Here is a 121896-nt window from a genome sequence, read left to right as displayed (position 1 = left end):
GAATCAAATTATTGGAGAGGCAGCTATTCTTTGTATCACGCGATGATGTGTCATTAGAATACAGTATTACCTTTTAGAGTACGTGTACATTACGTAAGAAGGTAAGCCTTAAGGTAATAAATGAGAAATGAAATTTATTCCACGAAGAGCCAATATCACGAAGCTGAAGTTGTTACTCGGGCTGAGTTCCCTTTTTCTAAGTATAAAGCCATTGACCTCAATTCTAGTACAAGTCAGTCAATAGTATTACGGTCCCGTTGTACCTACGATGACAAGTAAAGACTTGACTACGTATGACTTCAGTTCACGACACACATGTTGGAGCAATTTACTAGTAAAACCCTAAGCCAATTGTAGAGAGTTTACCAAGCCGTTACACTCGAAGACATGTTCCGTTCGTCTATTTGGGCGAGATTGTAGAACAACACAGACTAGAAGGGAAATATTCTCCCTCTCCCCCTCCCCCCCCCCCCTCTCTCTCTCTCTCTCTCTCTCTCTCTCTCTCTCTCTCTCTCTCTCTCTCTCTCTCTCTGGTCATTGCGCTCAATTTAATATTCTCTCAGATTGGTTCATCACATACCATTCAGAGCTTCCCCTTTCAGAGAATTGGGGATATGACCATCATCTCATCACGATTGCAATTGCAGAGACTACAATTCCATTTTGGTGTCACTGGCATAACTTTATATCTTGGTTTCGTTCGTACATTGTTTATCGTCAACAATACGTGAAGGCTGGATCCGTATGATCCGGAAGTTCACGCATGAAATATGGTGTCACACAAGGATCTGAGCTCAGCCCAGTCCTATTTACACTCTATACAGCACCACTGGAAGACATTATTGGCTTGATTGTATGATATACGGCGTATACGCGGACGCTTACGATACGCTGCAACAGACCTGATATACGTACATACATACATGCATACATACATGCATACATACATACATGCATGCGTACATACAAACACACACACACACACACACATACATACACAAGGAACAGTTACGAACACTTTGTGTTTACACAGATATACCGTAGAAACTTCTGATACAATATCAAGAGGTCCGTGGAAAATGATCAGTGAAATCAACATTTGGAACTCGACGTTCCCGGCGCACTGTGATTTTCACCTGTTTTCACACATCATGTCGCGAGCATCAAATTCAGGCTGAATTGCCAAGCATGCGCTAGCGTGACGCTTTTTTTCCTGAAGTATTTACGACTGGTTATCTCTAGATCTGTCTATCGGTATTTATGTGACGCTAAGCCTAAAACGCGACTGCGTATACAAGGTGGGGGTCAATAATGTCCCAGTGATAACAACGTCAGACTATTTGCTCAAGCCAGCCAAGACTTTATTTGCAGTGTTCTTTGTCAATCTGTGGAAAAGGTGCTCGTATATAGGTTTGCAGTATACCTGTTAAAACAACAAGGAAGCTCTTTTGTTTGGTTAACCCCAGTTCACCCACATGCTGAAATGCTAGCTGACATGCGCAGTAGCGAAATCGTGCTCCAGATCGTCTCGGGTCACGGATTTTGAATGTTTTAACCATACAATGAGAACTTTCTATGTTTATCTCATATTTGCGTGTCACAGCTTATTTGCATAAACGTTCGCAGCACACCTGAAGTAAATTTCTCAGCGTGCGACAGTTTCTACCTGCGTATAGTTTTTAATCACTCTTCGGAACCATTGACGAACTATCGTGTTGAGATGTTGCTGGTGGAGAATCTGGTTTTTATTTTCCTTTCGCTTGGTTCAAGTTTCACAACAGGTGAGTTCAATCAGCGATGAATCCATAGGCCTAGCTCCCCATTATCGGCGCGCCGAGTCATTTCTGGCGTACTCGGCTCGTTCAACCAGTATCAAGACCATCGATTTGTGACATTATTTTATTTTTTCACAGTAACTGCCTTTTTATCTTTGACGCCAAAAATAGCGCGACACAACGCGTACAAAAGTGCGACCCAATACCAATCGTTTGTATATGGTGCGTTTATTGTGTGCGTTTGACCTCATGCGATCTGCTCTCAATCATGCAGCCTACGGCGGGCTTTGAATGCTCATCTCCCGCAAGGAATCGTCGCGCGTTTTGGTTTTGGTGGGTGACTTATGACAGATGGGGAAGCTGTGGCTGAATCATGAATGGTTGGAGTCGTATAAAAATTGAGAACATACATGTAGGAATACGGGTCAATGTCTGGCGTGTAACATTGAATTTGTTTGATTAATCATTTCTATTGCAGAGAGCGCCTACTGCAAGTATCGCCAGTATCGCACTGGTGTAAATTCTTACAAACCGTAAATTATATCCCTTGAGCGCAAGCATGCATTCTATGGCTTAGACAATCTGTCACCCATAAAGCTGACAGAGTTGTTTACAGCGATACAAGACAACAGAGGCAGACGAAGACCGCGGTAGTGAAGGTAGTAATGGCGCTCAGGTTTGCTGTGGCGGGCTGACGATATGTAAAGCTTACTCGCGCACTCCACTGAAATGAAGTGACAGATAGTCTGAGAGTGCGAAAAGAGAATCAACAGGTTGCGACGGGTTTTCCCGGTCATATTCAAATCGTATTATGCCTTCAACAGGCGACGATTAAACCACTATACCAATCGATTCAAGCCATAAACAGCCAAAAATCCCTGATTCCCCGTCTGGGGAGGGGGCTATTCAAAAATACTCATCGACCCTGCTTTTTCTAAATTTACGCGCTACTCGATTTTGACCGTCATAAAAGCTTACGGGTTTAGCGTATCAGCTTACACAGCACAGAACACTGCCGTGAAGGGACCGTGTGTTTAGCTGAGTCATGGTTGCGACTCTCTCGTTCCAGCCGACCAGAGACTGTGTCTGACCTCTTCATGAAGTAAAGAACTGCAGCTAGAATAACCTCAAACACGTAAAGCAGTCAACGGGAACATGTAGAATTGAATTAACTGAACAATGAACGACGCCATCTCCCCAGTGAACGCCGTGTAGGAGGACACCATTGCGTTGTATCACGCATCACGCACGGTCCCTTTGTGGAGAGATCGTGATTGTAATATAACGTGCCGTCACTGTCCGTCGTTCATTTGTACATTTTAATGTTCTTATTAGTGGAAATACGATTGTCACAGGATTAATTCAAAAGGCCATAGAAGTACATTGTACTGATTATAATGAAGTATTGCATTTTAAATTTTCAAAAATCGCTAAACTCGTCAGATAACGTTCACAGTTTGTGTTATATCATGATTGTAAGTTATTGCAACGTCCACTCGAGACTTTGTTTTGGTCGGTCAAAAACAACAGACATTTTCATGAAATATTCGTGTGGGTTATATCATAGACCCTCGTGAAAGAAACCACTACTCTTGGGTCTATGGTTACAAGCTTAGGCGTGGACGTCACGTGGCCACATAGCCTCACACCCGGGTCCCACAAAGACGTGTTTATGGCTGAAATACTGCCGATATCTTTCGAGACATCGCGGTCTTTCCCCTCTGTAAAACACGCTCTTTTGATCTCAATTAAATGCATTGCGTGGCCCTATCCAAGACCTTCGGCGTTTTTGATGCGTTTGTCTTGTGCCCGTGTACGGGGGGGGGGGGGGGGACTTACAATATTTTCATACAGGGATGTACCCCAACTTGAAAACGTCTATTCGTATACACTAAAAAAATTTGACCCATTGTTAGGGATTGCTGGTCAAAATTTGAAGAATATCTGCAGGTAATGAACCGCTCTTCTATTTCGTGTGAAGATTTTCTCAGAATATGGGGACATTTCCTATATTATGGACGCCGCCTTTTTGAAGTTTTTGGGACGGGGATTTAAAGTTCACCGACAGATGTTTTAGGTTATGTTTTCGTGAAAAAGCAACTCATTCGGGCGGCACATCCCCGTTCATCTTTCCACGGAAGTATCTCCTCTGGGTCTCCGTACCGGGGGATCAATAGCCTCGTGGTAACGTAAACAGGGCCCATTCAAACTTAAACTTGACACTGCTGACCTTAGATGAGAGTTGTCTCTTTCGATAATTCAAAACACCAGAGTAATCACTGAATAAACGTTCCTGAGGCACTGTCACAGTAACAACAGCGACAACAACATTAATGATGATGATGATGATGATGATGATGATGATGATGATGATGATGACGATAATGATGATGAGCATGGGGAGGAGGAGGAGAAAAACAGCAACAACGACAACAACGACAAAAAAACACAGGCGCCATTAAAAAAACACACAAAAGAGTACCGTTGGGTGCCAAGTGAACACAAAGTAAATATTTTCCGAAATGTGGCGTAGCATGACTACGTCACGGTTCACGGTCCCAGAAAACGAGAAACTGTTGTCTTCGAAATCACTAATGGTAATGATCTGTTATGTCTAACATGTGACCATATTGTTAAAACGCCCTAGAGGACGACTTTTCACGGTCCTGCGGCTGCCTGCTTGCGTTGGCAGTATGCCCCATAGTGCATGTAAGTGGCACGTCCGGGAAATGCTTGTAAAAGTACATTCCATACATCATTTAAGTAGAGGCAGGTAGCACAATGACAGACTTGGTAAACATATCGACATATCGTCACCAACTGACGTTTGGCATGGCTGTAACAATTTGAAAGCAGTCAATGAGTCACGTCATGTCACATTGCTGAGCCTGACTGTGACTGTGAACACGTCCCTGAAGGTATGTCAGGCAATGAGTATGAACCAACGAAATCATTACTCGGGTCATACAGACGAAAATATTGTTCCTCAAAAATTCCAGACGGAAGCAACAGAGGCAGCGAGCGATTTTTGTTATGAATCATACCTAATAATGGCATACAATGCATGGCGAGTAAACATGTCCCCGGAGAAAAACAAATACTAAATATTACTTGTAATACATTTTTTCGTTTTGCGATGAAACAAGAACACAGTTGCTGATGAAGTGTTTGATTTAAAGAGATAAGTAGCTGGAACTTTCTAATTTTTTTTAAATATTTCACTTCTGTATTCGGTTTTATGGTCTAAACCTTTACCCATTCGCCATCTGTTCCACTCTGCTGTTCCCAATGGCACAGCTTGGACCGTGGATTGTAAAGAGGAAAATCGGGCGAAAGCTTGAGCGCGAGCGTTCATCTGCTTTCATCTTGTCAACACTCCGTGCGCGCAAATGGCAACTTGACATTGATATTGATGACTTGAATTTAGGAGTCAATAGTGAGTCTTGCAATATTAAATACAGTGACAGCGCTTACAAAGTCAATACCAGGCAAGTAGAGTAGGAAACTGACCAAAACAAACACGCAAAACAAAAGCGCTAACAAGTGACAGTATAAAGCAGATGGGGTCTTATATTTGAGCTTTTTAAATTTTAATTTATATTTCCCTCTTTTGGCCCCTTCACAGTGTTTCGATACAATGTACAAACGTGGGGATCTAATATTTTAGCTCTTTAATTTTTATTTTATCTCCCTGTTTTAAGCCTCGACACAATGCCTTGACACAATTTACACAACAGTCTGACAACACTGTACTCAGATTCTACCCTTAAAATTTCTTAACTTGCACGGGGTTTTAATATTTGTGGTTATTAATTTCATTCTGACTCCCTGTTTTAGCCTCTATACCAGTGTCTTGACGCAACTTATACAACAGTCTGACAAGACTAGTACACTGTGATACGAGTGATTTCATACAGTGTTCGTTAAGGAGATTGTCTTCCACTCAAAGATGGAAATGAAATACTTCAAACGATACAGTGATTGCACCGTATAGCAACAAGTCGTCTTCTCTCGCACGCCACAGCTCATCTCAGATAAGCGCTACGAGGGTATCAATGATCGCTGATATAGAGAGAGACAGAATACATTTTCTTTGAAAAAGAATAATGGAAACGATGCTGAAGTATTTGCTGCTATTTCACGAGATTTCAAAACATAACCGAAATTCCAAACCGAGAAAAGCAGAAGTGACGATTCCGATGGGCGCTTTTTTGTCCGACCTTGTCATATGGATATATGGTATTCCTTTCGAGATTAAAGGGATGGGGTCGTCGCAAGTGCGCCTGTGCGACTTTCTTGTCTACAAGCAATTTATGCACGATATCTATATAGCTGCAACATTTAAATTTTACGATGTACATTACGGCAAAACACGTTTAAATTTTCATCACTCGCTAACCTACCTCGGATAAGGTGTTTACATTGGTCGTTTGGATCCCACATGACCGTTTGAGCATAGTTTAGATGACCCTCCTCATCCTTTAAAAGTTGTGAAATATTGAGCCAGAAATCCAACTTATCAACAACAAGGAAACAGCAGAGGTTGATTCCATATCTACGCTGCTCTCTTTCGGTACTGAAGCTCAGCTCCTAAGTAGAATAGGTCTCAGGTTTAAATGAAACACTCAACCATGTGTCAGTGTTAGGCTCAAGTTTTATCCTAATACAACATGTTTTATCGTTAACTGTTAACTTATGAATGCTATGCGAGCTAAAGTTTTAGTTTTCTTATCTCCTTCATCAAAACGCATACGACGTTTGGCCAGGGCGCGTCAACCTTTGATCCAATTAATTATCATTTGGAAAAAAAGGGAAGGAAAGAGAGAGAAAATATATAACAATGAAACTTAAATATTTCTCATGAGACCTCAGACCGATTAAAAATTAATGTTCATATTTACCGAAAATTACGTAATTAAAAGGTGCCCAGCTGATGTTGAACAAATGTTTGAAAGGAAAATATCAGATTTTCGTGTTCGCAAATGGCAAACAAGGTTTGCACAAAAGAGCGTATATGGTGTATTGCAACCAGACCCATTGTGTTTATTTTATAATATTTCCTTGTTACTCGTACCTGGGAAGAGATAGTTTTGTTTTGGTTTTTTTTTGCAAAAATGTCTTTTTTTGGTTACATAGATTGTGTTTTAGTTTTTCAGTTTCAACATTCCCTGTGTGCAAGGAAAAGAGATACAACCGCGTTGATGTTACAAAGAGGGTGTTTTGTTGGACGAATTCCCTCTCATTGTAATTTGCATAGCGGTACTACTGACATCTTCAAAGATTCACACCTTTTCTAAACGTCGCTTCTGTTCTTGCCGATGTGGTTTTAATGTACTTCATATGGCGTGTCTTTATGCGTATTTTATTTTTTTCTCTCATTTTTTTGCTGTAGATTTGTATTTTTATCATTTCCCCCCTTATCAACTTGTCAACTTGTCAGAGGTTACTATTAGGCGCTGTAAAAAAATGCAATAAAATATAATGTCGATTTGTTTTCTGTATGTCGGTGACAGAGCATGATAATATAAACCAAGAAGCAAATCTGTTTGTTGTATTTAAATATCTGAGTATTATGACTTGCAGACAGAACCCTAGATTGTCGACGGTCCGTTGTGTCTTTTCTTTACCATTATTGATGTAGTCTCTCCTACATACAGGGATGGGGAATGCCGCTAGCATAACCCAGGCTGCTCTCGCGTCTGGCGCCTTCCACGCTACGCGCTTGCTATTCCCCACCACCGTCGTATGCGCGAGAGACTACACCAATAGGAGACAGAAAAGAGAAAACGGGACTGTTGACAGTCTACCAGAACCCTTCAAACTGATATGATAAAAACACATGACATTCATGTCCTTATTACAGACTCAAATGCGCCCATAGATATTGTATAAGCTTTATAGTCAAAATAGCCCGCACTCAAAATGACAACAACAAAAAAAGCAATAGGAAAAAACACTCACAGACACAAAGACAGACAAAGACATACAGTCACACCGAAATACACATACACATACAACATACAGACACACTGACATACACACATAGACACACGACAAAAAAGAAACTCAATATGCAATCTTCACTCAGAAAGATTGTTTCCAAAAGTTGCAATTTTTTTCTTGAAAGAAAATTTTCTTCTACCCGTAAAACCTAGTCTGAAATGCCAAACTTGTCGATACACCCTCTGTTGTTCAATCACAAATGATGCATAACAGCGCGCACTAGACTTAATTTTTCAACATAACATGGCAAATAATTGCACATATGATGCAACATAGCAAGGCTGGAACTCTGTGTTTCAACAAAGTTTAGAACAGAATAGAAACATTATCTCAAGTCACAAATGATGTCCTTTCAACGCTGCAGAAAATTACAATTTATTGCCTCGGGGTCGGATTCACATTATCCACCATCGATTTTTAAAAGCGCTGATTCATTGTTCCAGAATCATCAATGTTTTGTTTAGAGAAGCACTTTCGTCAACTAACCGCAGATATTGCATGATTACTATCGAGAGTGACTATGAATTACAGTTCAGAGATGACCACTCGCCCACGGTTGTTCATGAAATTAATCTGCATTTTTCCCCATTTGTCTTTAATCTCAGGAGATGGGTATCTCATCTACACCGATGTGTTTTCCACTGCCAGGGATCTGTTATCAGACTTAAACAAATTCGATCACACCGGAGAAGACATTTACCAAAGAGCTATAGCCGGACGCTCTCCTACGCACATACTCCTGCACGAAGGGTCAGACGAAATGAAGGTAACCTTGACCTATGACCTTGACGACCAGCTGGTTTTCTGGAAAGACGCGTACCGCAAGCAAATCAGGAAGATGTCACTTGCCACATCGGAGGTCACGACCATCTATGACGGGGTTTCTCTAAGCAGGGGCGGCATGGCCGTCGACTGGGTGGCGAACAACCTGTACTGGACCGACACAGACTACAACTGGATTATGATGTGTGATTACAATGGAACATACCACCACACTGTGGTTAAAACGGGCTTGGACGAGCCTGCTGATGTCGCAGTCGATCCAATACACGGGTATGTAGATATTCTATTGGACACGGGCAGGCACACAGCCACTGCATGTGGCCATCAATTTGACATTTGAAAGTAAAAAGTCAGAGAGCAGCATATGATTTGCATAGGGATTTAAATTCTCTTAAAACTTGCCCTTGAACTATCATGCAAATGGCTGTAGCACTGACTACAGACCATACATAAGCGTATTTACTTTTGTCGCTATCAGGAAAGACATGGCGATAAATAAGTGATGACAAAAAGCAGAGTAATTTTTCACCCAGGGAAGTACACGCGCTTCACTGTGTACTCAGAGAACAGTTGTCCCACCCAGCGGGGGGGGGGGGGGGATAGTTGCACTGTTGTCATATTTCGATAATTTTGTGCAGTATGCGTGTCGTTGAATTGAAAAGCTACGCGACTCACTAACTTGCCACTTGACCATGTAACCCTCACTTTTTTTTTCTGTACATAGAAAGTTGTACTGGGCAGACTGGAGAGGAAATGCGGGTATAATGTCATCGACGTTGACTGGAGAGAACATAACGACAGTAGTCGGAGGATTTAACGACTTTGGGAGTCCGTATGGGGTCACCATAGACTTTCAAGAAAATCGGTGAGAGAGAGAGAGAGAGAGAGAGAGAGAGAGAGAGAGAGAGAGAGAGAGAGAGAGAGAGAGAGATCAAGTGGCTATTTGCAGATCAGAAATAGATTTATACCGATCAACATTACAATGCAGTTGTAAACTATTGGTATCGGCAGGAGTCAAACAACCATATACAGCAAACTGATCTGAAACAAAAGGTCTACTATTAAAACTTCTTGGCGGGTAACCAGGAACTCACAAGTATTAAACTGCTTAGGTTAACTACCAAAACACTTTTTTAATATATCTGCAGATCTCAAAGTTTCACACGACCGTTACGGGGCAACACATGTATTTCACTTCCCGTTATTAAGTTATCTTAGTCTAAAGTGTCATGTTTCTCTTGATAAATGGTTAATTGTAATGTACAATTTTGACGAGAACTTGATATTTGGGTATACCAAAGCACAGTCCCTCGTGGGCTATTCAGCTCTAGAACTATTCGCCCCATAGACGAGTGTGCAGAAGCGAGAAACAACCTGTTTCTCGCTTATGTACACTCGTCTGTGGGGCGAATAGTCCCAGAGCTGAATAGCCCACCAAACGACTGTGACCAAAGTATGAAACATGCGATGATAGCTCACGCTGCTCGGTTTTACGTCAGTTACGTCAATGAAGCCGTTTGACTTTCCAATGTATCATATGACATTATTTGGCCGTCGAAGACTTAAAGGGTATGTTTGGAGGATTATTTGTCGTCCATGAAGTCGGGTATACCGTTTGACATCTGCAAAACATGCTAAGGCATTTCCATACATGTCCATACATTACCTACAAAGTGACCAGATACAATCGCTTGGATCTATAAACAGAAATGCTGATCCGCATGTTCCGAGAAAATATGCTAATGAGCAGTCAGATGTGCCGAGAAAATATTCGAGAAAATATTTGTTCATTTGGATATTAGGATATTATGTCTGATACGCATTGATTATGTTTATTGAATAGACCTGAGGCAAGAAATTTCATTTTATATTTTCTTGACATAAAATATATCAAAACGACGACTTCTTGGCCTTGTTAAGATGATTATCTTGTCGTTTCCACTGCTAGATTATATTACACAGATATATACCACGAAGCTGTGTACTCTGTCAGTCTTGCCGGCGACAGCAATGCCATTCGCACCGAGTATGAAAATGGTGGGCTCTATTACCCGTTCCACATGGACCTTGATAAGGTAGGACGACACGAATTTATTTGGAAAGTGAACAAAATGCACGGGTAGTTCTCACATCAGTAAGAATCACAGGGCCACTTTCTCCGACAAAATATTTTCGGACCAGATGTCGAATAAAACCTACGGCTACAATGGAGCCCTCATTAAAGTTTTAATGAATGCATCAACGCTGCTGAAATTTGTTTATTTTTAAAACCTTGTTTATGCAAAGCAGAGCTCTTTCCCCGTCGTTTTAAAGGGACAGCAAAATATTGTAGCAAAAGACGCAGTAGGCCTGTCTGACAATATATTTAAGCAATAAAGCACACCCAGCGACGGTATACCATGAGATTTTGACCAGTTCACGACATATATGCACGAGCGATAGCGAGTGCATATATGAAGTGAACTGGTCAAAATCGAGTGGTATACCGTCGCTGGGTGTGATTTATTGCTATTATATCATAACAGTATATTGAAATTCTGCACGAGCGTGCAACGTCACAAACGGATTTTTGCTCAAGCTGAGATCACACGCGTATGCCAGCCGTGGTATATCGCCAATATACCATGGTTCTTTTCGCGTCTCGACCAATCAGATCGCTGCATTTGCACCACCAATATACTGGTATGATATAATCTACAATAAGACCCCTTTGTATTCAGGCCGGAGGCCTTGAAACGCTAAATAAAACGGAACGGAATGAAACACATTAAAACCTTACAAATGATTTTGAATCGATCTTCGATTTTTATTTCTTATCTACTCACAGCTGCCGACAATATATGCAATTACAAAGAAATGATAATATTTTCGACCATCGAGCAGTCATCCACATGAAGGGCGTAACTGTTCTGCTGTAATTTGATAAGTTTTGTCGTTGCCTTGTCGATTTGAGTCAGTTACACGGTGTGCAGTGCAAAAGGACACTCACTGCCACTCTATGTTCTAGTCCTGCTCTGCTCGTGCAGAAATTTCATTTACCCCTCGCTCCCCCAGCTTTTTTTCCAGAACACTGTTTTCCAAGTGAATCAAGGATCAATGTGTGCAAAAAAGCGATCGATAGAGCTTACATTACAATTCCCTTACACAGAATAACCAATTGATGCAGCATTCTCTCGAAGACTTTTGGTTTATATAACTATCGATCAGGACACACTGACAGCATATTGAACGCTATGACGTATCTCTATGTCAGCTACCTCGAAGGCTGAACCAGAAACAAATGTGGTGCTCAAGTTCTCAATGCAAGAAAAGCTGCAGCGCCACCAAGGGGCCAACAGCGCTGTGACTTCGGATATTTTTATTCTTTGTGTTAAAAAAAATACAGGCCTATTGTCTGATCGAATATCTTTAAATAGCCTTGTGAACGCCAAGTATTGTGTACAGTCTGTGATGTTATCGTTGGCAAATAAATTTAGTCCGGACTAAAATTCATATGTGATTAATATTGCACGCTTTCTGGGTGACCGTGATAACGCAAACACTTCGCATCGATGATTAATTTAAATGATTGGAAATTAAAATACCAGTAAATGCAATCTATACTTTTGGGTTTTTTTTATCTTCCCTGTCCTGTAGGACTATTTCTTCATCAGTGAAAACTACTACGAAAGAATAATCATCGTGCCTAGAAGTGACCCCGTCGTCGGAAATGCCGTGGCTATTCTAACACAATGGACGCCACTTGGAATAGCTTTCGTAAACGAAAGCAGACAACCAGCACACATCAGTAAATATCGAAAAACACCAGTGTCCATGTTCGTCCAGTGTCATTTTTCCCGCGATAACGTCTTACAGGAGTTGTTTTTGTCTATTATCTGTCTTCATTCATTCATTCATTCATTCATTCATTCATTCATTCATTCATTCATTCATTCATTCATTCATTCATTCATTCATTCATTTTGCTCTTCAAATGAGAATTAATTCCTTTTCGTCTTTTCTCGTTACCCGCCTCTCCCCATCTCTCTATTTTGCTTGTGCGCATGCTCTTCCTCTATCCTGTTGGTCCGATTTCATCTCCTTTGTCTCAACGTCGCTTCCTATTATAGTAATATTTCTCTCTCCTCTCCCGTCCCTGTACGTCTTTGTCTGTCTCACTGTTGATGTCTGTCTGTCTGGCTGTCTATCTGTCTGTCTGGCTGCCTTGCTGTCTGCCTCGCCTCCCCTCCCCTATCTCTCCCGTAGGCCTGTCTCAATGTGTCTCTGCAGCTTTCCATCACTCCATCTGTCTTCCTGGTAAGACATTTGTGTGTATTCAAAATAATTGACTTTCCGAGTCGTCTTGAAATTGGAACACCTAATCAGCAAATTACTTGTCTAAATGACCATAATTATAGAGAATTCACTTGATAATTAGCGAGCCGCTTTGTTAACCGAATAGTGACCTCGATTATTTCAGTCAACTGCAGACACTTTGTAATGCAAGCGGGGCATGTTACCTCGATACTTATCTGAAGCTGCTTGTTACTACAAATATTCAGAATTATAAAAATAGTAAAGAGTGTCTGGGATAAAATCATACTGAATACCGCTATATGAAGGTAGTTTTTTTTCAAGCTTTACTTGTTCTATTACTTACTAATCTGTGAATTTCAAAAACTCCTAAAATTGCTGGGGTATCGATTCCTCGAAACTGTATGGATTTGTTGTGAATGGGTAGTTTCTTCAAAGAGTGGGATATAGGACAAGTGTGGCTAAAAATAAACATTTTATTTATCAGTGTAGTGTATTATATTATCCAAGATATTGTTGCTATGTTGAGTCGTTCTGAATTCGGCGTAGTAACAAACACCCACCCCTATATTGAATTATTTGTACCCATGCAGATAAGCTTTATGATAGCATGCCCCGACCCCCCCCCCCCATACCCCCAATTTGTACGAAGTGTCTGCGATGGACTGGGACGGAAAACGACATGCAGAGGCACGCTAATTTAATATTAAGTGAATTCACTATAGCTGTAGGCCTACAGGTCGGTATTTTTGCTAACGAGTTTTCGCGCACCTCGGCTCGTGAATTTTGTAAATATTGTCTTTTATCTGGACATTCCAATCTCTCAGATCCATGTGCCATTAACAATGGTGGGTGTGATCAGCTCTGTGTCAGCGCAGTCGATGAACATCAGTGTTTATGTACAGCTGGTTACATCTTGAAAGATGGAGTTTGCTCGAAAGGTAAGGCACAACAAAAGCTCTAATCATCCTCATGTTTATCTTAAAGATTAAATTAGTTCTTAGTTTAATCATGTCCAAGAGTTGAATAATTTATTCATAAATTGTGGAGAGTGCTTTTCACGTTATTACACAAACTACACGGCATATATATGTGTGGATTCTTTGTGTGGATTCCACAATTGTCTAATTTGTCTTAGCAGATCCAGAATAAATATCGGGGGTCACCGTGCAAAGCTTGATACTTAAGAAGAAACAATTACCCGACATTTACCGATATTTGGAATTCAAAATGGCTGGCATCCCTGTGTTAACTCTATGGGGAACAATATTTTCGACTTTCGAAAATCTATGACTGTCATAATTTCTCTCACTCCAAGAGCTTTGAAATGAGCGCCACCAGCGGTAGATCAGAACAGTGTTTTAAAAAAATGAGTCTTGCGAGTAATGTCCCTGTCACACCTCGACGATTTAGCCATCATGTGCCAACGTATGAAAAATTTGGCAAATACGCTGGGCGTACGTCGAATAGATTATGGGTAAGTTTTGTAAAAATTACATGTCAAAGCACGCTGAAGCACGCTGGTGTACGTCTTAGTGACGGCGGGGTCGTCGAAACTTTTGTGCATGCACAAAACTTTTCGACTTCAGCATATGGCCCATACGTCCCGCACACGCGGGCCAAAGTTAATTTTAGGTAGGTTATGCGCTCGTTGACACACGTCGATACATGTTACTCCTAAGTCGAAATGCGTCGAGATAATTGTCCAGCATGCCCAAAACTAGCTCTGCATGGCAGGGCTGTGAGTTACCGGCGTTATACGGCCTCCGTATAACGCCGGTAACACACAGCCCTGCCATGCAGAGCTAACCCAAACGTATTTATGCTTGAATTAAAGAAAACGGAATGGACTTCCTCCTTGATAAAGCTCCATCAATTAAACACCATAAAGTTATAACTGAATTAATGAAAACAAATTTAACAAACAATTATGAAGTCTTTTGGAAAAATTTGATCACTGATGAAAATAGTAAATTAAGAATGTACACCAAAATTAAACATTATTTTAGATTAGAACCCTACTTGGCACAGTTACAAGGTGAGAAAAGAAAATTACTCACCAAACTTCGCATTAGCAATCATGATCTAGCAATTGAAAAAGGGAGACACACTTTTCCAAAAAAAAACAATTACAGAAAGGTACTGCAATCAGTGTAACACCAACAGTATTGAAGATGAAACACACCTTTTTATTAGTCTGTCAGAAATACAAAGTCCAAAGAAAGAACTATTTTCAGTAAAATCAATTTCCTAAACGATACAGCTCAAACTCAGCTTATTTCTCTACTAGCAAAACTAGAGTTATCTTTTAATGAACAACTTGCAGATTATATTTTTACTTTATATAAACAAAGAAATACCTAGTTTTATTTATTATTAGCTACTATTATTATACTGTATTACTTTATCTCTATTGAAGAAAATTTGAACTTATTTTTGTATCACACTTTTATTGCCACAAATGTGATGTAAATCCTATATTTACAAGCAAGCAATACAAATATTGTTATTATTATTATTATTATTATTATTATTATTATTATTATAACCTATGAAACTTTATGAATACGCTATGTACACACCCAAAATTGAAAAATACATCATTAAGTTCAGCGTATGCCAGCTTTTTAGAGATATTTTGATACGTCGGCATACGCTGGCTAAATCGTCAAGGTGTGACAGTGCCCCTAACCATTCTCGACAGAGAAGTAACAATTAACTCGTTGACACTTTTATTTACAGATGACCATTTGGTTCCGGGTCATCGAATACTAGTGGCGGACTCTGAAAACATCTGCTCTTTACCAACACACATCTCGGACAAAAGCGAACTTGACTCAGTATTGTCTTGTTTCGTCTTTGACGCATATGTCAACACCTTCGACTACGATTACATCCAGGACATGTTGTATGTTTACCACCCTCGGGACAGCGCCATCAAGCGGACTGTACTCCGTCAGAATTCAACGTTTGAGACCGTACACGCCAATGTTAGCTCAGTTACAGGTTTGGAAGCTAAATTTTCCAGTTCTTTTTTCAAGCTTGTAAAACTTTTTGTGCAACAGGAATAGGTCGATATGGCATCAAAACTGGTCAGATGATCGGTATGTAAAGAACTTATCAGAATGTAGAAACGAACAGAAAATCACACTGACAGTTGTTGTTTTGTTGATAACGATGATGATGATATGATGATGATGATGATGATGATGATGATGGTGATGGTGGTGACGATGATGATGATGATGATGATGATGATGATGATGATGATGATGACAACGATAGGCAAAATGGCATAGCTTAATTATGGCAGGCATTCAACGCCATACCCATGCTGAACCATTGAAAAATCAAACTTGTTGCTCGATGTAAGGCACATTGCGTATTGTACTGATGCACCATCGTCGTACACAACGCCCTCTTCGGCGAGTCTCATCACCTTGATTTTTGCGTAGGTCAGCGGAGCGGAAATTATCGCTCTGGCCTGCGAGAATGTGATGCACCCACTTTTATGTTATCACCCTACAGCTGATGTTCTCCATGCCGTGAATATTAGGTCAAAGGTCAAACAACACCAATGTCTTACGATTACACACAGTATATCGAGGCCTAATCTCCGTGTATTCGCATATTGCTATCTGTCTGTGACATTGAATATATATTACACAAAGTATAAGTATTGCATATGTATAGGTGTCAAGACGTTTTATACTAGGCCAGAGATAAAAGATCTACATTTTTGTGTAAACCTTTCTACAAAACATTTGATTTTATCTACACATTTTCCAATTCTAATCAAACTTTACCGACTGATTCATGCTGTCCAGGTATCGCTGTAGACTGGGTATTTTCAAACCTGTACTGGACAACTACAGACCCGGACCAAGGCGGAATTTGGGTTTCAAAACTCGACGGCTCGCGGAAAGTGCGTCTCTTGAGCAGTGTCAGAGAACCGCTGGCCATCGTGGTAGACCCCTTGCAAGAGTAAGCAATCAAGAAGCCCCGTTCACTGTATCCTTGTGCATTTTTCCTAGCAAAATATACCATCCAATCTTCGGTGAGACGTTTTTGATTCCCGTTACTAAAAATCTTGTCTTCACAAATGTCACTATTCCAATCCTTGGCGATGGATTCGGTCGATTGTTCACAGTTTCACGGCGGCCATACTTGATCTGCAAGCCGAAATTATTTAATTTTTAAATCTAAATCGCACGTTCGTCGCCAATGTTTGAAAAAATGTTCTTTGGTCACACTTCGTCTACATTTTTACATACGTTGCTTTTGATTTCAAACCATATTATCGGGGAAAATACAAAAACGATACAGCTAACGAGGTTTTAATTTTTTTCTACCGAAAAAAAATACTTTAAATGCTAGACATTGTTATCTACGTCATATTGTGTGTAAAATGAAACCTTGGAGGAGAAAGCGACAAATATCACAGCGGGGTTGAAAAACGTACAATTTACTGTAGACACATACTTGTGTCTCTGCTTACAAAAATTGTAAATTGCATTCAAATCCTTTTGACTTCAGGTTCATATTTTGGACTTCCGGTGGGGAACACGCGGCTATCGAAAGAGCCAGCCTCTCAGGCAGGGATCGAGTGGAGCTAGCAACCAGTGACGTGTACAATCCTGTTGTCATGGCGATAGACTACACCAGAAATAGGTATGGCGACCAATCATATGTCTCGACTCAACTAATCACGCTGATTTGGAGACCAGGTTTGCTTTGTCCCATTATAGAATATACCTCCGTGCATTTTTAATATGGAGTTTTATTGGTGACAGAATACAGTGTTAGTCACATAAGGATGCCATTGTACAGTTCATTCATCAATTATCAGTACTTGTTGGTAATAATTTAACCTTTTTACAATAATGAGAATAGAAACGACATTGCTATAGCAAAAGATGGAAGTTGGGACACAGTACGTTGTTTTTCCACTTTCCACTTGTTTGTTCTAGTATGTTAACCTGTAATGCCCATGTTGAAGTAAAACAAATATTATCAACAATTGGAGAAATAGTTATTTTCCACGTCTTTACGTCTTTGTATAATGTTTATGCTTATGCATGTATCTGATCATTTCTTATTCTATTCACTTGAATATTGCATTCTCTGCTTTTCGTTTAATATGACAGCTTGTTACAAATGGCGGGAACTTTAAAAGCAGGGAAGCACCTGTAAAATCACCGGCCCGTGCTGTCAAAAAGGCGTGCTGTCCTATTTCAATATAAAAAAACTATTTCGTTTGAATTGGTAGAATTCAAGAAACGTCTGAGTACTCTGCAAGATATGAATGAATATCAAAAAATTAAGGGATGCCGCGGTCGTTCATCGACCTAAAACGTGCATTTATCCGACGTCCACAATCTCTCACGAACCTTCAAATCTCGTTTGCGCATGCCCTATACGTATACGTGACGACAGAACAAGAACTGCAATAAGATGTTTACTTGTAATTTCAGGCTGTACTGGGCAGACACTGGACCGACATCTGGCGAAAGGCAGAGCAGGGTAGAAAGCATCGGTATAGATGGCAGTGTGAGAGAAGAACTGAGTGTCGTCAGGGGTAAAAGGACTTTTAGAGGCCTCGCCATTATCGAGGTAAACAGCATAAGTGCCTTCAGATTTAAAAACAATGAAATTATTGTTGGAATACATGGGGTCGCTATAATTTTGAGCGTTCTTTGAAAGACCGCCTAGGATAAGCGAAAGACTGTAGTTACATTAAACACTTGAAATCTTGATCTTGAATTCCTGCTAGAGAGACTCGCCATGACTTTGGAAAAGATTTGAACCTCATCGTCGTAGACAACATGCCTCTTTACGGCAACAGCTAAGCGCTACCCGTTAAGTTGATTTTTGCGCTCGAGGGTCTATGCGCTGACCTACGCAAAAATCATAGACCGAAAATTATGCTCTGGCTTGCGAGAATGTTGGACCTTAACACAACACTTCAAGGAAATGCGCACAGTGTAAAAGTACACTGCTGAATATTGAAAACTTTCCATTGAACGTTACGGACGTGTTGAAAGACTTGATAGGTGGCCGGATGTGTCATATACATCTCAATAATAAAATTTACAAATTTGCATAAATGAATAATAATCTACCTCGCATCATGCACTTAATGTTGAGTCATCCTTTGGATGGTGTTAAATTAACGTTGTTTCGGTGTGTTCTACAAGCAGAACACAAAAGTGAAAATGTAAAAATTGGCAAAACTCGATTGAATCACTTTACCCTCCTTAATACTTAGACACAGGATATTTGCATCAATATTTTGATGTCTTTTCAGTGAAAAAATAAAGTGAGTCCATGCATCTCTATACAAGACGTTTCGAAAACGTCCATTCTATATTATCAGTGCTGAAACAAATAATACATATTTCATCTGCGCAGGACATTTTATTGTGGTCCCAGATTGAAGAGCGTCATCTAACGTTCTATGACATTGAAGTGGCAGACCGAAGAAGAACCCTAATACATCCACGGTATCCAGGTTACATCAAGCTCTTCGATGATCGGTTACAACCAAAGTTTGAAGGTATATAGGTTTTACTTCATCGTTAAATAGGCCAGCAAATATGTTCGAGGAACGTGAAACTGCTATTTACGCACAAGAATGCACAAGAAATCTCATCGGATTAAAGTGTGACATTTACTGCTTTGTCCCCAAAATTCTTTCCGTAAAGTAATCAATAAAATCAAAAGTCAGGCAGTTTCATTTTCACGCTTAAATGAATCATTAACAGTTGTTACCTCTGTAAGGATTTCGTTTCTGAGAAGAATTTGAATATGGCGGTAAGAGCGTCTTCACTATGAGAAAGTGATTGAAAGTTTGACGATATTACTATTTTTGAGGCATTTTTGGCTAAACTGACATAAATTTTCGAAGTTAATGATACTATATGTAAAACAGGTAATGTACACATGTATTTGTGTGAAGGCGATGAAAATAGTATGTTGCGCAAAAGCTGCCAGTATCGCTCTATCTGTTCATCTGCACTATTTGAGTGAGAGGTTTAGTGGAGCTTAAGCGGCATTGTTTGTCGTGTTCGACAGGAATCGACCCTTGCCTAGTAAAGAATGGCACGTGTGCCCAGTTGTGCATACCTTACCAGGGAGCCGCTGATTGTGTGTGCGACGGGAGCGATGGCGGTCGCTGTGATGAAGGTACAGTTGGTTAAGTTCCCGCTTCAAACAGTTGTCGGTGACTTTAAAGAGGCACTCCCACTTGGTAACATTTTTAAACACATTTTTAATGCCAACGGTCGACATTTGACGTGGCGACTCCGCGCGTATCGCGAGATATCGATAAAAACATGTCATTTCCCGAGCGTATTTTCAAATGCCGAAGTTTTACGATCGTTTCTGGTTATGACCCGAAATCCCCCCCGAAAGTGTGTTGTTGTGCTGATTGACGATATTCTAAGGAGTCCAAAAACGTTCGAATGACGCAATTAATTTACCTCCTACTGCGATGACTTTATATACATCATTATCAATGCCTTTAGCTCTGGTAATTCTTTTTTTAAAACTTCTCCTTAGTTTTTGTCGTTTTCATTATTCTCAATCAGTTGTATTAAATTTTTAAACAGTACCACATAGATATCAGTTTTTACGTGTAAAATATTAGTTGCCTCTGATGACTACATTTTGTCGTCTGCCACACAGTTACGCGTGGTTCGATACATAGCGGCCGCCGCGTGTGGTATGCGCGCATACCACGCGGTGGCCACTATGCATACTATGTATCTGTGGTAGTCACCTATGCGAATAGGGCCGTTCACAGTTTACGTCACTGTTCTCTCATTAATATGCAAAAATAAATATTTGTCCGCATTTTTAGATTACGCTTTTGAAAATTACGCATGCAAAAACGACGTAAATACATCTTAGTGGGCGACTGCTAGTGTAACAGTGAATACTAAAAAACATATTCACGACTCAGAGTACAAGCTGCAAAAACAGCCACGCATGCAACATTGATAAAATTTGTCCGCATTTCAAGCTGCGTGTCCGATGTCGCGCGCGTACAGCTATATTTAGTAACAAACCTGTAACCGTGAACAAGGCTATTCTGGTGGAATCAGCAAACTTTGTTTTTCGTTTTTTTGCCGAGTCAGTAGGACTCGGCTTTCTCCCATGGGACATGACCGCTCACCGACGCGAGTGGTACTGCTGTGGCGTACAGCAGCGTCAGCGTAGACTCGTACTCCATAGCTTAGTTGACAATGGCCCCAGTGCCGAACGTTCTATGTTCAGAAGCTGAATTCAGGTGGGCCACCGGAATTCAAACTTTAACTTTTTTGAGGACATGTTTTTATCGATATCTCGCGATCCGCGCGGAGTCGCCATGTCAAATATCGACCGTTGGCATTAAAAAAAATGTTTTAAAAATGTTACCAAGTGGGAGTGCCTCTTTAATATGGCTTTCAAGGATTTTTATATATACTTAATCAAAGACCTGTTGATTTAATGTTGGTACAAATTTTTACCACCATACAGGATACTACCTTTCATATTGACGATAGTTTGACATTAAAAACAATTTTAAACGCCACTGCAGATCATGTATGAGGGAGACGGTATTAGTAAGTTACATTATCTTAGCAACTTTATCTTGTGAAATATGAAACTTCGCTTGAATGCTCGTACAAGTAGCGAAAAACCCCGAAGAACTAAAAATATACACAAAAAAAATTACGACCGTACAAGACAAATCTCCAACGAGAATATCAGTCTGTATGACAGGGATTTGTGTGCAAAAATATGACTTTATTCTCCCCGTTACTTTTCTGCAGTTGAACGCTGTCCATTGACGATGGTGAAACATGGTACCATGAACGAGACATGTCGAGGTCTGGTAGGAGAAAAATGCAACGTCACCTGTGATCCAAATTTTCACCTCACAACCGGTGAAGAGATCACATGCTTACCGGGAGAGACATGGGACCACGATCTTAATTCCTTGTGTGTCTTAAGTAGGTTCCTCATTTTTTAAAAATTAAATGATTTTGTCTGCATTGCGCGTTTTTGTTTGATTATATCACCCTCTCGTATATCTACTGAGAGAGCAATTACTAACACTCTTTAACTCAGTGATACAAGAATCTGATGCAATCTAAATGTAGGCCTATACTAACGATGCAGCGGGTATGTTTTGTGTGGACGTGACGTCGTCAAAATATTTACACGATATACCAAAATCATGTTTTGAATATGATCACGATATGTAAAGCAGGATATGTTTGCAGTATCATTCAGACTTTGAAGAGCCTAGTCTGGCACCATTTTAGAAACGAGGTTGCAACTGTTTGATTATTTCGTATATGTTCATTTCATACAGATATATCGCTTGACTACTTCTTATTGGCTGCGTCTGCAGACGGCATATTTTACGTTGACATGTCGAGTCCGGATTTCCCGCACTTCAAACTCCCGCTAGACTCTATACAGTATGGCATCAGTTTTGATTTCGACCCTGTGGATAAAACGCTCTACGTGACGGACATCACTCTAAAAGCTATTATCAAGACTTCTCTCGATGGCAGCAATGCTGGAGTATTCCTTCACAGCGATATAGACTGTGAGTACTATGTTCGTATGTCTGTTCGTCTGTCTTTCTAACCCTCTGATTTGCATTACCGAACCTGCAATTCCGTGTCAGTTGTATATCCCCGTTGTTTTCCCTATTAAATTTTACCCATGTTTCTAATGTCTCTCCAAAGTCTTTCATCTATATTTCACGGTCCCTCTGTTGTGGAGGGACCGTGTATATTTGTTTATTTATCCATTTGTGTCTTCTTCTAACTCTATATAGTATGTCTGCATTCCTGCATTGCCTTTCTATCTGTCCAGTATAGTTGTACTACAGTAGAAGTAGACCCTTTTGTTTCGAATCTCATGCGTCACCATCGATATGTTGTACCTTATTTTGGTCAGGAGCGGTACCTCAAACAAACTACAAACGAACCCAAATGAAAAAGTAGTGTTGTCTTACGACAACACTGTTTAGTTTTTGCATAGACCATAGTCCAGGATCATTCTATGGGTTTGGTTGATATTTGTAGTAATATAAAACAAATTATATCATACCAGTATATTGATGGCGCAATTACTGCGATCTGATTGGTCGAGACGCGAAAAGAACCGTGGTATATTTGCGATATACCACGGCTGGCATACGCGCGAGGTCTCACCTTAAGCAACAATCCGTTTTTGACGTTCTACGCCAGAATTTCAATATACTATTATGGTATAATAGCAATAAATCACACCCAGCAACAGTATACCACTCGATTTTGACCAGTTCACTCCATATGCATTCTCCATCGCTCGTTCATATATGTCGTGAACTGGTCAAAATCTCGTGGTATACCGTCGCTGGGTGTGCTTTATTGCTTAAGTAACATTTTCAATTCAAGTTGTCGTTTGGAGGGCCTTCTTATCTTCACTTCTGTAAATCTTCAAGTGTGCTTTTCGTGGTGTATCGTCATAGTTTTGGTTGAATTTGATACAGATCCGGATGGTATTGCTGTCGACAAACGAAAACGCAAGTTATACTGGGTAGATTCCAACGAGGACAGGGTAGAGGTCATTGACCTTGACGGCAATAACAGGCACCCACTCGCTGTGTACGAATTGGCTGAGCCGAGAGCCTTGGTATTAGACGAACGAGAAGAGTAAGTGATTCTATTGGCATGGAAATGGTTTAAGGTAGTTCGAGCCTTGAACATGAAGACTTAAAGTTTCGCACCAACATTACTCAAGCAAACTTGACCATTATCTTTCAAAATCAAGAAAACCAATCGGGGTTCACCGTGCAAATTTTGATACTAGAGAAGCAAATTACTTAACATTTACCGATATGTGGAATTGACAAAGGCCACCATCCCTCTATGGGGAAAATAAAATTCCCGATTTTCACAAAACTAAGCCGGTGAAAACTTTATTACTCCGTAACCTTCAAAATGAGCCCTCACAAGTCGTAGGACAAATGAATATTGAAAAAGTTTGGGTCTAAGTATCTTTCCCCAAGGCGCCTTCTATACCTTAATATCTTTGGTCATTCAGTAGTAATAATCAACAAAAGTCTGTACCACAGTTAAAGCCCCAATAGCTGCGAATTTTATGCATTATTTTCATGATTTTATTTTCGAACCAAAGTTGGTCCGTGTAAATCTGCTAGCTGGGGTAAATGCAAGTATAGCTACATCCTCGCTGATTTGGACTATGCCTACGCGTTTTAGCAGGTTAAATAGTAAACGGTGCCGCACTCATAAAATGGCGCCCCACGGAAAAGTACACAAAAATTCAGCATTTCCTGCACATACACATCTTGATCATAAGGAAACAAACATGGTGCCATTTACTTGAATGCACAACACACGATGGCCAAAATTTTGTTGTATTTTTTCTGTCACGTGACCACTTTTTGAAAATGGCGGGAAATCTAAAATGATTTTCAAACGTTTGAAGTTACATGCCACTTTCGACACTTCTGACAGTGTTATACACTTTTTCAATCTTTGATGGGTCTCACTCAAAGAAAACTGCGAAACGGAGTATATTTTGAGATCGGTTTATTACACATTCGCAGCTATTGGGGCTTTAACAAAGCAATCTGAACCTCATTGGAGGATGTAGCTATTCTTGCAACATTTTTACATGTTCCTTTATTGCTTTACATAATACACCCAAACTTACCATGACGATAATACCATTCCTGTGTTTTCCAAGGTAGCGTCAATCATTCTTTAAAATAAATTAACAGAAAAAAAACCAAAACATTTTCACAAGTTATAAGCGGTGCTAACAGTAGACATTTAACAAACTTTTCATTCCTGAATCAAGAAAACGAAAGTATGGAAAATCATGAACATTTTTCTTGTATTTCAGTTCCCTCTAATTAATGAAATGTTATATTTTTGGAGACCGAAAATTCCCTTTGGATTGACTCGATAAAAACTGTTTAAAAGTTGATATCAACTCGGGCTGTATAGCGCTGAGGATGAACTAAAATATTTGAATCATGAAATGTATTTTTGTCTATGAAAAATGAATCTTTTAGTAATATATCGTTAATTTTCGTGGAACCCCGTCATATGAGGTTTTGTGCATGTCCCTAGACATGGCTGATGACACTGGTTACGGTTCACTCGCATTGCATGGATAAGCAGAAGTTCTGTCATGCAACTGATGTCCTTGTTTGGGTGTTGTATGTTTGCTTTGCTTCCTATCACAGTTTAGTTTATTGGACGGATTGGGGGTTTGAAGGACAGAAAATTGAGCGGGTTAACGGAGAGACAAACCTGTGTAGCAATGGTGACGTGAGACAAACATTGGTGTACGGTAATCTGACACATCCACTGGGACTAGCGCTCGAACGATCGGGTAAGAATAACGAATTCTGCAACGGCAAACTTCGTAATGCAGACTGTATGCCTTGGTCAATGTTCCATCTCACTGAAAATCCTGTAAGATCTACGCTACGCGGTTCCCGCATTAAAGCCCTATTGGCTTTATCTTTCTGCGTTTTGCTTGCCAAAAATATCACCCGACCACCAGGGAGATGTTTTGATTTTCCACATTGGCTAGAAAAATGCCACTTTTCCAATCCCCAGTGATGGATTTGGTCAATTAAATTCAGGCGCATGTATGCAGGAGCGGCCATATTTAAGTTGCAACTCGAATATTATCATTGTAATTGTCAAAATCTAGGTTGTGCGTCCATTCTAATGTTTGAACAACGTTCTGAAGTCAAATTGTGATCAGCACTTTATACATAAGTTGCATTTGATTTCAAATCACAAAAAATGCAAAAAAGATGCAGCCAACAGGGCTTTAATGTTTCGAGTGTCTTCTCGGTGTGTCGGCCGCAGACGATTTTTGGTGTTTGCATGTTTAAGGTTGTTTATCGCACTTCTGCTTTATTCACCATTTCAGAATCTTAGCTGAGTGAGAATACAGCGATTTTCAAATTAGTGAACCTTTTGATCATTTTTGTAAAATTGATAAAATTTTTCAAAATTCTTTGTTCGGTACATTTGCGTATGCAGAGAACCGATTGTACTGGTGTGACGCGACAAGAGATTTCTTGGAATCGAGCAATCTCGATGGCTCCGATCGCCAGCAGATCTTCGAATTTCCTGACGAAACCGCGTGCTACGGCTTGGCGCTCACAGACGAATATTTTTATTGGGGTGACTACAACAGTGGACATCTCCACCGCCTGTCCAGATCAACTCTGGTTGACGAAATCTTCCTTGAAGACATGGTAATGGAAAGTGTTGCAGACGTAAAGGTATTCCGCAGCTCAGGTGAGAAATTATTTTTCTTAATATGCCTCTTGGCGATTTTATGTTCAGCTCTTTCGACTACCCATAATAATGGTCTATTATACTGTAATACCATATCATATTATAGCTTTGACAATACCAGTGAATTTTATGACTTCATCCCTCAGATTATTGGTGATAATGTATCCGATTATTACGGCCCCGGATGTTTCTACATCGACAAATTAACCAGCATTGCTAAAACTATAAAATAACAGCAAACCTTGCACTCCGCCTCGTACCGTATGGTACGTTATGTCGTGCAAAGTTTGCTTTCGCCCATTATGGGCTAGGTGGTACATTATAGCTCAATTTTAACCACTTGCGCTCTAGGTAGATTTGCATGTTATTCTACTGTAGCAGGGTTTCTCACAAGATCTTTGTTCAAACAGTCAGTAATGTGTCACTTTGTATTAGAGTTTTCTCTTTCTATACAATGCCTATATTAGCACTAGTCCTTGCTGATATCTTACGATGGGCCCATTATGATGGTGGTACGCGAATGATTATGATTATGATAAAAACGATGATGATGATGATGATGATGATGATGATGGTTGTGGAGCGTTGGTGCGATATACCAACTGCTGCTTGTGGTGGTTGTGATGAATATGATGATGAAGACGACGGAGACGAAGACGAAAATAATGATGATGATGATGATGATGATGATGATGATGATGATGATGATCATCATCATCATCATCATCATCATCATCATCATCATCATCATCATCATCATCATCATCATCATCACATGCACCACCACAACAATTATCATCACCATCATCATCATCACAATCCTCGTCATCATCGTCGTTGTCATGATTTTCACAATCACTGCGATAAAAGGCGTAAAATCAATGCCATAACCCACAATTTACTCATGTTTGTTCAGGTGAACCATTGACAACGCCCCCATCGAACACAGGAAGACCAACGACCAAGCCCCCAACGAAGGCAACAAAAGGTAAACCCAAAACAAAAAGGGGGTTCGTGAACAAATGATGATGATGATGATGATGATGATGATGATGATGATGATGATGATGATGATGGTGGTGGTGGTGGTGGTGGTGGTGGTTGTGGAGCGTTGGTGCAGACGCTGCTTGTGGTGGTGGTGATGATGAATATGATGATGAAGACAACGATGACAAAGGCAAAATGATCATGATGATGATAATGATTATGATGATGATGATGATGATGATGATATCATCATATCACCATCATCACATGCACCACCACCACCACAACCATCATCATCATCATCATCATCACAATCCTCGTCATCATCGTCGTCACGAATTTCACAAATACTGAGATAAAAGACGTAAAATCAATGCCATAACCCACAATTTACTCATGTTTGTTCAGGTGAACCATTGACAACGCCCCCATCGAACACAGGAAGACCAACGACCAAGCCCCCAACGAAGGCAACAAAAGGTAAACCCAAAACAAAAAGGGGGTTCGTGAACAAATGATGATGATGATCATGATGAACAAATAGGGACAAGGCATATGACGTCAGCTATGCCATACATACTGAGTCACATTTAATAGGAGTGATGTTTTAATAATCATATTAACAATCTATAACTTCAAGAATGCGCCTCGGGGACAGATATTTGGACTCTCAAACTTTAACAATTATGTTCTGATCTACCATTTGTAGGGGTTCATTTCAAAACTGAAAGAGTAAGAAAAGTTTTTTACCGTAACAGTGTTTCAGAAATAAATAAAAACAATTATTTTCCCGATAGAATTAACGCGGGGATGGTTGCCATTTTGAATTTGAATTTCAGACATCAATAATTGTTAGGCAATGTGTTTCTCTAGTACCAAACCTTGGACGATGACCCTCGACTTTTGTTCTTGATTTTTTTTAAGAGAATGGTTTAAAGCTTCTTCGAGGACAGTTCGAGTAAAAGTCTTTCACTTTCGAGGCGCATACTACCTTAAGTCCAATGCTCTTCACTGTCTTGCATGCAAAAGGGAAAAGCCTACATCCCTAGGTTTAATAAGAGAGAGAACAGATTATTCATCAGCATTTTCTTTTTCCGAAGTTAGACCTCCAATCGCCTCAGCTATGTGGTTATCTGTCCTGTTCACAAGTTGTATTGGTGATAGCTAGCAATAAGTAGAGGAGGGCTTAGGACGGGTAATTCAAAAATGACTGTCTCCTGTTTGAAATTCTGAACAGAGCCGGGGAAGAACTTTCCACTTTAATAGAGAGCTATACACTTCACAGTCAACTGTGTGCCCAGAAGGGTGCGCGCGCAGTCTTGTAAGTGCGTGTACCAGAATTTACCATATTTGACAGTTATTTTTCACATTCAATGAGTCAGTTACAGTATGCGTTGATAGTGTTTTACCAACGTGTTCTAATGTTCAGTTTCTTGTTTCCCATGATTTTCTTTCCTTCACAGATATGCCAGAGGTTCCTCCAACCCAGAAACCTGCAACGGCTACAGCCTCCACAGCCCTCCCGACTGACGCCTCACCGGGAATACCGGGGCCCAGGGCGGCAAAACACAAATCCAACGGAGGAGTCATAGGGGGCGTGATTGCGGCGGTTCTGATTGTCTTGGTGATTATCGTCATTGCCGTCTTATTTCTCAAAAGGTAAGTTCAAGCTTGAAGACGCTTGTCCATATTGGGTCTCAAAAGTACATATATCTCCAGTGGTTTAGCGAACTTATGATATGATCTTTTTTATCACTCTTGCATGAGCTAAACTAATAAATCAGGTGAGCTATGCAGTGCATTTATGATTACACAGTTAATTGCCAACATTTTGTGCTCTGGAAAGATCATTTGCAAACTATTCTGTTGAGGAGGACGACAGATCATCAAACGAGACGAGAAAATAACAAATAAGTGTCATTTGTGCTCTAAAATTTTGTGTAAAATTATTGTGTAGTTTTGGAATTAATTCTCCTCACAGTGTCCTTTCACATAAGTATAATTATCTCTTCCTTTCTTTCTTTATTCTAGGCGGAGTGGTTCCTTTGCTTTTTATGCTAAGGATGACGACAAAGCTGAGCTTGACCAACCTGAGCCCGCCATCAAGTACTCGACAGGAAAAGACGGGAGCGTTGGTGGTCTCGAAAATCCTTTGTATAATTGATACTTGCCCCGCCAATGAGATATGTTTTTGCCATAACGTCAAGGGAAACTCGACCAATGAAATGCACCCAAACTATCGACCGATCGCTCCTCTTCAATGCTCGATTGGATCACAGAGAAACATATAGACAGAGTGGCAACACTTGCATGCCTTTTGTTCCATGGTCGTCTCGGTAGACTATTGGCTTTTCATATTAAAATGAGCTTCAAAGGTGTTAAACTTTTTGGAGGCTTTGTTTGTGGGTTATAATTACACGAGATTATGCGAAAAATACGACGAGATGGCATCGTACTGCCAGTCGCGTAGCAACCATAGTTACTTTGTGAGCTCTCAGGCCAGAAACACTGCTTCACGCCAATCAAAACATAACACGCCAGCAGTTTCATAAACATGTCCTACCTTGACGCACGTGTAAAAGAGGGTATGACTGACCGTAAACCATTGAGTAAAACCAGACAGTATCGATAAAAGACTTTCAAATTTGGTTCAAATACACTCATTATATATTCATAAAAATATGAGAGGAATTTTTAAAACGGTAAAACTCATTTCCTGAAGCTTAAAACACTCCCGTTTTCGCCAGCACGTCAACAACAACAACACAAACTTTGCCGAACATACTTTCGCTTAACAATTGGCGAAAATCCGAAAATTACCGAAGGATTCATGGTCGGCACTCTTCGGAAAAGAGAGGCGAGAGCAACCTGAGGCGAGGCGAACATGGATGGGTTACGTAACCGCTTCACGCCTTAAACAATACCCGTTGCCACTCTATCTATCTTTCTCTATGATTGGATGTACACCATGGTGTGTGTGAGTGCGTGTGTCTGTATTTTGATATGTACTTCAATATATTTACTTTTATATATATATATATATATATATAATATATATATATATATATATATATATATATATATATATATATATATATATATAGATACACATATATAAAATACTGTCACAGTCACTCTAAACAGTAATCAATAGGAATTCCTGGAGAGACAGTCTAGCTGTGACCGCGCATCAAGTTACTGTGCAATGCTACATCTGTGACTATATTGACAATATTTCTGAGGGTCTATACTAGAACTGCGCGAATTTGGCATAAATACAGAAATACTGACCATCATTATTTAGGATTCCAGTGCAGTTGGGTACTTTTGCAAGTATACAATAATGACAGAAATATTATTTTTTATCAAAAATATCCGTAAATATAAATGTATTAAATTTTTACACTTTTGCTATGACTTACAATGCCTTATCCCCCTGTAGATATAGGTCTATAAAGGAAGCAAAATTTTACTTAAATACGAGACGTAAAAACTTACATTCGGCTAGCTGTTCATGTGGTGCGTTTTAAGCCTTTTTTATAAATATATAAACTGAGAAAGTGTGCGCCAAAAAAATTAAACACCAAAATATTACTCTGAAAGTTAAACGAAAGTATCCGTAACCAATGTGCATAGGTTTGCCATCCCAACAACCTTGCATTCTTAAAATTTAACATGTAAGCTTTAAAATGAATGGAATTTCTTGTGTGCAGCCTAAATTATTCACCACGGACATGTTCAAAACTAAAGTTAAAGAAATGTGTGCTTAAATTTGAGATCTCTTTCAACTAATGCAAAACGTCAACAACCTCCTCGTCTGTTGTGTGCCTTAACATTTTGTCATAATGACAATTCTTCAGTACTATCATTCTCATATTTACTGTGATGATAGTCTTGAAATTGACCGTGTGTTTCAGGCTCTTCAAACCAACATCTTTCCCATCTCACACCCTAAGATGGGCAGGTCGTGGTTCTGAGAGTCCGTGAAACGCACGGCACGGACTTATTCATAAATGACATCAGAATTAATATGCAAAAGTAGTTGTCGGGAATTTTGACCATGCCGTTTGGAAATTACGCATACTACAACGAAGAAACTGTTACACCGTTACTGTAAATGTTACAAATGCAATCATAGACACAGCAGGATCCAATCACAAACTTCTACGGTAAACACAAACGCAAAAGAGGCAAAATTTATCAGAATCGCCGTCATCAGCAATAACAACAACATGTGTCATTGCCATACCAATATCAAATAAACCTCTTCATATAAGCCCCGCCCACCTAGCGAGCCCAGAATAAGAGCTCGTAGCCATTAGACTCCATTTCCCGAGAATTGGCCAGAGTACGGTGGCTTAATTAATCAGGTCACAGGAGTGATTTTTCATACCTGTAATTTCATCTTTATTTTTTCATGTCTGTAATTTTTTTCGTACCTGTAACTGTTATTTCATACCTGTAATTTTTATTTTATACCTGTTATTTTTTTATACTTGTATTTTGAATTTTTATTTCATGCCTGTATATTTTTATTTTGTGAATTTTGAAGCTACAACTACAGATCTTTGTCTACCTGGGTCACGAGCTTACTTTTCGCCCCAAATTTGGCTTTCTTGACCCAAAAACGCCGCTACTCAGCAGCTCCAGAATCGAAAGTATTTTATTCACTTCACGCCGAAAACTTTAGTTGTTTTCGGCAGTGTGCTACGTAAATGGGTGATGTCTGTCATCGGTCCTATATGTACGTCATCATCACCCCTTTTCAGCAAACTTTCGATTTCAGGCATTAAGCAAAATAAAATACTATCGATTCAGAAATCAGAAATGTACATATTGACATACAAAAGTTTACCCAGATGACATACAAAACAAAAATAGCGAAAAATTGTACGTGTCAAACGTTACAGGTACCGACTCTCAAAGACCTGTGTTGGCGCCAGAAAGGCACTGTTCGCGATCCCCGGGACCGCCTTTGTTCGGGTCTATAAGCGGATTATGGAGGTGTGGTAGCCTTTTGTTTTCCATTGAAATTGTAATCTTGTGGGTAAATTTTCTGATGAGATAATCTGGTACCAACACAGGTCTTTAAATTAAAGAAAAAACTGGGAAAGTGTTAGGAAAAAATATTTATCAGGCATCATAAAATTTAAAAACCGTGCTTTATTTACAACTATGTACGTTCTATGCAGATTTTCATGTGACGACATTTACGTATATTCATCGTAATATAACCAAGCTTTACTTGGAGAGTATTGATAGTGGACTTAATATACAGGAACACAACCGTATAAGTGGATGGTTTTAATACGAACGGTTTCTACTCAGTGCATGACAGCAAAAGTTTTGTAAGAACTTCAGAAAAGTGATTGGTATTCATTGTATTTTTGTATCTCACGAAAACCAACACTATTTAGTATTATGTCTAACTTTTGTGAATATGATCATGTTGTATTTATGGCTTTAAAAACTGAACAGCTTTAAAGGCTGATACTCGATTAACTGTCGCCTTTACTTCGGACGATGGGATACTAACGATACGCGCAGAAAATCAATTTTCGTTTGAGTTATACATGACAATATCATACATAATCATATGTGTTCAACCAAATGTTAATCGGACGTAATATTCTTGTATTGAATTGGGCAAGAAGTCAGGTGACTCAATTGAATTAAGTGATTCGCTGATTGATTGACAGATTGATTGATTAATTGATTGTTTGAGTTTTGATCTGACTTTGGTCCAAGTTGGTTTGACTTGATGAATCAATCGATTGATTCAGTCATCTATACAAGAAATTTATACGAACTATTGATTATATAATTAATTTACAATTTTGATCACCTTGAGTGTTTTGGTTTTCTCTCGAATGATTTTAATTCTTTTTATTAAATTAATTTCTCACCAGAATTATACAACCACTAATTTCTCACCAGAATTAATAAAAAAAATATACGACCACTAAGCTTATCTCACAGTGTGTGGCTTTGTATGCAAATACGACTGTCCATAGACTATGTCTTTCGCGTTGATAAGGCGATACTACTGTGTCAGCTACTGTGGTTTGTGAAGCTTTCTATGAGCTTGACATAAGCACGACTCCTCCACAAAAGAGGAAAATTACAGAAAATCTTCAACTCTCTCAAATCTGAATGATCATGTTCACTCCGTGCACACATGGGCATTACAGCGTACACCGTACACCATCCGTGTTCCTTAAGGTAGTATGCGCCTCGAAAGTGAAATTCTTTGCCCAAACTTTCCTGAATGAAACAGTCAACCATTCTCTTACCAAATCAACAATGAAAAATCGAGGGGTCACCGTGCAAAGTTTGGTACTAACGAAACAATTTACCCAACATTTTGCGATATTTGAAATTTAAAATGGCCGATCTTCCTGTGTTAACTCTATGGCGGGAAAATTAAATTTTTGATTTTCAAAAATACTAGGCCAGTGAAAGTTTTTCTTTCTCCAAGAGCTTTAAAACGAGCCCCTACAAGTGGTAGATCAGAAAAGAGTTGTAGAAATTCGAGAGTCCGACTAAGCTTATCTGTCCCCGTTTTGAGCGAACGACACTGCTAAAAATGTAAGATTTCAAGCGTTCCAAACGCACTTGTCGGATTTGTGATAACTTTCTGCAAGATTCACCCAGTACGTATTTCGAAATTTCTCATGTAAAGTGAAAGGCCATTCTTTATTACCTGATATGAATTTATTAAGTCAATGATAAATTCAATAGAAAGTTTGAGCACTACATACATCCACTTATGCGAGAACCAAGTATTGAGATGGGCGCCTAATGGCCGACGAGTTGTCGGCGGTGTCCCCGCCAATTATCAATATCACCTGACGCGACACTTCAACCGCAGTCCGCAATAGGTCGCTGTTAATGCTGAGCACTCGCCGTTGCATGACGATATATTGGATCCCTTAAGTTAAAATAAAATGTTTTTACATAAAATGTTTTATCAGAATGGTGCGCCAGATAATTAATGCTCATTGAAAACGTAAAAGAAAGACTGTGAAAGCCAACCTCAAAAACAATACTTGAAAATGTACCCGAATCTCCTTAGGTAAGTAGACCTTACACAGAAGATTAGAAGTGTTTTCGACTGACATTTACATGTAATAGGTATACCAGCTCCCATTCTTGCGATCATCTTATGATAATGATTTCAAATTTCGAAAATTGCTGACTTGAAATAAGCTTACTTCAATGTTGTCGAAATTATAAGCTTACCAACCAATTTTCTTCTAAAATATTTTAAGAAGTTTCACGTATGGCAGTGGAACTTTTTTTAATTGTAATTTTTATCGAACAGAAGTTGATGAACGATTTTTCATAATTCAAGAAAAGATATGGGAACTCCTGTCCCACTAAACTGTGCCCGATGTGCACAACACGACAGCAAAGAGTTGGTGGCAAGTTTGATGCACAGCGAGAAGAGCCTGTTCCCACAATGCAACACTCAACATGTCTGCGCCCTGAGGAAACCTCACTGCATGTAGTCTCTTCCGAAAATAGCCCAATATTTGAGAGTATCTCACATAATTTCCACAATGTCTGACACGTGGAGTGACATTGTTGCCCTCAAGAAGAAACAGGATAGTCTTCGAGAGCGTATGCAGCGGAGAAAACGGGAAAGGCAAGGTCTTGGCGTCTGTTTAGCTACAGGTGAGACTTGGTGATGCATGGCGCTGTGTTAGCTCATCTATTTTTACATCCATGGTTAGCTCGGTCCTACTAATTACTGCCCGTGACTGCCCGTAGCTGCCTGAGGACTGTCCGAGAACTGCCCGAGCACTGCCCGAGGAAAAAGTGGGCCAAATTTCGCCAATTTTAACACTAGGCCAATAGGTTCAGTTTATATCATGCCCAGCCAACCAAAAATATCATTGATTTGGCGTTCACCTGATGTTTCCTCCGGCGGTTTGGAACTCTGAAGACGGCCCGGCTCGAAGGACATCCGCCAGCTTGATAGTGAGATCATACCATTTAGTGCGAGAGGTGGTACAATAACCTCGCCGAGTGCGTACAGCTTGATAGCGTACCACCCCTTGCACTGAATGGTATGATCTCACAATCAAGTATAGGGACGTCTTTCTCCTCGAAAGCCCGGCGTCTTTCGGCTTCTAAAGCCGCTAAAGAAACACCAAATCAATGATATTTTTGGTTAGCCAGGCATAATATAAGTTCAAGCTATTGGCTTAGTGTTAAAATTGGCGAAATTTGGCCTACTTGCTCCTCGGGCAGTCCTCGGGCAGTTCTCGGGCAGTCCTCGGGCAGTCACGGGCAGTAATTAGTAGGACCCGTGTAGCTGCAGTACAGTAGCTCGAGGTTTTGCCTGAGTATTTGGGTCGGACGGCAAAACCAGATCTGCTTTTGCCGACTAATACAAATACCCAGGCAAAACCTCGAGCTACTGTACTGCAGCTAGGCGCTGTGTAGCTGCGGTACTGAAGCTCAAGGTTTTGCTTGGGTATTTGGGTTGGACGGCAACCAACCAGATCTGCTTTTGCCGACTAATACAAATACCCAGGCAAAACCTCGAGCTACAGTACTGTAGCAAGGTACAGTGCTGTACTTTGCCGTCCGACCCACGTACATGATGTACCCAGGCAAAACCTCGAGCTACAAAGTACTGCAGCTAGGTGATGCACGGCGTTGCTGTAGTACAGTAGCTGGAGGTTGTACGTAAAGTACATCAAGATTTGATGTACTGTACGTCAATGCAACTGACGATTCAGTCGAATTCTCAGTCGGTAAAAAATCTGTGAATTGAGTCCGATGCAGCATAGCATACCATCTTTAATGTCAATGGTAGCTGCAAAATTGTAGCTACGGAGAGGCGGTGATTTTTGGTTTTTGCGACTTCGCTCACCAGTAGCGCTACAATGCCGATGGCCCTGGGGAGTATAAAATAAGCGCATCCCACTGGACTAGGCGTGTTGATGTGAAATGCTACATATTTACTGCATTTGGTCGTACCGATTTATCACTACTGAAGTCTAAACGCCATACTCACTTAACCTTGTCGTTTATGGGGTTTGGAATTTGTTCAAAAACGTTGATCGCGGTGAAACATACGTAATATATCTGTGGCACAATAAACAATTTTGTGATAATGTTGGTTTGGTACATGTAGTCCTCAAGGTCTGATATCGAAAATAAAATTCAAGAAAGGGCACTTACTCTTGCTGGGATACACATCAAAATTAATTTAAGATGATGGCTTTTGAATGAAGTGATGAAGGACAAATTGACACCTATGGTGAAATGCATCAGAAGGAAGTGTATTATAGACAAGGGAGTGAAATTGACGGGGAGGAAAGCTTTTATAGTTGTGGCACAAAGTGTCTAGGCCCCAATATTTCCATATAAAGGTTGGATAAATGAGAACATCACAAAGATGACAACCACCCTCCTTTTTGTGGTGATGATACTTAAGATGGGAATTTAAAAAACATATGTAAAATCCTGTAACAGAGACAAGACAGGAAAGATAACTGCTGTAATTAAGATGAAATGGCTGTCGAAATAATGCAAAAAAAATTATCTGCAACCTTGCCCTAATGTAACTAACCTGACCAGACAGTGACCTATAAACTTTGCAGGATAAGGGTTAATTTTGTACTTCTCCTTACAGATGACAACCCAGCACAGACCCATTCAGGACCTCCCTCCAGGAGCAACAGTCCTGTGCCAACCTTCTCAACTTCCGATCTGGTCAAAATTGATCCAGAAGTTGAAAAGCGGTTGCTTGAAGTGTTGTGTGACCATGCCCTCATGTTACCAACAGATTCTCCATCATTGCAGATGACAGTGTCTAAGGTGCAAATGCCTCGACGTTTCTGACATTTACTTATTGCATGTTAATCCTATGCTTCAAAACTTTAACCTGTGGCTATTGCACTAAATGACCATAGGTGACTTTCTTAAGTCAAACCTACTTTTCATAAGTGACTGCACAAATACAATATTACGGTTATCTTTGAAAATAATAGCTTCAGCTATCTGCCTGCTAAATAGACCATTCCAGCAATTTTTCATACAAAGGGGCATCCCTGAGATATATGAGGTTTCAGTGACTCATCATATTGCCCAACAGTTAAGGTATTTATCCTGCAGTTTAAGGTAGTATGCACTTTGAAAGTGAAAACATAACTTTTGCACAAACTTTTCTCCATGATACTCCAAAGCATTCTCTTACCAAATCTAGGATAGAAAGAAGGGGTCACTTTGCAATGTCTGTGACTAGAGAAACAAGTTATCCAACATTCTGTGTAAACTCTATAGGGGAAACACAAAATTTTCGACATTTGAAAATCTAAGATAAAGAAAATATTTCCCACTCCAAGAGCTTTAAAATGAGCCCCCACAAATGGTAGATCAGAGGATTGGAAAAATTCAAGAGTCCGAATATCTACCCCAAGGCACATTCCACCTAAAGTGCAGGAGCTTTAGAATGACCCAGTATCAGCTGTACCCAGCAGGCAATCAGCTGATCAGTAATTTATAACTTATATATAGCACATCTTCCTATTTAGTGTCTCCTCAACAAAATATTTCTTACTTTACATGTACAATACAGGAAAGAATTCCTCAAAATTTAATTTTCTTACTGCTGTATGTATAGATGTTTATATTAAGTATGCCCAGTGATAGTACTCAAAGCCATGGATTTGGACAGAGGTTTGTGATTTTTATTACACTGAAAGTATTGTGTCACAATTAATTTACTTCAGGAAGGTAATTAGGAAGCCAAAATTTTCGTTGACACCATAGAGGAAATCTTATAAGAAGGGTTAGCCTGTATTAGTCACCGACCTATCAGTCTCTAATTTCATTAACTAAGCACTGTTTCACTCTTGTAGGCCTTGAATAAAGAGGTCACTCAAGCCAGTGTCGAGGAAATTTTACGGAAGTTTTCTGCACAAGAGCTTATTGAGTGAGTATTGTACAAATTATATTCTTAGAATAGTTTAGGGTGATATTGCAACAGAGACACTTAAATGGGAAGTTACAAGACTGTGGGTGCACAATAGAGGCATTACTGATGACGCAGTTATTTGCATACACTGGGCAGGAGTTTTTGAATTCTCATAGCATTGCTTTGACAGTATGATAAATTTGAATAGTGATGATGAGCACTTAAGTGACATATGCAAAGGGAGTCAAAAGGTAGTACAGGGAACACATTTTGAAACATATGGGTTCACCAACAAAAAACGGAACATTTTTTCAGTCTATTTTTTACTCAAGTTTAGTCGCTATATGTATATTCACAGATATCATAAACAAGATTCAATGGCAATGAACGCCTGAAACATGGCAAAATCATGGGATTCTGGGACCAAACACGGCACGTCCGTTCTGTAGCATGGCTTTTTTACACTTGCATAGATTCACAATAATCCAGCTTTTACAGGGGAAGTTCCTGTTTAAGTTGACGTGTTTCACACAATTTCTACCAAGTCCTTCCAGTTGCTTTACGTGAGTGGTAACAGTGAGGGTTTGTCAATGTAGACCAGACAAGTATAGGTACATTCTACCGAAAGAGAAACTTGCAGAATAACAGCGTATGGTTGCATTGATGGACGCTTTTGTATGTCCTGACTTCTGATTTCTGCTGCAGGATCAAAGATGGAGGCACCCCAGACGGTCAGGCTTGTGTTATTGTAACATCTGCTGAGGATTCCAAGGTAAGGCACTTTAAATGAATTCTTTGTTTGCCATCCGCGTGCTCATAGGTTTTTTAAAGAAAATGAAGAAAATAAAACACAATTTTAACACTGTTACACATAAAAATATTATTTTTCCAAAGGAAACCAAATAACATTGAGCTTATGTTAATACACTCATGTTTTTTGTCCGTGTTTGTTTTTTTTTCCCCTGGCTGGCCGGTAGGTTTTTCAAAAATCCAAGGACGGCAAACAAAGAATTTTCTTAAAATAGCCTAAAAACAAAAGCAAACAAAAGTAATGATATTACATCATAAAAGAACTCCCATTCCACATGTCCAGAAAAGTCACCAGCACTGCCTTTAAATATTTTTGGATGAGTTTTTTCATGAGAATATCAGGTAGTACGATATGCAGTGTCTCTTTCAATGGTAGAGGTAGTATCTTCTCTATTGTGTTAAATCCCTGAGACTCATTCTATCCTGTGCTTCTCATTTGCAATATAAGTTTATGTTTTTGTAAATTCTTCATATTGTTAAATTATACTATTACAGACAATGAAAAAATTAATGAATGCAACGCAGAGTCTAGTAAATAAAACTTGTACAGACACCAATAATGTCATGGCAAGTGTTGTCTATACACTGGGAGGACATTCCTCTGAATAACCATCTGATTAACTCTTGTCCCTAATAATGCCCAGAGGGCAGTTAGAGCGCCTCCAGTGGTGAAATTCAACAGATATTGGTACTATCAGAGCTGACACTGAGAAGCTACAGTGTTAGTTTACACTGTACCATACAGAAACCAGTGCTTTCATTTCCTACCAAGCAAAGAGGGAGATACTCTCTTGGTCTCATGGAAAGCACACATACCACCTTTTCCTTCATTCTGCTTCCTGTGATTGTTTCCGTAGTTACTGTCTGGTCTGTTTGCTGCTTGTATGACATCGTTATAAAAGCCCACGAGAACATTTGAAAAAAGCTTTCAGCTGATATTGTAATTTTTTTAACGACTTCATTGCTTTTCTGTTTTCACTTTCCTTGCTTTCATCAGTTGACAGCAGTATCCAATCAACTGAATGAGAAAGACAAACCATCAGGGTCCAGAAAAAGGAAACGAGAACAGTAAGTATCTGATCTAGCAGTCACATACACGCTGATGGAAAAAGTGCTCCATCACATACAATTCAATAGGTCTCAGTGATGACAACACTACAAATTATTTCTGTGTACTAAGCCGATTGAGCTTTATCCTGCAATAACCTGTTCACCACCATAGTTTTTCCCAAACTGATTGTCAACAATCTAATTTCAGTGATTCACCGACGAAGGATGAAGCATCAGTGAAGCTGGTAGCCAGACATCCATCAGTGGACGCTGATCCGGATAGCATTGAGAGTCTTCTCTCAATGCCTTCCATCAAGGAGCAAGAGGTAAAGGGTTACTCCGTATTTTATTTCACTCGCCAGTTTCCATGGAAGTTCTCAAAATGATTTATTACATGCCTTGTATATCGAACGTCACGCACTTCATAGGATTCAATGGTAACTCGTCAATGACATCGCAGGCCGCATAATCATCATTGGACTGAAAGTGAACCAGAACTATTTTCAACCTGACAACTTTTGGATGTAAAAATGTTGAAATTTATGTTTTGCATAGGAAATCCGATTTAGGAAAATTTTGCAGAAAAAAATTGATAAACCACATAATTGTAGTTTAAATATATCAATGCGCCATTTGATGATGAAAATCCTTCCACTTTTAACAGATTTTCTTCTAAAGCTGGAAATAAAGCATTTGAATATCATTTGCCTAGAAGCGTAAATATTTTGAGTGAAAACTGTGTAAGAGAGGCATGTAATAAAAACATTATAGCCCAAACAAGGGACTATGCAGCCTCGGGGCAGGAGACCATTTGCCCTCTTACATCGGACAAATGGTCACCTATCCTCGGGCACATAGTCCCAAGTTTGGACTGTAATATATAATGTTGACCAACAACTTGAGAAGTGTTTGAGAAATTCCTCTGTTGATTTCAAAGTAGGTGGAGTCGATAATTGGCAAGGGTGAAATTCTACGGTTGCAGGTTTTGTCAGAAAAATGTTTGGCTGTAGGGGTGATTCTTAAAGCTCCAACTTTACTGTTTATGATATCCAGAACAATTTTTGCAAAAAAATGATGGCATGTTGATGAGTAATGTTGTGAGCGATATTGTTGAGTCGACTTGCCTCAGAGCAAAATTAGCTTTGGCCAAAAAAGAAAAGATTTTGCTCTCATCCTCGCACATGTCAGCCCCAATTTTCACATTTGCTTTAAAAATTGTACATATAAGAAATGGCTGTGTATTACCCACGGTAGAAAATATTAATATGAGAAGGATCACATATGATAGATGACATGTAGGGTCTGTATGGTTCTGATCAGTGAACCTGATTGTTATCATCTTGCCCCATTGTCAGAAGTATTACTGCATGTAAACATTGCTGTTTTGTTGTTTACATGTAGGTAGTTGGATCTTGTGAGCTATAAATAAAACTTGAAAAGAGAGACCATACTACGGCTCTGCACAGTTTTTGATAGAGACCTAGGATGAGAAACACATGTTGAGTTGTTATGGGGCCTTAAGTTGGGATGTGTGTCAAATTTATTGACATTTCAATGTGTTGTACAGTTGTCTGCCTCTGATGCAGGCACTGACAAAGTGTCCCACAAAAGATTACACAGACATCAAGTAGAGACTACCGGTACATGTATGTTTGTAGACACTTTTCGACTTGTGGTCAATTCTAGACAAAGAAGATGGGAGAAGAAATCTTTGATTTGTTGAGTAAGCCAACAGCCAAAGAGCAGTCTGTAGTTGAGAAATTCAAATCACAAGGTAAAGTACATTGAATATCATAAAAGAAAAACTGGAATGAAAAAACTCATTGCATCCTGTTAAGTTTGTTTACGCCTCATAAACGAAAGACTTAAACTTCTGCTCAACTTTTCCTTAAGCAAACTTTCAACCATTCTCTTTCAAGATCAAAACCCTGGTGCTAGAGAAACTAATTACCCTATATTTACCTATACTTGAAATTTGAAATGGCTGCCATCCCTATGTTGTCTCTAATTCCCAATTTTCACAAAACTAAGCCACTGAAAACTTTATTTACTCCATAAGCTTCAAAATGAGCCCCACAAGTCATAGGCCAATGGCATAATGCAAAATTTGAGAGTCAAAATACTTGTGTCCAAGGTGAGTTCTACCTCAACTACCTCACTAAGTATAAACTAAATGAACCTGTTCCATCTGTAAATCAGTGTATGAATTTTCAGGTTATTGTTCATCTGTCATTTCATCATGAAATTAGTTATAGGGCCAGTAGCTGTAACTTTAATGATTTTCTTATTAAATATTTTGTTGTTTTATATGTCAACAGTAAGTTCTTGTTCTACCCCCCAAAAAAATGTTGAAACACCCACTATCAAGCCTCTCAACTCAGTGTGTATATGAGTAACGTGCAGTTATAGTTGACATTTTAATTGCAGTCCGGACTAGAATTCACTCGTCAACTGTAATAATGCAGTCTATACATTAAGCGGCTGATTTGACAAGATAAATACCGTATCTCTGAACCTGCTTTGGGGGAGTGGAACTAGAAACTATAGGTGACATACAATACAAATTTAGTGAAAAAAATCACCAAATGTTATAGCTACTGGCACTTTAAAACCAGTACAGCGTAATGTGTACTGAATGGTATAATTCAAAAGACATGACTTTTAGACCCTAGAAATATACAGAAACATGCCTAAACATATTCATATCACCAGAAATCCCATATATTCCTTTTTTCCCCTTTGTAGGTAACCAGTTGAAAGAATTTTGTCCCCATGGAACCAAAGAGGAATGTATGAAGCTCAATAACATTGATACACCGTGTGATAAGGTAAAATACATCAACTTTTCTACCTCACAATATTTCGTACGTTTTGACCCTGTCACTCCCGTGTCCCTTTGTAGAGATCCAACTTCATAACAGAAAACAATGACATTGGGTCGAACCATTGTGATTTTTAAGACCCATGAGCTTAACTGTTTTCATTACCTCCATGACTTTTGATTTTGCCACCGAACTAAAATACGCAATGTCGAATAGGAATTGTATTTGCTGAGGGATGCATATACAAGTGTTCTTACCAACAGACGAGCACTGCATGTGATAGTTTGGACAAGGTAAACACTCAAATATAGCAGTCTCCCTCCAAAAATGCAAACACTGTGGATGTGGTGCTTCCTTGCAGTAGAATCCTCACACCTACAACATGTTGTCATCCATTGTAGCATATGGGCCTTGAAGCACCCAGCAGTGCCTCAGCCATACCTGTGAAGAATAATTTCCATATTTTGACCGATAAAAAAACCCACTCTGCTCGTCACAAATGCTTTTTGTGATGAAGTGAATCTTGGAGTCTGTAATTTTTGTACAGTGTACAGATCTAAGTTGAATATTGGGCTGTGTGGTAAACCTGATGCACTGTATAAATGATTTATTTTGTTGCACAAACAGTTAGTTCCTACCAAAAATACTTTTAATTGCATACATTTATGTGTAAGTCATTGATCATAAAATGTTAATACTTTTTCTCCTATTTAGCTTCATTTCAGAAGAATTATAAACCAACACACTGACGGTGAGCATTTCTTACTTGTTCTAATATGTGATTTTTTTTGTAGTATTTTCTTTGACCCCATGTGCATATCCAATCCTCAGAATACCATGGAAGTTCAAGTCTGTTTTTGCCTGTAAATGTTAAAGATTATTGAAAAATGTTGAACTGGAACAGCAATAGAGTATAATTTAGGATCAAAGTTCTGGAAACAAACGATGCAGAGAATGGTAATTTGTCTGTAAGATAGAATGATATTCAGGGCCAGATGTTTGGACTCTCAAATTATGGCAGTACTGTTGTGATCTAGTGCCTGTGTGGGTTCATTTTGAAGCTCTTGAAGTTAATGAACTTTTCACCTCCTTATTTTTGTGAACATGACTTATTTTTGTGAACATGTAAATATATTTTCCCACATAGAGGTAACACATAGGAATTGCGGCCATTTTGAATTTCAAATGTTGGGAATTGTTCAGTAGTTTGTTTCTCCAGTCCTAACATTCGCACAGTGACCCCCAGTTTATATTTGTATGAATCCATAAACTTTGTTAACAACAGTGAAAGCCCCCTGTATATTCTAAATTCTGGAATTGACTTCTCTTACTACATTTTCAGATAAAAAGTAGCATTTTTCTAGAGCAAAAACTTTTAACATTGAATACATACATGACCATTGTATTAACCCTTTGAGTGCTGTAATTGTTCCCACCAAAATTTTAGTGCAACATTTTTACCACTTTTTATGAATTTTTTCTGTAATTTTTTGATAATTTTGGACCAAATGGACATTACATTTCATTGGCTACAGTTTGTTATCAAAATTTTGACAAAAATCTGAAAAAAATTGACTGGAATATAAAAATTGACTTTGGCGCTCAAAGGGTCAATAGTGGCTACTTGTAACTTCAACATTTACTCATTTCCTAATGAAGGGTCATTTCCAAAAGAAAACAACAGTGACATCTGAAGTATTAGCCATGAAAAAGTTTCACAAAGTAAGATTCAATCCAACTCGTTAGTCTTAGTTCAGGTGATTGAACGCTATCTCAGGGTGAACAGAACCTTATCCCAGATCTTTGAGTTTACTTCGAGTTATCACCAATACATCAAATGAAAACCACAAAAGAGTTTGGCATATCTCATATTACTTTTGCACAATGTTTTCAAATTTCTGCTCGATGACGCTGTCAAGGGAGAATTTGGTATGAAATTTGACTCGCACTCACCATCAGCAGTTGTAGTTAGAGGGCTTTATTTAATTGCTTTGACGGATGAAAGATTGATGAATTAATTAAAATGTAGAGATATGGAAGTTTATAACTGCTTCACGATATATTTTGATTATTGAAATTGATTCAACAATTATATTAATTTCAAATGCCACAAGGCATTTGAATATTAAATGTCAGTGAAAAGCAATCACTGAACATCTGATTGGTATCCAATTTGGTGTTTTTGTGCTGTGTTTTTCAAAATTGGCGTTTGTAATTTTCCTGCCTGGCTTTCCGGAACTCTAAACAGTCACACTTGTATTGTGAAGCAGAGAGACTGCTCAAAAGCTGTGTGTCTGCATGTCTTACATTAGAAATCTCTGTATATTAATCGCTGAAGAGGTTGGGTGGGGCCTTAAAGATGGAGTACAAGTTTGTCTGTGCGTCTATGGCAATATCTGTGACAAAAAGAGGACAAAATGCTTTGTTGATGTGTACTCATCTTGTGATGCTCATGAATGTGGTAACTTGTCAGCCATATTGTCATGAGTGTATACATGCTTTGGTCCAGCTCTTTTAAAATCACAGTTTGATTTTTGCAAGGCCAATGTGTTTTGCGAGACAATCCAGTTTGGCTGCCTAAAAGCCATTTTCATATTACTTTTTACATGGCAATGTCTTTTAAATGTGATGAAAGGGTAAGAATGGTTCTCTAAAATTTACAAATGCATGCCAATTTATCTACATGCAGTTCCTTATTGGTAGGCAAATAAAGTTAACTGTGTGGAATATTTAAATACTGCAATCAGATCTGCCATTTATTTCAATTTTCTTCAAAGACAGAACAATAACTTAAATTGGCCTCTATGAAATACACCCACTGGCTTCACTCAAAAAGTGTCATTGGGCTTGTGCACACCAAGGATGTTAGAACAGCTGAACTTTCTTTTACAAGGGCCTAATACATGGCTCAGTGTGACTGCGTCATCTAAAACTACACTCTTCCATGCAGATGCTGTTTTATGCTATTTTCTTTGGCAGGGTCACACGTAGAATTTATTGCTGTGATGACACGTGCATTTGTGTCTACAGAGCCAATACGCAATCATGGTAGCTCTATTTGATCACATGGATTTTCACGTGTCCGTGTAAGTTCTTTGTGCTCCCCAAATTCACATGTAAATTTTACATCCACAAATGTAGATCTGGGCACTGTTTTGAAAATGTTCCTGGAATCCCAGTAGCTTCTAGTTTGCCGTATATACCATAGCCATAATACCAAATCAAATGCCCAGCAAAACATACATGCTTTAGGGTAGTGTGCACCTTGAAACTGGAAAACTCAAACCTTTAGCTCAAACTTCCCTCGGGAAACGTTAAGTCATTTTCGCGTAAAATCAGAAAAAAAAAAGATTCAGGGTCACTGTGCAAAACCTTTATGATACAGAAATAAAATTACCTAAAATTTACCACCATTTGAAATTCAAAACGCTATCCATGTGTAAACTCCGTGAGGAAAAATGAAATTTTTGATTTCCAGAAAAATAAGGAGGTGAAAACTTTATTTTATTAAATGAGCTTCAAAATGAACCCCCACAAGTGGTAGATCTAAAAAGTATTGTGAAAGTTTGAGAGTCCAAATTTCTGTCCCCGAGGTGAATTTAACGAAAAAAAATGTTTGATGTGTGAGTGCAGTTTGTGTCTGCCTTACCTTGGCAGATGGGAATATAGCTGTAGTTCTCTATCTGGGGTTTTACTTTGCTGTGTGGCAGTGACCCTCTATTTGTTTATTTGCCGTCATTTGCAGAGTCTCTGGGTGATTGCTCATTTTTGAATACCTGCTTTCACATGGACACTTGCAAGGTATGTGAATTTACTTGAAAATGTTTGCTACTCTTCACAAAGTGGTGACTCAATGATATACTTGAAAACCTGCCAAGCTGATCTCGTGACAACCCTTACCCGTGCGTGCGAAAAGCACAACCACTTAGGCAGTATTTGATTCTCTTGTCATCAGTACACTGCCCAGACCACCAATACTAGCTGGGCAGTCACATCGAAAACACCATTCATTCTTGAAAACATAGAGTGTACGATTGTAATGCAGTTTTGTAAAATGAAACAAACTCCAAACTCATTTTAGTTGTTGAACATTTTGAACTCAATTTCAGTATTTGGAAAGTGAATTCACCGATGTTGTTTAATACACGTTAGAACGGACACAGATCAACAATCTGCTGTGGCCATGGACCCTGGTGTTCTGGTATTTACAGGAGCTGCATTATCAGTGAAATGAACTGCTAAAGTACTTTCAATCTTGTTCTACGACTGTACGAGTCATATAGCCATATGGCTATTCGAGGTATTCCTCCATCTACTGTAAGGGCCGTTAGCCTTGACTTTCGATAATTTTTTCACTCTTTTTATTTTTAATGTTAACTGCAGTTTCTAGTCCTCCTCTGAAACACATGTTGCGATATACAGTATTCAACCTGTCAACCCATTCTGTACATCGGTATCAAAGTGCATTGCTATCATTAACAACTGAATTCTGATCAAGACTAGCATTCAAATGTAAACAATAACAGTGCATTTTACAGGAATAGATGCAGCATTAACAAGCTAAATAGCTGGTCTTTCAACATCCTTTAAGGAGTATTGCAATAATTTCTGTTCCGCTCATTTCCAGTACGTTCACTATGAGATCGATTCTCAAAGGACGGGTCCGACACAGCCAAGCAGGACGGACCAGACAGAAAGAGGAATGGGATCAGAAGATAAAAAAGTTATTCTGTATCCACCACAGGTCAGTCTTATTGATTGCTGGGGGGCATTGGATAGTTGCCTTGAGTGAAAATAGGGACCCTGCTGTTTGCATCGTGAAATGTTGTGGATTTTGTCAGAGACTAGGCTTGTATGTAGGACTAAGATGATGACAAAATTGGCAATGATGAAATATTTTTACATATATTCATGTATTTTTGTATTCGTTTATTTATCTATGTATTTATTTACTTTATTGTTTATTTTATGATTTATTTATTTATTTATTTTTTTTATTTAATAATTAATCAGCAAGGCCCTTTCTGGCACCTAATTACAGATGGGGAAAGGAAATGAAGAGGTTACTTTCACATCAAATTTAAACCCTTATCCGGAAAAGTTCATATTCAAAATCAGGTCAAGCTGCTTAAAAACCAGTGAGGCATAACATAGATAATGTAAACATGATTTTTAACAGACAAAATCTGCTATAACATGGCATGCCAAGTAGGTGAAAATACATCTAGGTTTTAGTTCCATAGTGCTTTCTTACAGACTTTGAAAGACGGGAGCGAAAGACAAGTCAGGATAATGGTTGAAGTCTAAGTTATATCCTTCATTGCAGCATATTGAAAAGAACATTACCATACTAGTCCTAACTTTATCTTTCGTTTCCGAAAATTGATTTCTTTTCTTTCTGTTCTTTTCAATTGACAGTGGATACAGTGTGATCTGCGATCACTGAACATGCAAGTGCTGGGGAAATTTGCCGTGATAATGGCTGACCCACCATGGGACATTCACATGGAATTACCCTACGGAACTATGCAGGATGATGAAATGAGACGGCTTGATGTGCCAAGCCTACAAGACGATGGATTCATATTCCTGTGGGTGACCGGAAGGTAAGTCTTCCATGCTTTTGAATTTCCATGATAGCAAGTATAATAGAATTTCCACACCCTAGTGAGCCATGATGAAATGTCTAACGCTAGTCTTGTAATATCACAACAGTTTGAGAATTTCTGTTTTCAAGTTGGCTGGAGGCAAATGAAAAACAGAAAGTCCCAAAAGAGTAAACTTTCTAATAACAACTTATTAGAATATTGGATTGCGTTTTAGTCCCCACGGACACCGTCCGGGGGGACTTATAGGTTTGGTCATGTCTGTGCGTCCGTGCGTGCGTGCGTGCGTCAGTGCGTCCGTGCGTCTGTCCGTTCACGCAGATATCTCAGAGATGCCTGGAGCGATTTCATTCAAACTTAGTACAAGGATTACTTCATATGTCATACAGATGCACGTTGATTTGTTTTGTGATACGATCCAATATGGCTGCCAGGCAGCCATTTTATTACGATTTTTTCATGTACAGAGCCATTACTCAGGCATGTTTCGACCGATTTTATTCAAAGTTGGTACAAGGACATTGACCTATGTCAGACATGTGCTCTTCAATTTGTTTTGTGATACAATCCAATATGGCTGCCAGGCGGCCATTTTATTACGATTTTTTCATGTACAGAGCCATTACTCAGGCATGTTTCGACCGATTTTATTCAAAGTTGGTACAAGGACATTGACCTATGTCAGACATGTGCACTTCAATTTGTTTTGTGATACAATCCAATATGGCTGCCAGGCGGCCATTTTATTACGATTTTTTCATGTACAGAGCCATAACGCAGGCATGTTTCAACTGATTTTATTCAAACTTGGTACAAGGACATTGACCAATGTCATAGATATGCATGTCAATTTTTTTGTGATACGATCCAATATGGCCGCCGTGCGGCCATTTTGTTACGATTTTTTCATGTACAGAGCCATAACTCAGGCATATCTCAACCGATTTTATTCAAACTTGGTACAAGGACATTGACCAATGTCATAGTTATGCACATAAATTTGTTTTGTGATACGATCCAATATGGTTGCCGTGCGGCCATTTTGTTATGATTTTTTCATGTACAGAGCCATAACTCAGGCATATCTCAACCGATTTTATTCAAACTTGGTACAAGGACATTGACCTACGTCATACATATGCACATTGATTTGTTTTGTGATATGATCCAATATGGCCGCCGTGTGGCCATTTTATTACGTTTTTTCATGTCAAGAACCATAACTCTGACATCTATCAAGCGAATTTATTCAAAGTTGGTACAAGGAGATTGACCAATGTCATACATATGCACTTTAATTTGTTTTGTGATACAATCCAATATGGCTGCTGTGCGGCCATTTGTTATGATTTTTTCATGTACAAAGCCATAACTCAGGCATATCTCAACCGATTTGATTCAAAGTTGGTACAAGGACATTGACCTATGTCATACATATGCACATTGATTTGTTTTGTGATACGATCCAATATGGCCGCCATGTGGCCATTTTATTACGATTTTTTCATGTCCTGAACTACAACTCAGACATGTATCAAGCGAATTTATTCAAAAGTATTTTTATCACAGACCTAATGAAGAGGACTCTATCCTCTCTTAGGACCTGTAATCAAAGTACCCATTAACAAGTGGGGACTGTGTCATCAACGATGACTTGTTTCTCATGTGCCTTCAGTTTTGAGAAATCTCAGTTTCTTATCTAATTGCAGCAGAAATACCATTTTCATGAATGGCCTTTCTGTGATTGTGATTTTTCATAGAGAAAAATTGTAGCTCCTCATTTCCACATTCATCAGTCTCAAACAATGTCCGAAACAAGTTCATCCTGCTTTTCTCAGGGTTGCCTTTCTCATATACCGCTACAAGCAACCATCTTGAAATCAAACTTAAGTCATTGAATCAGAATACAATGTAGACCTACTGTATTACATTTCATTAGAATTTGAAAGCGGTTTACAAGTGCATTTTCTTATCAAATTGTATATAAATATATAAAAAAATTTTTATTTACTCTTGTAATCTAGCTAAAATCTCCAGAAAGATGTTTAGGAAATGCAATAAACATCACCGTTGCCAGAGATCATGGATGATGTTTGACATGTTTCAGTACACTGAACGCTTTGAAATTCAAAATCTATTTCCCTGACTATCATCTGACTCTAAATAGGGTACTCTTTGTTGTTTCTCGTAAGGTAGTCCTTTATGACCCACGATATCTACTGTCACATTGAAAGTCCAACTTGCAAAACGACAATTTTTACAATTTTCACAATATTTTTTTTCAATTTTGTCTACTCCTGAGACATGATGATAGAGCTTGTAACTCACATGAAGATTTTCAACTGATACAACGTATTAGTGAGACAGGCATTCTCAGCTAGCAGATCAGTTAGATCACTGAAAAAGTTCTGTGGCAGATCTAGAGATGTGGTATCAAAATCTAACTTTCATGTTTCTCAAATTATAAGTGATGGTATTCCAGTCTTTGACTCTCAACAGTGATTTGGTTGCTTTGCCGATTGCACTCTGCGAGGAAAGAACTGCAAAACTGCACAGGACCATTTCTCATTCTCCTTTCAGGGCCATGGAGCTGGGAAGAGAGTGTCTGAAGTTGTGGGGTTACCGACGGTGCGATGAGCTGATTTGGGTGAAGACAAACCAACTTCAGAGGTTGATCCGAACCGGTAGAACTGGCCATTGGTTGAACCATGGTAAAGAACACTGCCTGGTAAGCATTGAAAGGACCAGTAACTGTAGCTTTTCATGATTATTCCTACTGTTGTTGTTTTGTATACCAACTGCAAGTTCTTTTTCTACCTGCTAAAACATTTTGAAACACCTACTATTCAGTTCATCAATATAGCGTCTCTATGTGTAAAATTTATGTTGTTTACATTTTAATTTTGGCCCGTACTTAATTCACTCATCAGCTATAAGAATGCAGTTTAATATGCATGTACAAGCTGAACTGAGAAACTGAATATTGTGTATCACAACCTGCTGTAGGGAGTCGAACAGTAAACCTACCTGACATTGAAAATGAGAACATTGAAAATTCGCCAAAAATTATAGTTACAGTGCTGTCCCTTGAGCAATGCCATCTTAACACAGTCTGATATGTCAATGAAAACTGACATCTGAACTGACAGAATCGACTAGCTTTGGCCTGTTTTGGTATTATCGGAAAGGTTCTTTGAGCCATTTCAAAGCAAGACTTTGAGAGAACAAAATAAATTATAGTCCTATGTAATGCCCAGACCCCAGGGGTACTCCCACAGAGAGATGTAGGGGTATCTGCCACCCTAATGGGTCAAAGTGACCCCTAGTGGGTCACTTTTTCACGGAAAAATTGGAAACGTGGATTGACTTTTCAACAGAAAGGGTTGGATGAATAAAATAGAAAATGTTCTGATGCTTTTTGAAAACCTTCACATGTAAAAGATATAAAGATATAAAATGACCACAAGATAATCTTTAAATGTTGACAAGAATCTCAAACTATACGTTGATTTTTAGAGTATACACAGGTTTCAAAACACCAGTGAATCCTTGGAGAGGATGCCAGTGGTGTCCTATGCAACATATTCAGTTTTACATAATGTGAATTACCAACGGGTTTGCATTCATTCGTACGTATGCTGTAGCATACATTATGAGTCATGGTATCAAATTGTAACAGATGAGGATCATCTGTACAGATAGACATGCAATTATTTTTTGCACAGAAATACCCCAGTACACACATTCAGTACAGACGTATCAACACAGCATCTACGTATACACACACTCTCCACGTGCAGACCAATGCATGTATGCACACTTATTCATTGTGTAATCCATGCACAGTCTCACCCAGTAATTCCCAATTCACTTTTCTCTCTCCTCAATCCTTAGGTTGGCGTCAAAGGAAACCCGAAGAACTACAATCGTGGCCTTGACTGTGATGTTATAGTGGCTGAAGTGAGAGAGACCAGTCACAAACCGGATGAAATTTATGGCCTGATAGAAAGACTGTCGCCGGGCACCAGAAAAATTGAATTGTTTGGACGGCCGCATAATGTACAACCCAATTGGTAAGATTGACCCATTCAACAATGTACATGGCTACAGTGTATGACTGAATTTAGTGTTTCATTCTAGAGTAGTTCAGTATCTTTTTAGTAAGACTATATATATATATATATATATATATATATATATATATATATATATATATATATATATATATATATATATATATATATATATGTATTTATTTATTTATTTATTTCACGCACTTGCGTCACCAAAAAAATTTTGTGTTCAATTTTTTGAAATGTCCATACTCTGGTAATATAATGATACATTGCCTTCATGGGGCAATTACGTTCTTCAGAGCATTAGTGCAGGGACAGCAAATTAATCGAGGTTAGAAATTGAAACCAGAGAAGTTTTATGTGCAAATACACTATTCTAATTGAACAAAGTAAACATTGTAAGAGCAAAGTGAAAGCTGATTGCAAGTGCCTAATACAACAATTTGAGAACTATCTCCTCTTGCTCGCTGGTTCTCCTTTCTGCTTTCCTCACAGCAAAAATCACCTCTTTCCCCTTTCCCCATCACCTTAGCTCCTCACTACCTTCCCCCTACCAAATGATGTTGACTTCTCTCCCCTGTCCTCTATTCATCCCCAGCCACTTAAAAATCAAATTTGTTGATATGATCAGGTAACTGTGATGCATTCAATAGGCAGTGAACATCTGAAAATGACAGATAATTATGAAAAATGTGATGTATGAATCCCTCATCAAAAATGATATCTATGACTTCCCTCAAAAAACTTGTCCACCAACAAAAGCAACCTTTCCAACACTCTGGGGCTTTGCTCACCCAAGTAAACCGTAGAAGACAAAAGTGAAATTTTCCCCACTCCCTAAAACACTGTGCCTTTTGAGAAACTGGCTGTGAATGCTTTTTATGTGAACAGCTTCATTTGCAGCATATATCTGAAAGCGGTGATTCTGGAAGCTTTTCTAGTTTCTGGTAAATTATGGTAGTATTAACAGCAGCCTATTTATTACACAGACTTGCAGTGCTTTCTTTCACTGTAAGGTAGTATGGGCCTTAAAAGTGAAAGACTTTAACTTTTGCTCATACCTTTCTCAATGAAACTTTCAACCATTACCATTTCCAAATCAGAAATAAAAATCAGGGGTCATAAAATTTGGTAAAAGTGAAACAAATTACCTTACATTAACGATATTTGACGTTTAAAATGGCCACAATCCCTGTGTTAATTTATCGGAAAAATAAAATTTTTGATTTTTGAAAAGTTATGATAGTGAAAAGTTTTTTTTACATCCAAGAGCTTTAAAATGATCTCCCACAAGTGGTAGATCAGAAAAGAAAATTGTAAAACTTTGAGAGTCTGAATATCTGTCCCCCAGGCACATACTACCTTTGCTGCATGATTGTGCAAAGTGTGCAAACCATTGTCTACCCAGTAAAAGTCACCCAAAGCACAGAAATGACACATTGATGCATAGACACTGAAGACAAACTGAACATAGCAAGCAATAGTATCTATCCATGTATGTAATGGTGACAGAAGTTTAGTAACTGTCAAGTTTCTGTTGTATCTAGTTAGGGTGACCGTATTGTTTTTTTTGTTTTTCATCTCCAGAGGAATACTCTGGCAGGGTGGGCGGGCGAAATAAAAAAAAGAAGTACAAAAAAATACTATTTGTTTCAGTTCAATGTTCTTTCCATTCAGTCTCTACAATTTTTAAGTACAAAAAACGTGTATTTGTTTCAGTTCAATGTTCTGTCTGTTCAGTCACTGCAATTTCTTGTCTTTCAGTTCAGTGTTCTGTGCTCTCTCTGTCCTTTCAGTCTGAGTCGCTGCAATCTCACAATTTGATGATGGTGGTGCTGTTGCTAGGATGATCGCCTCAGAGGCGGCGCAAATGATAAAGTTTTTTTATTTTCATGTCGGAGCTGAAATTTACGGTTGGTCGGGGGATGAGAAACACGAAAATTAAAAATGTCGCCCGTACCCCACTCCCTCAGTAAAGACAAAATATTTGCCTTTCATTCTACTTGTAATGGCATATCACATTGAGTATACACAGACAAAAGAACAGCCAATAATGTACCAGTGGTGTGGTCTGCATGGACACTAGTGCAATGTCATGTTCATGTCTTGATGGTGGTTAAGTTTGAAAGCAGAACTTAAAACATTGTATCTATGATGGAATTATGGTCAGTTGCAGCTTTCGCGCTGTTAAGGCACATCAAAGTGATCCTCTCAATGGCAATGAAGCGTTAAAAAATACCGCCCTCTAAAGTTTCAATTCTGCCCTCTGATTTTGATGAATGGGGTACAAATTGCCCCTTTCCATGAACGTGCAGAGTAAAAACCGGGCGTGATATGTCTGATGTCTATGATACGGCTCAGAGTACCAAGTACCTCTTGACTTTGCGTATCAACTTTAAAATTGTTCTGTACATGTCCCCGACAAAACCTCACGGCGTCGAATCTGTTTGAATGGTATATGAAAATCTGACGCAAGCAGTGCTATTGTCCCACTGAGTGTGGACGATCCAACTTTCCTCGAACAATCAGTTGATCGAGATTGGCTTTGTATATCACGTACCTATGCATCAATTGATATGACAGGACGGGTCATTAAAGTCACATGACTACGCATACCACAAAGGTTCTCTGAAGAATATCTTCAGGGTAGTCATTAAACTCTGAATGGAGAGTTGTGTTTACCTCTACTTGTTTTGTAAAACCTAACATTGATGCGTCATAAAGCATCTTATTTTTAACACAGTAATGTCTGCCCTCCAAACCAAATCTCATTTCGTAAAAGAAGAATTATTTTAATGGCATGAAAAAGTTGCATGTTTTTTAAGACTTTTGTTTGCCACATGGTAAGAGTATACGACAATCTAACACAATTAGTGGCGTATAAGCCAAATTGAGCATCAAACACACCTAAGGTATTGATAAACAAGCTACAAGTGTGCGTTTCATTTGACACAAGCATCTAGCAGCAATTTGCGAGCTTGCGGGTAGTTTGTCACCCTGGTCTTTGACTGATGGCAACAACAAGAACGCCAAAGAAAGTCCTTTGAAATGTCAAACCGAAGACTTGCTCTTGCCCTTATGTCGCAGCAGTAGCTGTATTTTCTTATGATTCATTTTCACTGTTTTAGTTTTTAATGTCACTTTCTCTTGTTTTACTTGCCAAATCGTGTTGAGATACACAGTATTCAGCTTGACACTTAGTGGTATCGTTTAAATTAATTGCTAATTTGCCTACATACTGAATTTTTGGTGTTAGGGTGAATGTATAGGAGCACTGCATCTAATTTTATGAAATATGGTACAGGTGATAATCTGTCACTGTTATGATAGGATGCAAAAATGTTTAGCAGTAGCAACATCCTGTCGATAAATTACTACCGGTAATTGAGTTTAATATTTAATGATCTGTTGTTATTAGGGTGGCAGCCCAGATTGGCTTTATGTTTTCACCACCATTTTATGGGCCTCTAAACAGAGAAAGAATGTTTTTAATGAGTGATCTATATCCTGAATGACTGCACTAAATCTGATGATACTTGCTGCAGATGTTTATCATACAAAAATTTGACAGTCAAGAAAGGCATTTAACGGTATCAATAGCTAATTATGGGAAGTTTTTTCTGTACTGAACATCAGGACATTTTTGCTCATATCTGGACTTCTGACTTTTTATGTCAAGAGCCATTACTCGGACATGCCTGAACCAGTTTCTTGCAGACTAGTTTGATTTTGACCTTTCAAGAACCAGTTCAACTTTGTAAAAAAGGACATTATCCCATGCAATTCATACTCCTGTCTACTTGTTCACAATCCAATCCAATTTGGGCATCAGTTAAAGACAGGACTTTGGCACCCTCGTTTACTTTTTCATGCCTATCATATCGGCTTCAATTTAGGTACTTCCACTGACAAAGTCCCAATTACAAGCGGGGACTATGTCATTGCCAATTACTTCTTAGCATCTAGTAAAAGGATCTGTGTGAAAAGAGACGACAGAAAGGTGGTCACATGCTTAACCCTTTGAGTGTTGTAATTTTTCTCACCAAAATTATGGTGACACATTTTACTAATTTTTATGAATTTTTGTGTAATTCTTTTGAAAATTTTGGACCAGGTGGACAGTATTTATTGTAAACTCCAGTTTTGGTCAAAATTTTGGGAAAAATCATAACAAAATGTTTGGACTTGACAAAAATTGTCCGGGATATATTTTTATGAAGGCAACAAAAATTGACATTGATAACCAAAATCTCTATTTACACATTTATGTTGTCTTTTCTTTCTGGACAGGATCACGCTGGGAAATCAGCTGGACGGAGTTCATCTTCTTGATCCGGAAGTTGTGGAGCGATTCAAGAAAAACTATCCGGACGGCAACATTATGAAACCCATTAACAAGCCATCATGAGAAGACCTCCCAACGTGAGACACTGCATACAGAACAGTGATAATCGGAATCAGTATACCAAGTTGTATCCTGTCTGTGTGGAAATTCATCCACCCAAACTGCCATTGTGTCAGTGGTATATACTTAGATGGGACTTCAGTATGTTCTGAATTCAGCCCTTTTTGCCCATGCCAGTCAAATAAAGTACACTCACCCCTTTGTAGTCAATAAAAATATGTGGTCATCAGAAATATTTTCTTTTGGAATAAAAGATATATTTAGTGTTGATTGAGACTGCACTAGACTTTGTTGAGTCAGATCCTACCAGCTCCATTAGAAGCACTAGCCTAGCCTGCCCTCAGCCACAATCTGCAAAAGAGACAAAATTTTGTAAATTCTCCCAAAAGATCAGTCTGGTGCTGTGTATCAATATCTTGCTGATGAAAGCAAAGAAAGTGCGTGGATGGTTGAAATTTTCTGAGTCATTTCTAATGCAGCTTAATTTCTATAACAGTATGCTGTACAGTATATTAAATCAGTTTGTCGTATCAGAGTGTCAAGTACACCTGTAAGTCGTTCTGATTGGCCCAAAGCTTACGCTGGCAATGTTGACAATAGAAATATACCAGTGGTAAATCTGGCCCCTGAACTAGCATACAACATTAATCCCAAAAGAAAGAGTGCTTACATTACAGGGAAGATTTGCTTTTGTAAGATGATGGAAAACAAGGAGAATATTTTACGGTGTGTCTGCAGAACCTTTGTAAAGCGATTCTCCAGAGTTCTTACCATCTTGTCATCTGCTGTGCAGGCATAGCGCTGTATTTATAATGTTCGGTCCCAGACTCTGAATTTTTATGTAGCCATGCTTGCTCAATTTCAAAATCTGCTATTTTCTTTTCTGGTATTCAAACTATCGAAGAAACCTCTTTTTATATAAACAGATATCCTGATAAAAAAAATGATAAAAAGTTGCCACATGCAAGTATACACTTGATTTGGGTACAATTCTCCTTATATAACAATAGCTGCAATGTCATCCGTTTTACCCAGATCTTGTTTATTATCTGCCTACAATGGGGGTTGGTTTGGATAAATCTATACTCACCCGGTTGTGAAATTTTCTGTCTTAAAAGCTTTAGCCAGTGGATCTGCTCATCCCCTTGATATAGTGGAACACTTCCACCAGCATGGTTTTCCCCAAACCTATTGTTTTCCTTTGGAAGTTTGGACATCTTCAGCGGAAAATGGGGTGAACAGATTAAAAGAGGGAAACTATTTACAAGTCTGTGTGAGCTGTCAAAAATCAGAGCTGCAGCCAATGAAATACTGAGTAAGAAAGGGATGTGAATATTGTCCAAATTTTGGAAATCCAGAAAAAACGTTATTACTGGTAATAAAATATCTGGAAAACTTGTATTACCGGTTATGAAAAGTTAACCCTGGTTTCATAATGTGAGGTATATCCATGAAAAGAGAGAATTAATGTTTCTTAGCTCATGACTGACATAATTGATTGAAGCTTCAGTCTCTTAGATATATATTTTAATTTGTACACGTTAAAGCTTCAGTGTCTCCAACTTTTGACAATTTTTTTCAGTATTTTTTGTTCAGTGTATAATCTACAGTTTCTTAGTCTACTTGACACCATTTTGAAATACCCAGTATTTTGATTGTCAGTGCTTGATGTGTGTGATTAATGTCTACGATTGAATTCACTTCTGGACCTTTTATTTCATTATCAGTACTCACAGTGAAAGGACAGGCAGATACACTTAATGTTGACAAGCAGAATACTGGGTATTTCATTCAACGTGGTTTGAAACAAACTTAGAAACTAGCTTATACATGCAATAATACCTAAAAGAATTGTCGTAAGTTAGTTACTGTTCCTTATTATTTCTAAATTTTCTACCTTAATGTGAGAATTACTTTTATGTACTGTTTAAAAATGGCATTTTGCCACGTATCATTTATCGCACAAACAGTTAAAACACAAACAAATAAAAAGTCAAAGAGTTTTTAATCATGTTTTACCACTCATGCTTTTTGCATTGTAGTTGCTCAATATGTAGACAGGAGTTGAAATGTGTGTGCCCTTTACTGATGGAAATGGTAGAATGCGCTTTTGGGGAAATATTTAGATTCAAGTTTTTTTCCAATACTTTGCTGGTATCCTGCTGTTGTTGACTCACTTGAAGTATGTGTAGTAAATGAAGTTTTCACTTTTCTAATTTTTTTATAGTTTATTTTGCCCTCCTTGACATCGGATAAGGGGCTGTCTTTAATTTCAAATTTCATCAGATTTTACATAATTTGTTAGCTCATATTTGGTATGTCTATAAATACCAAAAAGAGCCTATATGGAGAGTCGGTGGCGTCTGTATGTCTGTATGTATGTATGTATGGGCGGATGTATGTCCATCAGATGCAAAAGCTCCCAAACCGCTGCACCTACCATCTTAGTATTTGGTGTACAGGTAGACCCAGGGGTTGAGATGTGACGTTGTTCAAATGAATATGTCAGTGTCAAAAATATGCAAATGACGTAAGAAAAAAGGGAAATCCTGCAAATGTGCGGGAGTGGTGGTATTAACTGAAACAGCCTACACATCTGAGTCGGAGCTTCTATGACCTTTAACCCATTTGTATGCAGTGTACTTATTATGTGCAGGAGTGGTGGCAGTGACTGAAACAGCCTACTCCACTGACCATGATTCTTTTCCTGTCATTGTTCATGAAATGATACATATTAACAGAACTGCTGAAACCAGAAGGACTGTGTGGAAACGTTCCTCTGCTAAGCCTCTTCCTAAAGTTGACCTCCAGTACGTAAAGTTTCAGACCTTATTTACTTTTGTCATTCTTGTTTTTGTGGTTAAAATATTTCTTGATGGTTCAATTCAAACCAAATATGAGCACACTGTCCTTGACGGTATTTTTTCTCTTGTATCAGAATTTTCATAGTGACCCATGATTTGTGTTCTTGATTTTGAAATGAATGGTTCAAAGTTTCTGTGAGGAAACTTTGAGCAAAAGTTTCAATCTCGGGTTCAAGGCAGGTACTATCTTAGCCAAACTCACACACTACTTGTCAAGAATGTTCAAAATGACTTACAAAGGTCCTTGAAATATGACATATACCGGTGAAGAAGGGCTGCCTCCAAAATGTTCCAAAACTTCAAAAGTTGTTTCAGAGAGTCCAGACATTTTGTTAAGTTACACACTCGTTGGACGTAGGCATGACTGAAATGTTTCTTTCAATCTTGGCACAAAGAAAATACTTCGTACCTTCCATACTATAAATGCAAATTTCTATCACTGCATCTTGCAATCAAACACAGCTGACTGGCATCCATGTTTGCAGCTTTATTCAAAATTGCTAGTTACGGTCAAATTTAAGGCGGGAACAAGAGTTTGACTCACGCTTGCATGTCAGTCCATTCATGTGATAGTCCGTTATAATTTGTGAGCAGATATTTGACAAAATTTGTGTCATGTCCTGCCCGAGCTCTTTCTTTTACCCATGTGCTATTAGGTAGAACGCGCCTCGAAACTTAGAGACTTAAACGTCTGCTCAAACTTTCCTCAACGAAACTTTTAACCATCTCTAAACAAATGAAACGTAAAATACAGGAATTACCATGCGAATTTTGATACGAGACACAAGGTACCTTACATAAACCGATACTTGAAATTCAAAATAACCGTCATCTCTATGTTAGCTCTGTGGGGAAAATTAAATTCTTGACATTCACAGAACAAAGCTGATAAAATCTCTACTCTACTCTCTACTCTCTCCAAGAGCTTCAAAACAAGCTGCCACAAGCAGTACATAAAATAATTGTAAAGAATTGAGAGTCTGGTTGGGATCTCCTGGTTTCCCAGTTTCATATATGTATGTACATACATACATATATATATATATATATATATATATATATATATATATATATATATATATATATATATATATATATATATATATATATATATATATATATATATATATTGCCTTATCCACCTGTGTATAAATTGAAAGGCAAACCTGTTACTTCATTGCTGAAGTATCGAAATATTCCTTGTCTGTTGACCAAAGACGCGTACACTATACTCCTTTATGATCAAGAATAAAAATAGTTGGTTAGAGAAGAAAATTATGTCGCTTTTAACGATATTATAATTTCAACATGGCCGCTATTGTAAAGGCTAAGAGGAATTTTAACTGTCAGTCGGTTAAAAAGCAAGATGGTGTACATTTAACGGTACGGACACAATTGACAATGAAGCCACGCTGAAGTATTGCATGGTTTCAAAACAAGACGACCACGTTGAATCCAGAAAAAAAACCCTGGATGACATGCCATATATGTATCAAACATTCAATTATCTTTCATCGTAAGAAACTTGTCAGAGTCCCCTATTATTTCTGAGAAAATGTTGTGACAGGTACCGTTGTCGCCAGAGGCCTCAATTCTTTTCAGAGTGATCGCTTCACAAGTCGGTAGAGATTTCCTATTAAAATTGAAAACGCAATATCGCATATGGAACCGATACAGTGAGCTGCATACTCCAGTGTAGCATGCCAAAATACCGAGCACCGAATGCATTATAGAACATAAGCACCACTCAAAGGAAAAAAGGTAGGCCGACTTCTTATGTGCCAAAATTTCAAATACCCTATTTCCATATAAACTAAAGTAGAGTAGCGTTTCCACGGCACAGCACTGTATTCGTAGAAACCATAGGGCTTAGGCCGTGTTCATATTTTATGCCTATTATTGGTGGGTTCTTTCATAGTAAAATATTATTAATAACCTAAAACCACTCTGTAACTGTAATTTTCTCTTTTGAGGATTGACGATGAGAACTGCGTTAGTGGCCGTTCATCGTAAGAATATTAACTTTTAACTTATGAAATTTGATATCTTTTAGAAGTAGCAACAACATGCATTTAAATTCAATATATTTAATTTCCCGCATACATTATTTCTAAATTAAAAATGCGTGGCGTTCTAAAAATACGTTTCAGTCCGCTTATTCTTAATTTTTCACGACCCTTTCAATTTTCGAAATGTAGCGTTCTATCCGCTATCAAAGTGCATGGCAAAGTGCATGAGAAATACATAATTTTTAAAATATTGTAAAATAAGAAAATTATCATAAATTTGCTATCAATCTTATTGCTAGATACTCCTTTGTGAGTGTTCCTGCATTGATATGCGCAATGAATATTTTTAATACTTTGCCAATTCAGCATATCAACGTTGTTTACAGATAAGGGTCGGGCTTCAATCTCCTCGGCACACCCTTCTGAGAACAAAAAAAATCATTCATCGACCAAATCTAGACACAGATAACGGAAAGATAATTTGGTATACTATGTTCTGCTAGATCGCTATTACATGTAAGTAGACATGACATTTTAAAGTAATTATCTGTACGATGTTTTTTTTTTCGATTGCTGCCGGTATCAGTATCGCCCCCGATGAACTTTTAAAGACAAACTTATCTTTTTGACCACTGATGAATTTTATGAATTTTTTAAGGTCTTGCCTGCCACAGGACAAAATCACCAATATTAGAGGGAACCAATATTTTAGAATGATGTCTTTCCTTCAAGCGAGAATATCCTAAGCCGATCTTGTATGTCTTGATAAAGAACAAACAGATCTGAAGTCATAACTTGACCTTTGATGTGCTGCAAGTCTTAAAACGATTTAGAGCCTAGCAACTGTTTCAATACTCTCAACATTCAAAACATAATTTAGACCAAAGGAAGTATCAACGAACATGTTAAGGTAGAAGGCGTCTCGGGAACAGATATTCGAACTCTCAGACTTTTACAATTCCTTCTGATCTACCACTTGTGAGGACTCATTCTAAAGGTCTTGGTGTAAAACATTTTCGCCGTCTTAGTTTTTCGAAAATCGAGAATTTAAAGTTTTTCTATAGAGTTAACACAGGGATGGCGGCCATTTTGAGTTTCGGTAAATCTTGGATAATTTGTTTGTCCAGAACCAAATTTGCATGGTGACCCCTGATTTTTATTCTTGATTTTGAAAGAGATTGGTTGAAAGATTCCTTTATGAAAGTTTGAACTTAGATTTAAGTCTTTTACCTTCGAGGCGCATACTACTTAAAACAATCTGTTATTTCAGGTACCGAGAAGTGATAATTCTCTATGTTGAATATAAAAGTTAAGGGTATAGCTTCATAAGAAGGAATGAGGGTTTGTTTATATTTAAGTGTGAGAGTCATGCCCCCTTTTTACCATTTATTAAAATACCTAAAAATAGCAAATGTCACTCTGTTTTGTTAATATGTATAAATCGATAAATTCATGGATTTGTAATGTCTTCATGTCAAACTATTAAACTATACCTAATATTGATCCGCGAACGTACCAAACGATTGTCACAAAAATGTGAAACCATTTGCTCGGAAAAACATTTTTAAGAAATTTTTTCGACAGATTTAGCGTCATTATAGGAACTCACGATTCGGTAGTACATTCAATATTCTATTAATGCCATGAAAACGCACTATTAGGCCGCCGGGATGTTCACGATTATCGACATTGCTTGAAGGCCGTTGTGTTTACAGTGTTCACACAAAGCAAAAAAGCAATTTGTGAACGTTTCATCTCCTATGATAGACCATGAAGGCCCGTTGACTTCGAGCAAAAGTTTGACAACGTTTAACGCGAAATAACGACATCTTCAGAGGTCATTACCATGACGATCGCGGGCTTTGCTTTGAGGTCTATCTGTGTACGTATGTGATTATTAAAGACCAAAAGTAAAAACTTCAATTTCGATATCTTTATTAAACAATATGACATAAAAATTGGTCGAATAATCATCGTCGTTTGAGTTAAAACATTGCCACGTCCTTGAGACACTTAATTCAAAGTTGGACCATCCTTAACCACTAATAGTAAGTAGTGGTACTCAGGTGCCCGGAATGGCTCAGCGTACCATGCTAACATGTTACAGGCGTCAGGATTGGTTTAAAATTAAAAAATCTGTGAGTGATGGAATTTAATTAATCATTTGATTAAGTTATAATTAAGTATGCTACCTTCAGCATTTATGTGACAAAAGTCTCATGTTTGTCAACAATATCTACATATCTACCACAGAAATTTTTGAAAGACCTTATCAGAGTCTTCTTTCAGCATATCCCTGCCTCACTAGCTTACATGCTAATGCACAGTCTTATTCGGAAATCAGTTAAAATTTTTCATCAAAGTGCTTATCGAAGAAAATGATCCCAGCAGACATAATAACACTTTGCAAGGATAATAAAGACTCGACCAAACGTAAAATGTCAAATACATAATACTGACCCTTCATATATAAACCTTGTGTTCATGTGGCGTTGCACACAACACAGCGTATTTTGCTCAAAATGACTTTTTTTGGAAAGATTTAATTTTCATCAATCTGTGAACCAAATATTAAAACACTGATTCGGTTTACCTTTTAGTATGACAAGCAGTCACAAGATGGGTGAGAAAGAAGTGTAAATTATGCAAATTTATGCAAATCGCCCAATTTCCTGGACCCCCCCCCCCCCCCCGTTTTCAACGTTTCAAAAGAATTTAACTCCAGTCTGGCTAGGTCAAACTGTGTGAAATTTCACATCATGTCCTTTAAATACTGTATAATAAACCAGCAATTTTGTTTGGCAACAAAGTTATTACATTTTGAGTAAGGTCATTTCAATTTTGCCTATATTTCAACCCCTATAATTCAATAATGAGAAAAGATAATGCAAAACAATAGTCTTTTTTGTACATATACTCTAGTTCTAAATAAGGTATAAAATCTCATAAAATAGCCATCAACGTTTAGACTGAAATGAATATTTCTCATAACTAACAACATTGAGGTTTTCTACCTCAAGTATATACTCTTCCTCCTATGAGTGAACTATTGCTACCACACTAAACTTGATATTCTCTGCCTTTTAAAAATACAATAGTATGAGGGGTTTTTACATCACCTTTGATAAGAAATATTGCTTTGAAAACATGTGTTTGTTAAATGCAACGCTACCTTAAATCATATATCGATCTCTCATCACAGAATGTGGAAGGAACGGTTTCTTGTTATCAGCATGTCGAAGGTCGAATAGGCAACGATAAAGTGACAAGATTCTGTAATGCAATCAAATTGCATGATAAAGTTTCTGTTCGAATAGTGCCAAAAATGTACCTCGCAGAATGAAACACCAGAAAGTCCTATTTCCATGATACATTATAATAAATATACAAATGCGGGTCAACCTCTCAAGAAGGGCTGGCTGAACTTAATTAAGAGCCAAATATTCTAAGAGATACTAAACGGCCACAGAGCAAGCTGTTGTGACTCTTTTCAGCATGAGGGACTGAAGGAGAAATGTTCCAGGTACGACTATTAGTCGACAAGCAATGTAAACAACTTTGGACATATGGAAAACTGTTGTACATTTTAAAATGTGCGCAAAACCAGAGACTGCACTGAACAGCACGAATCTAAATGTGGCTCTCTGGAGTTCAATATTATTGATATAACCGATTTTTTGGAAACACACTGAAGAGTATTATTAAATCGTCGTATACCTATTTCATTGGTGAATCTTTCAGAAGGTCGCAGACTGGTGAACATGAATAGCAGGATTTAATGGATGAGATTCCATTTGTGAATTCTGAGGCTACGCATGCATAGAAAATACTTTGAATGGATTATACAAACGATGAAGCCTTTCGCTGAAGTTTGATTTTTACGTGGATGATTTGCCATTAACCTCCTCCCTCACATACACACAATTGCATTAATAAAAACTGCTGACCTTTGGAAATACCACAGATAAAAACCATGTTACAGCAGTGGTGACTTGAAATCGGACACCTAATTTGCAAATTACCCAGTTGTATTGCAAGGCATATCGCTATTTTCCTTTGTAATTGGCGAGCAACTTTGTTAACTTGTCAGCGATATCGTTTTTCGTTTCAGTCAGCTGCAGACACTTTGTGCAAGCAGGGGGTATGTTGCAATAAGGCTGCGTTCACAAAAAACGGTTAGGGGGAGCTGGAGGAATTCAGGGGGGGGATTCGAAAATTTTGGGGGTAGTGGAGGGGGGACTTGAAAATTTTGCTCTACCTGTAGGGGGGGGGACTTGAAAATTTTTGGGTCCCTTTTGAGTTTTACATTTTCCAATTCCAAGTTTTTGTAGGTAATTCAATGAAAAATGAATACCATTTTTTATGTCATCAAAATGTTGTAATGTTAGTTATAATTTAACAAAATCTAGAACCATTTTGTCACATTTCATGACTATCTCAAAAAAATCTAAACTTGTGATTTGTCGTAAAAAACAAACTTGAGCCTCGTTACAGGGCAGAAGCTGCAACTGTTAATGATTTCTGCAATATTTCTATGCAATATAACAACTACAGTTTCTTGCTATCTCCCTACAGCATGCTCAAACACACAATATTTAGTTTGTTGATAAAGCCTGTATATATAAATATAAATATGTATTTGGTGATAATTTAATTGGAGTCCAGACTGACAGTCAGTTGTCAGTGATACAAATGCATGGTACACATACATAGGCTGTGATAGCAAGCTGAATACTGGACAATTCAACATGCTGTAGGGAGTAGAACAAGAACGCAGTTGTAAAACTGAACAAAAATATTGCCAAAATTATCAAAGTTAATACAGCTACTGCCTACGGGTAGTGTCACTATCACATACTACCCTGCTACTGCAGTGTCACTGTCACTGCATACCTGAACAGTGACAGAGACAGCTCTGACTCTGATGTACATGGTAGTTGAAGAAGAGTTTTGGTCAAATGACACTCATGACAGTGAAACTCACTTGTACACAAGATCAGACCAGAGAGCAACACAACATGGAAGAAAACATAAAAATGTTTGAATTCTGGCATATGAGAATAATCAAATATTAAAGAAAAAAGATGGGGTCACCATGTTTGATTTTCTAAATTTTCACACTCTTATTATAAAATGATACAGAAGTAAAACTTTGAATAGTAAAGACTAAAAGAAAAAATATGTGACCAAATGGAATTATTTATTTTTTAACCAAATTTGCAATTATCACACCCAAAATTTCAGAGATTAAAACATTTATTTGATGGAATATTTAAACCTTCGAGTATTGTCAATTTTAGGTAGCATCCAATTCATATAGGTCTTGTAGTTTTGAAACAATTTTTTGGTAGGTCACTGTGCAATACGGCAATTAGCCAGAATTCACAATTTTCCTACTCTCTCATGATTGCATTTTGTGTGCTCTTCAACAGGAGCAATTGACCTGGCCAGAGTTGGATTAACTCAAGTTGGCTTTTAGACCAATAAATCTAAAAAATTCACTGATGCATTTAAAGAACTTGCCTTGGGAATATGACTATACTGTGTTTATACAGGTAGTGTTGAACACCTGTGAGCAGAACGGCGCAATACATGTTTATTTTTTCTGCACAAAAAATCCTTTACAAATATGCGGGCCTATGATAGTTGGGGGAGGACTTGAAAAATTTTGACCATATAGAGGGGGGGCAGTTGAAAATTTTTTAGGGTACTTAGGGGGGGGATCTGAAAAAAAAAAAAGATTTCAATCGAGATTCCTCCAGCCCCCCCCCCCCCAATCGTTATTTGTGAACGCAGCCTAAAGCTTATCTGGGTTTGTATAATACATTGAACAGCAAGTTTCCACCTTATTCTGAATTGCCTGTTCTTGTCCTTCGATCAAATTACCCGGATTCTCCACCAACTATTGCGGGTGACCTTGTAAAGGATTCTTGGCAATAACAAATTAACTTCACCAATTGAATGATGGCTACAGTCTCTCTATCTCAACTGAAATTTTTCAACACAAAGTCGGAGAGGCTTCCCTGGTGTCTTGGTAATTTTCTTATTAGGACGCCCTTCTCTCTAATTAGTTGATGTGAAGTGCTCGTTTTCAAACTTCGTCAATATATCGTTCGCCACTGAAATTTTTATCAACCAAACAAATTTCCTGTTTGATAATTCTGATAAAAAGTGGACTGTGGATAATTAAAGCAAGTGCATGGCCAATAAAAACTGATTGCGTTTGAGGGAGTATCTCTATTTCGGTTGTCACTTACCATGGTTACGCCATGGCAACCGTGTATATGTGACACTCAGTAATCGTTCAGATTTTCGTTTTTGCAATGTTTATTGTCCAATAACTAGTCAGCACTCCAAACTTTTAGCAAGAAATTCTTTTGTATCAGATGAAATCAAATCTAAATTTCATCGGCGGATTTTCTTATTTCCAAACTGTCGTACGGTATAGGGGCGAGGGGTTTTGAGTTCAAACGCGATGAGTTTCGTTTACCATGCGCCTGTTATACCTGCAAAGAGTGGTAGATTTTGTCCGACCTGATGCAATTCTTTTTACTGATACAACCAATTACTGATTGCAAGTATCTACAACGAAGCTCGGACAAAAATCTATCGGCAGTTTTCTCAATGTTTTTCCAATGCTCTAAACGGTCACCAACCAGAAATAAATGAGTCAGTGAATCTAACGTGGCTTGATTTTGACATGTTTGAGTGTCCGACATCCGAGATGTTACACGGCGGATTCTATGAACCATCCACTCAGTTATCCTCAGTCTCTCTTATTTCCTCCAAACTTACACCATATCTGTAAATTCAATAAAGCCTTGGATACTCTGAAAGAGTGCAACGCCATGTCATGTCACATAACCCGTGTTCACGATCGTATCGCCTCATTTCATCATGTAAAAATCACCATCATTTTCACTACTCTGCCTACCCTACGTCTTAAATTCTACTTGGCACACGAAATACATCAGGTTGATTACTTCATGACCTAACCTTGGTATCTCGGAATCTGATAAGTCTTTAAAATGGGAAAAATAGCATAAAATTTGGATAGACTGTAGTGTTAGTGTTCCCACTTCATCCGTAGGTCTAATGTTAGTCTACCTGCAAGACTTTCCTGGTATGATCATTTTCTTTGGTTGTGTGCGAGTATCCCATTTTGCCACAGGATTGTTTTTGTAAACCGCTTACAATGTTTCCGGATGTGCAATAATTCGGTTTCCCATTTCAAGCTTTCTGATGGCTGTTGTCGAAACAATACATTGAAAGTTTCAAAAAACAAATTCATTCTAATTACAGCTCTATGTCTACGTTTTGGCGCGGAAACAGGAAACTGCATCTTGAGCTTTCATCATGCACTGCGAATTCATCACCATAGGAACATCAAATCCTTTATGTCAATAATAATACACAGCGACCACTCATTTTCAGAGCTTTTTCCATCTCAGTCGACTCTATCAAACACTGTTATTGTGACAGCCTTGATGCTCAAGGCAGGTTTTCCAGACATACATTTGATCAAACCGCCATCACTGAGAAACGTCCATTTCTAATGCACCTATAATGTTTTCAATCAGGTTCGAACCCACAACATACATAATAAACCTTGTCTACATTGTAATCATTAAAGTTAGAATATATCAAGGGGTCAGATTGTTATATTTTCAATTTTGTTTAAATTTATTCTTGTCTGGTCAAGAGCTCGTTGAACTAATTTCGGAACCAGAGCAAATAAAAATGTCATCATCTCGTATAGTTGTAATTATCGAAAATGCAATATTTCTCTATAAAGCTGAGCATAGAGTAAACATCTGATTTCTCAAGACGGCAAATTTGAAATGAATTGTTTGCCGTCGACAGAAAGTAAGTGGTACATCACATTCCGCATTGATCGCCCGTGTTGCTGAAGCGTGACCGTCGGCTCATCGGTGCACGCCCGGGCTATTGTGGTCCGTTAATGAAGAATAGGGTATAAAATTTACAAATGATGCTAAAATGATGATTTTTTTCATTATTTTGCTTTTGCATGTCAATTACAAGAAAAAGAATGTTGACACGCATCTTGTCGACATACCGTCTGTAAATTTGGACAGATCAATACATGAAAGTAATTAACGGGGACTGTTGGCCTCACATCTGCCATTTCAGGTCGGGGGACAGCAGTTCGTATACTTGGACTTCTTCCTCCTTCTTCTAGGACAGCGATTTGAACTTGGCCTGATGAGCTTCAGATATACATCAGATGGTGATTGGCCAGGTGTGCGCCTGACAGGCTGCCCCTATACAGAAGCTCTCTTGAAAAGTTCCGTTTTCTATACCCATTGCGAGCGGAATGACTTATTGCTCAGACTAGTGGATGTCTAAATACCCAGTGACCCATGCTGTTGTACTCAGTGGACATCAGTTTCAATATTTGATCTTCTTTTACAAGTTTTCCGGATTTGGACTCCCAGGCCATGCTGGATTGGACTGTGTGTGTTAACATCGTTCTCTCGTTCAGCTACAGACCACGCCGGTATGGTATTTCTGCTTTCAAGATATTGACTTAATTACTGCATTGTCTATATTGATTCAATTGCTGCCACTGTACTTAACACCTCAAACTGATATAACAACTCTGTGGTCAGCAGAGGAGAGTTATGCTATTCATTAGCATACTTCTGTTCTCATTGGTGCTTTCGCAGATGCAATTACTATGTCATCAGCCTCGACCAACCACCCACCACAGGAAAGAGCTCATACAACTGAACAGAAAATGTTCATCTCAACTAAAATGCACTCCTCAGTTATGGCAGACAATCAAAACAATAGGAATTCAGTCAAAGCCTTCTACACACAGAGTAGTATGAGCTGGTTTAGGAAATTGAAAAGTTCTGAAAGGAGAAATGTGAACTCAGACAATGCCAGTGAATATTGCTGTAGATACTAGGCGCTATATAAATTATCCTATCATATCTCCAGGTTTCAACTTCTCTCTCTCTCTCTCTCTCTCTCTCTCTCTCTCTCTCTCTCTCTCTCTCTCTCTCTCTCTCTCTCTCTCTCTCTCTCTCTCTCTCTCTCTCTCTCTCTCTCTCTGCCATTTTATGGTTTATATTTAAGAACGTTAGATATAACTGGCGAGTGCGTCTGTCTGTAGATTAATTCTCATTTCCGAAAAAAACTATCCATTGTTACTATGATAACTTATTCTTCAAAGAGTTTCTCGATATATTATGTATTGGCACTATATTGATTTTAAATCAAACGCGATATTACGTGTTTAATTATAACATCTCCAAGATGGATCACAATGTCAAGGCGAGTGTCTAGCTGCACATAAATTTAGACACACGCCAAATTATTGTAACATCAAAAGAGACACACTTTTCCGAGCTATCCAAACCGTGCAGACCGGATCAGATGGCATATTTTACGAGCTTGTTTTAATAAGTGGCCATCATGAACTAATTGCGATATTTTGCGAGCGTACCTTTCAATGTACGTTAATAAATAGAAATGACGACTTCTCTTGATGGTTTTATAACGTATAAGTCATGAATATATCAATGTATATGCTAATTGTAGCTCTCATAATGATGAGTTAAATTGCCATGCTCATAGTTTTTATGATTTGATGATTTCTCTTATCTTTAATTCATATCTATTATGTTATTAACGCAACGCCTTCCATTGTTCAAAACACCAATGCTTCGACAATATCACTCCCTCTATCCCCTTCCTCTCACTCTTCGTACGCTCTTCTACAAGATTACACTAGAACATGGCAGAAGCTGTACCATAGGCGTTAAGTGGTGTAAGGGGTCGTAGATTATAAAAGCTGGCGTATTAGAAAAGTAATTCCTTAGTTAAGGTCAGACCCAAATTCATTTTGCGTGCATTAAAATCGCAAAAAAGATTCTGCCGTGGCAAAAAAGTGATACGAAATAAACCAATCAGACCGTGGAACTATAACGGAAGATAAAAAATGCCGATACAGACATGGAACATGTATTTGACACACAAATTACAATCACCTAAAGAATCCATTGGAACTGCAATAGAACAATACAAACTACTTGGAAGGTTGAAAAAGTGTAAGTGTAAAAGTTTGTTTATCTTCTTTCATGGGTAGATTGTATGTGAAACACGCTGGTACTACAAAGCCCCCCCCCCCCTCAAGTTTTGCATTAAGGAGTTTCGTTTTAGACCACGAAAAAGCCATTGTCTCCATTCATCTTTCAGTGTCATACAGGTAGAACATCACAGGCTTTGATGACTGTTCAATCAGGATTTATTCAAAGCACACAACAGTTTTGATATTCTCGTCTTTTTGTCATTGACTTCCAGCCGAATTTTTGCTTGAGGCACACTGACACATCGCGCTAATCAATATATATGCTTGATTCTTGGCAAAGAAAACATGTACCCCTACCGACAGAACGGAATTACAGAGAGGAGGTATCGTTTTAATTATTGACATTTCGTTGGTAAAAGCATACCTTATATTTAATATATCGTTAATACATATTCATGAACAAATGCAAAGGCACAAGACCGTGTTATGGACTCCGCCTTTCGGATATTAATATTTGAGTGTTTGAACAAAATATCAATCAATCAATCATTTTAAAACTTTATTATCCCACGTCGGGCAATTAGCATTTCAGTGGATTGTCAAAGTTAATGTCACCGATAAATTATATACATATATATATATATATATATATATATATATATATATATATATATATATATATATATATATATATATATATATATATTTAAAAACTATCTACTGTTGATAGACCAATCAGAGTGCTCAATGGTGTTTTATCTGCTCATAAAGCAGTAAATTCCAGAAACGAGTGACAGCGCCATAGTGAAGTACTGTCCAATCAAAAGTGAACATGTCATATTCTGTAGACATCTGGTACGTTTAAATATTCAAATTTGGTAACACAGCGGAAACCAGCTGCAACACAAAATCTGCTGTGGTACAAACATAAACTAATGTGCCCTAGGGCATTTAGAGGATGTTCCATTACATTGGAAGGCTATTTCACAAATAAAAGTTTTAATTCATATCCTAAACATGTTACATTGACAAAGGGGACGGTTGACGTAAACACATTGAAAACGAAAATATATCAGTTAGGGGCGATAGTTTTTAAGTCGGATAAAACCCTCGTACTCGGGCTTTATCCTACACACACACACACACACACACACACACACACACACACACACACACACACACACACACACACACACACATATATATATATATATATATATATATATATATATATATATATATATATATAATATATATATATATATATATATATATTGAAAGTATACAGATGTCCTCGTGGGAAATTACTGTGCTCGATCGATGCGAAAAGCAGTGTTATAAATAATGACATAAATTACTACTTCAAGTACAAATTAATAATATCCTGTATTATATATATATATATATATATATATATATATATATATATATATATATATATTATTATATATATATATATATATATTATATATATATATATATATATATATATATATATACATATATATATATATATATATACATATATGCTACGACCATTTAAAAAAAATCCTTTGTTTACAATACATTTAATCTGAAAATAACCATGTACTTTGAATATTTTGACAACGTGAACTGAGAACGCTATTAATTATAGATCAAGTAGTCCATAAATCATGCAAAGTTATTTTTGACTACGGGAAATGAAAATGGGCAAAGACTGTGACATTAAACGGTGTGCTATTTAAGTATTTCTAAATATAATTTTCCTGTCCCGACCCGTAATTAATCATCTTATAAGAAAAAACTATCCATATCGAATGAACACAACCTCTGTTTGATGTATATCAAATGAAATATAGAGTACACTGTCGCAAGTAGATGCTATCAATACAAACCTGAAACAAGTGAGAAACGGTAACACCTCCATGAACTTAAAAGGATCGCTCAACGGACGGCATGGCAACAAATCGATAGTGCCAATTCGACAGACCAGAACGTGATGTGTTTACCGAGTATTTAGCTTTTAATACAATCTACAAGCTTAACATATAGAATGAACCTCGGAGACACATATTCGGACTCTCATACTCTTACAAATCTTTTCTGATCTCATGGGGGCTCATTTCAAAAGGTCTTGGTGTTCGAAATCTTTGTTACCGTCTTAGCATTTTTGAAGATCGAATTTTTTTTTGTTTTTCCAGTAGAGTTAACACAAGGTTGCGGCCATTTTGATTTTCGAATATCAGTAAATATTCGGTAGTTTGTTTCTCTAGTGCCAAACTTTGCATGGTGGCTCCTGATTTTTATTCTTGGTTTTCTAAGAAATTAAAATGATTGAAGTTTCATAATGATTGAGGAAATTTGAGTAAAAGTTTAAATATTTCACTTCCGAAACGCATACTACCTTACGGATAATTTAACAACGCATTCTTAAATTTGCTTGACACAAACCGAAGGTAGTAGCTGACACAACAATTGCAAAATTCACCAATAAAATATTACAAGAGCAACACACACAGTAGTCATTTATATTAGACTCATATCTTGTGTTTGCTTAAACAATCTCGCTTTTACCCTAAGCTTAATTTACCTACTGATTTGGAACATTTACTGAAAAGGAAATATGTCAAATTTTTGTCTAGTCCTGTTTCTTTCTCGTGTCTCCAGAAGTATATAGATGTACTCTGTGAACAGTTCTCACGCCGACCGTCGCGTCGAGTCAAGCGTATCGATGGCAAATTTAAAACCGATGGTGGCTCTCCAACGAAAATCCGAAAGCATGAGACTTTTCTAGAAATAGACTGTGTTTTCTATTCACTATAAACAACTGTGAAATGAAGGAACTTACGTTTGTCAAACTTTCTCCTTCAAATAAAACGCCCGAATGTCTTTACATTGAGAAGTGTTACACAGTGTGCAGGGTTTTAATCTCATACATTCAGACTGGTGTTTTTTTTATATGCAGAAGAGCTTCTCAGCCATTGACTGTCTGTCCCAGAAAGAGGCTTCTACACATTTTCGGGAACGACTATACATGTGTACTCAGGCAGTTCGGTATTCTTCGAGTTCTGGCATCGGGTTAGTGATAAATGCCTTTTGCTGTATATTTGCTTTTGCCGTTCACTGTCTCGAACTGGAAGCATGGGGATGGGCTCCCCCTCTAGGGTGGAGAGACTGCGGATCGGTTGAATTTCGAGGGACGATCGTTTCCACCATCTCAACAGGTTCGTTGCGGCAAAACATCGACCGCAGTGCTTTCTGGAAAAGCCGGTACTTGAAGGCGTAGATAAACGGGTTGGCACAGGAATTGCAGTAGGCAAGAAATATGGTGAAATAGTAAAAGCCTCCGCTAAAATCCACAAAACCTCCAAAGTTATAATGCAAAAAGGTGAACTGATTCGGAGCCCAGCAGAGGACGTACACGAGAAAGACTATGCACGAAGTTATGGTCAGATTTCGTTTGATGGTGAAAGTTTTCGAGACAGATGTGTTCTGGTTATTGGTGGGAACGGATAAGTTCTGCTGGTTCACAGGATTTAGCCGCTTTGCTTGACGATTCACCACGGAAATGACCTTGCTGAACGCGTAGAGCATGAACGTCACGGGGAAACCGAACTCGACCAGGAAGGTGGCGGCCCCCGCCGTCTTCTGCAGGACCTGACTCGGGAAAGGACGGTACACGCAGGCGCCGTTGTGCCCGTTCCAGTGGTTGAAAATGGGAAAGAAGACTTGGATGGTTGGTCCGAACAGCCACACGCAGGCTGCGGCCACTCGGATGCGTCGCCGGCTGAACAACACGCTGTAGTGTAACGGATGGACAACGGCGCAGTAACGCTCGCAGGAGAGAACGACCAGATTGAAGGTGGACGCGGCGAAGGATGCCCACAGAGGGAAGCGTTGAATCCACAGCTTGCAGACGATGTCACCAAACACGCCCTCACGGGGAACTGTGATGAAAGGTGTCGAGAAGGTGATAGCAATTAACAGAAAAGACGTCATGAGGTCAATAGCTGCCTGATTGATGATAAGAAAGTTCGTCTGTTTGCGAAATGGTCGAACGACGACGAAAACCAAACAGACCATGAAGTTGCCGACGAAACCGATCGAGCCTATAATACCAGAGATGTACGGGACGATATCAACCCCGAAATCGTCAGTTGTGTTGGTTACCATTTTCAGTTTCGTCTTCTGTCTCGTAATGTACCGTCTGGCGTTTGTGGTGAAAAGGGAGTTGCGCGATTGTTTTTCATTCCCCCGCTCACATGATCAAACCTGCGCACGCATCGTAGCCTACATGAGATAATAATGGGTTTTTGATGATAAAAAGAACGATCAGTGAAGACTTTTTGACCAATCATATCTCCCGCACACAGAATGCTAATGGAGATTGCAACTTTCTTGAAGATTTGATATGTGCGTGACTTTCGTGGAATCTTTTGTATAAATTTCTAGAATAATTGTAAAGTTGTAAAGCGCCTTGATCACATCTACTTGTGGATATGTGCGCTATATAAGAACCAAATAGAAAATAACGACCAATCACAGAGGACCAAGACTTCATATATCGTCGAATTCCGGGGAGAGGGTGGGGGCAGCTGATGTCTCCAAAGGGCCATGGAATAACTCTCTATTTTGAATAAATTATTTAAATCCAATGACTTGTAATATAGACAGATGGAAATGTTAAATGCAGATGTTGTGCGCACATACAGATTTTGGTGACTGAATTTCAAAGGATCTGCCAAACATATTTGTTACTTTGACCATGGCAGACACAGATAAAATACAATTCCATTCCCCCCCCAAAAAAAAGTCTTCTATCGTGTCAATGGCTATTTGCTGTTCATACTATTACATAAAGGACCAGTAGTTGTAACTATTGATGATTTTGTCACCATTTTTGTTTTACATGTAAATTGTTCTACTCCTTGTTCTACTCCCCGAAGCATGTTGAAATATCGATTGAAAACTAGCCATAATTTATACCGTCATCATCACAGTAGCTATACGTATAAAATGCACTATTTTTGTTTGCATTTGGATTCTAGTCCGGACCAGAATTCACTTGTCAACAAATATTAATGCAGCCTGTACATGCACAGTTTGAGTGGGCAAGCTCGACACTGCGTATCTCAACATGCTTTGGGGAGTTAAACAAGTATCTGTAGTTGACATTTTAACTAACACAAGTTGGGAATAATTCACCAAACAGGTACAGCTACTGGCCCTGTAACGATGGTGTTTCCAATCCAATCTTTGAAGCTGCTCAAATTTTCCATACCCTGATCTCGTGGGACTTCTCGTCCACGTAGCGTCACGTGACAAAATATCCGTTACGTACACGAGAAACGGGTTTGGTGGATAGAATCACGTGTATACATCATGCATAGGTAGAAACAATAAATCGAAAATATCCCTAACATGATCTATATCACGTATGAAAGATATTTAATTGGAAAGTTTTCATATCCGATTACCGTATTTTAGAAAGTTGGACTTATTAAAAATGTCCTCTTAAGATACAGCAAATGTCATGCACCAATCTGACACCGCTCCATTGCATGTACTCTCTTCGTTTCAACTTTTAAAACGATATTATATTGCAATTATCGATGTGTTGATCGGAAACTCGATATACAGTTTGCTACGAACAATATCTGCACACGATAACCTCGGACATTTCGAGAATGTCGCGAAAACCCCACCCGTCTCACCGAAAGCAACCATGTACGAGTCAGTGGTCGTGCCGTGAAAATGGCTTGCACACCGTAAATAAAGCAATAATAGCAATTCTGATATTTCGAGAGACCATGTCGAATAAGCGGATCCCCCGAAATTGACATTTTTACACGTCTTTGTAAAGTTTTCGAATGTAAATTAGCAGATATTTGACGGAGAGATTACTCACGATGGCAGAATGTGCAGTTGCCAAGGAAACAGATGACGAAAACGTCAACTAGACACCGAAAGGAGTCATGTTACAAATTTGCGAAAATTGTCGAAGAAGCGTCAAAGAGAACCAGTCCCTTCTTCTGAGGAAATTTCATAATCGAAAGATCACGTGTGGTAGAGAAATTGGTAGCTTTTTTTAATTTGAAGACGGATCAAATTTTACGACGTAGGCGTAGTCGTTTAATGACTGCTCCCATCTTTGTGATATCAAATAACGAATATTTCGGTTCATCATGCTGGACAGAACCCTGAAGACGAGAATGCCAACTATATCGCATTGAACCTCCAAAACTACCGGCTCGGTATGTCGTTCCGAAATTGTCGTGCGTTAGCTGCAGCTTTCAGATGCATTGTCACTGCATCAAAGGGTTCATTCTTCCCAGCAGCTTTGCTTTCGGGTAATTTACTAGCAGAAGCAAAATATACAGGGGAAAATATTGTGAATATTGTACTACGCGATGGTGAGATGATTATGCGCATGCGCTCTTGTTGTAGAGTACGGGCCTGAAAAGAGGGCCCAGTGTGAAACCTTCTTCAACGAACGAAATTTAGTTATTATATCGGTGGCGGCCGAAACTTTTATCTCCCCAAGGCTTAGAAATTGAAATCGAAGGCTAGAGAATATTTCCCAGAAATGTTCATACTATGGAATATCCATCGTACGCTCTCACGGGCCGTTAGTTCGACTACAGTCTCCCACTGACTCTGATTTTGGCCCGGTGGTGGCAGTCCCCGGGTTGGTGGGTACCCATGCGCGTTACCAAATTCACGGAAAAGGGGGTGTTTTTCTTCAGTCATCTCGGAGATTCTTGGTCCGTGAAAACGAGAAAAAGGGGTACTTTTTCAGAGTAACCTCCGAGATTTGGGGTAGTCCTTTCATAATCTCCCTAGGACACTAAATCTGGTCTAGTCTCACTCACAAAGAAAATGAAAAACAGTACCGTACGTTTGTATGTACATATGACGTATACATGTACTGCAGAGGTGAAGTTAGAGAGTTTATGTTCAGCGATATAATAATGAAAGTTACATTACATGTAGAAGATAAGCTGTATGAGCTGGCTAAGCCAGATGAACTTAAACTAAAAGAATTTGTGAAAAACATGAATGCAAAATCCAGAAAAAAGACTGACAATGTGAAGAATAAGCAAAGAATCCTAGAAACACGAGGGACAGTAGATGATGGGAGGTGTATTGTCACACAGGAGCCAGCAGAGAACTCCAGATCCAAACGGATAAGGAAGATGATTGTGTATGAATGTGACTAAAATCAGGTGAGGACAAACATTTGTGATGTATGTACATGTATACAAAGTCAACCTCCAGGGTCAACCCTGGAAGTCAACATACTAACCTCCTAGATTTCGAAAATAAGGGTATGTTTTTTACAGCTAATTTCTACCAGATTTGCCACAAATAGGGGGTGTTTTTCTTAGAAATATTCTAGGAAAGGGCGTACTTTTTCAAACTTGGGTAACGCGCATGGGTACCCACCAACCCGGGGACTGCCACTGCCGGGGATTTTGGGAAGCGCATCAAGCTGCCCGGACAAGAGACCTTGGCAAGCGAAGATGTTGGGTATCCGTACATATTATAACGTGAAATCAGAACTCGAACAGATCGAACCGATTCAGCTCGTCAACTGAAAGGATCCCGTCTAATTGACGACCTCACATGTCTGTCAGTTATAAACACGAACAACAAGGGAAGGGATGAATATTGTCTGGGGTGAAGGTTCTCTATTTCATGAGCCACATTATAACATATTTGCGAAGGGACCGTGCATATATCACATATGCATATATCACCGAGTATTTCAACATACTCTTAGAAGGTATAAGCAAGAACTTGCAGTTGATATACAAAACACAAATAGCAGGGAAAACATAAAAAAAGTTACAGCTAATGCCCCTTCAAACTTCAATAGCATCATTTACAAAAGCGTTAGTTAGACGCCTGTCTGTGGCAAATGCCACGACTCAAAAAGCTTCGTCTAGTTTTCAAAAAGATATAGCTACTATTACATTGTATGCTTTTCTGTTAACTTCTGACTACGGTGTGTTCTGACACATGTCGTGACTTCTGAAGTTCCCGTGATAATGGCCAAGTCCCCCACAATGTTTTGGAATGGGGGAGTTGAAGGTAAACCACCACATAGTAAAATTCATGTTTTCTATCTTTAATACTTACAACCGAGAGAAGATTTTCACAGGGCAAGTTTAAATGTGTCTTTAGAAAATGCATAAACAGGTCTTCTTTCGGCCGATACGGCTAGAGATGTCGATGTCGAGCAGGCGAATTTATAAACAGACGTAGTATTGTAATACATGTATGACTGAGATATTAGTTACAGGAAAACGATAAATCCACACATACACTCACCATACAAATGATGTATTAAATATAATAGATAATGATTGACACGAGTCACAAGAAAACGAAATACATAGCTCTGAGATTTTGTGCCGACCTCATCTTCGTTTCTAACTTCGTCGCCGTCAGGAAATTTCCACTGTAGCGCGGTCATAAATATTTGCTTTGCGTCACATATACATCCATACTGTGTCTCTCTGTTGTTCACATCTTACACATGACCACTTGGAAAAATGCAATACGACAGGGAAACCCGGATTTTCACATTAAGAGTAAATTAAAGTCATGACTAGCAATGCTTACATGTCAGAGATTGACGATATATCATTCATTAAAAGGGAACACTATGATATTTGACACCACGGCCCACAGACTACGTTAAATCTACACACGCTACACTTATTATGTGTAAATAGAACTGTCTTCAGTCGAATCACAACAAATTTGTCAAATTTTGATTGACCTGGTCTAAAAATAAATCTCTTTTTAGACTCCCATTTTCTATCGTTGTTGTGCTCAGATGAATATACTTTCACTTCCGAGGGTCTATGGTTAATACGGCCATGCCCGACTCCCTTTTTAAGGATCCACGTCGATTTTGCCCGGTTGTGAAGAACCCATTTCAATGTAACTACTGTAAGTGTCCTGAGCGGAAACCCATCAAAAATCATTAATGCGGTCAAAGAAGCTCTGTTCCGCTGCACTGAGTGTATCGGCAACGCTGAACCAGTTAATCGAGTTTGCACGAGTAGCTGTTCACCGCTGACTGTTTCATGGCGGAGCAGAAAGCGTTACCAATGTTGCGATGGTGATCTCGCTGTGTGCAGGACGGACTAATTAATTGATTCACTAATCATTTTTAGTCATCGCTAGTCATGCCAGATTCTGAGATGGGGGCAATTAAAAATTTGATGTAGGCCATAGAATACATCAATACCATACCATACGGCTCGACTATCCATTTGCAAATAGCCAAGTCCGGCTCGTATGTGGTTGCAACCAACAAAATTGTCCCGGCTTTGTTGCGACCGTAGATCGTTCCTCCGAGATTTTCTTGATATATTGTGTCAAAGTTAATATACCCAGCGATCATTGATACCAGAACATCGAATGCTGGATTGTCAATTAAAGCGCCACCGTTATAAAGACAAAGTAGCTATCTTTTCAAATTATTTCGGTTAATTTTGTTTCGTGTGAGAAGTTATTTAAGGTGATATGTGCCTCGAAAATGAAAGACTTAAACTTTTTCTCAAACTTTCGTCGATGAATCTTTCAACCACACTCTTTCAAACGTAAGAATAAAATTGGGGATCACAATGCAAATTTTGGTACAAGGGAAACAAATAACCCAAGATTTAAAGATATTTGAAATTCAAAATAGCCGCCATCCCTGTGTTAACTCTACGGAGAAAAATAAAATTTTCGATTTTCGAAAAACTAAGACAATGAAAAGTTTTCTTACACCAAGAGCTGTAAAATGAATTGATAAAATTTGAAAGCTTAATATGAAATACCTGTCCCCAAGCGCCACACGTTGAATGATCAAATCATCAGAGCTCTGCTCACACATTGTATGTACACATAACTTGTGGATATGCTGATGACATAATTTCTGGTATATGCCTTCTAAGTATTTCTCGTTGTGTCTACAAGCAGGGAGGGGAGGCAGAGATCTGACAACTGACAGTTCAGTATGTGTTGGTGAGCAGAACAACAGAGTTGATTGCATTAAACAAAATAACTGAAAGAATAGCGACTTTGTCCTTTTAAATTATGTGAGTAACATCGACCAAAGCAACATGTGTTTTTATTAGTATCAAGAATATGGCGAGTTGACGGTTAAAACACACTAGTATCGATTAAAGGTAATTTGCATTGCACTGAACAACTTAAAATTAACGGACCATCCACAAAGAAACCGAACATACGCCCTCACAAGGCCACCAGATGGATGTCTTGATGATCCACTTAATGGTCATCGTCGACACCAGATGTTTTTTTTTACTAGTATATTAAGAGTTGTCTATTCCATTACAATTTCCTTTGTTACTTAGAGGGGCCAGTAAGGGTAACTTTTGATGATTATGTCCACTATTTTGGTTTCGTCTCTCAACTACAGTCATGTTCTACTGCCCAAAGCACGTCCGCGACTCAGCTTGTCAACTACATTTGTAGACTGCATTGTTACAAACATGTAATACTGACAAGCGATTTCTTTTTTCGGAGTAGAATTGAAACGTAAACAGTTACAGGTCATTTTACACGTATTCCATCACCAGGTCAAAGCCTGGAAGCCCCAGACTCTCTTACAGCCCCTCGCTGGCTGACACTCAGTACACTGTGGCACGGTGTAGCCCACAGGTGCGTGGAGTTGCCGTACCCTTCTCTCTATGTATACTACAAGGCAACTCCACGCACCTGTGGTGTAGCCTAACTCACTGAGTTGGTGCAACCTCGCTGGCTTTGAAATTTGCCAGTTACACATGCTGTTGAGCCAGGCCCCACTCGTGCGTAGCTAGGGAGGGTCTGTGGGAGTCTAAGGGCTTCTAGGTATATCCGTAGAGTCGAGAAAGCCCCTGCACCGAGAACGCGCCTTGGATACGTCTGACTATCGCACAAATTCTTTCATGTACTCCTCTGCACTGAAATCACAATTATATCATATCAGCATATTGATCATGTTGATGGCGCAAATATAGCGATCTAAGGGAGCCTTCAGTAATTGCGTACAGGGGGGTGGGCCGGGGGAATTTCGCGCACACCTGTACCGTAAAATGTGACCCTCCCCCCTATCCTCCTGTCTAAAATGTGACCCTCCCCCTTGTCCGACATTCTAAAACTTGACCCTCCCCCCAACCACTGCGGTATTCTCCCCAGGAATAACTAAAACAGTATCAGCTAATTTACATAACAATTGGTTCAATTGTTATGTTAGGGACAAATTACAGAGGGGAGGGCTGGTGTTTTTGGAGGGACAGTCGCAATTTATCACGCAAGAATTTTTGAAGAGATATGGTATTTCATACATTTGAGGGAGGGTCACCATATTTTGTGCAACTATTAGGGACCGTTCAGTTTTACGGCGGGGGGGGGGCGGCAAAATCTTGTCGCCGGTGTTCAAAAAAATGATGACCCCCCCTGCATTTTTCGCGAAAAAATGATGACCCCCCCTTTGTCAGACGAAAAAATTTGATGACCCCCCCCCCCCCCCCCGCTGAAAAATAACCAAAACCCATATGTCAAATTTACCCGCAGGTTTGGATTTGAAATCCGGTACGCGGCGCACTTTATTCGTGTAGCAGAGATGCCAGTGTACAAACTTCTCAGCCACATCCATGCAAACGTCTGTTAATTAGGACTACTGTAGGGCAATTTTTAACTTCATTTCCACAGACAACTTATGTCCATGGACATTGTATAAAGTAAACTTTATTGGAGTGGTTCGCCAAAGGCAGCCCTCTGGTTAAGAGGGTCATGGGCCATTACGTAAAGTCAACTTTATTCTAGTGGGCAACCAAAGTTGGCCCACTGGTAAAAAGAGGGTCGATCATGGCCATTGCATGAAGTAAACTTTACTGAACAGGGCCGCTGAAGGCGTCCGGCCGTTAAGATGGTCATGGGGTATTACAATAAAGTAAATTTATTGTAGTGGGCCGCCACAGGCGGCCCGCCGGTAAAGAGGGTCGATCATGGCCATTGCATGAGTAACCTAATTGGAGTGGGCCGCCAAAGGCGTCTGCCCGCTAAGAGGGTCATGGGTAATACATAAAGTATATTTATTGTATTGGGCCGCCGAAGGCGGCCCGCCGGTAAAGAGGGTCAATCATGGCCATGGCATAAAGTGGACTTTATTGTAGGTATATGTTTTTGAAAATGTGGTGACCCCCCCTTTCCTACCAGTGAAAAAGTGATGACCCCCCTTCTTGGATTCCAAAATTATGATGACCCCCCCCCTGGATTTTGCCGGCCCCCCCCGCCGTAAAAACTGAACGGTCCCTTAGAAGGCAAGATGTGCTGATTTAGTGCTTCATCCAAAAATATCAAATCATAATACAAGGAGTCTATCAGGCAAATTATTGACAATTTACCCCCACAAAACATGCTATATCTGTATATTATATATGTTTGATAATGTATTTAAATGTACTTTGCTTGAATAGGGAAGTAAAATGTGCATTTGTGTACAAGAAATTGATTTCATCTAAAAAGTTGGTTCACTATCCATGATGTCTATGATGAAATTATGAAGTTTTTTCCAATACAAAAATAGGTAAATCTTTGCATTTGTGTACTCTTGATTATTGATATTAATGTTCTTGATTAAACTAGAGTGGTTACAAGTCTATGGTTGTGTAAGAAATTTGATTTTGGAATTTCACTGAAATGTTAATCACTATGCATAATGGTCTATGATGAAACTATGAATAATTTTTTTTAGATAAATCTGTGCATTTATGTATGCTTGATTATTTAGATTATTGTTCTTGATTAGACTAGAGTGGTTACAAGTTCATGGTTGTGTAAGAAATGTGATTTTGGAATTTCACCGAAATGTCAATTCACTATGCATGGCGGTCTATGTGTACGTATTTTGTTGGTGATTTCCTATTTAGGAAATATCACATGGACAATCAAAGTTTTGGCCATAAAATCAGCTTCTGTCAAAAGTGACCCTCCCCCCAGATAGGTTTATAAAAATTCCCTCCCCCTCGAACTCTTTTCTAAAAGTGATCCTCCCCCAATTCCCCCGCCCCCTGTAATTACTGAAGGCTCCCCAATTGGTCGAGACATGAAAATAACCGTGGTATATTCACAATATACCGCGGTTGGCACACGCGCGAGCTTTCGGCAAGAGTAAAAATTCCCTTTTTCACGTTCCATGCCAGAATTTCAATATACTGTTATAATGTAATCGCAGTAAATCACACCCAGCAACGGTATAGCACTCGATTTTGACAAGTTCACTACTGCACTCGCTATCGCTCGTAAGCTTATATATAAGTCGTGAACTGGTCAAAATCTCGTGGTAGGCCTACACCGTCCTTGGCGTGCTTTATCGCTTAAATATGAGTAACTATAACTCTATGCTCAGTTTGTTTGACATTAACCCGACTATGACAATGCCGATAGAAACTGTATCTCGCGATGTTATTTCTGTATGGAAGAAGGCAGAATGCGTAGATTTATGATTACGTCAATTGACGGTTTGTGGAGTGACCGTGGTAAATTTCATCAAAACCATTCGGTCTAAACTTTCCTGTGCAGCGTTCAACATCGACGTTGAACTTTGCCAGACTTCATGATCAACGCCTAATTAATTAACCCCTTCAACAGACATTTTCAAAGGCTTTGGTGTATGCGCTGTGCACTGCACCAGACACTATCATTTGTGACGATATCCGCTATTCCTGTGTTCGCTCTATGAAGGAAAAATTAAATTTTTGAGGCGGTGAAAACTGACGCTAATCCATGAGCGCCACAATTAGTCCCCAGAAGTGGTGGACCAAAATAGCATTGCAAAAGTTTGAGAGTCTGAATATCTGTCCCCGCGGCATATTCTACCTTCATGACTTAAACTTTACTCCCTAAACCAATATCTTTCAAAATGAAAAGGTAAAAACGAGGTGATCGTTCAAATTTCGGTTCGTAGAGGGAGACATTTCATAAAATTTACCGATGGTCGGCTCTATCCCCTCGTCAACTCTTCGTGGAAAAATTCACTGTACGATTTTCGCATAAACAAGACGCCGAATATACGCCCACGCCATGTTTCAGCATCTGCTGTGTTTTCGGAATTTGTTATTACTGTGCGTTTATTTGTGATCTATGACAGAGAGTATATTTTCCATAATTACTCATTTCAGACGTATTTGCGAAAGAATGATCACTGGTAATAAACTTTAGTGACGTATTGAAGTACGCCTTCAATTTTAATGTTAACGTGCGTACATAAAAATACTGGGTGTACGAAAAAAAACAAAGTATGTAACTGACTTTCTGCTGCCCGAATACTACTTGTATTTTCTGTATTCTGTGAACAGGAATATAAAAACAAATGACTCTTTTTAGCATTGCATTTGATTTCATTCCTCACAGCTTACACTCAGTTGACGATGTCAATGTCTTTCAGAAAATTGGCTTTGTACGAAATAAGAAAAGGGCGCCTCCACGCAACCGGAGGACTCTTGGTTCATAGCGACATTCTGTAAAAAGTCAATGTAAGGTGTTAAAGTACTTTTGAACACACTCCTCCACCACGAGGGGACGGTCTTCAGTGTCTTACCGATCATGTTGGCTTCATCTTATTGAAATCAGATGTAGAGTACGGCGATGTCTATACCACAGGCGTGATGTTTTGTGGGTAGTTCTATAAGTGTAGTTTATGTTGGCTGGTCCCCGCCTCAGTGACAAGCACATAGACCAGCCAACAGAAACAGCCTCTTCTGCTTCATATCTGGACATTTTACTTGACTTTGACTCTAATGGTCACCTTTCTACTAGGCTATATGACAAGAGAGATGATTTCAACTTTAGTATAATCAATTTTCCACACCTCATCAGTAATATTCCACTCTCACCAGCTTATGGGGTATACATTTCCCAGCTTATTCGATATGCAAGAGCATGCAGTTCATATGGTGATTTTGTAGAGAGACATGGCCATCTCTCTTACAAACTGTTAAATCAAGGTTACACCAGAGCAAGACTGGTCTCTACATTCAAACGCTTTTTGGCAGGTATCGCAAGCTGGTAGATAAATACAATATCTCTCTTCGACAAATGATCACTGATGGCATCGGTGACATGGGGCCTTAGTTAGTGACCACTACCTATCTGACTTATAGATTGATATATGGCGGGTGCACATGTGGGGCAGGATGCACTTACTATTTTCGAAACATCTGACATCACTTCTTGGTCCTTTGGCCAGAGGTCCATGTATCTTTCTTTCATGAATTTGACTTTGTTTGTGTACCGTCTATTTACTGTCTGTTCTGTGCTGTTTTGTGTCTATGTTTACAACTATGTCTTACAAATTTTGACCTAGTGTTATTGGATTATGGATTGGTATGATTGCGATATTTTAATCAGATTGAGGTTGGCCTTTGCCGAGGCTGAGAATCTTAAGTGTTTTTTAGTATAGGGACTGTTTCTCCCCCGCACAGGGCTTAACACATGGTAATGTTACCTGTTTGTGTTTTTGTTGTGTTTGTGTTGTTTTAATTTGATTAATCAGGCTTGAAAACCTCCTTTTCGACCTGTTTTGTTGGCATCAGACAGTAGGCAGCGACAGTGTTCATGATAATGTCCACTCTTCAGAGGTCTTCTTGTATGTTCTCACACCCCTGTGCCAATCGAAACCATGCAATTCTATAAAAGGGTATGTTGTTATACAGTGAGTAGTTGAGGATTCATTCTTTAGAATTGAAATATTTTGACTAATTTACTTTTTATCTGTTGCACTACGATAATGAGGGATCATTTTATTATTTGCTACCAAGGCGCGCATGTGTAGTAATGACGCTCTCCGCATCTCGTTTCATGAAACTGGAGAGCGTCCTCACTGGCAGCAGAATTAAAAAACAAAAGATCTAGGTTTATTTATTTTGAGGGTGCACTTAGTCAGCTACATTCATCATTTTTATCCCTGCCCGGTGTGGTGCTGCTGTGCCAAATAAATGGACGAGGGTACTAACATATTCAACTTTTGGACTCGTTCCACTTAGATTTACAACGAATTTGGTCGATGAGATTTTAAACTCTTTTCGGAGCCTTGTGCTTCTGCGCATTTTGATCTTCGTTTCTGTGAACCGCGACGGCATTATTGGATATTGGTATCGATCTTTTGAGCAACATAGCTTACATTATTTGAATATTATTTGGCCACTATTTCATCGGATTCAAGAGATCAGTGTGGTAACATTTCCCTTTTCCCCTATGGTGTATTGGTACCAATGAGTTGACTTATGGTATTCAGAGAAGTCTGGATCCAAACTTGTTAAAACAATTAACTCTCGGCTCTGATGAATACCTGGTAAGTGTGTACTGCAGGACCATCAGTGGTTTGTAAACCTCAACCGGTGATAGAGCTCACATTGCGCAGTCGTGGGCATTGGTTGGTTTAGCGCCACCCATCGGTAAACGTAAGAACATTCCCCAATCAAAAAGGGAAAGGCCGTCAACTAGGGAGAGCTTAAGAAACTGGAACATCGGGCAACTGGTCGTTTCAAAATTCAGCTGAAAGTTTGCTCCCTAAAAGATGACTTCCTCTTAAAGAACGGAAACGTCACATGGCATCAAGGACATACTTTGTAATAGTTGGCCACGAGGTGCATGCAGCATAACTCATACTTACCCATCAATGATTCAAAAATATATGTACAAAATCTCAGTTCCTTTCATGTTCAGCCATGTGTTATTATTTTATCAACTTTTCCAGCAGGAAAAAAAAACGGAAAAGAAGGATATTAAAATGAACAAGAAGTTTCCATGACAACAAAATATCAGACCCCGAGGTAAAAAGTTCTTTTTGCGGGCTTACAACAGGCTCCACAAGGATGACATATTTTCATAAATCAATTGTTGAATCCCACACAGAAGGTAAAAAATATTAAAAGGTGCTCTAATGAAAACATAATTAAAGCTGAAAACTTTTAAATAATATGTGAATATAAATTATGTTACGTTTAAGATAGTATCTGAAGAAAAATATGATCTACGGTTAGAGATATCGGTTGCAGGGTCAAGATAGATCATAGATATATCGTGATTAATGTTCAGTTATTTGGGTTTGTGGAAGTTTGACAATGAAATTGACGTAGTTTGCTGGAGACATGGGCTATTTAAAGAGGAATAGCTAACAACAAAGAAGACTGAAATCTGGTTTTAAAAAAATCACCAATTACCCGCATGTATGGCCCGAAGATACGACTATACTACTCAACTTTTTTTTTTCAAATGAATCTCGAGAGCCCGGAGAAGGAGCAATATTGTATCTCGCTTCATAACCTTTCCCATTTCATTCTTATGTCTTCAAAAGAGTTCATTGGAAACTTTGCAATTCGGGTAATTTGTGGCCGTTGCCATGGCACTGCCACATTCAGGTTCGACAATTTAGAATGATGGCAGATGGGGAGCTCATCGGAGGAGAGAGGAAGATTTTCGATCAGGTGTTGCGCTGCAGCTGAGTGCAGACAGGTATGAATGTCTCGGACCATCATTCTATGACAGCCGAGTGTGCAGTGTAGCCTTGTTCTGAAAGAAGTCAAGAGCTTTTATTCATATTTTGACAGACAGAAGAGCTTCTGCAGATTAAGGAGGGTTTTTGTGAAAGATTTTGTTATGGAAACTAAAAAGTTCAAGTACCTACGGTGGTGTTTTAAGACCACACAAAACAGGATTACTCGAATCCACTTGTTGAAAATTTCCAGGATTTTCCTATTCTTTTCCCAGGTGCCAGCGGCCCACTTTCTTTTACCTAATATCAGAACAGTTTGAAAACACAGAATCTTTTAATGTTTAATAGCAATTCAATATTCCGAGATTATCATTATTTTTTCAGAAGACAGTCTTGCAAGGAATTCAGTGATTCAAATGGTTGCTTGGAACACAGTGATTCCACAGAGAGAGAGAGAGAGAGAGAGAGAGAGAGAGAGCGAGAGAGAGATCTTGATCAGTCAGTGTTAGAAACCAGTCACAGAGAGATCAATCATTACTGAGTAGGATTAGTCCTTTGTTTATGATGGTTTGGTGTATGGTATTCTAAAACTCAAAATTTTTACTACATTCTACCTCTTAGCTTTGATGAGATGATCCCAACCAACGAGATTATTAAACTTTGATTGCCTGCCATAACAAATTCATGAATTGTTTATCACCTCAGTTATCAAAGTGCGAAAATAAATTCCTTGAAATAAAGCTACCAGTTTCCTCCCAGTCCAAATTTCAAAATTAGCATATCCCTGAAACAGTCTTTGGTGAGACCTGGACGCATTGGCAATGATCTCTGCAACGACTGACACACATCTGTTGTAATCTCACTGCTGACATTACCCTCAGCCCTCTGGGTTTTGCAAATTGTCCTTCATGTAGTTGGAACACCTTCAGCTTTTTCAAAGGTTCATACACCATTTCAAAATAGGTCAGTATCAGACGTCTGCTCACTTCATCAACGCTGAATTGTGGATCAGCGGAGGCAAAGTGCTGCTTTTCCTGGATAAATATGTTTTGATGATAAATGTCAATCGGATTTGAAAGCCTAATCTGCACGAATTCCCGGTACATTCAAGAATCTAATCTTCATTCAGTCTACGAGTTGGAGCAAGACCGACCTGTAGTCCAGTGTGTGTCTGTACGCAGAACAACACATCGAAGTGCTGATTGCTACAAATAATCCAAAACGGAGTGAAAAGATTGTTTTTACCCATCAAGAATTTTCCGAACAATTAGGCATACCCACACAGAAAGACACCGTCTTCAGGGACCGTCTCAGATTGTCACATAATTTCAAACACTTTTCAGTTTTGTTTGTTTTGTTTTTGTTTTTTTGTTTGTTTTTTTTTTTTGGGGGGGGGGGGGTCTGACCTCAATTCATTGGTGAACTTCACTTCCATACTTACTTTGGTGACCACATTTATCTTTCAGACAGTATTTCCTTTTATTTTATCGATTACACAAATTACTTGACCATGCCATATGGCCAGAGCACACATTACCAAAAAGCTATAGCAAATTGTTGCATTCTACTCTGCAGACAACATCAAATACTTTAAATTTTTGTGAAGTTTCGTTTATGACAGGGGATTTTGATCTCATTAAAAAAAAAAATATTCGTTTATTGAACTTTGGCGACAATCTGCGACAGTCCCTACAAGTTTCTCGCCACACAACACAAATGCACCAGAAAGATCACATGGACACATGAGAGTTACTTTTGCATTTTCTTTATTGCTAAATAACATGAAACAGAAAGAGTAACTTGAGTCTTCCTGACATACACAAAAATACACATCATTGGTGTTCCTGTACAAGATCACACTATATTTTTTTTTTCTGATTCAAATTTTTTTCGCTGTCTATGACGGAAAGGTCTTAAATAGTATGATTTCCTTAAATAGAAACACTCACGATAAAACAGCTATATTCTTTGTCCTCTTCTTGTTTTTTTTTCTTCAAAAGGTGACTTAAAGAAAACTAAAAAGCTACAGAAAATAAGGTTCTGGAGTTGACCAAGCTGCTACTTGACCGACGGGAAGATGTTGGGGTTCCTTGCGGCTACCCAGGCAGTAAAAACATCTCTAGAACAAATCAGAGCATATTTCTAAGTAAATATACTAATGCCCGTTCTGTAGGTCTTTTTGCTGTTTTTTTTAGTGCATTTTTTGTCGCACACATTTTGGAGTGAAAAAAAAAATGTGATCAATTTGTTTCAAAATTTTGGCGAGAAAGATATCAAATCCCATATATTTCGAAATTTTGGCAGGAAACATACCGAATCCCATATGTGTACACATAAATGCAAGATTCTGATCAAATTGTTTTGGCTATGCAAAGTTCGTTCACATTCAAATTTACAGGATGAAAACATTTAACCCGTTCACCACCATGGTTTGGTCCAAACCCATTGTTTGTGGACCAGTTTCAACAGAATTGGGGGTGAACGGGTTAACAGTGTGCATTGAGTAACCCACTGCGCAACAGTACAATGCATTGTGTTCGCGATACTTAAAATATCAAAAATATATTAGAATGCAGATTGATTGATAAAACAGTTTATCAAATTTATTGAACCATACACTGTACTCTCTTCACATCTCCTCATCAAAGAAGGAAAACAAAATTGAATGAGTTTTAAAAGTGAGCCACATATTACAAAGTTTAATCTTACAGTATTTATAAGGGTGTAATTGGGTCGGGCACATTAATATTTCAAATTAAATGTGACACTATCTCCCCACTCTGCTGTTCACTTGATTAAAATGGCAGCCTAACTCAATATTGACATCAAGGAAAGTTATTAAACGGTCATCCTCTACATCTGACACAATATTATTCTTTTGTGTTTTGTTGGCAGTATTCTAATTTTAATAGTAGTAAAACAAACAGTCATTTCAAGGGCTGCGGATTCCGCTGGGAACCACTACAACCAACACTAAAATGGATTTGGCTAATTTTTTTTTTGAGTACTTAGCGAAAAGCCAAGATGTGCGTGTTCAAACACACCACATATCATGTTTCAATAAATTGAAGAGAAATCATTTTGCCTGAAATATGAGCTCTCATGACACATCACGTAGCGAATAAAATATAGAAGAAAAAAACGCTTAATTAGCCGAAGCAAATTGGAAAGTATCTCATGGGAGCTTGGAAAAATACATAATGGCTGATCAGTCAGGTTTTTTTTTCCCTCAGTTCTCTATCTTCTAGGATCTGAATGCACAAATTAAACACCTCGGCGTGAAAAGCTGATTGAAACGCGATTACCGTAATGTAGTCATGACACACGATCCCGGGGTTCTCCGTGACTTAATCGTCAATTCTGACGCGGGCTGCAATTTGTCTTTCAGGGACGACTCATTTTTGTATAACGCTGATCCAAATGTTAATTACGGCCCCAGATACGTAATTGCTTCAAACCCGACTACCATGTCCCCGGTACTGCATAAACTATACAGGGAGTAATTACATTAACACATCCTGTAGTCACGGTGACATGCTGTGACCCCGATGACAGTACCTCCGAGCAAACGTGCAAAATATCAGAGGTAGCACGAACTCATAAAGGTAAAAAAAGATATTATTTTCTGTCTACTCTTATAACATTATCATCATCATTAAGCGTAATGACTCTGCTATTAGCGATGATAACCGTCGGCAAATTCTCGCTTACGGTTTCTGATTTTGAGTTGCTTTAAATGCTTCGTTTTTTTCCACCACAGTCCTGAACAAGTGGCATTTTATAATTTCTTTCTTCTCACTGTCTCCAAATCTACCGTCTCACCAAACTGACTGAATTTCTGACACAGTAGACAGAAATCCACATAAATTCTTAATATAGCCTTGATGACAAAAAACGCCCTCAATCTGTTAATAACTGTAATATTGATATGAGGACTAACGAGACCCACTCGGCATAAAACTGCAGGGACTGCACAACCCCATTAGGTAGAATTGAATGGGAGAGTAGAGAGTACAGACGATGATTTAGTGTTTTCAGTTCATTCAATCCCTCAAGAATAAAGTCAACAAAGAAATTCGAAAATAATTTGCTATTTCTGTAAATTACAACTTCTATTAATACCTTTTGAAATTTTGATAATAGAGTGACAGTAGCTGTAACTATTGATGATTTTTTGCTTTGCCTGTTTACTGCAATTTCTATATTCTACTCCCTAAAAGCATGTTGAAACGACGACTATTTTGCTTGTCAACACGGCACATATGCAAGTCAAATGCACTGTTATGGTTTACATTTAAACTCTAGCCCAGACCAGAATTTACTTGTTACCAAAAACGGTGCAGTCTAAACGCACACAGGTTGAGTTGACAAGCTGAATACTGTGTATCTCAATATGCTTTGGGGAGTAGAACAAGAAAATGTTGTCGACATGGAAACAAAAATAGTGGGAAAATATCACCAAAAGTGACAGCTATTGGCTGTTAATCTATTCTTAAAAATGGGAACAAATTTCTACAAGTTCTAGCGAAGCTCCGAAAACTTTTGAAAAATTTCTTAAGTTCTTGAGTTGATGAAAAGGATGTGAAAATGGCTGAGATGATGGCATGTGTGAAATATACTGGAACCAATCCTTTTTATTGTTGTAATATTGCCTCTCCTAAGGGGCCTTTCCCTATGAAAAAATAGAAACAGACCCCACAGGACAGTGCTAAATAACAACATGGATCAGTTTGGTCCCAGTATTCTACAGTTTCGCCAAAACTTTTCTTCTACGTTTGCCTACCTGCAATGACTGACAACGCACTCGTTGCTACAGTATTCTTTGTCCCAGTCGGCGCTTTCAATCGCTGGATTGACGCAACCATTTCTCATGCACGTTGCCGACCTCTTGCGGCCATTTGTGTTCACCTGTGTGAAGATGGGATGAAAAATGATATCTTTTTTAAAAGTTGCTCGCAGAGTGTAGTGCTTTGACGTGTCCTATATCAACAAGATTCAAGCCACGCTGATCGGCTACTCACTAATTATGGGTAGATATTTATTTTCCTTCAAATGTTTCTCATACATTTTATTTGAGAGAGAGAGAGAGAGAGAGAGAGAGAGAGAGAGAGAGAGAGAGAGGGAACCTGCTTTAATATAGTAATTTACCGCTGTACAAGAAATTTGCGTCCAACATAAACATAAAGAAAGAGAACACTGGTGATTCATTAGCCCAGCTGATACAAAACTCACCATTTGTGGCTGAAGTTTTGGGCTCGTGATAATGGTCTGTACAACAGACGGATGAGATGCTGTCTTGGCAACGGTTGTCATGGTGACAGTGATAGGCATGGAAGTGGGTGTGAGTTTGGGTTTGGGTGCGATGTTCCGCGGAACTAGTGACTGAATGGTCGTGGTCGTGTTGGCAGTACTCAAAGCGTTGCCTGGGAGTCCGATTTTCTTCTGTTTCTGCATGAGTTCCTCCGACTCGGCCTGATCCACGGCAGCCTGGTTTGTCAAAAAAAAATATTAAAAAAATATAGAAATAAAATATATCATTTGTGGATGATGAATAACCACGGTAACATTTTCACAATAAGAACAGATCGGCAACCGACTTTTCCCTGTGACTCAACCCACTGAGCTATCCATGACAAGTTTTTAATCAATAAACTCTCCTCGCACTGAATACAAGCCTTTCTAATATCAACAATTTTTTCAGCTGTTGAGCTGTTCAATTCTGTGCTGCAGTTTGAAAAAAGCTCTATCCTAAACACGGCCATCAAAGAGAGCAGATAATTAGGCACACAAATTGACAACAAAAGACCAGTACTGTACAATTTATACCCTGTTCCCTAGAAACTTGCCGCATTGTGCCGGATTATAATGCCCTCTAAAAGATAAATGTATACACAGCGAGTGATTTTACAAACAGAGGCCACTTTTTAAATAAACCAACCAGATATGTATTACCCTGCCGCATATATCACATTGCTCAGAACTGCTGGAACCCCCAAACTGCCTTTTTAATGCTACAAAGTGGATTTGATACAACAACTGTAATGCTTCCAGGACCAGTAACTGTGCCAGCTATGCTACTAAAAAAAGAACAGCCCCCACCAATATACATGAATATTCATAGCCTATTACAGAAATCCTTCAGTTTACACTCCTCTGTACTTTTGGTGTCAATGGACCGTACTGGGAGGCTGGGGGGTGTTTCAGTTATAAGTCACTGATGACAAAGACTATTGACTGCGGAGACGAGACGGGGACTCCGACATAATTTGAATTTTTGAATTCATGACCAACTGTGACCCCGCGATAATGGATCGGAGTTTTTTGCATGTTTATTGCGACCCCGATGCCCACTCTAGAAATCCTAATTTAGAGACAAATTGACTCCTTGCTTTGCTTTCAACTTTTTTAATCTATATTTTGATGAGCAGGCAACTTCAGCTCTCTGCCACGTGCAAATTTGAGGGACCATGAACTGTTAACTCTGAGCTTTCTCATCACCGACATTGCTCTCCTACAGATTCATGGCCTGTTCAACTAATAATTTTTGTGGAATTCAACTTTTTTATTCGATATCATCATCATTAATGAAGTAGTTTTCATTTTTTTTACTTAATTTCAGAGAATACCACTTGAGGCAGTTAGTCAGACATAAACAGATTTGACGGAAGATTTACGACTAGTTAATGCACTGCAAATCTTTGACATTACCGTAACCTATTTGATATTTTTTTTTATTTATCATTTTGTTAAAGTAGAAAAAAAATTTCTCTGAGAGATTCACATAGCTGTAATGTTTAAGGGGGAGTTAAATATCTGCCACTTATTCAGCTCAAAATCCGTTAATTTTCTTTCTCCACACAGGTACTGGCTCACAAATGCCCGGTCACTTTGGTTGAAAGTAAACTCAGCACTTCATGAAGGTTTGTCTCCCATATTCCATTTAATTTGAAACATTCACGGTTCACTGCCCATTAAACACCTGAATGGCAGCGGTTACATATTGAAATCACATTTACTATGGTCGCACTTGAACTTGACATTGAAAATTTGATATTCTTGGCAAATGGCCTCTAGCAAAAAATTAAAATTTGGTAAGAAAGAGAAGTAACATGCGAGAGATGATACTAAAGGCCTATCTACAAAAAACACATCATCCTTATTTTTTTGTCACAGAAATTAAACCAATACGCAGAAAATTTTGAGGTGAGGAGGTTTTCATCTTCAGCTGCACAGCTGCTGGGCTGAGTGACATCAATGCCTGACAAGACATAATTTTCTCTGACTTTGATTTTATGGTTAAACGTTAGAGTTACACGGAAGTGCTTGAACTGTGTGACTGGGACGCAAAACTACCATCAAAACAAACTGAGAATATACACAATTGTCTGCCTTTTGCCTTTTTTGTTTCCCCTCCATGGGGTTTCAATGTTGTGTTTTTTTCCCTCCACCATGGTGCTACAATGTTGCCGTCTTAAAGTCATCTCCCTACCATGGGGTTACAATGTTGCCTTCCCCCCCCCATCATGGCTACAATGTTGCCGTCTTGTCTCCCCATGATGGTGCTACAATGTTGCTGTCTTGTCTCCCTACCATTGGGCTACAATGTTGCCTTCTTGTCTCCCCACCATGGGGCTACAATGCTGCATTGTTTCTATTTCCACTAATACAGAAAAGAGGCATTTCTCCAAGAGTGGCATGCGCCATGATAAACTGTGTTATTCTGCGAATGTAATTAAGTTACCCATCTCGTAATGAACTTACCCATGCACATTCATATTTCATAATGAGCTAAACCTCCTCATGTAATAAAATTAACCCTGCTCTATGGGGGGCAATAGGCAATTACAAACAAGGATTTACTAGTATCTTGAGAGACTAGGAAACTCGTGCATGCATGTAAAAAAAAATAACCCACCTTTGAAACTAGACTAGCCCTGTACGCGGCTAATTTCTTTAAGTACTCCTTCTTGGCAGCTTCTGTTTTTTGTTTGTAAACCTAGAGGGAAGATGCAGAAGAGGCAGATGAGTGCGAGAGACAGTAAATCCATGCTATGGTTGAAATGCTGTGCTCCTGGGTACAATTTGAGAGGATGATATGACAGGCCCACCAGGGGAGTGGTTGAACGACACATTTGAGCACTGAAAGAAATGTATACCCTTGGCTTATCAGCTGAATTAAATAAATCCCCCCTTTGCAGAAATGGAACGTTCCTCTCGGAACTCGCACATCAGCAATAAAATAAGTTTACAAACAGCTGACGCATTCTAAAATTGAAAACACTCGAGCAGTTTTAATTTCCTGGTGGAACGTATGTCATCAAACGGCAATGAAAGGCTGAGATTACACACTCTGTGAAAAGCACATGTACGCTGTTTTGTTTTAATCAATGTTCCGTGTTTACGCGGCAAATCCAGCATGTTTACAGAAGCAAGATTCACTAAAAACATGACTAAATTTGTACCTTGTCATTTGTACCTTGTTATTTTTGCCGGATGTCCATGGAAAGCAAACAGACCGTCAAACATACACTCGTAGATGAATATTCCATTCTTGCGACACAAAAACGTAATTTTCACATTCAAAGGACAAACGTTCACGATTGAATACGATCTTTGTTTGCTGTGTAGCTTAGAACTAACAAGTCCAAATATCATTCTTAGTGTTTTGCCAGTGTGCTGTACACTAAGAGGTGTTTGCAATATGTAAAGAGCTCTACAATAAATGAATGAAAAGGAACATATGCACGGAGGAAAATAACCCTTTTTTTGTGCCGGATACTGAGAGGAAAAATAAAACATTATGGCACTGCTTGTAAAGAATAGGGATTGAAGCTTAAAAATTTTATGGAAATAGCAAAATCTTGAAATACCCTGTTTAAAACAATTTGGTTGACATGCTTTTTTCTTTTATATTTCACGACTGACCTAAAATACAGATAAGTAGAAGAAATACGAGATACAGACTAGACTACAATTTGCACTCGTCAAAATGCAGTAACAAAATTCTGGCTGGATTGATCTCTGAGTGAAAAAAGGGAAAACATCATTCATTGGATTGTCTATGACTCACTTGTTTCTGTTCCACTCCAAGGCTATCCCACATGGATGCAACTATCTTTGACACCTCTCCGAAGCTGGCGTTTGGATTTTGGCCCTTAATGGCTGCCTGTGTGTCTCTGAAAAACAGCGCGTACGCCGAGACCGGTTTCTGGGGCTCGTTGGGGTCCTTCTTCTTCTTCTTCTTGGGGGTTTTCTTCTTGGCAGGGGGCGGTTCTGTTGACGCTGTTCGCTTGAGGGTGCCTACGACCTGTTGGGGGGGGAGAGGGAAAAGGGGAGAGAGGTTACATCAAATTAGTGATACAAAAAAAGAAGAAAAAGAGAAAGTGGTGGAACACTGAGCTGCTCTCGCAAAAAGTCAATTTCTACAAAAGGTTAATCTTTGATTATGTGAAATGATGCATGCTCTCACGCAAAAGGCATCGCAGTACACTTAAATCTGGAACAGATTCCTAGTCAGATATTAATCACAGTAGCATTTTTGATAAATTCGTCGATCCGTTTGCACAAGACCTCGTGGTTCTTTTGAAATGCCAAAGTGCTAAAATGTCAATTGCTGACACAGTGTTACATCCCTCTGACCCCATTACTGTCGAGTAATTTGCTTGCCGAGAAAACACAATTCATTTCGCCAGAACTGAATGAAAAGAACTTGTAAACAACAGCTTAAGATGCAGAACTGCAGTACAAACTACCATGCTGATTGTTACCTACCACCCTTTCACAACTATGGTTTGTCCCAAACCCCATTGTTATCATTTGTGATTGTGGACCTGTCTACAGGGAGTTAGGGGTGAACGGGTATGAGATGAATGAAGCACTTTCCAAAAATACTTGATTCTGCACAACTTTTTAGAGCTTTTTATTGTACATGTGATGAAATTAAAAAAAATCATCATAATTTTTTATCCACTCAACATTATCCACAAATAAAGTTACTAAAAATGGGACAAAATTCATTGTTGTGCAATTTTAAACGTTCACTCATGTATTTGAAGAATGTGGCAGTTTTCAGCGGACTGGTATATATGTACATATTTTTTTTAAAGAAATAGACAAACAAATTCTTTCATACCTGTGCAAGTGGTGTGTTATCGTCACTGTCTTCACTGCTCTCATGATGGCCAGGTGACGTATGCAAATCTGACCCAGGTGGCGAGGGACTGTGTTTCTGTAATCGCCCATCAGCACCCATAGACATGCCGTGTTGCATCCCGACTTGGAGACCCAGTTGTGAACTGATTGCGGATTGGTTGATTGTGGAGAGCTGACTGACCTGACTCTGTACGTGCTGCGGGGGTGGTGGTGGTGGAATGTTGTAATCTCGCGGGTGCGGGTACGAGGGGCTCATCCCGGTCGCCATGGCCACCGTCGTCATGGGAGTGTGGTGCGGGTACGACAGGTCCCCGGAGGATTGCACAGAATACGAGATGGCGTCAATTCCCAGGCTGGAATTGCAGGCAGTAATGGGCGGAATATCAATATTCTGTGGTGGGAATTGAGGATCCGGAAATGTCTCCGTTGACGGATTTGGCAGGGAGTCTGTGGTCTCTGTGATATGCGATAATGCTTGCGTAAACGTTGGGTTTGTGTCGTGGGTAAACGTCGGCGACGGGCTTGTCATTGGTTCGGTTAAGGCTGGCGGTACATTGGGGTCGCTCATATTACTGGGCATGGCATCCATTGCCATGGGCGGTGGAGTAATAGGAGGAATTTCAAAATCTTCGTCACCTAGACTCGGCGTGTGAAATGTCTGGAAGAGAAAAAAATCCAAAAAGGAAAAAAAATTAAGAAAACCAAACAAGCATTATGAAGTAATGTTACTTAACTGTTGAAACAGAAGAAGGTATGTTTACAAAGCTATTTTACAACAGATGGCTATGAACACCACGCTTTTATTTGTATTCATTCCATTGAGCAGTTCTCTAAAATTTTAAAAAGACAACATGCGAGCATTGGCTTCATTGTCTGGACTCATTTAACCCATCGAGCACTGTAATGTTTCCCCCACAATATCAGGGCAACATTTTACCAACTTTTATGAATTTTTCTGTAAGTTTTTCCACGATTATGGACTTTAATGGATGTAAATTTTCATTGGCTATACTTTTGACCAAAATTTTGGGAAAAATTAGAAAAAATTGTCCAGATCTGAAAGAAAGTGTTGGTGTTATATTGTGTAAAGGCAACAAAAATCGAATTTGGCAATCAAAGGCTTAATCGATAGGACAATACCTGAACAGCCAATTATGAAAGTGATAGGTATAAAGAGTGCAAAACGGTTGTGTTGCCTCTTTGTAACACACCACAAGAGCCCTGCGGACCACCTCAATGTTTTCCAATGGATCAATGGCAGCGCAGAATAAATGTTTGTAAATCCCAAGCCTAAACAGTAAGCCAGCGGCTGTATAATATACCGCCGCCAACTCCTCAGAACAAACTGCCACTTCAATGTATCCACTCTGTTTTTTGTTTGGTCAGAAGAGACAAACTCTACTTTGACTTAATTCTCCGTGGCGACACATTTATGTTCACATGGAGCAGGGTACCTGTACTTTTCTACGATTTGTAAACACAGGCAATACAAGAAAGCTAGCGCAGCAATGTGCAAACCCCTTAAGCACAGATTCCACCCGCTTTTGTCAAAACAGTATTGATCAAGCTAAGTAAGCACACTAGTAAGGTCACAGTTAAATAGTATTTTTCCACTTCTGTTCTGGACACAACTCACGATGAGGTTTTATTGAGTTGACATGCTTGGATTCAAGCTTTGGAGTGACCGGTTTTCTTCAGGGAAAGAAAGCAGAATTGAATGACAAGAGTTAAATATCAATGAACTGTTATTCCCATCCGATATTTCTATAATTTCTGGAGAATCAACAAGCAGAACAAAAGTTCATCAATTATGCTTTGCTTTAAAGTCCTTTTAATAGCTGCATGTATTTTCATGTTTTTGTTCCATTTAGTCGACTGCAGTTTACTGTTTTACCTCTGAAATTATGTCACAACACACAGTTTTGAAGGTATACAGTCACTGTAATCTAAATATGCCCATATATGGTCAAAGGGGCATTCCTTGGTATTCAAAATGCCCATGTGAGGGCGCTGTTTTTAAAAAGCGACCACCCGCTTAAAATCTGTGATTGGTTAGATTTTCTCTTTCCATGGTAACTGTGGCAAAATTGGAACAGGTGACAGTATACCTTTAAACTTGTCCAACACATGCTTGTGTGCAATGTTCAATTTCATTGTCAATGACTGAATTTTATTCCTGACAAGAACTCACTGGTAAACAATAACATGGTAAATTCTGCTCAATGCAAATTGTTTTGAAGAACCAAAATAATATTTCCAGTAAAAGTCTGAGCTAATGTCCCTTTGAAGGAGCAAATTTACTGCATCAATGATTTTTGCAATAAAAAGTCATGAAATTGACTGCTTGAAATCAAATATAATCATATCTAAAAGAATGTTTATAAATATATGCAATGAACTGAAATGAGCTTATGTGTACGTAACACTGAGATCCTCAGCTGCTTTGAGTAAGCTGTAAGTCACTGGCATGTATCTCGGGTAATAACCACAAATTATCACATTATTTTCTTTGTTTCTTTGGCTTGTAAGATATAGGCTGACTTGATGTGAAATAATATCATCCACTCTCTCAGCACCTTGCAAGATTTCAGCTCATGTGACAGACTATTAACAGGATTCCAAATTGACAAAGCATAACGCCAGAAGACGTAATTGTTTCTCTTTAAAGAGGCAACGTCACTCCTTTTTTTACTTGTAAATTTTATAAAACTTGAAAAAGTCAGTCACATCACTCGGCATCACAATAAAAAATATATACAAATGAGTTGACTATATAGAAACGAAGCCATATTTATGGTTGCTAGACAGGTTTTACTTTTTTGAATTTTCATGAGCAGTCATTTATATATTAAAGAAACTGAAAGTATAAAGCATTTTTAGAAATAATGCCCCAAATATCAATAATTGACAAAAGACTTAGAATAATACAGATAAGGTATTCTTATTTTGGTTGTTTTGATTTTCATGAGCCGTCATTTTAAGTATTCAACAAAGTCTAGAGCGCTTTTTGGAATAATGCCCCAAATATTAATTATTGACAAAAGACTTAGAATAATACAGATCATAGACCTTAAAAACAGAGTCTATGTACAGATTAAGTATCCTAGCATCAATGATGATATCATCAAAATAAGTGATATTTTGCCACATATCCTGGTGAGCATCCATGACTGTGACGATCTCTTCACACGAAATTCACATCAACTACATTTTGTCTTCTTTAACAGTTGTTCTGACAACTACCAACAATCAAATGCACAGTCTATCACCATAAGCCGGTTTCTGTACAAATATTTGCTGACATAAAGAGAGAAACGTGCTATCTCCCCAACCACTTCTCCTTCTCGTCTTTGGACGCGATTAGATTTCACGACAGCCATGCGTGTGACTCCTTGTCAAGATCAGATTCACGCTCGCTTGTTCAATCAATCTTTGCAAACGATAAGAAATCATACTACAAGATTAAAAGCGATATCACGTTTCCCTTACATATCGCAATCCGGGAGTTAATCCAGAGCATGATCTGGTCTGAAATGTGAGACGATCAAGCTACGGGTAAATCTAGGGGGGGGGATGAGCGTCGGGATTCAGTTAACCATTTACAATGGGGGCACACTCAACGATGATTGCTAGATATGTATCTTTTGGCAACTGTGCCCAATACAATCTGTACTCGTTTTTGTGGCCCGACCTGCAAATGCCATGCTCATCCAAATCTGAATCCAACTCTGATTTTATGAGGTAGCTGAGCTGTATAAATTTAGATGTTAATGATTGACTTTTGTCGCTATTTCAATTATCTGCATATTCACTGTGTCTGATGACATGAGAGAGAGTTTAATACAAGTAAATACAACACTTTTATTGCAACGCCAAAAATAGACTCATGCTATCAAGGTTTAATGTGTAAGCTTGACGCCTAAATTGTTCATGCAAGGTTTTTAAATGTTTCTGCCATCCTAGCCATCTCTTTGAAATAAAATGATAAAATACATTTTAAAAACAATTTTTAGAAATCTGCCAAAATTAGCCACACAGTTACCACATAACACTTCTTGAATTTATCACCCATTATTACCTCATTTATGATTTCATGAAAGAGTTGGTATTTGATGAATTGCTGGAGAATCGAGTTCTTTTTCTGCAAAACCTGATGGACGTGATCAAATCCAACTTTAAGCTTATTGACTTCCGCCCTTCAGTGGTTATGGATCATTATTTTTCCACCAACTTTTCAAACAAAAAAATATCGCTTTCTGTCACAAAGTGAGAACTCAACAAGCCAATGAATAGCTGATGAGCTCAGTACCAGATATCGTATTTTTGCCGTTTTTTTTATTTACATGCCCTGGGGGTGCTCTATTTCTTATTTGTACTGCTACGTTTACCAAACAATTTTATCCTTTTACCATCACTTTTTGTTAAAATGTTGTTTGCCATGACAGAGCTGTACATGGATTGATTTTGTCGAAAAAATTACAATACAGTGACACATTGGCAATGCCAGGATTTTGAGAAGTTAATAGACGCAAACAAAAAATCATTCACAGTGGAAGCAAAAGACATTTCAAATTAAAGTGGAGTGAAGGAATACATAGTGTTTGAGGTTACACAGGTTTAAATCAATATGGATTTCAAACCATCTCATTTTTTGAGTCATGTACTTTGAAATAACAGAGTAGATATTCTGAAGAACATGGCCAATTATTTTTTTTCAAAATCAGACGCGTGAGATAGCATGTACGACCACTGAACGGGTGTTGATCAGAAAAGATGAGCCACATCGAAATAAATACTGGTTTAAACAACCAGGCAAACACTTCAAAACAAATCACATGACACTTTTGATGTGTACAGAGAATTACAAGTTTAAAGTGTCAGATTTCAGGCTGTAGAGCCAAAAATCCAATTTTTGGAATCCACAACTACATACTGAATTAACACCCTCAGCTTCTCAATCTGACAGATTTAAATTGACAGACTCAGTTCAGATTAAGTTGAACATTCTTGGAATCAAAAAACCAAAATCAAATAGCTATTTGAAGCTTTAATCACGCCAGTGCATGATGTTTCAGTAAATAATTATCACTCTCATTGACCGCCTAATATCAAATTATAATTTGTACAGTATTTATTATGTTATCTCAAGTGGGCCCTATCCTATAATAAATTGAGGAATAATGTTGCTATGTATTTCCTAACTGATATATAAAACTTGCTTTTTTTAAAGGCGGAGCCTCCCTTTAAAAGGGCGCGAACCTATGGCGGCGTTCATTGTGTAAGTGGACACCAAGCAGGTAACATGAGGGCACACGCTCCAGAAAATGCCACTTCTTTAGTTTTTTTTTTCCGACCGCAAAAACGCTGACAGACTGCCAAGCAGTCAGCACGAAGGTGCTGCCGATCGAACTCAGTGGTTATATTCAAATTCTAACGTAACTGGAAGATGTTTTTTAAAGGAAATTTGAGTGTGGTGCTGGGGAATAAATGACTGTTGGCAATTTAACCGGACCGTCAATCAAACGGTTATGTAAGCTATGTTTGCAGGATTAGCAAAAGGTGACAAAAGATTGAAATCAGTTTGTGTAATTAATGTTATAGAAATCAAACATCGTACTGGCCATGTGTTTGACTGGGAGGAGAACTCCACTAATGCGAGAACCAGGGATTGAAAAGTGCGGCTTTAAATAAAAAGCTAAATATTTCCATATTCATGAACAACAGCATAATTCTGACCTCTACAACAACTGCTTTGCAAGAACCCACTTGTTACATATTGTGGTTGATTTGAATTGGTCAGACGATATCACGTTTCGCCTGCATTTGGCTTCACACACGTACGTTACGCACCCGACTGTGAACTCTTGAAATCTGAAACAAAAGTTCAATCATGGCTGTCACGAACTGCGGTTACACCGCATAAACTGATAAGCTGAAATTGCCTTGTGTTTTTGGATCAAAAATACTTCATCAGGTATTTTCTTCATCAGAAAAAATACACATATCAATTGCCCCTGCTACTCTCATTGTTGGACAAAATCACTCATACCGTGTAAAATACAAACACAAATAACTTGGGCGCTGTTATGATTTACTGACAATCTATTGATGTTCTTGCCTGTTTAAGTAAATTGTTTGGGGAGAAAAATATCCACACTTGTAATTAACCTACCATTAAAAAAAAGAGCACCAGTAATTTATATGCAAATGTCGATATACTAATATATAATTACATGTATATATATACATATATGTATATAACATGCAAGTTTATACAAATCATACATCCTGTAAAAATTTGCGCCAGCGCGTAAACCGATTCATTGGAATATTATCAAGTATTAATGTCTTAATGCCATAATCATATCTGGTACCTCGGAGGGCTGAATTACCATACATTAAGAGTTTCCTGAATAGGGAGGGAGCACTTATGAATTATCTTAGGGAGGCTTGAGGAGGTAAGATTTGACAAGAAGCCCATCCTCTGGTTCCAAGAGCTCCAACATTATTCCAAAACCAGCACTTTATATGTTCTGAAATCCACCCGGAGCCCATTGGTGCCGGCCTCGAGCGAGCAACCAATTTGTGTACTGCAATTACTGTAAATGCTTGGTAAATGCATGAACCCTCAAATAATTCAGTGTACTTACGTCCAAGTGAAATAAATGTCATTCGCGAGCCCTACTTTTTTTTTTCTCTCCAGAATAAAACCTGAAACTGTTACTTTTGTAGAGATGCGTCGGTCCAGGGTAATTTCAATGGTGTATAAAATACGCAATGCTAGTATCATTTTCTTTGAAAGACCATGGCTTTGAGGCTAAGAAGAGGATCCAAGAAACAACTCAAGTTGTGGCGTCATCAATACGATTTAACATTTAATATGAAAAGCAAGGTGTTAACTCAACACTGCTTACTATAACATTTTTATATAAAACTTCCCTAGATTTGCCTTTTAAAACTAACCCTTCAGGCAATGATAAAAGACCATGGTGAACCGCTTTGGGAAAAGAATTAATGTATGACGTGAATTAAAGATGACGATCAAAGCTTGTCTTGGAAAATAAAAACAATCAATTCTTTTTATCCAAAACTATAAAATAAAATATTGTGATCCATATTTTATCCTTTTCAAAAAAAAATTCATGTTTTAAAAGATCTTTATGTTGGCAAACTTCTGCGGAAATGATGCTGTGATAAGTAACCTCCTTGTAATATTTCTTATCTTGTTTAATTTGTCCCTGATTGGATGCACGGACTAAGGTGGTTTGGATTTTAGGGCGATTTTCCCTTCATCTATTCACTTCGCGCTCACTTCCTGACCAAACCTCTGGTGGAGCTCGACTCGCCCTAGGCCATTCCTATTTCCTAATAGCTTCTATATGTGCACCATGCGTGCATGTTCAGAGCATATCTCAGAGAGAGAGAGAGAGAGAGAGAGAGAGAGAGAGAGAGAGAGAGAGAGAGAGGGAGGGAGGGAGGGAGGGAGTGAGGGAGAGAGAGAGAGAGAGAGAGAGAGAGAGAGAGAGGAGAGAGAGAGAGAGATCTCTCTCTCCTTTTCCAGTTTTGGATTGTACTCCCTCTATGAGCATAAACATTCGGTACATGTTTCCAACAGTGAACTGTATATAGTTGAGTGTAGGACTTTCAATGGAATACCATGGCATCTGACACTGGGTCAAATTATGACATACCGCAGGTGCACTACCGCTGGGCAAAAAACCATGAAGGCTATCACATTTAAGCTGTTTACATTATATCATCTTGTCCCAATATTACATGCACAACTGAAAACCATCATTCCTTTTATACACTCGGGGGAAAAAACCTGTTTCATGGACCTTTCATGGAACATATGGTAAATTTGAAACAACAATATGTTTTCTCACCTATGAAATATTAAGGTGTGGAGACAGCTTAAAGAAAATGAAAATAAATTCGATCAAATTATCCCGATTTCCTTGTCTGTAATACTGATTAGTGAAACAATCTATGCCATGGTGTTTCTCTCTTTTGGCTCATAAGCTTTTGACAGATTTCTATACTCTGTCAGACTTTGACAAGTTGTGGAAATCTCTGCTGTTTGTTGATGTTTACATTCTTGCATAAAAGGCAGTGGGTGCTTTATAGTTCCATCACAGTTTTTGCCAAAGTCGAATGGATTTTCAAGGGAGAACACTCAGTTGTATTCATAACTTGCGACACTTTCAGAGAAGACTGGTTTCTGTTATAAATGGAATAATCTGACAAATTTTCAACTATGAATCTGAATGGAAGGGGAAATAAAGACATTATGAAGATTTCACTCGAAGGCAAGCATCTTTGATTACCTGAAGAATGAAAAGAATATCCCCGCAAGGATAATAACGAGAAATTCATGAAAGCTCTCGTACAAATTACATGAAAACATTCTGTATTTTTGTGAAGCAGGGAAATGTAAATGAAAGTAATGATAGATGGTCGGGATTAACTTATCATGTGTAGGTGGGAAAGATGTCCAGTCTGAATGAAACTAATCTACGTTGGGAAGAATGTATTGAGATGAATAACAGAGGTGACTATTATCACACAATTTCATAGCCACACAGGTTCTAACAAGACTGACGTGATATCGGCCTGATCTGAGATCTGTCTCTGAAACCACGCTTTTAAATGTCAGCGCATTGTGAAACAGATTGCCATCTCAAAAAAGACCAGAAAACCCTCGTTGACAAAACTGATAATTTGTTGATATCTGGCGATCTAAACGCCGGTCGGGCAATATCATCTGTAACCATGGCAACGCTCCTCGCTATCATCATCCCGAGGAGAAAAAAAGAGAATGGAAAAGTGGGTTGGATTTACTGACATCAAATTCAATAAATCGGAGTTTCAAGGTAATTCACCTTCTGGTGATGACTGGTTCAGTTGTTGGAGGAGATGACCTTCACTTTTAATTGAATAAAGTATCATTTCCCGTCGCTGGTAAACACAAGGTCACTGACTGCAAGGTGTGTGCGTATGGATATACATGTATGCAAATGAGTTCAAAGGTTAGGACTGGCTTGGGTAACAACGTGACTACCCCCCATGATCCATATCCGTGCTCTTATTCTCACATTAAGCGTAATTCTATTTCCCCCCTTCTCCCTCTGACGTAAAAAGGTGTCGTGGGTGAGAAACTCGGACACTTCTCGTCTTTTCATGATCGATAGCACTCAAGGTTATTTCGATGCAAGGATATTGGAAAGAAAGAGTAACATGCGAGATTGGATGAGTCACTAATGTAATTAATGATCTTGATCGACGACGTGGATGAATCAGAACACGCATTTAATGGAAGTCATTGTCCGTCCTGTGAAAGGGAAACAAATGTCTTCCGTGAGCAGCAAACAATTTTTACAATTTTTCATGAGTGCCACGGAGAAAACAAAATGAATGGTGATTTCACTTTGAACAGACTGTACCAGGAACTGGTTACAGGCTCAATAAATGAATTCATAAATAAGTCAGTGCGGGGAGTGAAATGGGAGAATGACAAGTAATGGGAATAAATATTCAATCATCTTTACACGAGTTTCAGTACGTTTCTTCCCTAGCGTTCTTCAATGAAATTACTTTTCGTTTTGAAAAATTTCACACCATGCTCAGGAAATCGGCATAGTGTCTATACCAACTGGTATGTCACAGATATCTGACAGATCAGCTGAGGTTAAAAAAAAATTGCGAAAAATTTTCAAATATTCGATAAAAAAAACACTAAAAGAGACCGACAATAGCTAGAATATTGAAATCTCCCATTGGTATTGTCAGACCTAAAATAAACATGTAATACCATCTGTTGTTCGTTTATATGCAAATGAACAGGGTTATAATTGATCCGTTGTTACAGCTAAGGGGATGTTCTTCACTGCTACACAAACACTCACAAAAACAAGGATTCACAGATATTAAAGCAAAAAAAATCCAATTCAGTATATTTTGTAATTTCCGTCATCGTGTCTCTTTAAAACAGACATATGTTCACAGATGAAAAAAGCTATGTTGACAGCAAGAAATATGAAAACACACACAATATGAAAACATAACTAAGTGCTCCTGCCAAAATTTGCATACAAATCAAGTGATTATGTAAATTCTTTTACAAACTTTATGCCTATTAGGAAGTTGCACAGGTGCAATGTCCTTACCTCATGCTGCATCACAGGGTTGGGTATGATTGTGTTGTTCTGTTGTGAGTGGTCAGGCGTATTGCTCATACTAAGACCAAAAGCAGATGTGTCCTCCCCCTGAAAGTAAATAAAAGCATAAAAAGAAAAAAATTAATTCATAGCTTCAAAGTCAAGTTTGTTTCGGGACCAGATTCTGATCCACGGATCAGCGACCTACGTATATCAATATTTATGGAAGACGCATGACTGACGGAATGTAGACTCTACCGTCCTGAAAGAGAATCAAAATGTTGGATAAGACATGTAAACAGCAGCGGATTGGTTGACTTCTTTCTGAAAACAGGTGCAAACCTAGGTGTATGAATACCATACACAAAGATGGAGCGGTATCAAGCTCGGAGAAAACCTTGTTACATGTCTTGAAACATGCAATTAGAAGCGCCCCCAACAGCACTATACAAACAAAGAAGCAATGAAAAACTGAAAAAAATAAACAAACAAACAAATGCCGATTAATGGAGATGGAACAGTATGTTTTATAACAAGGAATTAGAAGTCCCCCCCGACAGCACTAAACACACAAAGAAGCAAAGAAAAACTGAAAACACTGACAAACAAACACTATGACACTATGACACTACCACCACTGTTGAATGGCAGATTACAACATTTCACAATATTTCACTATCCAATAGATTTAAGGGACTGGTCAGTTTCTTCAGCCTGGGGGGGGGGGCCGGTGGATTCATGGGGGGGGGGGGGTCACCCTGTTTTTGACTTTGGTGATAGGGGGGGTCACCATGTTTTTGAAATGCCCAATAGGGGGGGTCAGTGTGTTTTTGAATTTTGACACAGGCTCATCATTGCCTAAAATGCTAGTGTCAGCCACAAAATTCATCATTCAGTTGTATTTTTTCGGCGCGCCCTTCGGGCGCGTAACTTTAATAATCAGTCATATTTTCAGCACGCCCAACTTTAACATATCAAGCATACATACATAAGAGATATCTGTATGTCCAATATTTTTCAGCGTGCTCTTCAAGCTCATTACTTTAATATATCATACATCTTTCAGCATGCCCTTCAGATGCATGACTTTAATATACAAGGCATATATATCAGAGATATCAGGATGTTTCATATTTTTTGGCGCGCCCTTTCGGGTGCCATACTTTAATGAATCAGAGATATCTTGATGTTTGCTAAGTGAAAGTGTACCATTATGAAATCTGCATTTCATATGAAAAGGATGACAAATTCCTGATACTTTTCTGTTCTCTCTGTGAGAATTCAGTATGAGAAAGCAACATGCACAAATATTTCACAATATATATTTGATACAGTGACTTATTTTAGAGATAGAAAAATGACAAGATATCTTTCCTTCTCATTGATGCAATTATTTTCCTTTGTTTCATAGGTTTTCTGTAGAAAGATGCTTTTTTATGAACAAAATAACAGTTAAAAAAGGCAGTTTTTGTCATTATTAGCTGTGCTTTTATGGTTTCAATGTTACACAAGAAAAGGTCCTCTCAGACACTGTACACATCAGATTTGGCTAAAAAGCTCTCTATGGCTCCTCAGTAGATTTATTGGATGGTTGGCAAGTCTTAAGTCACCCATCAAAGTTTTTGATTCACTGCTTTTTTCTCTTTGATATTATATGATTGACATCCATTTCTGTACAACAGTTCAGGACATCTGGTTAAGCAGAGAAAGTGTGAAATACATTCACAGCTCATTCAAAATACAGCTCATTCAAAATGTACTGTATTTAATTTCACTAAAACATAGAATGACTATTTAAAATATAAATATATGTAAAGTAAAATATAATATATATATATATATATATATATATATATATATATAATATATATATATATATATATATATATATATATATTATATATATATAATTTATGTCCATCTTTTGTTTTACCTATGTCGCGCCGGGGGGGGGGTTGGGGGGGGGGGGGGGGGGGGGGTCACCCTGTTTTAGAAATTTGGAATAGGGGGGGTCACCCTGTTTTCAAAATTTGGAATAGGGGGGGTCAGCCACTTTTTGACGTCGGCAAAAATACTCCAAGCGCCCCCCCCAGGCCGCAGAAACTGACCAGTCCCTATAGGTCTAGTCAGAGCTGACCTAACCATTGCGATGTATAACATAATAGTATAATCAATATCATGAGATGCCTTATTAAGTGATCAATTACCCCAGCAGTGGAAAATAATCAAACGATTACTTCCCTGTAAACCCGTTCTGTGAACAAATGAATGAAGAGATTTGACTGCCCAAAACAAGAAGTCATTTTGAAACTACAAAACCCTGCTTTTACAGAAATGGGATGATTTATCAAAGCGAATGTTTACTGATTTGAGTCTAGCGATGTGGCATTAGAAAACAGCAATTATGATGGGCATTCCTGGAAAAACAGAATTTATCATCCACGTGCAGAAACACATAATCTAATTGATCTGTTTTATTGACTCTGTTGTCTATATTCTTAAACTCCAGTAAACTCTCTTCTCACGCGAGCTTCAGTCACGAGCTGGTTGCATCGACAGCGAATCATTCCCCCGTGTCCATCATGCCACTGTACACAACAGCTTCTTTCAAACAAACCTACACACCAATGTCCCCACTATTTGCCTGCGCTGAATGCCGTACTTGCCTTCAAAATTTTTTACGGCAAACAAAACAAATGAAACATGACAGATTGTTATTGGAAGAAACATTAACCCATTGTAACTGACAATGCCTGGCAAAAAAAATTAAAAAAGAAACTCCCTGACAATGGACTGTTCAAAGCAATGTAAGAACACAATGAATTCTGACTCTCCCTTTCATCAAATTCTTTACACTCTCGTTTCTTTTGAAAGGCACGCTGAAAGAAAGCAAAAATAGACTTTTCGGCGCTGTACTCCCTTCTCCTCTTATTTTTTTGACTGTTTCAATTAAACTGTCGTCAGGGGAGAGCACCCTGTCGGGGAAAGACAGATTGCAGATGCACCACTTGAGCATGCTCAAAAAGCACGAACAGTATCCGTGTGAATGCATGCCGATGTACGAAACTATGGGCAGAAATTTGCTACATCACATTAATTTACCATTCGAATATTTTCAATATCACAAGTATAAATCTACAGACGTGTCAGGGCAAGTGTGATGCAAGTGATTTGGGGGAAAGTAATTCATTAGAATATTATCTCTCCCAATGCACAGATATAAAAAGCAAGTCTACAAATACAGGAAAAAAAAATTCAAAAAATAATAAGTCAATTTTGTAGTAGGATGAGCAAAGATATCTCTCTGAAAACCCTAATCTGCCACGATTCTGTTTATTTCTTTACAATACTCAGCCAATACTCATAAAAGTAACTACCCATCAATCTTTAAACTTTTATTAACGATAAAACTTCACTGTACAGTGTTGCACCTTCACTGTGACTGTTCTAACAGGCCATAAACTTTTAACAGCCCATATGTCATTTTTCCATTCATATTTCTGGGATTAGGAACTGCCTTGCAGTTCAGCAGCTCTGAAAAAAAGGCACTGGCGGGTGGCGAGGAATATAAATATTAATATTCCTGGAGAATTAGTTTTTATTATTTCCATAAATAATGGGCGTAAATTTCAAATCGGGGAATCCCCAGCCAACCTCCCCGCCTCTCCCGCTGTTTGTTGGCACGTTCTTGAAGTGACATCCACTCTCCAACATTGACCATGACAAAGAAAAGTAAAAACCTTGACTCGGGGAGATCAGTTTTCATTCTCCTCACTCTGAACCAACTCTTAATAGATCGCATCAATTACCCGCAGTAGCGTCTCGACGCTTGGGCTCTCCTTGTCAGCTTTTTGATTCGTCTTTGATAAATTGACAGGACTGCGGGCTGATCCGCCGCTGACCCGGGTCAAATTGGAAACTAATGGTAATAATGTTGGCGCTCCGTGGGGACAGATACGGTTACATGAGTTATAAAACAACGTGTCAAACATAATCCCACTCACTATTATTACATTAAAGGTGGCAAATAAGACTGAATAGAAATAGGTGTCGCGACGAGGACATCTAAGCATACATAACAGCTGATTCGCTCAACCATTTTGAAATTTTGGACACAATAAACACTCATAATCTCAACCACTTCACACACAAACGTATGCATTGAAAAAATGTATTCATAGGGGTAAAATATTATGACAGGTAATATCTAACAAGTTTTGGTGTTTTTTTTCATAATTTCTTTTCTGTTTTACCTGTCAATGGAATTCAGGACTCTGGTCTTGCTGAATCATATCGTAATTTCAAAATATGTGAGTACAAACAAGTTTGTAAATAAATAAATAAATAAATAAATAAATATTAAAAATAAGTAAATAAATTTAACATAGTCATTTTTCTTACAGTATACATGTACATGTACCTCAAAAAATAGGATGTCCTAAATCCAATAAATCCCGTTACATAATACATAATTTAAAATGTAGAATAGAATCAGGAAAGGACTAGATCTGTGCATGTTTATTTGATTCGACAAATCAACGAATAAGAGATTACAGATTATTTTATTTACAAGGATAAAGAGCTGTTCATATTTAATGGAATGGGGGCATGGATTTCTGAGGGAGATTTTTCATTATTCCAATACTGCGCTCTGAGGAGAAGGTACTTGTGCTTCTGATTTGACTAATCTTGTAAAAATCTACGAGAGGACAGTGAGAAAGATTGAAATAGATACAACACAATGATAAAGCACTTCATTTCGGGAAAAAAAAAATTCAAAGCACTGCGAGTTGTTAAGAAAACAAAGCTGGACTGTCTTTAAGGACAATTTTATAATCGGGAAGTTTTATAATAAACTACTTGAACGATTTGCTTTCATGAACATAGAGGTTTTTGACCCCGGTTTTTAACAGATTGTGCAGGCTATTATGTCAATGACACACTCAACATCCTTAATCATCTTTCCATCTGTGCCTTTCATAATTAGTCGGGTGCAAATCAATTGAACTGTGATGGGGTAAACTTAATTTAACTGCCATCAAAACAATACAACTTAATTGCGCTTTAAAATTAACAGCTGACAATCAAACAGAAGAACAGAAAAGTCATTAAAAGCGTTTTCATTATTTAACAACCTATATTTTTTTGAGATGTCAGATCTTGTTGAAATTTTCAACTGAATACTGGATTTGGGCTATTCTCAGAACCAATTTGTGATTTTAAAGCTTTTGACATTGTAAATGATCTGACCGCACAATATACCAATTGAATTGTCGTTACAAAACTCCGGGGGGATTCTGATTCACTCATTTATTGCTACAAAAACATATTGGCACGCATTTTCTCTTCAGGTAAAACGTTCCCTTTCATTTTTCCTTTCTCGCTTTCCTCAATGCCCGGCAAAGGAACTCGCGGAGGGAAAATGCTCCATCATTGTGCCCAAATTAACTCAACTTGATGCAATAGACAATCTCTTTTTCAGCTCTGTCCTCTTGTGAGATTCAACTATGAAAAGCCACATAAATAGCAATATACAAGCAATTTCCTTTACTACATGTCGAGCGAAATTGGAATTCCTCTCCGAATTACTGAGCTGCGATGCGTTCGTCAGGGCGTGTTTACAATCAAGCAGCACTAATTCGCAAAGGAAATTGACAGCCTCACCTGACTGTAGTCAATACGGGGCATTATTATCGCAATAAAAAAAATCATGGCTACTTACTTGGGACATTGGTTGAAACAAACTGGAAAGTTTCAACATTTCAAGAAATAGCTTCATGAGTAAGGATAATACGCATGCCAAAACGTAAATTTAAAAAGTCGACACTTGTCAAAAAAAATTTGCTCATGACATAATAACAGTATTCACATTTTGTTGGGGTAAAAAACCCAACAATTTGTGACACTTAAACATTTAATTAGCTGTATGGGAGTTTCAATTCCCTTTGAATTACCCTGCGCTGAGCTGACCCGGTTGATCAGTCGTGCAAAGCCTGCTTGAAGCGTTCATGTGACAAGGAAAAAAAACAATATCTGACATGATTTTTTTGTTTTCAATACGAGCAATGTTGACTTTAACGGCACAGAAATGAAAACATTGCAGAGTGCATGCTGACTGAACAATAACCCCGCTGTGCTATAGTTTCTAGCTCCACCGCGACTTCAAATAAAAATAATCGAACAACTTGTTGGAGCATTTTAATGAAAATCAAATTTCCTGTAGACTGATATCTTCCTCCTCTTGCGTAGCATTACGAGCTAAACATTCAACACCGCACAGAACACGTTCCATGTAAAAAGGTATACAGTCACCTGTAATCTAAATATGTCCATATGTAATGGTCCTTGGTATTCAAAATGCCCATTTGAGGGCGCTGTTTTAAAAAAGCGCCCACCCGCTTAAAATCTGTGATTGGTTAGATTTTCTCTTTCCATGGTAACTGTGGCAATTTGGAACAGGTGACAGTATACCTTTAAAAGGCTTTTCCTCTACTGTCTCTAGTCTGACACTGTACCGTTTCAATTGTTGATTTGTAGGATTTTGAAACCCTTGTGTGAGGGAAAAAAATTATTTGCCATTTCCTTCATATACAATCATAACATTCTCAGGGGACGACGAAAAATAATTTCCTTGGAACAAATTTAGCGCTGATTTAGTTGATTGTTACTTTGTGTTGACTTTAATCAACTAATGGTTGTGCACAAGGACAGAGGAATCTTCAACTGACACAGAACGCACAACTTGTAATTAATCTTCTTTCCTGAGATATTTGCAAAAAAATCTTTTCATCATTCATATTCACCATAGTACTCCGGAATCATTATATAAAGGAGTCTTCTGTATCATCTCATTTATCAATTGAGCAAATATGTCGCATCACGGTCCAAGTAAGTAAAAGTGATTAATTTTCCGCACACAGTAACTTCTGCAGGAAAGGTGATCTTGAAGTTTCACATCGGCCAAAACACTTGGATTCTGAAAGCTTTTTAGAACATGGGTTGTTTTTTCATGACTTCTGATTGGCTGTTGCCATGGCAATTAGCAAGTGTTAATTTACATATTTTGATATGGCGCTTTTGGATTACAATCAAAAATTGATACAGATTTTTAAAAAAACTTCCCCTGGAAATTGAATACGACAAATGACAGAAAATCAGAGCTGATAATCGAAATATTATTTGTTGTCTAAATGGACTCAGCAAATTTTCCTGGAATTAAACTGATAAATATTCACCCTGCTCCATTCCACTTCAATTAGGGTTTTCACACCAGACTTAGTGACAAGTGACTCAGTGTTTGCCGGCTGGTGATCGAATGAGTGTGCAGCTGATGAAACGAGACACCACTCAAAGTCACTAATCGCACCTCAGTTGTTCAAATGCATAACTACTTGTTAGCATTATTATTAAAAAAATAATAATCTTTAATGAGCAGTTTTAATGTTCATTACATTTTTGAATGAGATGCATGCTAAGAACTTGAAAATTTATGGTTTAAAAGTTAATCCGTTCACACTAGAAACGGTAAATGGTAGAGCTTTCGTCAGTATTTGATTCTACAAAGCTGTAAATTGAAGTCGCTGCACGGTATTTCTTTGTGCCATTATAAATGCCTGTGCATTACAGCATCAGTTTAGTTACTATTATAGTACAAGCAAATTACAGCCAAGTAAAACGAACCAAATCTCACACTAGCGACAAAGACCCTAACAGCATCCAGATATGCAGTATCTTAAACCAGTTTACCAAGGGGCTAAAAACACATCCTCCACAGAATCAAAACTTCCATACAATTTTGGCCTACTGTACATATTTTCACAAATATGAATTAGAAATGTCATTCTCTGTGAGACTCCAATATGCTATTCTATGCTTTGTCATAATTTCTTTGTACTGTGACAAAGCACCCAGATGTTGATACATTGCTTGGAATGACTGATCTCCGGGCAGCAGAGGTAATCAGCGGTTGATTTCCATACCAAGATTCTGATGATCTTGATGTGTTTTATAATAGATCACGGATGAAATTAGCTCATGTTTTGATAGAGAACACTGAACTATGTAATGACAAAAACAAATTTCTCAGCAAGCACTTGCAAAACTGTAAACAATAGATCTTTAATATGTTGCTTAGATCCCAGAACAAGCGACCTAGCGGCCGATATAGCTCCGCTGTGTTTATGTAGAGAATAACTATTTTTGACACATGTTGATGAAGAAGGTGGAAAATCTTTGATAGCTCAATGCAGTGGCCACAGAAAAGTGGCTAAAATAAGCTGCAAAAATACACATGAAGATTTCATCATACTTTGAATATATCACATTGGATCATCCCTAAGAACATGCCAACCAAAGCTATCTGATGAGTAGATTTGTGAGAATAAAATTTTCTGACCAAAAATGGCAACAATTGCCCCCAAAAATAAAAATTGCAGATTTCATCATAGTTTTAAAAGATCAAATTTAGTTCATCTGTAGGAAACGTATACCAATTTCAAAGCTATCAGATGAGTAGTTTTGGAAATACACATTTTTTGACCAAAAATGGCAAAAATTGCCCCAAAAGTACAAAATTACAGATTTCATCAGAAATTCAATATATATTACTTAGTTCATCTATAGAAACCTGTATACCAAATTTCAAAACTATCAGACCAGTACTTTTGATAAATACATTTTTTGACCAAAAATGGCAAAAATGCCTTAAAATGCAAATTTACATATTTCTGCACAATTTGAACAAATCTGAAATAGATCATCCCTAGGGACATATTACCAAATATCAAAGCTATCTGACCGGTACTTTTAAAGAAGAAGATTTTTAAAGATTTTTTTACCAAAAATGACAAAAATTGCCTTAAAAATACAAATATGCAAATTTCACCATGATTTGAACAATCTGACTCAAGTCACCCTAAGTAAACTGCATATCAAATTTCAAAGCAATCGTTCAAGCGGTTTGAGAGAAGAAGATTTTTTACCAAAAACACCAAAAAATGCCCAAAATACAAATATGCAAATTTCACCGCGATTTGAACAAACTTAAGTGAGGTCACCCCAAGTGAACTGCATATCAAATTTCAAAGCAATCGGACTTGCGCTTTCAGAGAAGAAGGCAATTGTTGACAGACGACGGACGACGACGACGGACGACGACGACGGACGACGACGGAGAATCAGCCTATTTGATAAGCTCCGCTTCGCTGACAGCGGAGCTAATAAAATAAGGTGAAAGACTGCAATATTTGACATGATTTGCATATTTTTACCATTTTTCCTGATAGAATCAGTGCATGAGAAGTATGATATGTTTTTGCACATATTGTTTTGACTGTTCACATTAAGTCAAGGCTTTGCTGTAATAAATGGCAACCCCTGCAAAGCATAAGAACCTCAAGCTTGTGCCTGTGTCTAGGCTGCCCCCTCCCCCCTAACCCCTCTCTGGATAGCTAACAATCACAAACCCATGAACCTGAACATGTTTACCCGGGCATGAAAGCGGTGAGAATAGCATATTTTCTGCAAGTCATGTAGGTATGAGTAGCTGGTGTGTGGGGGGAAAAAAAAATCTCATCACCACAAACGTTTTCAGGCATTGCTCTCCTGTCGGGCATTAGCTGCTCTTACTGATCAAACGAGTAAATGTTACAGAAATTATTCAAGTATCGTTTAATTCAAACAGACGAATGACCTCCTTTAAAGCAGACGTGAAATGGTAAAAACAGCAAAGCGCTACAAACCACAACTTACATGTGAATATCAATTTCTATTACCGAGTTGTAAGTCAAACCAGGCTGCAAGCTCGTGCATGACCGACAAAAATTTTCCCGCCAAGAATTCCAAGGGTCATAAATTTTCATTACGTCCTCCGAACGAATCGCATACTTACTCATTATTCCAGAACACATCATTATGCGTTATAATTTTCAATCAAACCCGGTTCAAAGCAAAATAATATCAGAAGCAATAATTTTTCCTTATCCATTCAATTATCATGGAGAGAAAAAAGGGGGAAAAAAAGGAAAACCATTGGCGAGTGAGTGTGACAAATTTGCATTCGCCGTGCCCTCGCGGCACCGCGGCAATATTTCAGCGGGAGCACCGATGTTGAGAACCTGCCTGGACAAATTTGCACGGCCAGCTCACAACGAGGCAGGGCTCTAATAACGGGTGTAACCAAGAGCTCTGTTGATAGATGGCTTTAATACGATCCATATGCACTTACTATAATACAGTCTTTGGGTAAATTGACAGATAGTAGATTGATCACAATGAGACAATTATACCTGAAATATAGTCATCAATTTTCAAAGGCCCCTTTTTACATTTCTGATGTCAGGGCTTTAAATTGGTGCAGCTGTTACTGTGTTTCACTTGATGACTTGCGGTGTATATCAAACATCAGGTACATAGAGACAACACCGTATAAACACAACCACTTCCTTCCTCCGGGATGCTTGTTAGCAAGCACGTAAAAAAAAATTGAGGAGTCTCATATTTTTTCAAGGGGCATAATATAATATACCTCCTCTTCATAACATTTTAACAGGCTGATCAATACCCTCCACTCATGTTGTGACAAATTTCGCTGTACTAATTTTCAAGTCTTTATGAAATCCTAAACCTTCACTTGCTAGTAGCATATGATTTTTTTGAAACTAAAAAACAGACCTTTTTGTGTGTTAAAAGAATGTTGATAAAATGTCTGTACACATTATCCCTCTGAGCACCAAAGTCAATTTTGATCACCTTTATAAAATACACCCTAGTCAAATTTTTTCAAGTTTTTGCCAAAATTTTGATAAAAAACTATAGCAAATAAAATGTGATTTTTATTTGGTCCAAAATTATCTAATAAATTTCATAAAAGTTCATAATAATTGGCAAAATTTGCATTTAAATTTTGGTGAGAAAAATTACAGCACTAAAAGGATTAAAACACACTGAATGGGTAAAACATACTTCATCAATGAAGACCAAATAATATATGGTCATCATATTGAATACGCACACTGCATTTAAACAGTTTTATGATAATATAGCAGAATATCATAAAAAATATATCACAGTTTTTCTGCTCGTTCAAATCACTAAATTGATAATTCAAAGTGAAAATTCCTTTTCACAAACAAAAATGTATCTCGACACCAAAATTTAGTAGAAACAAGACCTTTCAGTTTAGAGTGCATAAACCCTTCACTGTAAAACAACCTGCTGAAAATAAAATGCAAAATTCATTTCTGTGAAGAAAAAGTTACATGTAGGTTGGTACCTGCATTTTCTACAGCGCTAGGACATTTTTAGATATGCATCTTTGTCCCTCATTTATGCTAAACAATTATTATCATGACACTTTGATAGAAAGATATAACTAAATATTTTGTTTGCTTGTTTGTTCTGGCCTTTTAAAAAACTGACTTTGGCATACTTCCCCTTGCTCGTACCCATTTTTGAAAGATACACATATGATCTCATCATCCAAATGTGCGGGTTGCCATGACTACTACAACTTCGATGACAGGATAACGACGGGGGATGACAGTGACAGGAGGCGAGAATTTAGCCACTTTTACAAAAATTACATTGATCGACGGCTTGTCAGCTTGGCTTTATGCTCTAACCCTATAACAACAGAACTGCAATAGGCACACTTGTAAACATTATCAGGCGATAATAATTGTAGACGGCTTTAGCTAAACTCTCATCAATATCTAAAGCGATGTTCACAGATACACTCATGTATCTGTGGGTGGACTACCATTAAGAACCCGGCGGTATGGCTTCCTTCCCTACGTCGTAACTATTACTGAGTTTTCACCTGATGATCGCATTAAAACTGAGGCTTGAATGATCATCGACTACACAGCAAGCAGCAGCACAATATTTTTCGACAAATTTCACATGAAGACATTTGACCCCCACCCCCTAAAATCTCCCATCAGCCAATCTGAGAGTTAAATGAATCTGCAACGTGCACTGTGTCACCATTGGATTAACAATCATCAAAACACGTCCAACTGATCCATAGTTTAAACATTTCCTTTTCATATTTTCTGTTGCACATAAATGGATTTCTAAATAGAAAAATTACAACATGAGCGCTCCTACAACAGGAAAACAATTCCCCTGCATTAGGACCGGGCCAAGAATCTCTTTTACTGAAATTAATACCGCAATTGAACAGGGGCAAAATTACAGTGATTATCCAACATGTCTAAAATCCCTAAATCTGACCCCAAGTACAGTTAGGGGTCAAGGTCAGCCGCACGCAATTATTAGAAGAAGCTTTCTACAT

General features: G+C 38.4%; 4 protein-coding genes across 7 annotated transcripts in view; 2 read left to right on the top strand and 2 right to left on the bottom strand.

Moving 5' to 3' along the window:
- Positions 1–1559: 1559 nt before the first annotated feature.
- On the top strand, positions 1560–30208 carry LOC139147029 (low-density lipoprotein receptor-related protein 6-like). The gene is made up of 21 exons (XM_070717879.1): positions 1560–1781; positions 8384–8831; positions 9286–9426; positions 10510–10636; positions 12198–12348; positions 13682–13795; positions 15597–15860; positions 16682–16838; positions 17391–17525; positions 18329–18467; positions 19266–19410; positions 19929–20039; positions 21671–21850; positions 22216–22455; positions 23389–23551; positions 25114–25262; positions 25928–26188; positions 27105–27198; positions 27546–27655; positions 28639–28834; positions 29207–30208. Exons 1-21 carry the CDS (start codon positions 1721–1723, stop codon positions 29337–29339), a joined length of 3519 nt encoding a protein of 1172 aa, XP_070573980.1. The 5' UTR covers positions 1560–1720; the 3' UTR covers positions 29340–30208.
- Positions 30209–34639: 4431 nt separating this feature from the next.
- Positions 34640–57147, top strand: LOC139147587 (N(6)-adenosine-methyltransferase catalytic subunit METTL3-like). Its single transcript, XM_070718720.1, has 15 exons — positions 34640–34852; positions 36825–37009; positions 38053–38126; positions 38814–38880; positions 39916–39986; positions 40177–40294; positions 41655–41742; positions 42714–42796; positions 43505–43541; positions 46536–46591; positions 47418–47534; positions 48209–48396; positions 50977–51124; positions 52291–52469; positions 56763–57147. The coding sequence occupies exons 1-15, from the start codon at positions 34738–34740 to the stop codon at positions 56878–56880; spliced, it is 1644 nt and encodes a 547-aa protein (XP_070574821.1). The 5' UTR covers positions 34640–34737; the 3' UTR covers positions 56881–57147.
- Positions 57148–74909: 17762 nt separating this feature from the next.
- LOC139147028 (histamine H2 receptor-like) lies at positions 74910–75962 on the bottom strand. Its single transcript, XM_070717878.1, has one exon. The coding sequence runs from the start codon at positions 75960–75962 to the stop codon at positions 74910–74912; it is 1053 nt and encodes a 350-aa protein (XP_070573979.1).
- Positions 75963–91041: 15079 nt separating this feature from the next.
- Positions 91042–121896, bottom strand: part of LOC139147586 (TOX high mobility group box family member 3-like) — a 129148-nt gene continuing 98293 nt past the window's right edge. For 3 of the 4 annotated variants that reach the window (XM_070718719.1, XM_070718715.1, XM_070718717.1), the window contains 7 exons: positions 109611–109709; positions 99425–100102; positions 98363–98599; positions 97208–97288; positions 94525–94779; positions 94076–94200; positions 91042–91411 (listed from right to left, as the gene is read on the bottom strand). In XM_070718719.1, coding sequence (XP_070574820.1) covers positions 91351–91411; positions 94076–94200; positions 94525–94779; positions 97208–97288; positions 98363–98599; positions 99425–100102; positions 109611–109679 — 1506 coding nt within the window. In that variant the 5' untranslated portion in view covers positions 109680–109709 and the 3' untranslated portion in view covers positions 91042–91350. The remainder of the gene's footprint in view (positions 91412–94075; positions 94201–94524; positions 94780–97207; positions 97289–98362; positions 98600–99424; positions 100103–109610; positions 109710–121896) is intronic. The other variant, XM_070718718.1, reaches the window with a different exon arrangement.

The sequence above is a fragment of the Ptychodera flava genome, chromosome 13 (assembly GCF_041260155.1).
Source record: "Ptychodera flava strain L36383 chromosome 13, AS_Pfla_20210202, whole genome shotgun sequence".
NCBI classification, from domain to species: domain Eukaryota; kingdom Metazoa; phylum Hemichordata; class Enteropneusta; family Ptychoderidae; genus Ptychodera; species Ptychodera flava.
The sequence above is the reverse complement of the archived record's forward strand: the minus strand, read 5'-3'. Positions and strand labels throughout refer to the sequence as shown.

What these genes read in the sequence shown, in the direction of transcription:
- LOC139147029 (XM_070717879.1), top strand. Translation starts at nt 1,721, where the DNA reads ATGTTGCTGGTGGAGAATCTGGTTTTTATTTTCCTTTCGCTTGGTTCA. An exon ending in TCCACATGGACCTTGATAAG is followed by an intron (nt 10,637 to 12,197) that starts GTAGGACGACAC and finishes CCTGTCCTGTAG; the next exon opens with GACTATTTCTTCATCAGTGA. An exon ending in AGATGGAGTTTGCTCGAAAG is followed by an intron (nt 13,796 to 15,596) that starts GTAAGGCACAAC and finishes TTTTATTTACAG; the next exon opens with ATGACCATTTGGTTCCGGGT.
- LOC139147587 (XM_070718720.1), top strand. Translation starts at nt 34,738, where the DNA reads ATGTCTGACACGTGGAGTGACATTGTTGCCCTCAAGAAGAAACAGGAT. An exon ending in TTCCTGTGGGTGACCGGAAG is followed by an intron (nt 48,397 to 50,976) that starts GTAAGTCTTCCA and finishes TTCTCCTTTCAG; the next exon opens with GGCCATGGAGCTGGGAAGAG. An exon ending in ATGGTAAAGAACACTGCCTG is followed by an intron (nt 51,125 to 52,290) that starts GTAAGCATTGAA and finishes CTCAATCCTTAG; the next exon opens with GTTGGCGTCAAAGGAAACCC.
- LOC139147028 (XM_070717878.1), bottom strand. Translation starts at nt 75,962, where the DNA reads ATGGTAACCAACACAACTGACGATTTCGGGGTTGATATCGTCCCGTAC.